The 144,179-nt window shown below is 35.9% G+C and overlaps 4 protein-coding genes and 3 pseudogenes across 10 annotated transcripts; 2 read left to right on the top strand and 5 right to left on the bottom strand.

Moving 5' to 3' along the window:
- Positions 1–50,166: 50,166 nt before the first annotated feature.
- LOC145640464 (wall-associated receptor kinase-like 1) lies at positions 50,167–64,488 on the bottom strand (annotated as a pseudogene).
- Positions 64,489–73,757: 9,269 nt separating this feature from the next.
- On the top strand, positions 73,758–115,212 carry LOC145638067 (wall-associated receptor kinase-like 8). Its single transcript, XM_081689031.1, has 3 exons — positions 73,758–74,529; positions 79,254–79,295; positions 113,790–115,212. The coding sequence occupies exons 1-3, from the start codon at positions 73,818–73,820 to the stop codon at positions 114,917–114,919; spliced, it is 1,884 nt and encodes a 627-aa protein (XP_081545157.1). The 5' UTR covers positions 73,758–73,817; the 3' UTR covers positions 114,920–115,212.
- On the bottom strand, positions 81,972–82,918 carry LOC145638066 (uncharacterized). Its single transcript, XM_081689030.1, has 3 exons — positions 82,574–82,918; positions 82,290–82,472; positions 81,972–82,197 (listed from the first exon to the last, which is right to left on the bottom strand). The coding sequence occupies exons 1-3, from the start codon at positions 82,798–82,800 to the stop codon at positions 82,089–82,091; spliced, it is 519 nt and encodes a 172-aa protein (XP_081545156.1). The 5' UTR covers positions 82,801–82,918; the 3' UTR covers positions 81,972–82,088.
- LOC145639153 (uncharacterized) lies at positions 100,670–111,603 on the bottom strand. Of its 6 annotated transcripts, XM_081690318.1 has the most exons (10): positions 111,466–111,603; positions 111,303–111,365; positions 111,152–111,215; positions 108,751–108,822; positions 108,630–108,664; positions 103,628–103,863; positions 103,406–103,529; positions 103,011–103,304; positions 102,809–102,925; positions 100,670–101,240 (listed from the first exon to the last, which is right to left on the bottom strand). In XM_081690318.1, exons 6-9 carry the CDS (start codon positions 103,855–103,857, stop codon positions 102,818–102,820), a joined length of 756 nt encoding a protein of 251 aa, XP_081546444.1. In that variant the 5' UTR covers positions 103,858–103,863; positions 108,630–108,664; positions 108,751–108,822; positions 111,152–111,215; positions 111,303–111,365; positions 111,466–111,603; the 3' UTR covers positions 100,670–101,240; positions 102,809–102,817. The 6 variants fall into 6 exon arrangements, with proteins under 6 accessions (XP_081546444.1, XP_081546445.1, XP_081546442.1 ...); XM_081690319.1 differs by lacking the exon at positions 108,630–108,664; XM_081690316.1 differs by lacking the exons at positions 100,670–101,240; positions 102,809–102,925; positions 103,011–103,304; positions 103,406–103,529; positions 103,628–103,863 and adding exons at positions 103,994–104,817; positions 104,919–105,018; positions 105,124–105,444; positions 105,539–107,788.
- An 852-nt stretch (positions 115,213–116,064) lies between the features above and the next one.
- On the bottom strand, positions 116,065–122,256 carry LOC145640462 (putative wall-associated receptor kinase-like 16 pseudogene; annotated as a pseudogene).
- Positions 122,257–122,938: 682 nt separating this feature from the next.
- Positions 122,939–126,680, top strand: LOC145640461 (wall-associated receptor kinase-like 1). Its single transcript, XM_081691738.1, has 2 exons — positions 122,939–123,702; positions 125,320–126,680. The coding sequence occupies exons 1-2, from the start codon at positions 122,939–122,941 to the stop codon at positions 126,464–126,466; spliced, it is 1,911 nt and encodes a 636-aa protein (XP_081547864.1). The 3' UTR covers positions 126,467–126,680.
- A 183-nt stretch (positions 126,681–126,863) lies between these two features.
- On the bottom strand, positions 126,864–130,666 carry LOC145638065 (sugar transporter ERD6-like 7; annotated as a pseudogene). The gene is made up of 18 exons (XR_014114611.1): positions 130,344–130,666; positions 129,997–130,059; positions 129,806–129,895; positions 129,644–129,703; positions 129,483–129,548; positions 129,243–129,308; positions 129,077–129,152; positions 128,927–128,991; positions 128,653–128,745; positions 128,479–128,559; positions 128,035–128,114; positions 127,918–127,961; positions 127,754–127,816; positions 127,595–127,673; positions 127,473–127,507; positions 127,299–127,358; positions 127,105–127,219; positions 126,864–126,999 (listed from the first exon to the last, which is right to left on the bottom strand). The product of XR_014114611.1 is annotated as a sugar transporter ERD6-like 7 (transcript).
- Between the last annotated feature and the right edge of the window lie 13,513 nt (positions 130,667–144,179).

Here is a 144,179-nt window from a genome sequence, read left to right as displayed (position 1 = left end):
TTCTAATTGCATTGGAAACTAGACTTGACGTGCTTTCCAACGACAGGTCACACGTAAAAATCGCGTAAGAAACGTAAAAGTTATGGCCTGTCGAAGTTGACAAAGTTTGCTGACGCGTACGCGCGCCTGATCGGGCGAGCTCTACCCGATAGAATACGAGTGCAGCTCCAGCGTGAATGAATCCTTCTCTAGCTCAAAATCTGCACAAAAACAAACTCCCACAAGCATTAGTTACACTCTCCTTACCTCTCTAAAAAAATAAATAAAAATAAAATAAAATAAAACACACACACAAACATAAGAAAAAACTAAACTAAAAAGCACATTAAAATATGGGTTGCCTCCCGCAAAGCGCTAGTTTATCAAGGTCGCGCTCGACCTTACTCCTTCTCTCAATCAGAAGAATTCAATGCTTTGAGTAACTTATCAAACGCTCCTGCAAACATATGTCATTAAACACTATATAGGGCTTAATTCCAAGCACATTAATCCCTACAAAGAAAAGGTTAGGAGCACATAAAAAGAACTCAAGGTAGAAGGAAAAATCAAAAGAGAGAGATGAAAATACACCACAACCTTCTACTTCCTCCGTTAAAAATTTAGAATTAATAGAACAAACATGGAGGTAGTCATTGTCTTTATCATCCAGTATTAACTTGAAAATTCCACCCTTACGAATAACCTCATCATCAAAAAAGGAATTTTCAACCACCGCTTCTACAACTAATGATTTTTCAATTACCGATTCGTCAACCAATGATTTTTCAACCACAAATTCTATAACCAATGGTTCTTATCCTCAATAACATTCATATTATTATAGTGTCCATAGACTTTTTCATCAAGAGCCTTCCAATAACTTTCATTAGCAACTAATCGTTTCCGAATATGATCATATGTATATGGAAAGACTCTAAAATCATCCGGAGCACGCACAAAAAACTCACTTTAAGGGCATTCAGGATTTTCATGATAAAGACGTTGAAAACTACAGTAGTTAGGTGCTGCATAAAAATTATATAATTTTTGTAGTGGCGTAAGCATGGATATTTTCAACTCATAAAAAAATAAAATTAAAAAAAAATTAAAATAAAAATAAAATAAAAATAATCTAGACTCTAATAATAATTAGAAATAAAAATAAAACCGTTTCCCCAGTGTAGGGAATAATTTCAAGCTTTAATCCCACTAGCTTGAACCCCACTGTGATCATACACTAAACTACGGTGGCGTCCAAAAGGGAAGAAGATAGAGCAAAAGAGTCGCCAACAAGTTTTTTAGGAACTTGTAAACCGTTCACGAGCTGAAGGTTACACCCCTTAACGATCCAAGAGATCGTCAACTCCATAAGGTCTAGAACCAAATAAGGGTTCGGGGATGAAGGTACAAATCCAACTTAAAAGAGATTGAACATGTCCTAACAATACGCCTCTACTTTATTCTGATCGTATTCAGGTGCGCTTTTTAATTAACATACAATCAATAGATTAACTCTAAACCTGTTTATCTATGTTGGTTGAATGTAATGCACAAATAAACCATTATTGGCGATCACTTGAAATTATAATCATATTAACCCTAACAAGATTATTAATTATCTTTTTAAGCGTGATTACAAGTACCAATTCCCTTTAAACATGCATAAAAGGCGTGATCAAGCAATAAAAATAAATATCAAGCAACATAATAATAATCATAACAATAAAATTATAATCATAATAATGATCATCATAGATAAAATAATCATCATCAAAATAATAATAATAATAATAATAATAATAATAATAATAATAATAATAATAATAATAATAATAATAATATTCATAATCATCATAAATTATAACAATAATAATCATAATCATGTTCATGTTAATATTAAAGCATAATAATTGCAAGATCCTAGGCATGATACTAACAAGATTAATAACAAACCCTAGCATGTCACTAAGCAATAAAAATCAAATCTTTAGCCCTAGCATGATACTAACAATCACAAATATTAGGAAGAACATAGGAAGCATCGCAGGAATCATATTTAAGCATATTTGATATTATAACCTTTTCCCTAAACATGATACTAGGAATATCATAATAACAATTTAAACATGATTTCTACATCATAAATCAATAAAATCAATTAAAGTACTTACTTTGATGCCTCGTACCTCTTTCTAATAAGAAAATACACACGTTAGTAACTTCAAGGAAAATAATAAACAACAATTAAATTAAGTAATTGAAAGAGAGATTTGGGACCAAACCCTCAGAAATTAAACCTTTCACGTCTAGGGCAAAGGCAACTTCAAATATGGCTAGGTGTTTCTAGATCTTGCGAATGCGGAGTTTTGTATGTAGATGAATGATCGTGAGAATTGGTGAATGAAAACGAAGTTTTTAATACGATATTTATAAAGAAAATCAGCCAAAAAGATAAATTAAACAAAACAGAGTCTGACGCACAGAAAACATAGCTGGCGCCGCCCTTAGCTAACAGGCGCCAGGCACCAACACTAGCGCCAGGCGCCAGGCCTGGTTCCAGGCGCCAAGGCCTGGGGTTAGGCGCCAAGTCTGTTTTTAACGCGTTTTCGAAAATCAGATAAGTTTACCGTACTGGAGGATAAAATCATATAAAATCATATAATCTGGTTTGAGTGAGTCGGAGGTTCCGACTAATGTTTCTTCTATCATTGATCCGCATTCTTACGCGTGGGATACCTCCAAGGTCCATCGGCTCTTTGACAATTTTACGGCTTCACGTAACCAGTCTGCTGACCGCCATCGGAAACTGATGGATGATTTCGCTTACTGGAAGTTTACTCGTGACGGTCAGTGTAGACACCCATTTGTGTCTCCCAAAAACCAAACCCAGTGATGAGTCCCTTTCACGTCGAATCATAATCGAATGAAGTGAAAGTGTGGAAAGTTTAGTGTTGCGGATAGTTTTAATTTCTTTTCTCTTTTCTCTATTTTTGAAAACCTATTTTAAGAAAACAGCCAATCCAGTTTGGTTGGTCCATGACATGGTTCCAATAATGGTGTAGTTGGATAGGGCTTGAAAAGAGCTTTCCAACGATATATTATAAGCCCAATTCCGATGAATATTGAGGAAGTTATGGCGAAATTACTGAACTGGGCCTGGTTTGAGCCTTATATGCGGCCCAATGATCTAGAGGAGGGCCTAATATAGGTTTATCATTCCTAATGCAATTAGGAATGGTTTTAGTCTTCTAGATTCTTCTAGAAGGTTCTTTTCATTCCTAATTCAATTAGCATTGATAAATTGACTTTTGTTGACTTTTCAGAGTTTTAATTAAAATCAAAGAACTTTTTGAGGAAAATACGATTTTATCCTCCTGTACGGCAATTTCTATCTGATTTTAAGAAAACGCGTGAATTTCCGAGTCAGCGCCAAACGCCAGCTGTAGCGCCTGACACTAGCATTAGCGCCTGGCGCCAATGGCCGGCGTTGGCGCTAATCAAATTTTATCTGCGTCAGAACTCTGTTTTGATGTTTTATCTTTTTGGCTGATTTTCTCTATAAATAACGTGTTAAAAACTCCGTTTTCATACACCTACAATTATCAATTCTCATCAATTCTCACCAACTCTCATCAAGTTTTTCTTGATTACTCTCTCTCTCTCTCTCTCTCTCTTTCTAAACCAACCCTTTTGCATACAAAATTCCGCATTCACAAGATCAAGACACACCTAGCATAATTTGAAGTTGCCTTCGCCCTAGACGTGAAAGGTTTAATTTCTGAGGGTTTGGTCCCAAATCTCTCTTTCAATTATTTAATTTAATTGTTTTAATTATTATTTTCCTTGAAGTTACTAACGTGTGTATTTTATTATTAGAAAGAGGTACGAGGCATCAAAGTAAGTACTTTAATGGTTTTTATTGATGTTATGATATATAGTTCATGCTTAGGTTGTTTTTATGATATTCCTAGTATCATGTCTAGGGTAAATTTAATATTAAGTATGATTGTTATGATGCTTCCTATTTTCTTCCTAATATTCATGATAGTATCATGTTAGGGTTAAAGCTTTGATTTTTATGCTTAGTGACATGCTAGGGTTTGTTATTAATCTTGTTAGTATCCTGCCTAGGAACTTGCTATTATGCTTTAACATGATTATTTTAATTATTATTGTTTATTAGGAAAATTTGTAATTATTAATCCCAAATTTCGCCCATTTACTTTCATTAATCCCAACTATCCATTTTTATTGAATAATCCCAATTTTGGGGGGCATTTTCTTTTATCAGGTCAAATAACCGGTGACCTGTTTAAAATATAATTTTTTTTCTTACATGCCACATGTCGCAATTTCATTAGTTATTTTTTTAAAAAAAATTAAAAACCAAACCCACCAGCACAATAGCCCCACCACCTCCTTCTTTAACACCACCGGAAACCACCATTTCCTCCCCTAACCCCACTGAAAACCACCGCAACCTCACCCCCCCCGTCGTCGACAACGACCCCCAAGCCACCATTTTCACCCCTCGTCGCCAAAAACAACTTCTAAGCACCGCAAATCCTCCTAGACGCATCTCCACCCTTCACCCCGATCTCCCTCATCCACTCACGAAAACCACCAATCTCCCTCCCCCACTCATGAAAACCCTAACAACATGGTGGGGAAGGCGTGTTTGGTTGTTTTCGTGAGGGAGGGAAGTCATGTTTTTGGGGGTCGAGGTTCGTGGTGGACGGTGGTTTTAAGGGCTGCGGTTTTGTGGCTGGTGATTTTGGGGGTCATGATTCGCGCGGCTGTTGATTTTGGGGGTCGAGGTTTGCGCTACTAGTGGTAATGGGGGTCGGGATTCATCCTTCTGGTGGTAATGGGGGTCGAGATTCGCGCTCCTGGTTGTAATGGGGGCCGAGGTTTGCGTGACTTAGTTATTTTAGGGGTCGTGGTGGTGCAGCTGGTGGTTTTGGGGGTCGGGGTTCACCGATCGGTTGGTTTTGGTGGCTCAAAGGCGGTGGTCGACGAGGTTAGGGGTGGGGGTTTATGTTTCACGGTGGTAAAAGGGTGGCTGGGATGTCAGGGTGGGGGTTAGGGTATGGTGGTCCGGTGAACGGAAGGGAGAGGTTGGGGTTTTTGTTTTTTTTTTTTTCAATTTTTGTAATTTTTAATTTTTTTGACCAATCAGGGCTTGACACGTGTCATGTTACCTGTTATAATAGTTCATTGACTTCTATTGACCGGTCATGACTTGATAAAAGAAAATGCCCCCCAAAGTTTGGATTATTCAATAATAATCGATAGTTGGGATTAATGAAAGTAAATGGGCAAAAGTTGGGATTAATAATTACAAATTTTCCTTATTATTACTACTATTATAATTATAATTATTATTATTATTATTATTATTATTATTATTATTATTATGATTATTATTATTATTATTATTATTATTATTATTATTATTAGTATTATTATTATTATTATTATTATTATTATTATTATTATTATTATTATTTTGTTGCTTGATATTTATTGTTATTGCTTGATCACGCCTTTTATGCATGTTTAAAGGGAATTTGTACTTGTAATCTCGCTTAATAAGATAATTAATAATGTTGTTTAGGGTTAATTTGATTATAATTCAAGTGATCGCCAATAATAGTTTTGTTGTGCATTAAAATCAACCAACATAGACAAACTGGTTTAGGGCTAAACCTATTGATTGTATGTTAGTCAGAATGCGCACATGAATACGATCAGAATAAAGTAAAGGCCTATTATTAGGGCAAGTTCAATCTCTTTTAGGTTGGATTTGTACCTTCATCCCCGAACCCTATTTGGTTCAAGACCTTATGAAGTTGACGATCTCTTGGATCGTTACGGGGTGTAACCTTCACCTCGTGAACGGTTTACAAGTTCCTAAAAAAACTTGTTGGCGACTCTTTTGCTCTATCTTCTTTCCCTTTAGACGCCACAGTACTTTAGTGTATGATCACAGTGGGGTTCAAGCTAGGGGTTAATGCTTGCAATATTCCCCACAGTTTTTGGCGACTCCACTGGGGACGATTTCTATTTTAATTCCTGAATTTGTTTCGGCAATGATTTAGAATGAGTGGATGAGACTTGAAACGTTCTAAGTATTTCATGTGCATAATTTTTATTAACATTATTGTCATATGCATAAAAAAGATCTCATTGGAAAGACCATCCGTAATGAGTTAAAACATAGGATTTTTACACGTAGGAAATTTGAGAAATATCTTTCACAACTAGGACCGAAATAACACTGCGCGAAACTGGAAAATTTCATCGAGCACAGAAAGTTGCTGAGGCATGTAGGAATTAGCGTTAGCGACCAGAGTATTGGCGCTAGACATTTAACTGAAGCGCCAGACGACAGTCCTGTCGCCAGGAGCTACACCTAAAACTTGACGCCAATATCTGTTTGCTAGCGCCAAATTCTTCCAATACCGAGCTGGTAATATGCGATCTAATTTCGACCAGTTTTTCATATTGTTTGCTCGATCCTACTTCCTGATTGAGTTTTTCTCACTTTTTTGAAACCCATATGTGTTCTACATATGGACATAACCCTTTGGGAATTCATGCTCCATTTACCTGATTGAACGCTCTGAGTAACAAAGGGTACATCCGAGATTGTTGAATTCACCAAACCATGGATGCGAGTTTTTTCTAAAACTCGCGGTGTCCAATCCACTCGCGCCAACCCTTCACGGTTAGGCTTCCGCGCGGTGCATTTGGACAATTAACCATGGACCCTCTATTGACTAAACCATATCCCGAACTTTAGAGAACTAGAGCCATGGTTAGGTTGCAAACTCATTGCATCATATTGTGCCTACTTGACTAATTGTGCATTATTTGTTATGCATATACTATGTTTTCTTAACCGTTTGTTTGACTTGTGTTGAGATTAAATAAATTAATGACATAAAGAACTTTGCCTAATTTATTAATTAATTAATTAATTTGAATAAATAAAGTCTAATATTTTAATAAGAATTGACCTAGTACGACTTTAGGCACACCCTTGTTGATTAATAACACCGTAAACAGTCTCAGATTGAAGCTCCTGTAATGGCGCCAAAATCTGAACTGTAGCGCCACTCTATGGAGTGTGGTGCCTGGCGACAGCTCTGTCGTCTGGCGCTACACTGCAAAGGGAGGCGCCAGTCCTATCGTTTTGACGACAGTTTGGATTATTGATCGAGTTATCACCTAGTGACTAATTAACCAGTTTGCTAATTAATTTGGTTAAATTCACTGTCAATAATACCTTGTCAAGTCATTAATTGAGTCTAGACACTAAGTCACATATTCTAGCCACATGGTCATGACAAGAGTCTTAACATGTCACCTACACTCACTAGTCTTAGCACGCACTCTGAGTACATATCACTATGACCATGTCTTAGGTTCATGCATGAGTCAGTTTTTTTCCGTCATTTGAGTTGGGGGGTACATTCTATTCTTAATTCTTCATATCCCTCCATCTACATCATTTTTCTTCACATTCTATTCCAATCTTTCTTCACTTCTTCTATCCATTGCATGTTGAATAAAGTTTGAGTCAAACAATTAACAATAAATATCCCCAAATTCCTTTTCCACATTACTTGGTCGAGGAGAGAAGGGCGATTAATCAAGGACAACCTCTTTATTCAAGTCTCACTTTTTGATAAACCAATTCGTCAAAAGAGGAAGGCTATACAGATAATGGCAACTCAAGAGGAAGTTAATGAACTTAGGAATCAATTGAATGACGTGACTGAGGTGTTAAAGGCTTTAACCCTCAAAATTGATGACCCTGTGAAGCAACAACAAATGAACCTCATGCAAGAAAGCTTGAGCAAGCTATCTAGTGACTATAAATTTCAGGGCATTAGTTCACAAGGGGTCTTGGTGGACAAAGAACTTCTTCCGCATAAGTTCAATGCCACTGACATCCCAAAATTCAAGGCAACAGATAACCCTTACTTTCATCTAAGAGCTTTTGAAACCATAATGAGTATTAAGGGTATTGATAAGAAAGTGTTTCCCTCTATATTTTCTCTATCTCTTGAGACCGTTTGTCAACAATGGCTCTTTTCCCTTGACAAAGAGAAAACCTCTTCTTGGGAGTCGATAACAAACGCTTTCATAGATAGATATAAGTGCAACATCCAAGACGAAACAGACCATCGACAACTTGAGATGTTAAAACAAAAAGAAAACGAAGGGTTCACTTCTTTCTTCAACAAATGGAGGGAAACTTCTGCTAATATGGTCAAAACTCCCACTAAAAAGGAATCTGTGAGAATGTTTATCAAGAATCTCCAAGGGAAGTATTCAAGGCATTTAAAATACCAACACAATTTGAATACTTTCAAGGCTGTGTATAATATAGGAATTGACATTGAAGATGACCTTCTGAAAGATAATAGTGCGAGAGGAAAGAAGAACGACCATCCTTCTTCTTCCTCTCCCATTAATGAGGTACATGCCACGAACGCCTCTAAATCACGAATCCAAAGGTCAAAAAGGGTGTTCACTCCACTTGATATGAGTTATGAAACAGCTTTCGAGAAGCTACACCACAAAGGACTAGTCGTGCCCATAGGGCCCGTCAAAGATCCAGTTCTAGAGGCCAGGCCACCCAAGTGGGACCCTAATAAGCACTGCAAATATCACCAATGAAAGGGTCACGACACTGAGGAGTGTTGGAAACTCAAAGAAGCTATTCAAGATCTAATCGATGACAATAAAACTTTCGAGGCTCTAGCCATTGAAGAAGATCAAACATCCTTCGATGCATCACTTCTTATCACACCTGTAGGTGAGCCCAGGATCGAGACATCTTATATAACCTCTCTCCATGAAGTGACCATAATCTAGGAGGATGAAATCCTTTTCTTAGATAATACCAGGGAAGACTCGTCAAGTCTAAACTAGGACGTTCAAAAACTGCAAGATGTCGTTGCCATGCTCTTGAATGTGGTAGAAGGACTAGAAAATCGGGTGATGGCCATCGAACAAAATTCTCGCCAAGGATTTAATGAAGAACTCAACGCTCCTAAGCCACGGGCAAAACGGTCCATTGAAGAATACACACCAATAGGAATGACTTACAATGAAGCTTTTGTCTGTCTTCACGATCAAGGTCTTATCCACTCCATTGGTCCCAGTCAAGACTCTCCACCTGAAAAACGTTTTCCCAATTGGGATCCAAATTCCTATTGTCGATACCATAGAGGTCGCGGTCACACTACCGAAAAGTGTCTCGCCCTCAAGGATCGTGTTCAAGATCTCATTGACTCAAATCTCCTTCATGTTCCTCCGCGCGACAAGAAGGCCAAGGTTCGTAACAATAACAACAGTAGCTGTAAAGGAAAGAAGAACGATTATCCTTCTTCTTCCGAAAACACCTGCTCTAGTAACAGTGTTGGTACTTTCGACCTTGATGAGATCTTAACCATGGATAATCGAGGATTTAGAAAGCAACAAAAAAAGGATTTTACCCCTATTGGAATTAGCTACGATAATGCTTTCGATCGACTCCATGCCAAGGGACTCATTACCCCTATTGGACCTTTTTAAGACCCCCCGCTTGAGAAGAGATTGCCTAGTTGGAATCCAAATGTGCGTTGCAAGTACCATTAAGGTAGGGGTAATACTACTGAGAGCTGTTTGAAGCTAAAGGAAGCAATCCAATATTTGATCGACAATAACGGGCTTCCAATACCTCCAATCGGCAAGAACACTAAGTGATGATAAGCCAAGGGACAAGACGCAAGCTTCGACGACAAGATTTCATGATCTTTTTTTTCTATTTTTTATTTACCTTTTCCCCAATAAGTCTAGCATAGGCACCTTTCTTTTCTCTTAGATTAATTTTGTAGATTATTTTCTTTTTCCCTTTTTAATAAAATGAGCAGTTATTTTCTTGCATATGATCATTTCATTATATTGCACTTTTTTTTAAAAAAAAAATCCATGTCAAACTAAGCACAAGGTATACCAATGATTTGAGGTACCTCTTGTAGCCACATCATATCACATTTCACCCTTCAAATATACACTCTCTTCTTGATAAACCACTTTGAGCCTCGTCTAACGATAGACCTTTATTTCTTCAACCTACATCTATTGGGATGGGATGGTGTGTAACTTATGCAATCTCAAAAGCTTGAGTGATTTCAAAAGATCAAAATAAAAAAAAAAAAAGCAAAAAATTAATAAAAGTGTACAAAAGGGTAAGTGTTCCAATGTCTTTGATATGAAAATGTCTTCGATATGAACACGTCTCATATTGCGTCTCTTATCGAGTGCTTGGTACCGTGCCTAAGAAACATGAATGACAAGTGAGTGATAGACCGCATGATCGAGATGGCCCACACTTATAGAAATAAAATAAAAAAAGCAAAAAGAGAGCTAAAAAAAAGAGTAGAAACTCAAGCATAAAAAAAAAATACAAAGCAAGGTTGCACACCTTGGGGGCTTATCGAGGGTCTTGAGCTTTTTATCCCCTTCTTCTTAACCTCTAGCCTAACCACGTTACAACCCTTAAAAAGACCTTTTTGAGGTATACACACACTTGTGCGAGGTTCGGCTAGAGCTACGTTCGTCCTGATTCCTAACGGATACGTAGGCAACCTCACATCGAGGTGCGGCCATAATAAAAATGCATTCATATTCACATTCACACACTCACACCATGATCATATCAAGGGATTCCCTATGCTCATCCCTAATTACTTAGAGCTAGACTTGGGGGCTTTATCCTTATATCATTAGCTTACCTAGCCTAAGAGTCACCATTATTTGACTCTTTTCAATATATCTTTCCACACACTTAACCCTTGCGACCTAACTTTAGTATCACTTTCACACACCGCACAGATACATGACCAAATACACTTCCTTTAGGAACCCTTTGTCATGAAATCTTAACACAACATTGAAGCATGTCTTGTCATATCAACATCACTCATCAATCATAATGATTGTCATTGCATCACGAATTATGAAGTGCTTAGCCTCCGTGCCTATGTTACCCAAATACTTTCATCATTGAGTCAACCATTGAGATAGCTATAGACACCCATTTGTGTCTCCCCAAAACCAAACCCAGTGATGAGTACCTTTCACGTCGAATCATAATCGAATGAAGTGAAAGTGTGGAAAGTCTAGTGTTGCGGATAGTTTTAATTTCTTTTCTCTTCTCTCTGTTTTTGAAAACTTATTTTAAGAAAACAGCAAATCCAGTTTGGTTGGTCCATGATATCAGTCCAATAGTAGTGTAGTTGGATGGGGCTTGCAAAGACCTTTCCAACGATATATTATAAGCCCAATTCCGATGAATATTGAGGAAGTTATGGCTAATTTACCAAACTGGGCCCTGTTTGAGCTTTATGTACGGCCCAATGATCTAGGGGAGGGCCTAATATGATTTATCATTCCTAATGCAATTAGGAATGGTTTTATTCTTCTAGAATCTTCTAGAAGGTTCTTTTCATTCCTAATTCAATTAGAATTGATAAATTGACTTTTGTTGACTTTTCAGAGTTTTAATTAAAATCAAATAGCATTTTCGAGGAAATTAAATGATTTTATCCTCCAATATGGCAAACTTATCTGATTTTTGAAAACGCGTTGAAAATAGGCTTGGCGCCAGACCTCAGGCTTTGGCGCCTGGAACCAGGTCTGGCGCCAGTGTTGGTGCCTAGCGCCAGCTAGCCAGGGTTTGCGCCAACTCTATTTTTTGTGCGTCAGACTCTGTTTTGTTATTTTATCTTTTTGGCTGATTTTCTCTATAAATAACGTATTAAAAACTCCGTTTTCAATCATCTACATTCACCTACAATCAGTTTTCATTCGCAATCTTTAATTCTCTAATTCTCTCTTAATCATTCACCAATTCTCATAAAGTTTTCTTAATTATTTTCTCTTTCTCTTTCTTTTTCTAAACTTTGCTTTTAACATACAAAATTCCGCATTCATTAGATCTAGAAACACCTAGCCATATTCGAAGTTGCCTTCGCCCTAGACGTGAAAGGTTTTAATTTCTGAGGGTTTTGTCCCAAATCTCTATTTCAATTATTTAATTTAATTGTTTTGTTTATTATTTTCCTTGAAGTTACTAACGTGTGTATTTTGTTATTAGAAAGAGGTACGAGGCATCAAAGTAAGTACTTTAATGGTTTTAATTGATATTATGATGTAGAAATCATGTTTACATTGTTATTATGATATTCCTAGTATCATGTCTAGGGTAATTTTAATATTAAATATTATTGTTGCGATGCTTGCTATGTTCTTCCTAATATTTATGATTGTTAGTATCATGTTAGGGTTAAAGATTTGATTTTTATTGCTTAGTGACATGCTAGGGTTTGTTATTAATCTTGTTAGTATCATGCCTAGGATCTTGCTATTTTTATTATGCTTTAATATTAATATTAACATGATTATGATTATAATTGTTATAATTTATTATTATTTTGATGATGATTATTTTATTTATGATGATTATGATTATTATTATTATTATGATTTTTATTATGATATGATTATTAATTATTTTCGTGATGATGATATTTTATTATGTTGCTTGATTTTCTATTTATTGCTTGATCACACCTTTTATGCATGTTTAAAGGGAATTTGTACTTGTAATCACGCTTAATAAGATAATTATTAATCTTGTTAGGGTTAATTGTGATTATAATCTAAAGTGATCACCAATAATAGTTTATTTGTGCATTAATATTCAACCAACATAGATAAACAGGTTTAGGGTAACCTATTGATTGCATGTTAATCAGAAAGCGCACATGAATACGATCAGAATAAAGTAGAGGCCTATTATTAGGGCAGGTTCAATCTCTTTTAGGCTGGATTTGTACCTTCATCCCCGAACCCTTATTTGGTTAAGGACCTTATGGAGTTGATGATCTCTTGGATCGTTAAGGGGTGTAACCTTCATCTTATGAACGGTTTACAAGTTCCTAAAAAACATGTTGGCGACTCTTTTACTCTATCTTCTTCCCTTTTGGACGCCACCGTACTTTAGTGTATGATCACAGTGGGGTTCAAACTAGTGGGATTAAAGGTTCAAATCTATTCCCTACAGTTTTTGGCGACTCCACTGGGGAGGATTTCTATTTTATTTCCTGAATTTGTTTCGGCAATGATTTAGAATGAGTGGATGAGACTCGAAACGTTCTAAGTATTTCATGTGCGTAATTTTGATTAACATTATTGTCATATGCATAAATAAGATCTCATTGGAAAGCCCATCCGTAATGAGTTAAAAACATAGGATTTTACACGTAGGAAATTTGAGAAATATCTTTCACAACTAGGACTGAAATAACACCGCGCGAAACTGGAAAATTTTATCGAGCACAGAAAGCTGCTAAGGCATGTGGGAAGTAGCGTCAGGGGCCAAAGCATTGGCGCCAGAATTTTAACCGTAGTGCTAGACGCCAGTATTGGCGCCAGGCGCTACAGCTAAAAGCTGGCGCCAGTCTCTGTTTGCTGGCGCCAATTTCACCCAATACCGAGCCAGAAATATGCGTTCTAATTTCGACCGGTTTTTCGTATTGTTTGCTCGATCCTACTTCCTGATTGATTTTTTTTCTCACTTTTCTGAAACTTATATGTGTTCTACATATGGACATAACCCTCTGGGAATTCATGCTCCATCTACCCGATTGAACGCTCCGTGCAACAAAGGGTACATCCGAGATGTTGAATTCACCAAACCATGGAAGCGAGTTTTTTCTAAACTCGCGGTGTCCCATCCACTCGCGCTTACCCTTCACGGTTAGGCTTCCGCCCGGTGCATCCGGACAATTAACCATGGACCCTCTATTGACTAAACCATATCTCGAACTATAGAGAACTAGAGCCATGGTTAGGTTGCAAACGCATTGCATCATATTGTACCTACTTGACTAAGTGTGCATTATTTGTTGTGCATATATATTCTATGTTTCTCTTAACCGTTTGTTGACTTGTGTTGTGACTAAACTAATTAATGACTTAAAGAACTTTGCCTATTTAACTAATTAATTAATTAATTTCAGTCAATTAAGTCTAATATTTTAATCGGAATTGACCTAGTACGACTTTAGGCATATCCCAATTGACTAATAACACTGGAAACAGTCCCTGACCGAAGCTCCAATATTGGCGCCAAGGTCTGAGCTGTAGCGCCACATCATGGAGTGTAGCGCCTGACGACAGCTATGTCGTCTGGCGCCAAGCTCCACAGTGCGACGCCAGTCCTGTCGTTTGGCCGACAGTTCGGATTATTGGTCGAGTCATCACCTAGGGTCTAATTAACCAGTTTTCTATTTAATTCGGTTAAATTTTGTTGTCAATAGTACTTATTTGAGTCACTGATCGAGTTTAGGCACTAAGTCCATGGTTTTACCCAAGAGTCCAAGCATGCCACTTACACTAAACGCACACACAAATCCACATACTTTGACCATGTTTAAGAGAGTCTTGTGTGCGCGTTTTTTCCGTCATTTTTGTAGGGGGGTAAGTCGGATATTAATCCTCCAAATAAAAAAAAAACTATACTTAGTTCCCTAAAAATATGTACATTATTTTTGCCAAAAATATGCACCCTTTTCTTTTTTCTTTTTTCTTTTCTTCTTTAAAATAAACCGTAAAGTCAAGTTAATTCGAGTCGAGTAATTAAAACGCAAAATGGTTTAATTTACAGCGCGTGGTCAAGGAAAGAAGAACGGTTAATCAAAGATAACCTCTTCGTACAAGTCCAACTTTTCGACAAACCCATAGCTCGTAAGAGGAAAGCTATGACTATAATGGCAACACAAGAAGAAGTCAATGATCTTAAGAACCAACTGGCTACCGTGACTGAGACACTGAAACTTCTCACTCAAGATCGATGATCCCGTGAAGCAACAACAGATGGATCTCATGCAAGAGAGTCTAAGCAAGTTATCTAGCGATTACAAGTTTCAAGAGCTTACATCACAAGGGGTCTCGGTGGACAAAGAGCTTCTTCCGCAGAAGTTCAACGCCAACGACATCCCAAAATTCAGAGCAATTGACAACCCTTACTTTCATTTAAGAGCATTTGAAACAATCATGAGTATCAAGGGTATTGATAAGAAAGTGTTCCCCTCTCTGTTCTCACTATCTCTCGAGACCGTTTGCCAACAATGGTTCTTTTCTCTCGAGAAAGAAAAGAACTCCACCTGGGAGTCCATAGCAAACGTTTTCGTTGATAGGTACAAGTGCAACATTCAAGTCGAGACTGATCATAGGGAACTTGAAATCCTCAAGCAGAAAGAGAATGAAGGCTTCACCTCTTTCTTTAACAAATGGAGAGAAACCTTAGCTAAGATGATTGAGGTGCCAAGTGAAAAAGAATCTGTGAGACTGTTCATAAAAAATCTCCAAGAAAAATATTCCAAGCATCTCAAATATCAAAATAACCTCCATACCTTCAAGGCCGTTTATGACATTGGGATCAATATTGAAGATGACTTGGTTAAATTAAAAGCTGCCAACAATAACTCTAACAGTTGCTGGAAAGGAAAGAAGAACGACAATCCTTCTTCTTCCAAAACCACCCACTCAAACAATGTTAGCACCTTTAATTTAGGAGAAGTCCTTGCTATATACAATCAAGGACAAAAGAAACCATTTAGGAGGAACTTCACTCCTATTAGCATGAGTTATGACACCGTATTTGATCGATTAAATGCAAAAGGTCTTATAACTCCTATTAGACCATTTGGGGACCCACCAGTTGAGAAGAGGTCGGCTAATTGGAATCCCAATGCACACTGCAAGTATCACCAAGGTAGGGGCCATCTCACTGAAAACTATTGGAAGCTTAAGGAAGCTATCCAAGACCTAATCGACAACAACAAGCTATCGTTGCCCCCTGCCAGTAAGAAGCCAAGCATTGACAATGCACCTCTCGCTCATACCCTGGCTATCTCTGATGAGGAAAACGAGGTTGACCCCTCATCTCTCATTAGACCTGTCAAAGAAAAATAAGAGGAAATCTTTTTCGATGTTAAGGATAACCTTCCAGAACCGGCAAATAAGGAAGATATACAATTGCTCACTTTGTCTATGAGGGAGGTATCGCAGCTACTACGCGAAGCTCTCAAAGCTATGAACGAACTCCATAAGAAATATGATGAGTTTCCACTTCCGAAAGATGAACCTAAAAGAGAATTCACACAAGTGAGAACGACTTATGAGGCAAAGCACTTCCCCTTACAAGTCACTGAAAAACCCAAGAAGAGCAATAGAATCTACACTCTAATTGGGATCCCATATACACAAATGTTCGAAATGCTCTCCGAGAGTGGCGAGATTAAACCTCTCGAACCGAGACCATTCAAATCGTTGAAAAGGACGGATAGATATTACTGTCAGTATCATCCATCAGGGGTTCACACTATAAAAAACTGTTTCAAATTCAAGGATTTGGTTCAAAAAATGATTGATGAAAAGAAACTAGTCCAAGTTCATCAAGAAGAGGATGCAACCGTCAATGGAGTTTGGGACAGTGATGAAGAAGATGTCTATCTAAAGGACATAGTAGGACCTTCACCTTCTGTGTCATACACCATAGATGACATTTAGGCCGAAGAAGACTCATCGATAGACGTCCTCACAAGATCCGGGAGAATGCAACCTCTCGTTTCAACACAACCTATGCCAACCACACAACAATTTCCCATACCTATCATTGAAGACAATGATATTGTTAAGTAGTTTAAGAAGACAAAGGTTGAGATGAATGTATGGAAACTTCTAGCAACATCTCGAGAACATAGGTTGGCTGTAATGAATGCCTTGGACAAAATCGGGATAGATTCTGACACTACTCCTGAGGGACTAGACAACTTCCTCACAAGTGACCTTCCTAGTCTGATTAATTTGATCACCTTTTCTGACAAAGATTTACCCCCAGAAGGTGACAAACACTACAAGGCATTAAACCTCACAGTAGTTTGCAAGAGGATGAATGTTCCTATGACTCTTGTAGACAATGGATCGACGATCAACGTCTGTCCACTTAGAACTGCGAGGATGCTCGGCATAAAGGACGAAGATTTAACTCCGTCTACACAAGGAATAAGGGCCTACGAAAACACTCGTCGTCAAGCTCTTTGCAAGATCACCCTAAATGTAACAGCAGGAGCAATAGAACATGCTACTACTTTCCAAGTAGTAGATATTAAAGCTTCGTTCAACTTGTTGTTGGGACGCCCTTGGCTTCATGATCTAAAGGCCGTCCCTTCATCTCTCCACCAACAAGTAAAAGCCATAGTTGGGGGAATTCCAATCACTATCGATGCTTTGCCTATGAGGATTAAATCCATAGAGAATCCAATCATTAATGTAGAGCACGACGAAGATGATGAAGATTTATGGGGCTTTAACGAAGAAGTCTCTTTAATCCAGGAGGATGACTGGACCCCTCTTTGCCATGACCCCCATTCCAACATGATTGTCAATGCCATGCTGAAGAAACAAGGACACTTTCCTGGGATGACAATAGGAAAGAAGAAAGGAATGGCAAAACCACTGGAGTCACCTGGCCTCCCTAAGTTAGACACTTTCGGACTTGGTTTCGAACCAACTCGGAAGGATCTTAAGCGAGCCCAGGAAAAGTCAAAAGCACGTAGGGACGCTCGCATTCAAAAGAAAGCAATCCCAATGGATCAATATCCTCTTACGCTTAATGGTCAGTTTATAAAAGAAGGAGAGGACTATCCATGCCATGGATTTCCCGAGCCATTTGTTGTAAACGGCATACGACAACCGAGATTTGAGATTTTCTTGGATTTTTACTTCATTGATGAAATCCCAACTCCTGTCTACAAGGAGAAAGTACCCCCATGCTTTGACTTTAACGTCATGGGATTATTGTTCGAGCGAGAAAAGAATGAGCCAACTTATAAAGAAGATAACTCCTCGCTCATTCAAACATTCCTACAAAGTGAAAGCTTCGATTCCTAGAAGCTAATTACTCCAGCTGAAGGATTACTACAAGGGTGGCGCAAGACTATCAAGGTGACTACTCCAAGGGGAAGGAAGATATCCATCACGATAGGGCAAGGACCGATGTTTGAAGAGTCGTCTGAGTCTGAGTTTGAGTCAGAGTCTTTTCCCCTAGAGTCCTCTAAGTCTTTAGCAGTAACACCTCCCCCTGCTATTTCTTCTCCTAGGATAGTTAGTGATCCAGTCCCTGAGGACATATCACTCTTTGATGTAATGATCTCAGAGTATAATATTATTTCTCATTCTCCTTACTTCTTGTGTTCTTCTCTAACCCAAGATGACGAGCATTGCTTAGCTAACGATGAAAAAGACAAAGAAATTATTAAAGCAATGGAAACCCTCAAAAAGAAAACACCAGTAATATTCTCCGTCCCTATCGCTACTTTGACTTTCGTTTTCGAAACTCGCGTTTCTCCAAACTCAGTCAAAGAGGGGGCTTCTGTAGACACCCATTTGTGTCTCCCCAAAACCAAACCCAGTGATGAGTACCTTTCACGTCGAATCATAATCAAATGAAGTGAAAGTGTGGAAAGTCTAGTGTTGCGGATAGTTTTAATTAATTTTCTCTTCTCTCTGTTTTTGAAAACTTATTTTAAGAAAACAGCCAATCCAATTTGGTTAGTCCATGATATGGGTCCAATAGTAGTGTAGTTGGATGGGTCTTGCAAAGACCTTTCCAACGATATATTATATGCCCAATTCCGATGAATATTGAGGAAGTTATTGCCAATTTACCAAAGTGGGCCCGGTTTGAGCTTTATGTACGGCCCAATGATCTAGGGGAGGGCCTAATATGATTTATCATTCCTAATGCAATTAGGAATGGTTTTAGTTTTCTAGAATCTTCTAGAAGGTTCTTTTCATTCCTAATTCAATTAGCATTGATAAATTGACTTTTGTTGACTTTTCAGAGTTTTAATTAAAATCAAATAGCATTTTCGAGGAAATTACATGATTTTATCCTCCAATACGGCAAACTTATCTGATTTTTGAAAACGCGTTGAAAATTGGTTTGGCGCCTGACCCCAGGCTTTGGCGCCTGGAACCAGGTCTGGCGCCTGGTGCTAGCCATTGGCGCCTGGCGCCAGTGTTGGTGCCTGGCGCCAGCTAGCCAGGGTTTGCGTCAACTCTGTTTTTTGTGCGTCAGACTCTGTTTTGTTGTTTTATCTTTTTGGCTGATTTTCTCTATAAATAACGTATTAAAAACTCCGTTTTCAATCATCTACATTCACCTACAATTAGTTTTCATTCGCAATCTTTAATTCTCTAATTCTCTCTTAATCATTCACCAATTCTCATCAAGTTTTCTTAATTATTTTCTCTTTCTCTTTCTTATTCTAAACTTTGCTTTTTACATACAAAATTCCGCATTCATTAGATCTAGAAACACCTAGCCATATTCGAAGTTGCCTTCGCCCTAGACGTGAAAGGTTTTAATTTATGAGGGTTTGGTCCCAAATCTCTATTTCAATTATGTAATTTAATTGTTTTGTTTATTATTTTCCTTGAAGTTACTAACGTGTGTATTTTGTTATTAGAAAGAGGTACGAGGCATCAAAGTAAGTACTTTAATGGTTTTAATTGATATTATGATGTAGAAATCATGTTTACATTGTTATTATGATATTCCTAGTATCATGTCTAGGGTAATTTTAATATTAAATATGATTGTTGCGATGCTTCCTATGGTCTTCCTAATATTTATGATTGTTAGTATCATGTTAGGGTTAAAGATTTAATTTTTGTTGCTTAGTGACATGCTAGGGTTTGTTATTAGTCTTGTTAGTATCATGCCTAGGATCTTGCTATTTTTATTATGCTTTAATATTAATATTAACATGATTATGATTATAATCGTTATAATTTATTATTATTTTGATGATGATTATTTTATTTATGATGATTATGATTATTATTATTATTATTATTATTATTATTATTATGATTATTATTATGATATGATTATTAATTATTTTCGTGATGATGATATTTTATTATATTGCTTGATTTTATATTTATTGCTTGATCACACCTTTTATGCATGTTTAAAGGGAATTTGTACTTGTAATCACGCTTAATAAGATAATTATTAATCTTGTTACGGTTAATTGTGATTATAATTTCAAGTGATCGGCAATAATAGTTTAATTTATTTGTGCATTAATATTCAACAAACATAGATAAGCAGGTTTAGGGTAACCTATTGATTGCATGTTAATCAGAAAGCGCACATGAATACGATCAGAATAAAGTAGAGGCCTATTATTAGGGCAGGTTCAATCTCTTTTAGGTTGGATTTGTACCTTCATCCCCGAACCCTTATTTGGTTCAAGACCTTATGGAGTTGACGATCTCTTGGATCGTTAAGGGGTGTAACCTTTATCCTATGAACAGTTTACAAGTTCCTAAAAAACTTGTTTGCGACTCTTTTGCTCTATCTTCTTCCATTTGGACGCCACCGTACTTTAGTGTATGATCACAGTGGGGTTCAAGCTAGTGGGATTAAAGCTTGAAATCTATTCCCTACAATGGCCTAGGATGGATTAATCCTTGCACCTAGAGAAATAGTATCAAACAACATTTAATTAAGCTCATTCAACATGCACCTTCAAAACTTCGATTCTTTTTTCGCGTCTTTCTTTTTTGGGAGAAAGTCAGTATCCTCCACATAAATGACGGAAAATTTTTTCTTTTATGCATTTTTTAGTCGCACGATCACATTACAATGCACACACAAGTCATGCACTCATTGAGTCATGTCGTGTCATATAACCTTGATTTGAGTCTAACACATGTGTCAAACACTTTGAGTCGAGTCATCCTCGAGTCAATCACAACGAGTCAAGTTTATACCTTGAGTCGTGTCGTGTCAATGAGTCAAGAGACACTAAGCCTTAGGTCAACCCTAAGATAATTAAAGAGATTAGCAAAGTTCTATAGTAAAAAATAAATACAGGTGCAGCAGAATAGGGAAGACCATACTCCAGCGCTAGACGAAAACATCTAGCGCCTGGAAATAATTTTTAGCGCCTGGCGCTAGATTACAGCGTCTGGCGATAGAGTTAATTCTTGACGCCAGAGATATTTCAGCAGCGACAGAGCTCAAAGCCTCTTAGAAAGGTGATTTCGACCTCATACAGCAATTCTGGGTTCCTTGGTACGCTAGTTAGCCCCTATAAGCAATTTGACATGATTAAGTAGTTGGTTTGATTATAATCACAATAGGTGATCGACCTGACGAAAGATCGTCTCACTTAGCTTAAAGCGCCTGAGCGTTGGCTCATCACGGAGACACCGACATAATGGTTAACAAGCAGCAAACCGCCGACGTACTAGCATAGCGGAAGCAAAGTTCAAGCGAGCTTTAGAGATCGGCAAGCGTTGGTCTTCGGAAATTTTTCTTCGGAATATTATCACAAATTATTCAAAAGCTCTATTGTTCAGAGACGCGTGGACATATCATTCGAAGCTCTATTGTTCAGAGACGCATGAACATTTCTTTCAAGCTCTTTTGTTCAGAGACGTGTGGACATTTCTTTCAAGCTCTTTTGCTCTAGAAACGCGTGGGCATCATATCATCAAAGCTCTATTGTTCAGAGACGCGTGGACATTTCTTTCAAGCTCTTTTGTTCAGAGACGCGTGGACATATTAAAAAAAAAAGAAGCTCTTTGTTCAGAGGTGCGTGAACATATTAAAAAAAAAGGAAGCTCTTTGTTAAGATACGAGTAAACATCAAAACAGCAAGATGGCATTCCCTAGATTGTGGAAAGTTTTCTAAAAACAACTGAAGGTGATTTCAAGCGAAGTTGTCTTCAATCATATTCCCTTAGACGTGGAACATGGTCGCAAAGCGGAAGAGGATCGTTTCAAGCGAAGCAATCTTCGATATTGAAAGTAGTTACAAGCGTAGCGGTTTTCAAGCGGGATGGCATTCTCTTGGCAGAAGGTCATCAAAACAACAGTAAAGCGGCAGCAAATCGGTTACTTTCAGAGACGTGTGCTCGACGGTGCAAGATACGCGTTTCTTAACTATTTTATCTATTTAAATAACGCTAGTTTGCAGGTATCGGCGTTACAGTGATTTAGGATCGTATAACGTTCTGAATCATTCTCCGTCCCTATCGATACTTTGACTTTTGTTTTCGAAACTCGCGTTTCTCCAAACTCAGTCAAAGTGGGGGATTCTGTAGACACCCATTTATGTCTCCCCAAAACCAAACCCAGTGATGAGCCCCTTTCACGTGGAATCATAATCGAATGAAGTGAAAGTGTGGAAAGTTTAGTGTTGCGGATAGTTTTAATTCTTTTCTCTTCTCTCTGTTTTTGAAAACCTATTTTAAGAAAACAGCTAATCCAGTTTAGTTGATCCATGACATGATTCCAATAATGGTGTAGTTGGATAGGGTTTGAAAAGAGCTTTCCAACGATATATTATAAGCCCAATTCCGATGAATATTGAGGAAGTTATGGCCAAATTACTAAACTGGGCCTGGATTGAGCCTTATATGCGACCCAATGATCTAGAGGAGGGCCTAATATGAATTTATCATTCCTAATGCAATTAGGAATGGTTTTAGTCTTCTAGATTTTTCTTGAAGGTTCTTTTCATTCCTAATTCAATTAGCATTGATAAATTGACTTTTGTTGACTTTTCAGAGTTTTAATTAAAATAAAAGAACGTTTTTGAGGAAAATACGATTTTATCCTCCTGTACGGCAATTTCTATCTGATTTTAAGAAAATGCGTGAATTTCTGAGTCAGCGCCAAACGCCAGCTGTAGCGCCTGGCGCTACGTTTGGCGCCAGGCGCTAGCATTAGCGCCTAGCGCTAATGTTAGCGTCTGGCGCCAATGGCCGGCGTTGGCGCTAATCAAATTTTATCTGCGTCAGAACTCTGTTTTGATGTTTTATCTCTTTTGCTGATTTTTTCTATAAATAACGTGTTAAAAACTCCGTTTTCATACACCTACAATTATCAATTCTCATCAATTCTCATCAACTCTCATCAAGATTTTCTTGATTACACTCTCTCTCTCTTTTCTAAACTATCCTTTTCTCAAATACAAAATTCCTTATTCGCAAGACTTAGATACACCTAGCCATATTCGAAGTTGTCTTCGCCCTAGACGTGAAAGGTTTGATTTCTGAGGGTTTGGTCCCAAATCTCTCTTTCAATTATTTAATTTAATTGTTTTAATTATTATTTACCTTAAAGTTACTAACGTGTGTATTTTGTTATTAGAAAGAGGTAGGAGGCATCAAAGTAAGTACTTTAATGGTTTTTATTGATGTTATGATATAGAGTTCATGCTTAGGTTGTTTTTATGATATTCCTAGTATCATGTCTAGGGTAAATTTAATATTAAGTATGATTGTTATGATGCTTCCTATTTTCTTCCTAATATTCATCATAGTATCATGTTAGGGTTAAAGCTTTGATTTTTATGCTTAGTGACATGCTAGGGTTTGTTATTAATCTTGTTAGTATCATGCCTAGGATCTTGCTATTATGCTTTAACATGATTATTTTAATTATTATTATTTATTATTTATTATTTATTATTTATTATTTATTATTTATTATTTATTATTTATTATTTATTATTTATTATTTATTATTTATTATTTATTATTTATTATTTATTATTTATTATTTATTATTTATTATTTATTATTTATTATTTATTATTTATTATTTATTATTTATTATTTATTATTTATTATTTATTATTTATTATTTATTATTTATTATTTATTATTTATTATTTATTATTTATTATTTATTATTTATTATTTATTATTTATTATTTATTATTTATTATTTATTATTTATTATTTATTATTTATTATTTATTATTTATTATTTATTATTTATTATTTATTATTAATTATTTATTATTTATAATAATAATAATAATAATAATAATAATTATTATTATTATTATAATTATTATTATTATTATTATTATTTTGTTGCTTGATATTTATTGTTATTGCTTGATCACGCCTTTTATGCATGTTTAAAGGGAATTTGTACTTGTAATCACGCTTAATAAGATAATTAATAATGTTGTTTAGGGTTAATTTGATTATAATTCAAGTGATAGCCAATAATAGTTTTGTTGTGCATTAAATTCAACCAACATAAATAAACTGGTTTAGGGTTAAACCTTATGATTGTATGTTAGTCAGAAAGCGCACATGAATACGATCAGAATAAAGTAGAGGCCTATTAGTAGGGCAGGTTCAATCTCTTTTTGGTTGGATTTGTACCTTCATCCCCGAACCCTATTTTGTTCAAGACCTTATGGAGTTGACGATCTCTTGGATCGTTACGGGGTGTAACCTTCACCTCGTGAACAGTTTACAAGTTCCTAAAAAAAACTTGTTGGCGACTCTTTTGCTCTATCTTCTTTCCCTTTGGACGCCACCGTACTTTAGTGTATGATCACAGTGGGGATAAAGCTAGGGGTTAATGCTTGAAATATTCCCTACAGTCAGTTTTCCTTGAAATCGGCTTATGCAATGCTAATTCGCCAATACATGGTGTCGATACCTAGTGATCCGATTGCGGCTTTGTGGTGGAAGCATTTTTGGGGAACGCCGATTATGTCTAAGTTAAGGATGTTTTGCTGGAAATTGCTCCACGATGCTTTACCTTTTTGTGCTACCTTGCATTCCCGGGGTCTTCTAGTTTATCCTGTCTGTGTCCTTTGTGATGCTCACATGGAGATGAATTCGCATCTATTTCGGGATTGTTCGGTTATTTCTCACCTCTTGGCAACTGGTCCATTAGCCCTCCAACGTGCTTCTTTGTTTGTACACTTGTTTCCTCAATGGTTCGCAAAGCTGGTCTCTACTTATGGAAAATCTCATAATGGGCATAATTTAGCCATTGTGGTCTCTCTTTTGTGGGCGATTTGGCTTACTCGTACTCAATTTATCTTTAAACAAGCGGTCTGGTCTCCTGCTTCAGTTCTTTATATTTCTGAGCAGTGGACATTGTGTTGTTTAGAAGTTACCAAGCTATCTAGTTCTGTTTCGTTTGTTTGACGGTGTCAGTCTCCTTGTCCTTCCCCTATTACGTTTGGGTGTTTACATGGTTTATCTTCATGTCTCACAAATTGTTGTATTGTCCTTGATGGTGCTTGGAATGTTCGCAATCATACTGCAGGAGCAGGTTGGATTTTCAGGGAGAAGCTTTCCTCTACTGTTTTGGGTGGTGGTGCTTGTGCATGTCAAACTACGTCGGCTTTACAGTCGAAATTACAGGATTGCTTTTGGGCTCTTCAGGCTGCTAGGCAAAAGGGTTTCTTGTGTCCCACTACTACATTTTAACCTATTGTAACCCTTAATTTCGTTGCATTAGGTGTCAAAATCCGTGGCATTAGGCCTATTGCAACGGCCATGTAACGTGCCATCTGCTGGCGTTGCAGTAGGTCTAATGCCACGGTATATGACACCTAATGCCACGGTATCTATGATCTGTTGCATTAGCTCAATACCTAATGCAACGGCATAAATTATCCGTGGAAATAGATTACCGACTAATAATTAGGAAAATTTGTTAAAAAGGAGCAAGGAAGGTGACTCTTTTGTTCAGAAGGACCAATTAAGACAAAAGTTTTTCAGAAGGACCACAAAACACACTTTGGGTTGTTGAGGGGGACCATGTCACATGTTCAGGCAAATTAACGCCGGAGTCCGGCGTTGACCGTCACGTGCTAGTCACGTGACTCATTAAGTTGGCTTAATTTTTTTTTTCTTTTTTTTCCCATTAATCCTAACTAATTCCCCCCAAAAATCACCTTTTCACCCCAATTTTGTATTTCTTCTTCTTTCTCTCTCCTCGAAGTGACGAGCCCTAGAATCAAAGCAAGTCTGCAATTGCACCTCTTTTTGTTGACAAATTATTCGAGATTGCAATTGAGGAGAAGAGGAACAAGGTTAGTACTGTGAATTTGGTTTCAATTTGTCGAATTTAGGGGATTTTGGTTGATGTTGTTTGTTTTTGTACTTCAAAATTGATTTTGCAAGAATAGGAATATGGGAGAATTGAAGAAGACTAAGTGCAATTGTGGGATTCCAGTGGCGCAAAGGACATCGTGGACCCATGGTTATCTTCTGATATGAATTTGCTCAAGGTTAGAGTAGCTTGCATGGAACAAGAGAAACAAAGGTTAGTGAAGAGAATAAGAGGATGAGATGAAGAGGTTGGATGTGAATCAAGCTATCATGAACTGTGGTCAACAAGCTGACATTAACAATCATCAACTTCTTATTTTACTTGTATTTTGTGGACTTGTATCAGTTGTTGTTAGTTCCATTGTAGTGAAACTTAGCATTTGAATAAGTAGGTTATAATAGGTTGGTGAGATATGTTGTACTGCCAATTTGGTTTAATGAATCACTGTTTGACTTCCTTTATCTTTTGGTTCCTTGTTTTATTTTATTTTTTTTAATGTAATGCTTAAATCTGATAAATCAAAACAAATTAAAAAAAAAAAAACCAAATAAAAAAACATCGGATATAACTTGAAACTTGAGCTAATCATTGCAATCAATTCAAAACAGCCAAGTTGAAGGTTTTAGTACAAAAATATGTTGAAATTGCAAAGTTGTCCAAAAGAAAATGAAAAGCTCATAATTTTGTCTTCAAGTACAACACTAATTTTCTGATACACAACTGTTTTGGGAAGGTTGTGATGCTTGGATGGCATTAATAGAGGCTGTCCTTTTTTTGTTCCTTGAGGGGGAAGCTTGCCTTGAAGAGGTGGGTGCTGATGGAGTTGAAGTAGGAGCTGCTTGCCTTAAAGAGGAGTTTGCAAGCTGAGATGAAGATGGAGCAGTTTGTGTGGCAGCTGCAGCAGAGGTGGTTGCTCCTTTGTCATTTTTGCGTGGTCTGCCTCCTTTGTTGACAGGTCCCTTCTTCTTTAGAGGCCTGAAACACTTTTTTGCATTGTGTCCTACACCACCACACCTAGAGCAATTATTCTGCTTGTAGGGTCTTTTGACATATTTATCTTTACCCTCCCCTGGTTCTTTCTTCCTTTTTTTCTTTGATGGTCTTCCAGGCATTACTCTGTAAGGTGGTGGTAATGGTTCTGGCAATGCAGACCTCTCCCATTGCTTCTGTCCAGGCATGGCATGGAAAGCAGGACCATATGTTGCAATATATGTTGTTACAAGGTAATTTGGATGCACATACTCCTCATAGTTGTGTCTTTTCTTGGAAATGCAAGCCAAAGCATGCCAGCATGGGATGCCCATCAAGGTCCATCTATAACAGCCACATCTCTTGGATTCAAGGTTTACCACATAGGTATCACCCTCATCATCAACTTCAAACTCATGGACATCTGCCTGTGTAACCCTCAGATTATAAATCTGTTTTTGACCCCTCTCTATCATCTTCACAACACTTGGCATGATCACTCCTTGAAAATCTTTTAATCCCTCCCTCTTTGCACAACATCTCATCATTACATATCGTCTTATCCACTCCATCAAAGATAATATTGGATTAGCCCTAGCCTCTTTCAAAACATTGTTGAATGACTCACAACAATTATTCAACAACATCCCTGATTTGTCTCTAGTGCTAAACCCATGCCTAGACCAATGAATAACTGGGATGGCAGCAAGGTAGTTATAAGCCTCAACATTTAGTTTCTTTATGTCCTTCATGTGGCTATCAAATTGGTGTTGGGTTCAAATACACATGTATCAATAACTAAACATTCATTAAATAAATACTCATAAACATCATATGTTGTCCTTAACACACATTCCACCAATCATCTAAGTTAAAAAAAAACATGCATAAACATATTCTGTTCTGAATGCACATTTCACTAAACTCCTAACTTAAAACAAACATGCATAATATTGGCAACCAACATTTTTGCTTCATACCTTTGTGGAAGATCTAGCAGCTTTCCAAAAACACTCCCTGTATGCCTCACCAGGGAACTTTCCCTTAAAATTTGTCCAGATATGCCTACAACAATATCTGGTTTCAGCATTTGGAATTACAGTCCTGAAAGCATCCAATAGTCCCTACAATGCAACCAAGACAGTCAAAACAAAACCACAGAAGACAACAAAAATTGCAATACAAACATGCATAAACATAACTCATACCTTTTGTCTATCAGACATAAAGGCCACATCAATATCCTCATGCTCCCTAACCAAAGTAACTGATTCAGCCACAGAACCTAAGTCCTTCACCAGGAGATCAAGAAACCATGTCCAACTTTCTGAGTTCTCAGTCTCAACCACTGCCCAAGCCACAAGGAATATGTTATTATTCCCATCCTTCCCTACAGCTGTAAGTAATATGCCTGGGTATGGTCCTATCAAATGGCACCCATCAACCCCTAATATAGGCCTACAACCAGCCATGAAACCTTCTTTACATGGCTGTAGGCATATGTACATCCTCTGAAATATAGGTGGGGGGTTTTCCAGTCCTTGGAGCTTCACAACAGCTGAGCTACCTGGATAATATTTCCTCACAGTCTCCACATACTCCCAAACCTTTCTGTACTCATCAGCAGCTTCCCCATAAATCATCTTCAGAGCTTTTTGTTTTGCATTGTAGCAGTTATAGTACCCCACCTCAACACCTAACTCCCTTCTAACTCTTTTCATAAATGCATTCATCTTGTAACTAGAGTCATCCCTAAAGTCCTCAAGGTATCTTTCTGCTAGGTAATCTGCATTTACCTTATCATTCTCATGCTGATGCCCACAAACATGAGTTAACCTCATACTTTTTATTTGGAAAGTCTCTTCATTCTTTACTTTTGCAGCATAAACCTTAAACAAACACTTCCTCCTCTTGTTACACTTACACTCAACCAATCTGCCCTTCTTCCACTCACAGTCACACCTCCTTCTACAGTACACAATTATTCTATGGCTCTTATTGTGCAAGAAATAGTAATTGTAGCCATTCTCAATGGCATTGTGTCTTAAAGCTTTTCTGAACACATGCATAGTTGGAAATTTCAACCCACGTGAGAACTGAATGTTCTTTTTAAAGTCAGTGTCTGGGTTGAAAACAGGGTATGCATCTATTTCATCATCAGAGCCATGAACACTATGTAGATCATCATCACTATCATTCAGATCCTCATCATCATTCAGCTGTATAGTCCCACCATGCACTCCCTCAAACTGACCCTCTGCAGCTTCTGTATTCCTATGGGATTTAATAAGGCCACCCAAACTACTAGCTACTGTATCACTTATCTCATGGTCTACATACTTAGAAAACAAATCATCATCACTCTTGTCCTCATAATCATCATTAATCAAGCACACATCATGGTCATTGACATCACTGAAACTCTCAAGTTCAGATGGTTGTTCTAGATCTTGTGTTTCTGGGATGGGTTGTAGCTTAAGTCTCAACCTTTTTTTGGTTTTTTTCTAGGTTGGAGGTAAAACAGTGTGCAGGGTGGGTTTTGAAGATAAGGTCAAGGTGTTTTGGTTTGTGGTGGTTGAGGGAGCATTTTGTAAAGGAGACTCTTCATTTTTTAGATCTAGGGTTTTCAACAAAAGCATCTTCTTCCTGGGCCCCACCCCTAACCAGGTGTGACTGTGTTGCTGAGTCACTTTGGTTTGACTCACTTGTAGCAATAAAACTACCCAAATCTTTTGTACCCCCCTCAGATTTTGTGTCAGTGTACCACCCATTTATTGGCCCATAATATTTAGCATAATCCACCCCCTTAGGCTCATGCACAAGGTAAAGATGATACCATCCATCATCTTCTCTCCCAAATAAAAAGTCAGTAATATCCCCATCATCTTTCAGCTCTTGCCTACCAAAAAACAAACTATGCCCATCCTTCCTAAACCATAGCTGACCCATTTCTTTATATCCCAATTCCCTTATAACCCAGTCCTTAAACACAAAATAACCCAACTCATCCACATTTGGGTGCAATGACAACCCATAGTAATCACTGTCACCTGGCTCATAGGTTGTTTTTCCCTTTTTAGTCACAAATTTCCCCCCATAATACAATCTTATGTTAATTTTTTCACTCATTTTAATCACTTCATATGGCACGTGATCCTTACCGTTAAACCTGATTGAAAGAATTAACAAAAATTGACTTAATTTCCTTCTATTTAACAGCAGCCCAGAACACAAAACATTGTAAATCACATTTCACACAAACAAATCAAACTACCAATAAAGTATTCACAATTAACTAGGTATACTGTTATTTAAACATCATTTCATTACTTTAATCCAACTTAATTAAATAAATGGACCACAATTCAGCAATTAAAAAATCGCAACTAACCCTAACCAATGGAACTACAAATTTCCAATTGCTTACCTCGACTTTTGGATTTTAGTGTAGCTGAATATCAAGTCGTTAAAAATTATCCGCCTTTTTCGCTTTCCCTTCTGCTTTCCCTTTCCTATCGCCATTGTTAGGGTCGAAAAGCAAAAACTAAGTGAAGAAAATGGTGAGTAAACAACTAAATTAAGCTGACAAGAGATAGAGAACTAAAAGACTTTACCTTTTAATACCCTATTAAATTGCTCCTCTGATCTCACCAACAATGGCAGACCGAACTAAATGCATGTTCAGTCACTTCGAGGAGAGAGAAAGAAGAAGAAATACAAAATTGGGGTGAAAAAGGTGATTTTTGGGGGGAATTAGTTAGGATTAATGGGAAAAAAAAGAAAAAAAAATAAAATTAAGCCAACTTAATGAGTCACGTGACTAGCACGTGACGGTCAACGCCGGACTCCGACGTTGACTTGCCTGAACATGTGACATGGTCCCTCTCAACAACCCAAAATGTGTTTTATGGTCCTTCTGAACAACTTTTGTCTTAATTGGTCCTTCTGAACAAAAGAGTCACCTTCCTTGGTCCTTTTTAACAAATTTTCCCTAATAATTATGATGAAATTGGCACCTAATGCAACGGTTGTTGTATACAACGATATATGGAGAGTGTATCTATTGCAACGACATTACTACTACTACTACTACTACTACTATTATTATTATTATTATTATTATTATTATTATTATTATTATTATTATTATTATTATTATTATTATTATATTTTTTTAATGGAACGGTAAAATAATATTATATGAGTTAGTTAAATTAGTTGTAAATTAAATCACTAATTAAATTAGTCACTAAAAATCTAAATATACTAACAAGCTAAGAGAAACAAAAATTCATTAAATTTATATAATAATTATAATGCTAAATACGTACATTACAAAATATTACTTACTTATTTTCGGTATGACACCCTACTAATAAACTAAAGTTATATAATTAATTTAATCGTCCAAAATACAAATTCCAACATATATATAAGTCGGATTTTTCAAATCTTCACAACTTGAACTAATAGAATATGAGTCGCCAAAATATTTGCACCGTTTGTTAGATGACTAGCTAGTCATGTAGTCACTATACTTCATCTCCATTTTGCTCACCATGCACCTACACGTAAAAAAGAATAAAATAATAGAACTAAACAATAGAAAAATAATGTGGCTAAATAATTTAACTAAATAATTTAACCGAATTAAGGAAACTCATAAAGCACAACAAAATTGTAGTATTCATAAAGCACAACAATAAAAATAATACAACTATAGCTTTTGACATATTATTATAAGAAAGTGGTGTAATGAATCAAGAGCACAGACCCACCAATGGGTTGAAAAATGGACAATTTCTATCCAAAAACTATGCAAAAATCCTCTGTTTTAATTTTCTTGGTACTATCATTTCTTTGGAAAGAAAAATGAGCTTTCTTTACTCTAATTTTCATAACTCAAAATCTGAGGTTTTTGCAGACTTTGGGAGCTCTGAGTCAGGTCCTCCAGGGTTTGAGCAAGAACAGGACAATCAGCAGGCCTTTAATTCAGATATATGCGATGTTAGTTGTCAACACATAGACAGTATATAATTGGTTACAGGAGCTGGGGTTTGCAGCACTATCACATTAGGTATTTCTCACAATCGAAGGAATGGGAAGAAAAGAAAATGGGAATGTCTCCTGAATTCTGATGGTGTCACTTTTAAACGAGGGGAAAATCAGCAACAACAACAGAACTGTGAAGCTGAAACTATGAGTGTGATTCTTAGAGGCCTAGAAGAAGCTCAAAGACTGCAGCTTTGGCACTTGATTATTGAGGTTGTAGACAGGAGAATTCTCAAGTGGGTGCAAAGTGATCATATTAGTATGGTAGGGGATAGGATGATAAAAAAAGAAATTGATGACATTGTACCCTATTTTCATTGTATTTCTATTAGATTCACTAAGTTTAGGGATTAACCTCCCTTTTTTGTAGTTGTAAAAAAAAAAAAAATATTCTTGGTACAAATAAATCATCAAGAATTATTAGAGATTACAGCACCATTTACAACAGGTTTACAACACCCAACACCAACTGATGATATAAGATATTCAGTATCAGCATCATCAACACCAAAAAAAATAATATATGGTTGTACACTTGACTGATCAACACCAAAAAAATAATATATGCTTATGCTTATGATCGTGCAGCCTATAAATTCTGAGGCGAGTGAAGAAAAATACACAACTAAGGGGGTGAGCATGAACATCAACAACAGCAGCAGAAAAATACATGAACAACAACAATATTTAAGCAGTAAAGTGTACAGCCATATAAGTGAAAAAAGGGGGGAAACATAAGGCAGACAAAACCAACCAAAAGCATGAACATCAACAACAGCAACATACAATAATAAAAGCAACAACAAACAACAAAATAATCAACCATTAAAAAGAAATAAAAGCAATAAAGCAAAAGTGTGCATCAGAAAAATACATGAACAACAACAATATTTCAGCAGTAGCTACGGCAGAATCAAGTCAATAGCATAAACTAAATTTAGACAGAAGCAACAAAAAATAATTTATGTTACCTGATTAATTATAGCCTCAGATTTAGAAGATTGCCTATTTTGGTCAACGAGAAGATGTGGCGCACTACATGCATCCTTTGGAGCCGATGGAATCGAAAAATCAGGAATGACAAGATTGATCCCGGGGTTAGCATCCCGAAGTTGAGTCAAAATTGCAGTTGTTACGCTTGGTGCAAGCTGTTGTACTAATTGAGCTTGCATATTTTCTAAGAATTCCGCTGGGAATATGAAATCTGACTTTTTTTCTTTTTTCTTCAAATCTGACTTTTTCACACCTTTTCCTTGTAGGCGTACCTGGCTTTTACGCTTAGGTTCTGGAATCACTTCGGAGTAAGGGTCCTTAGAGTTACTACCATCCTCATGTTGGGAAGACTCCAAAGCATCCATTTTAGCCTATATTAGGAAAATAAAGCCACGTGGTTTGCTTGCAAAGACTTCAAATATCAAAGTGATACTCAATGGTGGTCAAAGGGTTACATTTTTTAGGCCAGATGGATATTTTTTTATTGTATCCTACCATGTAGATCCTACGAAGTGTACTTTTAAATTTTATGTTTATTTTGAATACAGTTTATTTCATTATAAGACTTCATATAAATCTGTGGGGATAAGGCCATTCCTTTTGGATCAATCCTCAATGTCTTGCTTGAATTGTGATTCATACATATGCTAATGGATGAAGAATAAATTCACTAATACTTAATTGTCTCTTGCTCAATACATTATTCCTTTACTAGGCTTAAAGCCATAACGTTCCAGCTGGCACCCATCTAATTGAAGTGGCTGCAACTGGTTATTTCTTTTCACCGGTATGTCTATTTTATGGGGTTTTTTATTTTTATTTTTTGGAGGTATGGATAATCACTGTTTAGTATTTTTTCATGTTGTTTTTGTAGGTTTGTGTTGATGTTAGTGCTGGAAACCCTGAAAAAGTCCAGGCTGCATTGACGGAAACCAGAAGAGGGTTGTTTGAGTTGGCTTTGGAGCCCTTAAGAGAGAAATACTACTATGACTCTATGAGGTAAGCCATGAACTAGTCTTGTTTATCACGAAGTATCATTCTATCCAACAGCAGTGGATTAACAGTGAATCTCACACAATTGGTCATGCTTTGCTAACCACAGAAAAGGGAACCCTTCTCACCCCTTTCTCTAGTGAAGAGCCCTATGGGTCTTATGGTTGGCTTCATGTTGTTAGTTGTTTTTGTGATGCCCAAACTAATGGAAAACATGGGTAACTGTTCAGAACTCTTAAATTAGTTAACTCTATTCTTGCTTAGAATTGCATCTATTTGTGACTTAAAAATTTAAAATTTAATTTATCAAAATCAAGCAGCACACCCCAAATTTCGAGCACAATATACACCAGAAAATCACAGCATTTTTTCCCCATATAATTCAAGCAAAAACAACTACAAATTCAACCAAACATACCCCAAAAATGTATAGCATTTTCACAGTAAAATTTGACAAAAAAAAAAAACCTGAAATTCAAACTCAAAGATAAAGAAAATTTCATATTCCATGGCCTCAAATACAAATTCCCAAAGACAGCAATAAAAATTTAAAATTTATTTTATCAAAAATGCAACAACAAAAATTTCGATTAAGAAATTTCTGAAATGAAGAATCGTTGTATACCTTGAACTCAAAGTCGAGATATCAGCAACAGGGACATGCAAGACAAAAATGGAACTTCTCCACTTGAATTACGCCGCCTCTTGAGCAACCAAACGTCACTTGAATTACGCCACCTCTTGAGTTCCGCCTTCCTCTACTTCACTAAGTTTTCCTATCATAATTTTCAAGAAATTATAAGTAATTTTTGAGTATTTTATGGCCTTAAAATCGAAGATTTGGGGAAAATTGAGAATTTAAAGTTTTTGGAATTGCTAATTAAAATAGCTTAATATAATTGGGGGAAATGGAGAATTGGGGAAAATGGAGAATTGCGCTGGAAGAATGAAGGAACGAAAATGGGGAAAACAGTACAGTAGAGAGAAAATAGTGTAAGGGTTCCTTATTTTTTGCCCTTGGAATAGTGTAAGGGTTCAAAATATTTGGGCAAAAAAAGTAGAGGGAAGTTGAAATTTTCAGCGCGCCTCATACTTTTTCCATTACCATAATCACAAACCGTTGCAATAGCTTTCCTTTTTGTTGAAATATCTAGGCTGATGCAACGGTTCATTAGAGCCGTGGTAAAAGCTCTACTTCTTACAACATTAGCCTACTCTATTGCAAAGACAATTAAAATACCGTTGCATTAGCCTTTATTAGGCTGTGGCATTTGATAAAAAATGTATTAGTGTCCCCTCATCTACACAGACAACGCTGTTTTGGTTTCCATGCTATGTTGTTCCTGCTCAGATGATATTTCTTGTGTTTGGCTGTTGGGGGATATCAGAGACATTATATTACAATTCGATTCCTGCTGGATTCGTAAGGTCCCTCATTTGTGGGTTGCTCCTGCTCACTGGTTGGTTGTTCGAGCTCGTCGACGTCATTTACTTTTCTAATCCTTTTAATTTTTGTTCTTGTGTTTTCTTGTTTTAGTTAGTTCTTAAGCATGTTATGTTGTTTCATTATATGAACTTTTTGTCAAAAAAATATAAAATACAAACAATAATCAATGATTATATAGCTAAATAACTATTTATACTACCCCTGTTTATTTTTAGTAGCAACACTTTTTAAAACATTCACATACTCTTACAAATTAAAAACTAACTCGTATAAGGCCAAGGCGATGCCCGAGTTTTGTTTAAATAAAAATGTAAAGATTCCCTTAAAGATGTAGTTGTATAAGTTTTATTATAAATTAAAGTAGGAAATTATATAATATGCTTATACTACCACAAAAAGTGGAATAAGCAACACACGATACACAAATGTCTAGTAACATTGGCGATCTTTTTAGATAATGAAAAGTTACAACTCATAAATACTTCCTTCATTTCTTTTTAGTTGACATGTTTCTTTAGTCATGTTTGTCAATGCACAACTTCAATCGTTAATATCTTTAATTACCGAAAAAGTAAAAATTATAAAAAAAAAATGATATTTTGAATATGTATCCCGCAACGAATCTAACAAGACCCAACATGATTATATTTTTCATTATGTATAACTCACAAAACACGGTCAAAGAGAGATGAGTAAATAGTGTCAAACTCAAAACGTGTCAACTAATAAAAAACGGAGGTAATATTAATGAAGCGACAGAGTGAAATTAGTTGTCGAATAATATAAAAACAAATAAAATATAGTAAAATTGAATTTGTTTATGGCGAATCAATGTCGTTGTCCACTAAAAAGAACAATAATGGTCATAGAAGTTGGAAATCCCAAAGGTTGTGAGGAATAAAATATGATCCAAATATTTTTATGTGGCGGCATGTCATCATTCATGTGGGGCCATGTAATAAATTGCATTACGACATGGAGTGATACATGTCGCATATGTTGTCCCCATGCGATTTAATAATATTATAGATAGGGATGTCAATGGGGCGGGTCGGGGCGGATGGTTGACTTTCCCATCCCCATCTCCACCAAACATTCTCAACTCCATCCTCACCCCTATCCCCGCGATGGGTCCAAAATATATCCCGACCTCATCCCTGCCTCAGCAGGTACAATCCCAAACCAATCCATGTCCCACCCCTCACTAGGATATCCACCGTCCACCTAATTCCCACCTTTCAAACACCACTATATATACATTTTATTTTTTTGTTTATAATTTAAGTCTATTACAAAGTATTATACTTTTACTATATTATTTTACTTAATTTTTATTTAAAATAGTAAAAAATTAAAAGTATATATTTATATGTAATAATATATATGGATAAGGGTACGGGGCGGATACGAAGTTAGGCGGGTGTGGGGAATAATTTCAAGCGTTAAACCCCTAGCTTGAACCCCACTGTGATCATACACTAAAGTACGGTGGCGTCCGAAAGGGAAGAAGATAGAGCAAAAGAGTCGCCAACAAGTTAAAGGAACTTGTAAACCGTTCACAGGGTGAAGGTTACACCCCTTAACGATCCAAGAGATCGTCAACTCCATAAGGTCTAGAACCAAATAAGGGTTCGGGGATAAAGGTACAAATCCAACCTAAAAGAGATTGAACCTGCCCTAATAATAGGTCTCTACTTTATTCTGATCGTATTCATGTGCGCTTTTTAATTAACATGCAAGCAATAGGATTAACCCTAAACATGTTCATCTATGTTGGTTGAATATAATGCACAAGCAAATCTATTATTGGCGATCACTTGAATTATAATCAAATTGACAGGGTAAAGTCGTATCCCCTAATAAAAAATAATTACCTAAATCACTAACTAAGGTAGATAGGGAAGTAGGGTCGATCTCCACAGGGAAACTAGTCTTTTTACTCCTAATTTATTATTATAATCTAAACTATTTAAGTAACCAATATTTATAGTTGAATAAGAAACTAAACTAAAAAGAGTAAGAATAGGGAGAAAATAATATATAAAGGATCTAGGGCATAGGTTCACCAATAAATAATATTCCGGGGTAAAATAGGGTAATCAATCATTGACATTGCATAAATAACATGATTAACAGGCTCTCGCAATTTATTAATCAACATAGATCTAACAAGCTCTCGCAATTTACTAGATCTAAGTTCTCATTGAAAATAGCCTTTAATATCAAATTAACATCTGCTCGATTCATCAATTTAATATTGCTATACTTTTACAAGCCGCAATTGTAAAACATTAAAACAATCCAATAAGAAATTATCATGCAATACCAACAATCAATAATAGTTAATCATCAATGCATCAATCAACCAGATTGTAAAGGGCTCTCGCTACTTATTACAATCACACAATTAATTTATCGGTATTAAATCTCATCTCTCGAATCTTGACTTAACCATTTATAAATTAACTTGCCTATTGAAACTAGACCTAAACATTAATCCTCATCTCTCGATTCTTGAATCAATATTGTCAAACTCATGCATAAAAGATCGGCCTAATCTAGTCACAGAGCATTAAATTAATCAATAGGAAATTAATCTAGCATTGATAATCAACAACAATAATTTACCCCTTCATATTATTTATAGATCCCCACAAACCCTAGAAATTAAACTACTCACACATAATTAAATATAAACTAAACAAAGAAATAAAATAAATCATGATGAAAGGAATAAATAAGATTAAAGGAAAAGAAAGCGTTACCAAAATAATCTGGAATTAATCAAAGAAATAAGAACAAAGGTTTAGAAAGAGAGTTTAGAGAGAGAAGTCTAAGTAGAGAGAGAAAGACTAAGAGAAAAATATTAAGAAAAGAAGAAAAGGTCCTAAAATCGTATTAAGGAGGAGTATTTATACTCCGTACAAAAATCCTAAACTAAAACAAAATAAAACGACGCCAATCGTCCCCTAAAAATACACGCGCCCGATCAGGCGAGGCACCGCCCGATCAGGCGCGCCTTTTTCTTACTCCAATACAAATCTCGCGCCCAGCCAGGCGCGTCACCGGGCGCCAGACCAAGCTTCTCCCGCCCAGCCGGGCGCGCCTCCGGGCGCCAGCCTTTTTGGCCGGGCGGATCATTTGGGCCAATCTGGGTTTCTTCTTTGGGTCTTGAATACTCGGTCCAAATGCCCCGGTATCACCTATACCGAGCCCTTAATCACCGGTTCGATGGCTCTAACCGGCCCTGGGCTATAAAGTCTGGTCGTGCTTCTCCAATGCTTGTGATTGCTCCAAAATATCTCGGGAAAATACTCCAAAAGCATAAATCCCTGCAAAAGTCAAGCAAATCTACGAAAACACTGGAAAACACCAATTAGTAATAAAAGTGGCTCTAAAGAGCCAAAAACACTACTAATTACGACCAAGGGACGGGGGTAAAATACTATATAAAACGGACACATCACAAATTAACCCTAACAAGATTATTAATTATCTTATTAAGCATGATTACAAGTACCAATTCCCTTTAAGCATGCATAAAAAGGTGTGATCAAGTAATAACAATTTAATCAAGCAACATAATCACAATCATCATCAAAATAATAATAGCCATAATAATAATAATATCATCATATAAAATAAAATAATCATCATCAAAATAATAATATTCATAATCATAATCATGTTCATGTTAATATTAAAGCATAATAATAGCAAGATCCTAAGCATGATACTAACAAGATTAATAACAAACCCTAGCATGTCACTAAGCAATAAAAATCAAATCTTTAGCCCTAACATGATACTAACAATCATAAATATTAGGAAGAAAACATAAAGCATCGCAGGAATCATATTTAATATCAAATTCACCCTAGACATGATACTAGGAATATCATAATAACAATCTAAACATGATCTCTACATCATAACATCAATAAAATCAATAAAGCCCTTACTTTGATGCCTCGTACCTCTTTCTAATAACAAAATACACTCGTTAGTAACTTTAAGGAAAATAATAAACAAACAATTAAATTAAATAATTGAAATAGAGATTTGGGACCAAACCCTCAGAAATTAAACCTTTCACGTCTAGGACGAAGGCAACTTCGAATATGGCTAGGCGTTTCTAGATCTTGTGAATGCAGAATTTTGTATGTAAAAGCAAAGTTTAGAAAAGAAGAAAGAATTGAAAGATGAATGATGAGAATTAATTGAATGAAATTGATTGTAGGCGAATACTAATTAAAACTGATTGTCTATGATAACTCGTGAATGATGAGAATTGGTGAATGAAAACGGAGTTTTTAATACGTTATTTATAGAGAAATCAGCCAAAAAGATAAAATATCAAAACAGAGCACTTGGCGCAAGCAAAACGACGTTGGCACACGCAAAACAGAGCTGGTGCCAACCATGGCTAATTGGCGCCAGGCGCCAAGCCTGGTTCCAAGCGCCAATGCTTGGAGTCAGCCGCCAAGCCTCTTTTTAACGCGTTTTCGAAAATCAGATAAGTTAGCCGTACTGGAGGATAAAATCGTATCTTTTCCTAGAAAATATTTTTTGATTTTAATTAAAACTCTGAAAAGTCACAAAAGTCAATTTATCAATGCTAATTGAATTAGGAATGAAAAGAACCTTCTAGGAGAATCTAGAAGACTAAAACCATTCCTAATTGCATTAGGAATGATAAATCATATTAGGCCCTCCCCAAGATCATTGGGCCGCATATAAAGCTCAAACTGGGCCCAGTTTGGTAAATTGACCATAACTTCCTCAATATTCATCGGAATTGGGCTTATAATATATTGTTGGAAAGGTCTTTGCAAGCCCCATCCAACTACACTACTATTGGACCCACATCATGGACTAACCAAACTGGATTGGCTATTTTCTTAAAATAAGTTTTCAAAAACAGAGAGAAGAGAAAAGAAATTAAAACTATCCGCAACACTAGACTTTCCACACTTTCACTTCATTCGATTATGATTCGACGTGAAAGGTACTCATCACTGGGTTTGGTTTTGGGGAGACACAAATTGGTGTCTACAGAAGCCCCGACTTTGACTAAGTTTGGAGAAACGCAAGTTTCGAAAACAAAAGTCAAAGTATCGATAGGGACGGAGAATGATTCAGAATGTTCTGCGATCCTAAACCACTCATGTAACGCCTATACCTGCAAAACTAGCATTAGTTAAACAGATAAAAGATTTAAGAAACGCGTATCTTGCACTGTCGAGCACACATCTCTGAAAGTAACCGATTGTTGTTGTATCCTTGTTGTTTTGATGACCTCCTGCAAGCTAGAGAATGCCATCCCTCTTGAAAACCGCTACGCCCGTAACTGCTTCCAAATTAGAGATTGCTTCGCCTAAAACAATCCTCCTCCGCTATGATAGTAGTCCACATCCAAGGGAATAATATCGAAGATTGCTTCTTCTGAAACAATCCTCATTTGTTTGTGACAATTCTCCACAATCTAGGGAACGCCACCTTGTTGTTTCGATGTTCACTTGTCTCTGAACAAAGAGCTTCTTTTTGATATGACTCCAATTTCCGTTGTGATGGTCTTCGAAAAGATCACTGCCTTTTAATCCTTAATGCTGCTATGCCAGTACGTCGGCGCTTTGCTGCTTGTGAACCAGTATGCCGACAATCCTCTTTTATTTGGGAATAGTTTCCAACACAACTCTTGTATGATGTATGACAATCCGATTTAGGGAAAGTTGTCAATGCCACGTAACAATCCATCCTTGGAAATGTTGCCACAATGAAGCGACAATCCGTATCTCGGAAAATTTGCCAAAATCCAATTTTCGGAAAAGTTGCCAATGCTTCGTAACAATCTTTCATAAGAACTTTGCTACGATCAACAATCCACATCTTGGAATATAACTCCTGAAAGCAATCCACCTTGGAAATTTGTCAACGCTATGCGACAATCCTTTTAAGAAAATATTGCCACTATTGACAATCCGCGTCTTGGAACATTTGCGGAAAAGAGTCGACCGACAATCCACTTCGGGAAAATTTTCCACTTATTGAAATGAATGACAATCCACGTTGAGGAACTTTGCCGAAATTTATGATGAGTAGAGACCTATGACAATCCTTTGGGAAATTTTGCCATAGGGAACTGGGTGTATGACAATCCAATCTCGGAAAGCTTGCCAGCGATTTATGAATGTATGACAATCCGAACTTGGAAAAACATGCCAAACAAAGAAGGAGCACGACAATCCACGCTTGGAAACTTTGCCAGAGATGACAATCCAATCTTGGAAAAATTGTCGTTGAAGAAGATGCACGACAATCCATTTTTGGAAATATTGTCAGTTGGGGATGTCAATCCAATTTTCGGAAAACTTTGTTGTTTAAAAGAATGCGCGACAATCTAAATTTGGAAATATTGTCGTTTAAGTGCTTGCTTTTGAACCGATTGTAATGAGCCAGTGTTTTAGGCGCTTAAGCTAAGTGAGACGATCTTTCGTCAGGTCGATCACTTATTGCAATTGTAATCAAACCGACTACTTAATCATGTCAAATTGCTTATAGGGGCTAACTGGCGTACCAAGGAACCCGAAATTGCCGTATGAGGTCGAAATCACCTTTCTGAGAGGCTTCGAGCTCTGTCGTTGCTGAAAAGATTTAGCGCCAGGAATTGGAGTAGGGTCTTCCCTATTCTGCTACACCTGTATTTGTTTTTTACTATAGAACTTTGCCAATTTTAATTATCTTGGGTTTGACCTAAGGTTTAGCATTGCTTGACTCATCGAATTGACACGATTCAAGGCATAATCTTGACTCACTGTGATTAACTCGAGGTTGACTCGACTAAAAGTGTTTGACACATGTATTAGACTCAAATCAAAGTGATATGACACGACATGACTCAATGTGTACATGACTCGTATGTGCATTGTAATGTGATCGTGCGACTCGAAAATGCAGAAAAGCAAAAATTTTCCATCATTTTTGTGGAGAAACCGACTTTCTCCCGAAAAAGAAAGACGCGAAAAAAGAATCGAAGTTTGAATATGCATGTTGAATGAGCTTATTCAGATGTTGTTTGATACTGTCTCTCAAGGTGCAAGGATTAATCCATCCTAGGCTATCTCAACTGTTGACTCAATGATGAAAGCATTTAGGTAACTTAGGCACGGAGGCTAAGCACTTCATTCTTCGTGATGCAATGATGAGTGATGTTGATATGACAAGGCATGCTTCAACGATGATCCATGACAAAGGGTTCCTAAGGGAAGTATATTTGGTTATGTATCTGTGCGGTGTGTGAAAGTGAGACTAAAGCTAGGCCACAAGAGCTAAGTGTATGGAAAAAATATTATTTTTAAAAGAATCAAATAATGGTGACTCTTAGGCTAGGTAAGCTAATGATGTAGGGATCAAGCCCCCAAGTCTAGCTCTAAGTGAATAGGGATGAGCACAGGAGATCCCTTGATATGATCATGGTGCAAGTGTGTGAATGTGAATATGAATGCATTTTTATTACGGCCGCACCTCGATAAGAGGTTGCCTACGTATCCGTTAGGAATCAGGCCGAATGTCGCTCTAACCGAACCTCGCACAAGTGTGTATACCTCAAAAAGGTCTTTTTTTAAGGATTGTAACGTCGTTAGGCTAAAGGTTTGAAGAAGAAGGGGATAAAGGCTCAAGACCCTAGATAAGCCCCCAAGGTGTGCAACCTCGCTTTTGAATCTTTATATTTTTATGCTTGAGTTTCTACTCTTTTTTTAGCTTACTTTTATCTTTTGCTTTAGCATCTATTTTATTTTTTTATAAGTGTAGGTAATCCCGATCATGCGTTCTATCACTCACTTGGCATTCATGTTTCTCAGGCACGGTACCGAGCACTCGATACGAGACGCAATCTGAGACGTGTTCATATTGAAGACATTTTCATATCAAAGACATTGGAACACTTGCCCTTTTGTACACTTTTATTTATTTGTTTTTTGCTATTTGCTATTTTAATCTTTTGAATTTGCTCAAGCTTTCTTTAGAATTGCATAAGTTGCACACCATCACATCCCAAGGTTAGGTAGATGTAGGTTGAAAAAAGAAAAGTCTATCGTTAGACGAGGCTCAAAGTGGTTTATGAAGAAAGGATTGCATATTTGAAAGGTGAAAGGAGATATGATGTGGCTACAAGGGGTGCCTTAAATCATTGGTATATCTTGTGCTTAATTCGACATGGATTTTTTTTTTTAATGCAATGTAATGAAATGATCATATGCAAGGAAATAAATGCTCGTTTTTATTAGAAGAAAAAAAAAATAATGATCCTACAAAAATAATCTAAGGGAAAAGAAAAGGTGCCTATACTAGACTTATTGGGGAAAGGAAAAAAAAGAAATAGAAAAAGAGGTCATGAAATCTTGTCGTTGAATCTCGCCTCTGTCTTGTGTTGTTTTTTCCGACATCATCCAGTCTTCTCGCTAGCTAGAGGCAATGGGATCTTATTTGCCTCTATGAGATCTTGAATGAGGTTTTGAAACCTGTAGCATTCATCAGTGGTATGACCATTTCCTCGATGGTACTTGCAATAGGAGTTTGGATTCCATCTCGAAGACCAATTTTCTGTTGTTGGATCCTCGGTAGGGCCAATAGGTTTGATTAATCCTCGATCATAGAGACGATCGAAAGCAGCATCGTAGGTCATTCCAATGGGTGTGAACTCTCGCATGGGTTTCCTTTTAGATCCTTGATTGTCCATGGCTAAGACACCATTATGGCCAAAGGTACTAACACTATTACTAGAGTGGGCGTTTTCGCATGGGTTTCTTGGAGATTCTTGATAATCATCCTCACAGACTCCTTTTTGGTGGGGACCTCAATCATCTTGGCGGAAGTTTCCCTCCACTTATTAAAGAAAGAAGTAAAACCTTCATTCTCTTTTTGTTTTAGCATCTCAAGTTGTCTATGGTCGGTTTCAACTTGAATATTGCACTTGTACCTATCAACGAAAGCGTTTACTATCAATTCCCAGGTAGAGGTTTTCTCCTTGTCAAGGGAGAAGAACCATTGTTGGCAAACGGTTTCAAGAGATAGCGGGAACAGAGAGGGGAAACCCTTCTTATCGATACCCTAATGTTCATTATGGTTTCGAAAGATCTTAGATGGAAGTAAGGGTTATCTGTTGCCTTGAATTTAGGGATGTAAGTGGCGTCGAACTTATGTGGAAGAAGTTCCTTGTCTAGCGAGACCCCTTGTGAACTCATGCCCTGAAATTTATAGTCACTAGATAGCTTGCTTAGACTCTCTTGCATGAGGTTCATCTGTTGTTGCTTCACGGGATCATCGATCTTGAGTTTGAGTAGCTTCAGTGTCTCAGTCACGGTAACCAATTGGTTCCTAAGCTCATTGACCTCTTCTTGACTTGCCATTATCTTTTTAGCCTTCCTCTTTTGACAAATCGGTTTATCAAAAAGCGAGACTTGAATAAAGAGGTTGTCCTTAATTAATCGCCCTTCTCTCCTCGACCAAGTACTGTGGAAAAGGAATTTGGGGATATTTATTGTTAATTATTTGACTCAAACTTCATTCAACATGCAATGGATGGAGGAAGTGAAGAAATATTGGAATAGAATGTGAAAAAAGAAAAAGATGATGGAGGTGGAGGGATATAAACAATTAGGAATAGAATGTACCCCCCAACTCAAATGACGGAAAAAGACCGACTCATGCATGAACCTAAGACATAGTCATGGTGTGAAAAGAGTATGTACAAAGTGTATGCTAACACTAGTGAGTGTAGGTGACATGTTAAGACTCTTGTCATGACCATGTGGCTAGACTATGTGACTAGATTCAAGCAAAGACTAAGTTAAGACTTCACGTATATGCATTAAACCTGACAAACTGTGGTATTTTAGTCATAACTTTTTATCTGTGACTCTGATTTGGATGAAACCAACGCCAAATTAAATGTAAAACTCGGGGCTACAGATCCATAGGTTGTACGACTCGTAGTTCTTTCTAGAACTCCAGCTATGACTAAATCAAGTTGACGTTTGTGCAGTATACGGGAATAAAAAAATCCGGGTTGACTTAAAGGAACTATGACTCGATTTTAGGTATATTTATTAGCTCAAATTAATTAATTAAACAAAGTCCTTAATTCATTAATCAGATTATTTAGTCTTAACACAAGTCAAACAAATGGTTAGGAAAAATCACATAGAGTATGCACAACAAATAATGCACAATTAGTCAAGTAGGCACAATATGATGCAATGAGTTTGCAACCTAACCATGGCTCTAGTTCTCTAAAGTTCGGGATATGGTTTAGTCAATAGAGGGTCCATGGTTAATTGTCCAGATGCACCGCGTGGAAGCCTAACCGTGAAGGGTTGGCGCGAGTGGATGGGACACCGCGAGTTTTAGAAAAAACTCGCTTCCATGGTTTGGTGAATTCAACATTCTCGGATGTACCCTTTGTTGCACGGAGCGTTCAATCGGGTAGATGGAGCATGAATTCCCAGTGGGTTATGTCCATATGTAGAACACATATGGGTTTCAGAAAAATGAGAAAAAATTCAATCAAAAAGTAAGATCAAGCAAACAATACGAAAAACCGGTCGAAATTAGAACGCATATTTCTGGCTCGGTATTGGGGGAAATTGGCGCCAGCAATTAGAGACTAGCGCCAGCTTTTAACTGTAGCGCCTGGCGCCAATACTAGCATCTGGCGCTACGACTAAAATGCTGGCGCCAAGCTCTGGCCCCTGACGCTACTTCCCACATGCCTCAGCAGCTTTCTGTGCTCGATAAAATTTTCCAGTTTCGCACGGTGTTATTTCGGTCCTAATTGTGAAAGATATTTCTCAAATTTTCTACGTGTAAAATCTTATGTTTTTAACTCATTACGGATGGTCTTTCCAATGAGATCTTTTTTTATGCATATGACAATAATGTTAATCAAAATTACGCACATGAAATACTTAGAACGTTTCGAGTCTCATCCACTTATTCTAAATCATTGCCGAAACAAATTCAGGAATTAAAATAGAAATCCTCCCCAGTGGAGTCGCCAAAAACTGTGGGGAATAATTTCAAGCGTTAAACCCCTAGCTTGAACCCCACTATGATCATACACTAAAGTACGGTGGCGTCCGAAAGGAAAGAAGATAGAGCAAAAGAGTCGCCAACAAGTTTTAGGAACTTGTAAACCGTTCACAGGGTGAAGGTTACACCCCTTAACGATCTAAGAGATCGTCAACTCCATAAGGTCTAGAACCAAATAAGGGTTCGGGGATGAAGGTACAAATCCAACCTAAAAGAGATTGAACCTGCCCTAATAATAGGCCTCTACTTTATTATGATCGTATTCATGTGCGCTTTTTAATTAACATGCAAGCAATAGGATTAACCCTAAACCTGTTCATCTATGTTGGTTGAATATAATGCACAAGCAAATCTATTATTGGTGATCACTTGAATTATAATCAAATTAACCCTAACAAGATTATTAATCATCTTATTAAGCATGATTACAAGTACCAATTCCCTTTAAGCATGCATAAAAAGGTGTGATCAAGCAATAACAAATTAATCAAGCAACATAATCATAATCATCATCAAAATAATAATAGCCATAATAATAATAATATCATCATATAAAATTAAATAATCATCATCAAAATAATAATATTCATAATCATAACAATTATAATCATAATCATGTTCATGTTAATATTAAAGCATAATAATAGCAAGATCCTAGGCATGATACTAACAAGATTAATAACAAACCCTAGCATGTCACTAAGCAATAAAAATCAAATCTTTAGCCTTAACATGATACTAACAATCATAAATATTAGGAAGAAAACAGAAAGCATCGCAGGAATCATATTTAATATTAAATTCACCCTAGACATGATACTAGGAATATCATAATAACAATCTAAACATGATCCCTACATCAAAACATCAATAGAATCAATAAAGCACTTACTTTGATGCCTCGTACCTCTTTCTAATAACAAAATACACACGTTAGTAACTTTAAGGAAAATAATAAACAAACAATTAAATTAAATAATTGAAATAGAGATTTGGGACCAAACCCTCAGAAATTAAACCTTTCACGTCTAGGACGAAGGCAACTTCGAATATGGCTAGGTGTTTCTAGATCTTGTGAATGCGGAATTTTGTATGTAAAAGCAAAGTTTAGAAAATAAGAAAGAATTGAAATATGAATGATGAGAATTAATTGAATGAAAACTGATTGTAGGCGAATACTAATTAAAACTGATTGTTGATGATAACTCGTGAATGATGAGAATTGGTGAATGAAAACGGAGTTTTTAATACGTTATTTATAGAGAAATCAGCCAAAAAGATAAAATATCAAAACAGAGCACTTGGCGCACGCAAAACGAGGTTGGCGCACGCAAAACAAAGCTGGCGCCAACCCTGGCTAATTGGCGCCAGGCGCCAATGGCTGGCACCAGGCGCCAAGCCTGGTTCCAGGCGCCAATGCCTGGAGTCAGGCGCCAAGCCTGTTTTTAACGCGTTTTCGAAAATCAGATAAGTTTCCCGTATTGGAGGATAAAATCGTATCTTTTCTTCGAAAATGCTTTTTGATTTTAATTAAAACTCTGAAAAGTCACAAAAGTCAATTTATCAATGCTAATTGAATTAGGAATGAAAAGAACCTTCTAGAAGAATCTAGAAGACTAAAACCATTCCTAATTGCATTAGGAATGATAAATCATATTAGGCCCTCCCCAAGATCATTGGGCCGCATATAAAGCTCAAACCGGGCCCAGTTTGGTAAATTGGCCATAACTTCCTCAATATTCATCGGAATTGGGCTTATAATATATCATTGGAAAGGTCTTTGCAAGCCCCATCCAACTACACTATTATTGGACCCACATCATGGACCAACCAAACTGGATTGGATATTTTCTTAAAATAAGTTTTCTAAAACAGAGAGAAGAGAAAAGAAATTAAAACTATCCGCAACACTAGACTTTCCACACTTTCACTTCATTCGATTATGATTCGACGTGAAAGGTACTCATCACTAGGTTTGGTTTTGGGGAGACACAAATGAGTGTCTACAGCGGGTGAGTATGAAGTGGGGATGGAGCGGGTACGAAGTTGGGCAGGACGGGTATTAAGTGGGGATGGGGCGGGTACAACCTAAAATCCACCCTCATCCCATCACCTATGGCGAATATGGTTTTTATCCCCGTCCCTGCCCCACCACCTACAAAACAAGGACCCATCCCCGCGAGGATGGGGCAGGTCTCTTACTTGACCCGCCCCATTGACATCTGTAACTATAGATAATAATATATGCATGTATCATATTCAAATTGGTCTCAAATCTCCCATACAATTTTTTTGACATGTAAGCCTTTTATACTTCCTCCGTTTTTTTATTATTGCACCATAGGGGTTGGGTAAAAATATTTTGGTAGTGGAAAAAAGTAAGAGAGAGAAAGATAAAAATACAAAATTGCCCATGTGACGTATTGATAAACTAAAAAGTAAGTGTGAAAAAGCAAGGGTATGTTGGGTATTTGTAGTGTGATCACAAATAATTTTTTTTTCCGAAGAGAAAATGGTGCAATATTTATGAAACTTCCTAAAAAGGCAAGTGGTGCAATAATAAAATAACGGAGGAAGTAATTTTGATTCGATCTATACCTATAAATAAAAGGTGTGCGTGACAAAATAAAGTAAAATACAACTAGAAATAAATTGAAGTGAAAGAAGTATAATCATACTTGAAAACCATTTCGCCATACTTGAAGAGCAAATACATATTGATATCCTATATCAACCAAAAACGTTGATATAAGGGCCTTATCGTCAAATCAGTCAATAAAGTAAGGGCACTACTGGAATAGGGACATCAACCCGTTATATTTGCTCCGTTTTTGGTTGCGAAGCACGTTAACAGAAGTTAACTACTTTAACTTTTCGTTAACGTCATTTTCTCTCTCTTAGATATTGCAGCTGGGGTCTTCTCTCATTGCAGCAACTATGGTGGACTGTTGTTAACTTCATAACTTCAAAAGTGCAACGCCGGTGCGATATCTGCTACGATCTCGGTTCCGACTTCCATGGCAAAATCTAGCATAATCTCTCTCCTGCAATCCATGTATCAAGCCGAAATACTGTTGCTATTTTCGTGTTTGAGCGACGTTGGGTGCAGTATTATCCACCGCCGACAACCATATTCCTCCCGTTTGACGAGCAGTAACCTCTATTATTCTCTCTCCTCATCCATCTAGGAGGTCAATTATTCAGCAACCTCAATTAGAAGAGATGACATTAAGAATCCGTCAAATTCAAGTACCGTTATAAGAATATAATAAAAAATTACAAAACGGGGGCCACGTCATACTTCCACTACTGAAGTAGTGGAATTCTGAAAAAGTTCACAAATATTACAAGTTTGCCATTATATTAACAATATTTGGTTGATATAAGATATCAATGGGGTGTGGCTCATACTTGAATTGGCAAAATTCTTTAATAGTCTATTGACTGCCATTAATCAACACAAAAAGAAACATACATACTTTAACAAGTTAACCATTCTACACATCACAGTATTATTAAAAGATCATACATACTTTGCTGAACACAGAATATACCAAATTCCACACATATTACATAAATTTTGCTCAACAAGGCCTCCTTCTTCGGTTCTTCATCAATAAGTGTGACGTAAATGCATCTCAACCTCAGCAGAATTCGAATTCGTAGTGAGAGCAATTTGATCATATGTCAACGATATTAGAAAAGCATCGTCTGTTTCCATAGATAGAGTGGCCAGAGTAGAACTCATTGCTGTCCAATATTCGGATTCATTGGGTTCAAAAGATGAATTTGGATGCCTTAGCCCTTCTAGTACCATTGTAATTTCTTTCATTGTCGGCCTTTCTAGCCCTGTTGGATTCAAACATTGTTTTGCAAGATTAGCAAATTCCATAATTTCCTCTTTTTTGCTACCCTCCAAAACCAAAGGATCCAGAATCTCGAACACAGTGTTATCATTCATCTATGAGATGAAATACATTGCCAAACTTCTTTCTTCTTCTTCGATTTCGTCAGTGTCATCTACTGGTCTTAGTTCTCGAATTGGTTTTTGTCCTGTTAGAAGCTCGACCAAAATTACTCCGAAACTGTAAACATCACTCTTTTCAGAATATTGGCCCGAGTAGAAATATTCAGGATCCAAATAACCAAACGTTCCTTGGACAGCAGTAGTCAAATGAGTCTGTTCCACAGAAACTACTCTAGAAATCCCAAAATCCAACAATTTTGCTCCAAACTTGTTATCCAATAGAATGTTGCTAGATTTAATGTCTCTGTGATAAATTGGTGTTGAAAACTCTGAATGCAAATAAGTGATTGCAATAGCAGTTTCGAAAGCAACTTTCAAGCGCAGTTCCCATGTGAATATGAACTCATCAATGGGATTTTGGATATGTTTTGAAAGAGTCCCATTAGAAACGAACTCGTACACTACAAGAGGTATTTCATCTTCCAAACAACATCCAAGAATCTTCACTACATGTCTATGTTTGATTTGTGACAATAGAATTACCTCGTTGATGAATTGTTTCCATTGGCTTTCGTCGAGGGCTCTTGATCTTTTAACAGCTATAACTTGACCGTCTTTTAACATTCCTTTGTAGACAGTACCTTGACCTCCTTGTCCAAGCACACGATCCTTGCTAAAGTTGTCTGTATATTTTTTAAGTTCTGTTAGTGTGAAGAGTTTAGTCTTCTCTGAGACGTCGCTGCTATTTGAATATCCTTGTGCCTCTAGTTTTTCCTTGAAGTATTTTGCTCTAAGTTTGATCTCCTTTCTTGTCTTTTCAGTATTAGATCGCCAGCAACCCCAACAACAGCAACATATTATTATTAGTGGTATGCCAATAACTGCATTCATTATAACAACAAACATTACATTAAGCATTCTCATAACTGAGACTAACAAAATTATCCTTTCATACCTTTGATTAGAAATCATGAGTAATTAATTTCTTAAAAAAAAAAAAAAAAAAAGAAATCATGAATATAGTAAGCTTGAACTCTACCCCAAAACCGACGCAAATTAAGAAAGAAATTAATATATTTGTCGATAGAAAGTTATAAAATGTTCACGAGCTTCCGCTTTGCAAACAATTAAATTATTCCTTCCTGTTCCATAATATTTGACTCTCTATTATGTCTTGTTTGTACGAAAATTTGGAAAGAGTGAACCAAGGCGGTCTCAATTATTTAGGAGGCCCTGTGCTAATTTTTACAATTAGGCCTCTCAAATACAATATGATTTGAGGTAATTGAATCGATTAATTAAAAGAAAAAATAAAGAAAATCATCATGGAATATAATTGTTTATTGGAATTTTTAGAGGGGTAATTGCAGTTTTCACGGATTCAAAATAATATTTGCTACTTCATCAACGACTCATTTGACCTAATTTTAGTCCCAAAAAGAATGACCCATTAGCATTAAAATATCCACCAATTTACAACAATATTTGTACAAATTTAGCTTCCCCTTATAAAATTTTGTTTTTTTTCCATATACTTTTATTACTATCTCTCTCTAATTTTTTGTAAACCTCATATAAATTTATCTTTCCAATATACTTTACTTCTTTTTATTTAATTTTATTAATACCCGCGAAATCAACCTAAAAGGGTCGTTCTTTTGAGAAAGGAGGGAGTACATATTAGAGGTGATAATTGCAATATGTTAATTGTCAAATTGCATTAATGGAGAAAATGACACTTTTACCAGAATAGTTGAGTTTTAGATATAAAACAACTTAGACAAAGTTTGTAGGTAAAAATAAAATAAAATTATAAGGCGGTAATGGGATTCGAATCTCTTCTCATGTATAATTACAAGAATCTAGCTACCATTATGACACAACATATCAACTATTATTTGTTTGCAGCTTTCATTTTATATCAGTATATTGTCTTATATTCGAGGCTCCATTTCATTGGGGGGCCCTTTGCTGTAGGCTAGGATACACAGGCTAATAGCTGGGCCTGATTCTGAACGAATGTACAAGAAGACGGTTAAAGTAGAGATGGGATAATAACGAGATAAATAAAAACACTTATTTAAGGCATGTTTGGATTGCGGGAGATGTATTACTAAGTAATAAAAGTCAAATTAAACAAAATAAAAGTTAATATAGGGAAGGAGAAGATAGTGATGGTTTGGTCATAAAGAAAATTAAGTAGTTATGGTGTGGTATGACCGTATGAGATGAAAAAGAGGAACTAATTAATACCCTCATTTTGAGTTTATAGTTACACATTGTTGACTCGAATGAACAATACAAGAGGGGGGGTGAATTGTATTGTGGAGGAACTGGGGTAATTTTTGCGTGGTTCTAAAAGAAACTTAAACAAAAAGTTTAAAGTGCAAGAGAGATTTTACGTGGAAAACTTCTTGGCCCTAATCAAGAAGAAAAACCACGACCACAAGGGATTTTAAACTCAATTCTTAATAATAATAGGGCAAACAACCTATTACAAATTAAGACTCTAAACTCAAGTTCCTCTATGAACTTAAGTTCCCCCTCAACTGATCCCTCAATCAGTTGAGCTCTCAAATCTCTCTCTTTCTCCTTGCTTCACTCAAAGCAATCTACACACTCTAGAGTTTACCCAAACTCTTCCCCAATACAACTCGAATTAAAACTCTAAGATGCTAAGTACAAAGACACTCAAGGACTTAAGTGGATTTTGACTCATTTCGAAAAGCTTAGAAGATTGTAATGTTCAAGTGTACTTTTCAAAATGGAAAACCAATTCTATTTATACTAGAAGAAATCAGTTGAAAGACTCCCACGTCTGCCTTGACTTCCACTTCACCACAACTTCCATGAAACTAGGAAGTGCAGTTCGTGGAGGCTTGGGCAGCAAGCTGAAGTATTCTTGAGGAAGTGGTTTACTGCTTCCTTGAATTTCTCAACTTCCTTGACCAAGTAAAAGAACCGTTAAAAAGAGTTTCAAAGAAGATTTTATCAAGTCAGATTTTCCAAAACAATAGGATAAGGTTAAAACAGAAAATCTTTTAAAATAAATAGAATAAAAGATAATTTTCCAAAAATAAAATAAAATCTTTTTAAACAAGGAAAATAAAATCTTTATAAACTGAAATTAAATCCACTTATCATCCTATCAATAATCAACGTACTTAACAAATATACAAGAAGCCTAAAATAAATATTAAAGATACAATAGACTCCTTGGAACCTAGTGAAGCTTCGACTCTGGAGCTTCAGTTCCTCACTCAAGGAACTTAGCTTCTGATTGTCTTCTATCCTTGTCCAAAGCTCTTCTTTTGACCTTGTTCCAAGCTCCATTCTGACTCTAGAACTTCGTAGCATTTAAAACCTGTCAACACATCAAAGCTAATAGACAAATATTAAAGCCCTTATGGGTTTGCTTAGGTTCCTTGAGTCATCATCAAAACTTAAGATCAACAATATTCCCCCTTTTTGATGAATGACAAACCTAAGCAAACTCATGAATAAAATTGAAAGACAATCAGAAAAGAAAAAAAAAACTACTTTAAAATAAAAATGAACTAGCTTTAAAAATTAACAAGTAACAAGGAACTGAAAATTATACCTTCTAGTTTTAGATGGATGGAGAGCTTGTCAACAATTGAGTTTGCCTTCTTTTCCCCCTTTTGGCGTTCATCAAAATTAATGCACACAAATATATATATCTAATCACAGCACCATGATAATGGTGTGTGTCCAAAGCATAGAACAAAGCACATATAGGCAGAAATAGTATGCAAATAGTCATAAAGCAAGCATGCAAAATCCATATAAACAAACTGATGTTCCTCCAGAACATCCAAAAGCAAACAAAATACCCTGTTTTAAGTGTTTACAGACCAAAAGAAGCAGAATTAAACAAATTTCAAACAAGACCAAGTTCAAAAGTCAACCAAATTTGGAAACAGAACAGAAGAAAAATAATATTAGGCTTCAGGGGCAGTGGATTGGTGCTCTTCTCCTGCATCTTCAATAGACACCTCTTCCAGCACCAAGTCTTCCAGCTTCTTCAGAATATCAGCCTGCCCTTGGGAAATGGTATCAGTGCGCTGCTGAACTGTTGTAGATAGCTCTGTAGAAGCTTTTGTCAGATCAGACACCATCTTCCCCAGAGTCTCAATTTTTTGAACCATAGCAGCCTGTGCATCCACCAGCTTTTGCACTGTTCCCTTGAGATTTTTCATTTCTAAAGCAGCACTGACAGAACTGAACCCTGCAAAGCCTACACTTTCTCTTGCATGAACTGACTGACTTTCTCCTGTTTCCTGCACAAAAGTCCCCTGTTCCCCCTGAACTAGTACTTTCTCCTCACTTAAATCAACAAAAGTAGGAGCTCCAACTTTCATTTTTGGCTTAACAGCCAGTCTTGTGCTCTTTCTTTTCCCTGTAGTAGGAGCACTACTTTTCTTCTTCTCAGAGCCCGAACCTTCTTCCTTATCTTTCATTTTTCCTTTTTTCTCTCCCTCTTCCTCACTGTTCTCTCCTTCCAGCCACTTATCCAACTCCTCATCTTCAGTCATGACCTTCACCTCTTCCTTGGCTTTAGATTGTTTTGGGATGAACTGAGTAACACCATCAACCACATGTAGGTTTCTGCTTTCAAGGGTTCTAGGTTGGACAAAGTGATTTGTTTGGAGTTTGAGGCTCTCACAGTTCTCTACAGAAATCCCAAAACTTTCTATGAGAGTGATGATCAGGTTTGCATAGCCAACTTTCAGGTGATTTGTGATGCAATGAGTGAGGTGTTTAATCATGATGGATGGAAAATTTATCTGAATTTTGTTTTCTAGACAATACATAAGCACAGCATCTAGGTGATTTGCTTCATGCCTATGCTGGGTTCTAGGGACAATGGCTTGATGGACAAAGACAAACAGGACTTTCTGAAGGGGAGAAAATAGATTATGATTGGTTTGGACTTTGGACACTTTCCCACCAATTGATTTCACAATTTCTTTTATAGACACATCACCTACACCAATTTCAGTGGCTCCTTTAAAGTATTCATTAAACCCCTCATTCGGAGTACCAAATATAGCAGCCAAATAATCAGCATCAAAACTAATTTTCTTGTTTTTGACTCTAGAAACACACACATCATCAACATTCTTGAAATTTGCACAGAATTCTTTTAAGGGAGCATGAGCAAGCACATTATTATAGCTTTCACTAAACAGTTGAATCCAATTTTGAGCTTCTAAAATCTCAAGTAGTTCAGTATACTTACAGACTTCACACCAATTTAAATTGATGCAAAAACCATGAATGAAGCGATCAGAACTTGCTTCGATTCTCTTGACAGTGGGTGGTTTCTCCAGTTGAATCCGTTCTCCCATCTCTTCCCATCCTTGTTCCTCTGGTTCCTCTTCCTCCAGCTTGCGTTTCTTTGTTTCACTTCTATCTCCAGGCAAGTTCTTTGGCTTTTCAGGGGTTGCTTTGGGTTGAGTTTCTTGCTCAATATCCATGGGTGAGTCCTTTTGTGAGGTAAATTGTATTTTAGGTGAAATATCCATGGGTGAGTAAGATGAATCGTTGAAATGCAGTATGTATTTTACGGATTGAGGAGGTGAAGAATAGTGATTAGGGTTTGGTGAGTATGGCTTCATTTTATAGTGGAGGTAATTTCTAGGAAAATGTGAGACGGTGGAAGAGTGTGGAAGGTTAATTGAATGGGGTATGTGTCGTTTGAGGAAGGTTTTGAGAAATTATTTTCACTTGGTCAGATTAAAGATGGAAGATTCATTTAATATGATTTGACATCAAGAGTCTTGATTAAATAGAGAAATTTTTGATCAGAAACTTGAATTGAATTCGAAAAGACTAGGGTATTTAATTTAGGATGAATTTAAATTTAAAGAGATAAACTTGAGAGATTAATTCAAGAATAAAAGGATAAGATTTTTCCAGTAGATAAAAATTAATTAACTGACTAGCTAATTAATTTAAGAAGTGATAGAACGAAATCTTATGAAAATATTAGGAGGAACTTGGAACAAGTCAACATAGCTTGTTAGTAATATAGATAAGCAAGTGCAATTTGATTTCTTCACATACAGCCACAATCCCATATGTATTGCCATACATTCTAATGCTCAGGACTATGTTTTCACATATACAGATTGTGTAAGACACATATAATGCATGCATGATTGACTTATACCTTGGGGAAACTTGAGGTCTTCTAACTCAATTGTATCATACCAAGTTCCATGCGCATCTTTTCAAATTTGTCCCTGCTCAAAGGCTTAGTAAGAATGTCAGCAATTTGATTTTCAGTCTCACAAAAATCTAATTCAATTAAGCCTTTTTCCACATTATCCTTAAGGAAATGATGCCTTATATGAATATGCTTTACACGAGAATGATGAACTGGATCTTTTGAAATGCATATGGCACTAGTATTATCACAATAAATAGGAATGCAATTATACTTCATACCATAGTCTCTTAGTTGTTGTTTTATCCAGAGTACTTGAGAACAACAGGCAGCAGCTGCCACATATTCAGCTTCAGCAGTTGACAAGGCCACTGTGTTCTGTTTCTTGGATCCCCAAGAAACTAGACATGGCCCAAGAAACTGAATCATCCCTGAAGTACTTTTTCTGTTCACCAGATCCCCTGCATAGTCAGCATCTGCAAAACCTTTTAACTCAAAAGTATCACTTCTAGGATAGAATAGACAAAGATTGTCAGTTCCTTTGAGGTACCTTAGGATCCTTTTTACTGCTATAAGATGTGATTCTTTAGGAATAGATTGAAACCTTGCACATAAGCCAACACTAAATGCTATATCAGGTCTACTAGCAGTTAAGTATAAAAGAGATCCAATCATACCTCTGTATCCAGTTTGATCTACACTAGTTCCTTGTAGATCTTCATCTAACCTTGTGCCTGTTCCCATAGGAGTATGGTAGGTCTTTGCTTGGTGAAGATTATATTTCTTCAGTAGTTCCTTGACATACTTTTGTTGGTGAATTGCAATACCTTTTTCTGTTTGTTTGATTTGTAGTCCAAGGAAGAAGTTGAGTTCCCCCATCATGCTCATCTCGAATTCACCACTCATTAGTTCAGCAAAGTACTTGCACAAGTTTTCGTTAGTTGCTCCAAAAATAATATCATCAACATATATTTGAACAACTAGTAAATCAGTTCCTTCAGATTTTAAAAACAAAGTTTTATCTACTTTTCCTCTTTTAAAATCATTTTGAAGAAGGAACTTAGAGAGCCTTTCATACCAAGCTCTAGGTGCTTGTTTCAGCCCATAAAGAGCTTTATCAAGCTTAAAGACATGATTAGGAAATTGGGGATTTTCAAAACCAGGAGGTTGTTCTACATACACCTCCTCTTCAAGAAAACCATTTAGAAAAGCACATTTAACATCCATTTGATACAGTTTGAAACCCATAAAAGAAGCAAATGCAATTAATATTCTAATAGCTTCTAATCTAGCAACAGGAGCAAAAGTTTCTTCGAAATCAATACCTTCTTGCTGATTGTATCCTTTCACAACAAGTCTGGCTTTGTTTCTTACGATTGTTCCGTATTCATCCAGCTTGTTCCTGAATACCCACTTGAGCCCTATCACCTTTTTGTGTTCTGGTTTCTCTTCAAGATGCCAGACCTTGTTCCTTTCAAACTCATTGAGTTCATCTTGCATGGCAATTATCCAGTCAGCATCCTTCAGAGCTTCTTCATGATTCCTTGGCTCAATTATGGATAAAAAGGCTTGGAAGGCACAGAAGTTCCTCATCTGTGATCTGGTCTGAGTTCCTCTACCAATATCACTTATAATAAGATCTGTTGGATGAGAGCCTTGATATTTGAATGGCTTTGGATGAAACTCTCTGGCAGGAACTCCAATTTGAGGCACTTCTTCTTCAGTTTCTTCTGCATTTTCCTCGTTGCCTGTCTCTTCATGATCTTGTTCCTCCGTGGTTTCTTGATGAGGAATTTCTGCATTTTCTTGATGTTCTTGCTCAGGTTCCTCTCTAGCTTCCTTGGTTTGCTTGGATGATTCTTCTTCTTCTTCCCTGTCTCTAATCATTCCAATTTCATAATCATTATTGTCTTGTTCCTGTACATTCATAAACATGTTAGATTCATCAAATATCACATGAATGCTTTCTTCTACACACATTGTATTTTTATTGTAAACTCTGTAAGCTTTGCTATTTGATGCATAGCCAAGGAACACAGCTTCATCACTTCTTTCATCAAATTTTCCTATGTTCCTTTTTCCATTATTATGGACAAAACACCTGCATCCAAAAGCTCGAAAGTGAGAAATATTGGGTTTTCTGCCCTTAAACAGTTCATAAGGAGTCTTATTGATGATTGGTCTCATCATAACTCTATTAATAATATAACAAGCAGTGTTTATAGCTTCAGCCCAGAAGTTCCTTGGAAGACCACTTGCTATGAGCATAGTTCTTGCCATGTCTTCTAATGTCCTGTTCTTCCTTTCAACAACTCCATTCTGTTGAGGAGTTCTAGGGGCTGAAAAGTTATGATCCATGCCATTTTCTTTGCAAAAGTCATCAAATCTTGAATTTTCAAACTCTGTTCCATGATCTGAACGAATATGGACAATTTGATTTCCACTTGTCTTTTGAACTCTTTTGGCAAATGATACAAATTCATCAAAAGTTTCATCCTTGCTAGACAGAAAAATCACCCAAGTAAATCTAGAAAAATCATCAATTATAACTAAGACATATTTCTTTCCACTTCTACTTTGAACACGCATGGGGCCACACAAATCCATATGGATTAGTTCCAATGGCTTTGTGGTGCTTACCATGTTTTTGCTTTTGAAAGAAGACCTGACTTGCTTGCCTCTTACACATGCATCACAGATATGTTGTATGAGGAACTTGACTGAGGGAAGCCCTATAACCAAGTTCCTTGCTCTAAGTTTATCCATGAGTGGGAAGCTAGCATGTCCAAAGCGTCTATGCCATAATAAGGGATCATCATTAATGGCACTCAGGCAGGTAAGGTTGTTCCTTGGAACAGAATTCAGATCCACAATATATGTGTTCCCTTTTCTAGTTCCTTCAAGAACAACCCTTCCTGTTTTATCATTAATGATGTTACATGAATCAGATGTAAAACTTACAGAGTTTCCTTTATCACAAAATTGTGATATGCTCAGCAGATTGTGCATTAAACCCTCGACCAAAAGTACATTTTCTATAGAATGAGAACTGGACCTTCCTACTCTTCCTTTAGCAATTACTTCACCCTTCTTGTTATCTCCAAAGGTCACAGTTCCTCCTGGATAGGCCTCTAGTGAGAGAAACTTTGATTTATCTCCTGTCATATGCTTTGAACAACCACTGTCGAGGTACCATGTGTTGTTCCCCCTCACTAGGACCTGCAAAAGAACTTATTGGTTAGTTTCAGGAACCCAGGTTTCCTTGGGTTCCTTGGACGTTGAAGCAATATCAGATTTCTTTACCCAAACTTGCCTAACATTTTTGTTCACAGACTGTTCCTTCTTGTTGCAAGTGGCAACAAGATGGCCAGTTTTACCACAGAAGGTACAAACTTTATGACTAGGCAGGTCTGCATATTTTTTCTTGCCCTTATGCTTAGAACGTATAAATCCTAGACCTTCAGTTCTTTTGGTTTGAGCATTTTCAATCCACTTAGGAATTCCAACATGACTAATGCATCTTTCTTTTCGAAGCTCAAGTTCCTTCTCCAATTTTGCCTTTTCAATTCTTAACTCATCAAGATCAATTTTTAATTTTTCAAAATCCTCATTAAATTTAGGCAAAGATTCTGAGGAGGAACTTGGAGATATTTCAGCATTAGCTAGTTTATATTGAGTCAATTCAACATTAACCATAATATTTTCAAACTTGAGTTTCTCATTCATTTCTTTTAAGAGAAGATTTTTGTCAAAAAGTTCAAAAAATCTGCTTTGCACATCAGTTCGTTGATTTTCAATCCACGTACTGTGTTCCTTGCAGACTTTGAGAGCTCTTTGACACTCACCTAGACGAATACTAGTGTGAGTCCATTCATCTTCCATTTCAAACACTAAATCAATGAGAGCATCTTTAGTATAAGTTTTAAGTACATTAGGATCAAGGAATACCTCTTTAGCAAGCTCATCATTGTAAGCCCTGTCATCACGTTTGGCCATCAAACACAGATGAGCTAATTCTTCTTCAGGTTGTTCCTCTTCATCCTCACTTTCAGAATCTCCCCATGCAGCTATCATAGCCTTCCTTATGTCTGTTTTGTTGAAAGGAGTTTTGTTGTGGTTGCTCTTAACTTGTTCCTTTGCCTTCCCTTTACCTTTCTCTGTTTCCCAAAGTGGACACTCACGAATGAAGTGTTCCAGTGATCCACATTTGTGACAACCAGAGTCAGCCTTTGAAGTAGAGTGTTTCTTGGTGAAGTTCCTTGACCTGTTGTTTCTGTTGAACATTCTTTTGAACCTTCTCACCAGCATAGCTGCCTCTTCTTCATCTACTTCTGATTCTTCTTGATCTCCAGCTTTGAGAGCCAAGCCTTTTCCTCGGTTTCCTTCACTGTTGCTTGTTCCCAGGTGCAACTCATGAGTCATGAGGGAACCAGCAAGTTGCTCAATGTTGAACTTTGTGAAGTCCTTTGTTTCTTGTAAGGCTGTTACCTTGGCTCTCCATCTCTCATCTTGAGGGAGGCTTCTTAGAACTTTTCTGACCTGCTCATCAATAGGGATTTGCTTTCCAAGAGAAAAAAGCTCATTAATAATGTTAGTGAATCTAGTTAACATTTCCTGAATTGATTCTTTTGGTTGCATTTCAAACCGTTCATATTTTGACATGAGCAAGTCAATTTTAGAGCGTTTCACTTCGTTAGTTCCTTCATGAGTTACTTGAAGTAAATCCCAAATTTCTTTAGCATTTTTACAGCCCATAACACGATTGTGTTCATGGGGTCCAAGACCACAATGAAGTAATTTAACAGCAAGTGCATTAATTTCCATTTTCTCAAAATCTTCCTTATCAAATTCAGACATAGGTTTAGGTACTACCTCATTTTCACTGTTGGTTTTGGTAATTTCAAAATCACCAACTTCGATAACTCTCCAAACTTGGTAGTTGTCAGCTTTGATGAAGATTTCCATCCTGTTCTTCCAATAGGTGTAGAATTTCCCATTGAACATAGGAGGACGCTGCGTAGAGTAACCTTCTTCCAGTTTCTCGTGATTGTTCATCTTGATTCCAGGAACTTAACTCGTCAGGGTTTCCTGATTTCTTCGAGGAACCTGCTCTGATACCAATTGTTGACTCGAATGAACAATACAAGAGGGGGGGTGAATTGTATTGTGGAGGAACTGGGGTAATTTTTGCGTGGTTCTAAAAGAAACTTAAACAAAAACTTTAAAGTGCAAGAGAGATTTTACGTGGAAAACTTCTTGGCCCTAATCAAGAAGAAAAACCACGACCACAAGGGATTTTAAACTCAATTCTTAATAATAATAGGGCAAACAACCTATTACAAATTAAGACTCTAAACTCAAGTTCCTCTATGAACTTAAGTTCCCCCTCAACTGATCCCTCAATCAGTTGAGCTCTCAAATCTCTCTCTTTCTCCTTGCTTCACTCAAAGCAATCTACACACTCTAGAGTTTACCCAAACTCTTCCCCAATACAACTCGAATTAAAACTCTAAGATGCTAAGTACAAAGACACTCAAGGACTTAAGTGGATTTTGACTCATTTCGAAAAGCTTAGAAGATTGTAATGTTCAAGTGTACTTTTCAAAATGGAAAACCAATTCTATTTATACTAGAAGAAATCAGTTGAAAGACTCCCACGTCTGCCTTGACTTCCACTTCACCACAACTTCCATGAAACTAGGAAGTGCAGTTCGTGGAGGCTTGGGCAGCAAGCTGAAGTATTCTTGAGGAAGTGGTTTACTGCTTCCTTGAATTTCTCAACTTCCTTGACCAAGTAAAAGAACCGTTAAAAAGAGTTTCAAAGAAGATTTTATCAAGTCAGATTTTCCAAAACAATAGGATAAGGTTAAAACAGAAAATCTTTTAAAATAAATAGAATAAAAGATAATTTTCCAAAAATAAAATAAAATCTTTTTAAACAAGGAAAATAAAATCTTTATAAACTGAAATTAAATCCACTTATCATCCTATCAATAATCAACGTACTTAACAAATATACAAGAAGCCTAAAATAAATATTAAAGATACAATAGACTCCTTGGAACCTAGTGAAGCTTCGACTCTGGAGCTTCAGTTCCTCACTCAAGGAACTTAGCTTCTGATTGTCTTCTATCCTTGTCCAAAGCTCTTCTTTTGACCTTGTTCCAAGCTCCATTCTGACTCTAGAACTTCGTAGCATTTAAAACCTGTCAACACATCAAAGCTAATAGACAAATATTAAAGCCCTTATGGGTTTGCTTAGGTTCCTTGAGTCATCATCAAAACTTAAGATTAACACACACTTACACTAAGGGGAGGGTGGGTAACTATTACCCTTATGATATGGGTAATAATTCCTCTGTCTCTCTCTTTTCCTCATGCCACAACTATCTTATTTCACTTATAAACCCCTTGTCTCCTACAACATCACATCTAAATACTTATATATGTTTTTTCAAGTTTAACTTTTATTACCCCCTTAATATATTACTCTCAAATCCGAGCATGTCCTATAGAGACAAACCATTGTAGTGAATTAGTAAAAGATCAAGCTGGAAAGAAAGGGGTCAAGTAAAAGTTTGCTAGTTTAGAAACCTTCTTAAGATAGCCAACCTTTATACTTGATGGGAGTAATTCAACAAGGTTGTTTGAAAAATTTTCTAGCACCAAAAGGAAAGCAATCATCTTACCTGTAAAAAAGATGAATACAACTATTCCAATGGTACTGATGGTACCGATGGTGCGCCACCAATTCTCTGAAACGAAAGATAGCAGTAATTACAACAGTGAAATCTCCTCAATGAAAAAATTTCCCTCCGATTTTCTTTTTTTTTTTTTTTACCTTCTTTTCGGATTTTGTCAAATCTTCTTTTTTTTTTTTTTGAACAATTTGTCAAATCTTCTTAAAACTTTTCCAAAAAAAAAAAAAAACAAACCTTGCCATTGTTACTCCTACCACTTACCAGAAGTATTTAAGTAATCCCATACAAGCACGACAGGCACGACAGCGATCTGAGACGATGACAGTTCTTTAGCTCCCATGTATTCCTGGCTAATAAAAAAGGCAGACCTGCAATTATTGTTGGTGCTCACAAATATGCTGTATTCCTTGATATTTGTATATGAAGATGGCAAACGAGCCTGACAACAACGATAACCACGGCATCTGTTTCCTCTTAAAACTGCTGCAGGTGGATACAGGGCACAAACTGAGGCGCATCCAGCAATGATTCCACCTGTATCATTGTATAATAATGCGTATCCATCGCATCCCATTGACGCAAAAACATTTTCGGAAACTGAATATCTGAAGGGGGAGTTGGTGAGGTTGTGGCTTGTCAAAGTACGGCCGTTACGACTACTACAAGTAGTAACTGATGGAATTTTAACAATTACTATATTCCGAGGTTCGTTTAGATAATAGTAATTCGTGGGATCATAAGGTCTATTCAGTATAACCTTAAGAATCTCAAGGTTGTGTTTCTTTAGAATTGGTTTTGGTTTTGATGAAGAGGAAGAATTACAAGAGACCTCAAAGTTGGAGTCTAAAAAACAGTGATTCGCGGTCTCAGGGCCAATACCAAACGGGTACGGAATTTCAATATTTCCACACAGGTGTTTACAATCTGTATGTTTATGTAGCTCAGATGGTCTCCATAAACAAGATGATATTATTATTGAGACGAGAAAAAATGAGCTTAAGATTTTCATTAGGTCGGGCCAAACAATGTATCTTTTACCCTTACAAACCATACAAAAGTACAAAACACCACTTTTTTTTTCTTCTTATCTGTACACTTGTACTCTCTTCTAGGTCAAATATTCTTCATCACATATATAAATTCCATTTATTACGTTACAATATTAATCCTCCAAATTTTGTTACAAGTGACTCACTTTCACTCTTCCCAACTCGTTTTATAATTATAAATACAAATAATGAATGCAATCAGTTCAATGTAACAAAGGGAGGAAATAAAGGGGAAATTCCCTCAAATTTGTTTCTCATAATGGCATTTTTGTGAATAAATCAACAATTTTTTCATTATTATGGGCTCCACAATTAAATAAAGTTGTTGGTTTATTTACGAAAATGTCATCTAAGAAACAAAATTTGTTTCTTACCATGAGAAATTGGGGCATCCTCGAAATAAAGTGTGAATTGCTATCAAGATTTCACCTCGAAGGTTGGTGGGTCTATTGAAGGGAAACAAGCATGGGCGGAGCCACGAGGGGGGCTGGTAGGTTCCCGATCCCATGTCCCAACTCCCAACTCCCAATTCTTTAATAATCAAATAGCCTCATTAAAATACTAGGATATAAATTAAATGTTCATATTGATTTGGTGCTAAAAGTCATAGCTCAGCCGTAGCAGACGTGTGATGTGCTGAACTGATGGGTTGCATATACACATCGTACAGAGTCCAAAAAATCTTATACTCTATCCATCTCCAAATGTTTGTCACTTCAATGAAATCACAGGAATTAAGGTGGAGTTCGTGGAGTACTGAAAGTATAAGGGAAAGAGAAATTATCAATTAAAAAGTAATTAAAGTACATCATCTGAAAGAGAAATTGAGAGATTTAAAAGTGTAAAAAATTAAATTTGGCACAATTTTATGGCATATGTTAGGGTAAAATAGGAAGATGACTTAATAAGGACAAAAGAAAATTGAGGATATAAAAGTCTTTTTATATAAATTAATAATAATAAAACTTTGAAATCTGACAAACATTTAAGCCTTTAGAGGCACCTAAAATGACAAACATTTAGAAATGGAGAGAGTATTTATTTTTATCTCTATTTATGTTCAATTTTGTATACCTTTCTTATTAATATTCTACATCGTAAATTTTTAAATTGTATCAAAATTAATAAAAAAGATTATTGTTGAACAATATTAATAAGTGAATAAAATATTAAATATTTGTATTATCAATCATTAATATATATAAAAAATTTTAAAAGAGGTTATACATAGAAGACTTTTCCAAGTTATTATAACATTATTATAGTACAAATTTTTGTATGTGGCTGGCCACATGTAGTTTGTTTTTCTGATTTTAATATGAATTGGTTGTTTATTCCTAAGTAGTTGATTGTTAATTTGCAAAATGTATTGAATAATTATTTAACTCGATTTATACTTGGGATTCTACAAAATGACAGTTGGTGTGCCTCTGAAAACGAGCTTTTAATTAGCCCAATTTACATTCTATACTCAAACAAGCAGTTTATTTTGCTAGAATAATTTGGATTCTATACTCAAACAAATTTTTGGTGATGATGGTGGTTTGAAGGCCGTTTAATTTGGTCGTAGAAATCATCGGCCGCTTAACTCAATGAAGTTTCATTAGAGATCTTTGATATTCTGTTATTTTTTTACTTTTCTGAAATTCATGTTTGTGATGCTATGTATCTTTATGTGTCTATGTTATTATGGCTTGTTTCCTTGATTTATGTCCTGTTATCGATCTAAATTATTGATAAGTAAACTGAATATAATGGTGTGGACAGGAGTTTAGATTAGTTTTTTTAGTACTTGTTTATTATAATTTTAGGGTTTTTACTTGATTTTATTTCAGGATTTGAGCAATTGATATGTTAAGTATTTTTGTATCAAGTTCTGCATGTTAAATATTATAAAGATAGATTGCTGAATAAATGCCTGCATTTTATTGTTGCTGAATATATGCTACATTTTAATCCTATAACGTATGCTACATTTTAATCCTATAACATATGCTACATTTTAATCCTATTAAGTTTGCTGGATGTATGATGTGTTTTAATCTTATTAAGATTGCTGAATGTATGCATCATTTTAATCTTATAGAGATGGCTGAATATGTACAGTGACCCTGATCGTTTAATTTAGGTTCATGTCATCTGTTGGGTGTTGGTGTTAACGTTAGGGACGTCTGTGTACTGATCATTAAGGCTAGTCATACCCAAAATGTCCTTGGTAGTTTCCCCCTTTCTTCGATTTTTGATTGACTTGATGCTTTTTATTTTTTTATTTTTTTTCAATTTTTGCAATTTTCATCTTGATACTTTATTGTTTGGAGTTGATTAGGTGAAAAGGGAAGAAAGATTAGGGAGCTGAGCTCAATTGTGTAGAAGAAATTTAATTCCATTATCGCTCAGTGCGATTCTCTTCGTTACAAGCTTCTCGGAGGTCTTGCTGCCAGAAGGTATATAATTTGTTAAACCTTGTTTTTGTTCATTGAATTTATGAATGAAATTACATAGCTACGAAATTTAATGGTTTTTATGTAGCTGATCTGAGCGTTGATGAATACTATATTATAGATTTATAGTTGCCTGCTAATCTGCGAAATGAGTTGAATAAATATAAAACTTGATTTATACTTGAGACCCTTCAAAATGTGCTTATGAAATGGAATTTGATTATTGTGGATTTTACTGACTGTAAACTGCTGTATAGAAGTATTATATTGATTTTTTTTTGGTTTGAGGAATGTTTTTAGTATGAATTTTTTTAATGTGACTGATATTCCCATATTAATTTATATGAACTGATTTAAAGTGGTATCCTTGTAGATATCTTAAAAGCCTTTGGTTCTTATGTTTGTTAGTCTAGCAAGATCTTAGTTTGATAGTTTTGGTGTGACTAAAATAATGTTTATAGGAGGAGCATGGTTCATCTCTGCTTTGCTATTTTGCAATGATTTATAAGGTTATACACTTATACTCCAAATTCTATTGTCTTGCATCAAATTGAGAGCTGACTTGGTATGGAATTGATTAGTCTTGGGCTTAGCTTCTGGTATCCCTTACTTTTTGGACTTAAACAAATAATGCAGGTAGTTTGTGCAGCATTTGCACTCCTCACTCTCACCAAAATAGTGACAGGGCAGAAAATATGTGACCAAGAAACTGCATTTAAGTTGTTATGGTGAAACATTGTTGCTATAGCTGGCTGTTATTTCATGATAATTGGGGTCAATGTCTTCGTCCAGAACTAGTAATTAGACATGCTTTTTTCAATGTAGGATCGTATAAATAGGCATGAATAAAATGTTGAGAAATGTGTAACAAATATTAAAGTTGGAATTAGAGATCTAAAAAGTAATTTTGTCCTTTCCATTCTTTTTAATCTAGAGATTCCTAAGAGGTTGGCCTTTTTCTGTCACTGTTAGGTTGTTTGACATTATAGCTCTCTTTGAGTGACTTTGTTTAAAAGAACAATTAGTAGCTTGAAATGTGTTGTGGTTGAAATATTATGATGTTGACATGACTTGGTGCATTACTATTTATCTGCTCAGTTTTCTTTTGGCATAGATTGTGTACTGAAACAGGATTGCTTCAATATCTTGTTGTTACAGATGGTAAGCCTGTGCCTCTCGTTCAGCGGCCAGCTTGAAATTCAGTTGAAAAATTGGATGCCTTGCTGGTACAGACATGGTCTTGCGGATGATTCCCAGGTGACTTTGTTCTGACCTGATTGTATCTTGCTTACACGTTGATACCTAATCGTTTTTTCTTTTTTTTTTAAAAATTTTTTAAATATGGTTTTTTCTATGATGATGCAGCTGTGCGCTATTGTTGTTTCAATGGTTATAGTTGTTGCTGCAGTTGGAGTTGCGATTACTCCCTTCTCTTGGATGCTGTTGTTTCTCTTTATTTACTTTATTTTTTTTTTTACAATATTATTGAGATGTAAAATTGCATTTAGTGCTTGATAATATGTAAAATTGGATTTGGTCTTTGGTAATATGTAAAGATTGGATTTGATATATGTTATTATAGTTAATTTATAGATGGTGAATGGATAAAAATAGGGGTATTTGTAACTGGCACCTTTAATGTGCCTGTTACAAATACCCCTAAAATTTTGCCTTTTTTAGACATTATTTGTCACGGGCAACATAAATGCCCATTACAAATAACTAGTTATTCGTAACGAACATTGTACTTGTCCGTTACAAATAAGGGGTTATTTGTAACGGACATTGTAATTGTCCATTACAAATAAGGGGTTATTTGTAACGGGCATTGTAATTGTCTGTTACAAATAAGGGGTTATTTGTAACAGGCATTTTAATTGTCTGTTACAAATAAGTGGTTATTCGTAACGGACATTTCACCTACCCATTACGAATAACTACTTATTTGTAACGGCAGTGCCCGTTACAAATAACATTACCTATCCGTAACGGCAGCATACGTAACGGCCGCCGCCCGTTACTGATAGACTATTTTTGCCCGTTACGAATAACCTTTTTTCCACTAGTGTCAAAACAAGTAACACCGTACGAGTAACCCCAGAATACAAGTAATACCCTATAAGTAACCAATGATCAAACCAATAACACCTTACGGGTAACCCCATAATACAAGTAACACCCTCACAAAAATCAGTAACACCCTACAAGTAACCTCAGAATACAAGTAACATCCTACAAGTAACCCCATAATACAAGTAACACCATACAATCAACCCCTGCCATACCATGTAAAATTTCATTCTTCGCAACAATTAAACCTCAATTCACAACAAAATAATCACCAAAATTAAATAATCCATCAGCCAAAACCGATAAAATCATCGATCAACTAATTCCATAAACAGATCGAAACACCAACAAGAAATGAATCATCCAAAATACGATAAATTAAAAGACGAAATTCAAGATCTGTAACTAACTTAACCCTAATTCATCAAACAAAAAAATTTTAAAAAAATCGACATGACTGCAAGAAAAAGAGGAGATGAAAAGAGGCGAAACCCGAGGAGGAGTATCACTGCCGCCGCTTTGCAGAGATCTAGCGGATAATCGCCTTATCGATGCCAGCTTTCTACAAAATCGCCTTATTGGTGCCGGATAATCGCAAATTAAACCTCTTCTACAAAATCGAGCTCAAATCCTTAATCCTTCTTCCCGTCTCACCTAATCAACCCCAAACAATAAAATCACTACAAGAAAATAACCTTTTCGTAGCGATTATTTTAACCTTTAGTATCGATTGTAATTGCAACAAAAAGCTTTTCCAACGAATGGTCATTCGATACAATATCCCCCGTTGCCTTAGCCTTTAGTAGTGGTTTTCAATATCGCTGGGGTTGGCCTCAATAATCGATACGAAAAACTACATCCAATCGTGGTGATTATTGTAGCGATTACAATCGCTATAAATGTTTAACTCATTTTCTTAAAAAAAAAAAAAAAAAAAAAACATGCGTATGATCTTTACAAGATTCGAACATGCAACCTCATACGACATATTTTATGTATTCTTTGTCAAAATATATTTGTAGGGTATGTAACTCATACAAGTTGATCAGGGGATTTTTTCCACTTGTGTGATCAGGGGATACTTGTCAAAAATGGTGTTTCGATCACCAAAAATGGGGATAAGCTATGACATATTTACCAATAATCACCATCAGGGGAAAAAATGCCCTACAAATATATTTACCAATAAGCTATGACATATTTTATGTATTCTTTGTCAAAATATATTTATATATCTAGTGTTGAAAAGGCTTTTCGTATCGATTTTTAGGATTTAGTGGCGATTGTAAATGATACAATTTCTCAAAATTATATAAATGTGTAAAAATAGTGTGGATATGTATTAGTATGCTTTCCGTATCGATTTTATATGGGAAAACCATGGAGATTGTAAAAATGATACGACATCCTTAATTATTTCACAAACATACTTACATATTGTAGTGATTGAACAATCGCTACGAAATAATCGCTACGAAAAGTGATTTTTCTTGTAGTGAATAACAAAATCAAATCGAAAAAACACACAAAAAAATAAATCAAATCAAATCAAAAATCAGAAAATGGGAAATTGAAGGGAGGTTCATCAATGGAGCAAGGAGAAAGAAAATGGAGGTAAGGAGAAGTGGAAGAGAAATTTAAGTGAGAAACAATATCCATTAAAAGAAGCAGAATCCGAGAAGAGAGAAAGAGAGAGGGTAAGAGAGAGGAGAGAGAGTATGAGACGGCTGCTAGAAAAGGTGAAGTGAAAAAAAGTAGTTAGGCACTTTTAGGGTTTTATAACATCTAAGTAATAAACCTATTCGTATTGGGCAATTGGTGCACGTTACGAATCCCAACTTATTTGTAACGGGCAAAACGCTGCCCGTTACGAATAATTTGATTTTTGTAACGGACATCATTTTGCCCGTTACGAATACTCTTTTCCGTACCACTATGCTATTTTAATGTAACTGACAGTTATTTTGCCCGTTACAAATAGGTTTATTATAACTGGCAAACTACTGCCCGTTACAAATAGGCTGTTATAAATGGCATTTTTTCCACTTGTGTGATCAGGGGATACTTGTAGGGTATGTAACTCATACAAGTAGCTAGCCCCAAAACATAAGTAACACCTACAAGTAACTCATACAAGTAACCCAAAATACAAGTAACACCTATAAGTAACCCTAGACAAAACCAGTAACACCCTACAAGTAACCTCTGCCGCACCATATGGCCTGCCGCACTGAAAAACCTCTGTTATTATATTAAATCAAATTAAATTTACATCAATTAAGAATTTTTTAAATTAACTACACATTACTATAATTTAATGTAGCACTAGTAGAAAATATCAAAAAGGCACCTCCTAATTGACACCGGTTCAGTCCAAACCAGTGCCAAAAATGGCCTACAAAATTGGTGGGAAGCTGAACCAGAGTAAAAGGCACCGATTCACTTCAAACCGGTGCCAAAATCATAGAGGCCACCGGTTTGAACCGGTGCCTTTGTGAACCGGGCCTTTAATTATTTAAAAATAAAAAACCCGCCTCTTCTTATAACTCGGCCTCTTATAACGACTAACCCTAAAATCAGTCGGCCTCTTCTCTCTCCTCTCACTCCGCCTCTTCTTTCTCCTCTGCTCTCCCTTCTCCTCTGCTCTCCCTTCTCTCTCCTCTAGCTCTCCTTCATTCCCAATCTCTTCTCTTTCTCTTCGAACATCTCCGCAACAACAACAACAACACCACCGCAACAACAACAACACCACCGCAAAGCCGCCGCCACCATCTCTTCTCTTTAATTTTTTATGGGTTTCATCAAAAAACTTTGGTTTAATCCACCACGAACACATGCATGAGCAAGGTTAGGGTATAATTTCTTGATTTTAATTCGATTTTTTTGTTTTCGATTTCTGGGTTATTTTGTTTCCGAATTCAATTTTGATTTTTTTTTCTGATTTTTATTTCTTGTTTATTCGATTTTAATACATTTTGTTTTCGATTTTGATATTTTGTTTTTCGATTTCTTGGTTATTTTTTTTCCGATTTCAATTTCAATTTTTTTTTTTCGATTTTTGTTTATTCGATTTTAATATATTTTGTTTTCGATTTTGATTTTTTTTTTCCTGATTTTTGTTTCTTGTTTATTCGATTTTAATACATTTTGTTTTCGATTTTGATTTTTTTGTTTTTCGATTTCTTGGTTATTTTTTTTCCGATTTCAATTTTTTTTTTTTTCGATTTTTGTTTATTTGATTTTAATATATTTTGTTTTCGTTTTAGATTTTTGATTTTTTGATTTCTGGATTATATATTTTCTTATTTATAATTTTGAATTTTTTTCGATTTTTGTTTTTGTTTATTCGATTTTAATATATTTTTTTTTCGATTTTGATTTTTTGTTTTTCGATTTCTGGATTTTTTAATTTATATTTTTTATCTGGGTTTTTTCGATTTCAATTTTTTTTCAAATTCAATTTATTTCCATTTCAGGGTTTTTTCGATTTCTTGGTATTTTTCGATTTAATTTTTTTTCGGTTTAATTTTTTTGCGATTTCAAATTTTTTCTGGGTTTGAATCTTAGTTGGTTTTTTTTCGAAGCTTAATTATGTTAATCGTTTTTTTTTTTGCTTTAATTGTTGCAGGTATCTTGAGTTAGATCTTAAATGGAAGAATCAAGATGCAAGAATATTGAGTTTATTTTTTTTATTTATATTGTAATTTTTTTTATATGTTGTAATTGAACTACTACTGTATTGATCTATATTGTAAAATTATTTTGATTATATATTGTAAATTTTTTATTATGTTGATTGAAATTCGATCTATATTTTGATGTTCTAAATAATTTAAGTTGATTTTTAATTGTTTGATGTTCTAAAAAAAAAAACAAAACAAAACAAAACAAAAATTATAATATTTGGCACTTTGGGCACCGGTTAACCGATGCCAAAAACAATTCCATAATTTTTTTAACCCATTTTTGGCACCGGTTAACCGGTGCCTTTTTAAACCCCTTTTTTGCACCCCCCACATTGGCACCGGTTCAAACTGGTGCCTTAGGCTGGGTTTGAACCGGTGCCAAATTCATTTTTTCACGTAGTGTAGTAAAATTAAGAATGGTGATGAGACCGATGATGACACATAGGGTGGCATAGGATGTACATATGACACCAAATCTAATCTAATATATGTATATATATGAATGGGAGTTTTTTTCCAAGTTTTTAGAGAGCCACGTAAGATTTTTTTTTTTTCAGCGCGTCATGTAAGATAATAAATTTTAGTGGGTAGCCAATTAAATATGAGATTAATAATTTCTTTTAGAATTAAATACTTCGTAATTTAAATGACACATAAGCTAAATTGGCTAATAATATTTCCCATTTTAAATTAATTAAATATAAAATATTATCTTTTGATATCAGAAATTTTATCAAAATATATAACAAATTTTAGCACATAAATATATATATATAAAAAAATTATTTTAAAAATTTTAAACAAACTCTGCATTGCATGGACTTCATCTAGTTATAAGTAAGGGTGACACGTCCTATGAGTTTTAATAATAATGTAGATATAGATAAGTAGAAAAGACAATAACAATTGAATGTGATAATTTGATAGCTATCAACTTGACTGTGCGGCAATTAATTTCACAATACTCTAATTAAATCACATCCACGGAATCAAGCTCCACCATTAGCTGATTAATTTTGACTTAGGACTGGCCTTAAATTCATTTCTATTATACAGTATATCCTTACTCCGAATCAAATCTAATTAAACTCTATATATCTAAACAAACACCCTAGATAACACTGTAAATATGAATCTGATGAAGAATAACAATTAAAATGAAAATCCTCAAATCAAACTCATTATTTTTTCTTATATCAATAATCATATTATTGTGTTGTTTCACTGAACAACATACTTATATAGATTGCAAACACCAGTGTGGAAACATTGAAATCCCTTACCCATTTGGTATTGGTCCGAAACACTGTTTCTCCCACCAAGACTTTGCAGTCTCTTGTAAGTTATCCTCAAATAATCAATCAATACCATACCTAAAAAAACTCGACCTCGAGATTGTTGAGGTGCTAAACTCAAGTAAGACGTTAATAGTTAAGTTTCCATCAGTCACTGCGTGTAATGGTACTCAGAAACATTGGAGCAGTCCAAAGTCGAATGAGTTTGCTTTTTCATTAGACGAATCAAATGTTTTCGTATCAGTGGGGTGTGATGGATATGCCTTGTTCGATACTGATAGAGGTGAGATGGAAGGATGCACCTCAGTTTGTGCTGTTGATCATCATCATCAAAGTTCGACGTTTTCAGCTGATACGATGAATCAATGTTACAGGTTTAACCACTGCTGCCTAGTAAAAATACCTATTGATTCGTGTTATAATATAACTGTGAGAGCCAAAAATGGATCAGAGAATTGCAGGTCAGCCTTTTTGGTAAGTCGAGAATATTTAGCAAATGTTTCATCCAACGTAACGTCGATGTCTACCTTTCCGGTGAAGCTTTATTGGAAAACCAAATTGGTACCTCTCATAGGTATAAATTCCGTTTGCCATTTCTTATTTTGTTGGTAAAATTTATCTCTTCACATTTTTAATTTTCTTTCTATATTGTGACATTTTGACTTTTACGTTTGTCAAATGTATTTCTACCTGGCCATTATTTCTTCACATACAAAAAATTAAAAGATATTAAATTAAAAAAAAAAAAAAAAAAAAAAAAAAAAAAAAAAAGATAAACAAATAATAATACTCCCTCCGTGTTTAAATAAAGGAAACATTTTGATTTTTTGTACTATTTATCCAATTCATTTTGACTTATATTTGTGATTTATATGTAAAAATAAATTAAATATAATCTTGTGAACACTTATTGAAATCATCCAAATGAACTGTTTGTTAATATTCAATTGTTATAATTTTTACTTATTGATAATTATAGATATTATCCGTCAAAGTGTTACATTGACATACATGTACAAGAAGAAACGTTTCTTTTTTTCAACAAAAGGCCGGAGTATACAATTATAAGCCTAATCATTGTTAACTAGAGACATAATGATTACTATATCCTTGAACTAAACCCCATCACCACTCCCTCCCCAACTGACCACCAACCAACCAGCCTCCCTCCACGCCCAGCCTGACCCCGGCGTAGAACTTCCCATATCACATCCCTCTTCCCTCCAAAACCACCTAATCCACCTTCCCCCAAAACCCCACTTCCCTCGCCACCAGAACCCCTAAAACCATTTCCCTACACTTAAAAACCCTAACCATACCCTCCCCTAACCCTTGCTAGATTCAGTTGGGGGTTTCATGGGTGGGAAGTAGAGGTGGTTATTGGACAGGGTAGCCCATTAATAATAGGGTCAGGGCCAAGCTTATAGGGCTTTTAATGGACTGGGCTATTAATGGGCAGAACTCTTATTTATTAATTTGTAATCATATGTATTTAATAATGGCTTTGTCCAATATTTATTTTAATTGATATTTTGTAGGCCCGCCCATTATTGACCCGCGGTCCGCATTGTCCCGACCCTATATTGACCCTATAAAATGTGATCATCTTTGACCATGACCCGCAACCGACCCTGACCCGACCCGCCCAATAACCAGCTCTAGTGGGAAGGAATGGTTTTATGGGGTTTTGTGTGTGTGTGTGTGTGTGTTGGGAGGGGGGGATTTAAAGGAAGGGGGTTGGGTGGTTTAGGGAGATGCGATAGGAGGAAAAAGGTCGGGGAGAAGTTGGCACCAAGGGAGGGGATTAGTTGTGGAAGGAAGGGGTGGCTAGGCTAGTGTGGTATGAGTGGTGGTTTTCTTTTTACAATAATTTTTAAAATAGTTTTATTATTTAAAAAAAACTAACTCTAGTTAAAGATTTTAATCAACTTTATTTTAATGTAATGGTTAATTTAATTTAGGATTTTTTTGTCAAAAATCACCTAATAATAAAAGCCTGATTTCATGAGAAACTATTTAATTAAAAAAAGGTTGTAATAAACTATCTAATAATTAAGGGTAAAATGTTATAAAAAAAACTACCCAAGAAAAGGTAAAGGGTTGTAAAATATTACCTATACCGAATTTTAACTGTTGTTCAACATCAAAACACTCTCGAAACCACCACTTTCATTCCCAAAACTAACACAACTTGTTTGAAATTACCTCCATCACACCTAAACCACCTTTCAACCCTAAAACCACCACCTTAAATTCCAAAAACCATCATCCGAAGCAATAATTTACCCTCACTAACTCGGAATATCCCCCAACCACCCCGAAAATAACCTTACCACCTTCCTCACGGTGGTTTCGGAGGTGATTTAAGGTGCATCAACGTCATAAAATTAAGTTAACAGTGAAAATTCGGTCAAACATAATATCTTACAACATTATACCTTTTATTAGGTAGTCTTTTTTAGTAGTTTCTTTAAACATTTTAGTTTCTCACAAAAAACTCCTTTGTACTAATAATTCATGATTGATAAAGATAATTGGAATTTAGCTGTTAAAAAAATAATAATAAAAAAACCTTATGAGTGTAAAAAGAATATCCCAATAAGAAATTAGGATGAAACTATAAATGAAGATAGAACTAACAATCGTGACTAGATTTTATCCCATATACTTTCTCTATTTCACAAATAATGGAACAATTTATACTTGAAGAAGTTCAACAATATTCAATATTTTGCTATTTGTACATGCTTTCTATTCTTTTTTCTGCTCATTACACTCACTCTTTCTCTCCTCTTATTAAAAATTTGTGTCCCTCATGCATCTATGTTGCAATATTAGAGGAATAATGAAGTATAAATCAATAAAGTGGATCAAATAAAATAATGTATAGTGCATTTCAATCAAAGAGTTGCTATTCTAAAAAAACTTTATATATATGGTAGTCAAGAAAACTAGAGGTGTCAATAGCACAGCCGATCCGATTCGAAACCGACTCGAAAAATATCTGATTCACGTTTGGATTCGCGTGGACATAATAATTTAGTATAACTCAACTTTAAAAATTTACCCAACCCAGACCCTGTCTTATTATTCGATACCCCAACTTAAAATATTTCCGATACTGCGCCACCTTGTTCTGAAAATCAAAACAAAAACACCCCCCTTCCCTCCCCCATTTTAAAGAAAAACTTTTGTATACACTCGATTTACACTGGTATTATTGTACATCGAGTACTATAAGGGTAACTTTTAACTAATTTTAGGGTAACTTTTTGCCTTCTTATGAGTAACTTTAAACATAATACAATTTTTATGTAATTAGACAACAAGAAAAATTCTATAAAGGTAGTGTAATTACATTCGATCACTAATAATTGATTTTTAGTCATTTAAAATACGATTCTTTACTAATAAAGTGTAGATAATTTTTATTTGTATTGAGTTGCTTTTGTGCAGCATTCATTTCAAGGGTAACTTTTTATTAGTTTAGGCTATTTATTTAATGGATGTACAATAATTATTGTATACCCGATTTTTTAAAAAAGTTTGTGCATTTTAGAATGCTTGTACGAAATTACTAATCTTTATTAAGTAATCCAGTTCTACTTTAACCCAAAAAAAAAAAAAGTCAAAGAGTTGCAAGTGAAAAATATTATTGAGGGAAATTTAAGTTTTATTTTGTGATAACTCTTTTTTTATTTGAACTTAAATACTATTGTTTTGTAAGAAATCAAACTTACTACTCCCTTCGTGTTTTAAAAATTTTTATCCTTTGATCCACACATAATTTTAGGTAATTTAACTAATTTAAATCAAATAATAGGTATTTAGGGTAGATCGTGTAAAAAAAATTTTGTAAAAGAAATTTTAGTATGATTAATAGTTTAGTGAAAGTAATGAATGTGGGAAAAAAGAAAAAAAAAATATAGTAGTAGGTTTGAGTAGGGTTATAGGGGTCATGAGAGAAGAAAGGAATAATATTAAAATGTAGCTTTTTGGCAAAGCAAGAAGTGTAATACTTATTAAAACACAACTGCATTTGGTAAGTGTAATACCTATTAAAACACAGAGGGAATACTATTTTCACCGTCCCAACTTTATTTAGGTCATCTGCTAAACACAGTCCCACCTTTGATTATCTAACAATGGACTCAACTTTAAAGAGACTTCATCCATATATACAGTCTTTAACCTCAAATGACTAGGTCAACTAGGGATGGCAATAGGCAGGTCAGATGCAGATGATGGTACCTCCATACACATACCCGCCTAAAATTTTTATAGCCATCCCCGCCCCACCACCCGTGGCGGGTACAATATCCACATCCATACCCACCCCACCGGGTTAAAGATAGGATCCATCCCCGAACCATCACCCACTTGGATATCCATACCCACCTCATACCCGTTCCAAACCCATTTCCATGATGTTGTATTATATTGTATCACATTAATGATAACTATATCAAATTAGGTTAAAAAAAAGGGACTTTTACTATTCAAGTTTATTTGGCCTTAAGGGTATCAAGTTTCATAAATTCTAAACTATTTTACAAGAATTATAGTGTGGGTATAAGGCGGGTATGAAGCGGGGCAGATATGGGGCGGGTTTACTCTAAAATCCATACCCGCTCCATCACCTGCCAAACCTCCCTCCATCCCTGCCCCTCTTGGGTGGGGAAAGGGCGGGTCTCCCATTTAACCCGACCCACTTCCATACCAAAGGTCAACCTCTTACTAATGCCACGTGTTGCAATTTTATTGATGTGTTAATACCTATAAAATGATATATTTAATTACAATTTTTATTTAGTTGTAAAAAACTATAGCCAAAGTGAATATATATATATATATATATATATAAATTTTAATATGTCAATTATTCTGAGACCAAGGTGTATAAACTCTTATGTGACAATTAATTGGTTTGAAAAAGATACTCCCTCTCTATTTTAAGGTTTAGCATTGTATAACATATTGTGGTTACTTTTAATGAAAGTATTTCGCCTAGTAGGAAATTCTTTCTTTAAGCATATGTTTTTTTTTTTTTTTTTTTTTTGGTGCACAATAAGCATATGTAGTTGGTGTGGCTTAAATATGTGACATCTCAAGGTTATAAGTGATTTTCCCATTTAGTGAAAAATAAAAACATGTTCTTTTCCTCCCCTGTCCCTTATTATTTGCTCTAAATTTCTGTAAATAGTTTCCTTCACTAAATGAATGAGTGAAGATCCAGTAGTATGTTCTAAATTCGAGAATATATTCTATGGTTACTGAACCTTCGTATTTGATTTACAGGAGAATTGATTTTCATAGTCATGTTCATACTCTTGGTGCCAAGTAAGTTTTAGTATTATTATTCTTTTTTTATTTTTTATCTTTTTTTGTTAAAGCTTGTACAAAGGGACTTAATCCCCAAAATATAAGTCACCTATAGATAAACGATGAAAACTTGGCATTAAATTGACAATTTTATGCAGCCACAACCTGTTGCCCTATAAGTCTGTGTGCTCTCCTTGCAGCCATTGTACTGTCCTTGAATCCTGACATCGAACCTGCATATGCCAATTACGGCTTCTTAAAGCATCTTTTAGACCCTTGTAAATGGCACTAAGCATACTGGTAGTTCCTTTCTCCTGGTGGGAACACTCTTCACCCTGCACTAATATTTGATCAGCAGTCCTCAGGTGCCAGCACCAACTTCTCTTCTCTCACTTTTGCTTTCCTTTCTGCATATCCAGTCTTGTAGTCCTGCAATTACCTGTTCCAATAATTAATGCATGGTTGTTATTCACTTATTTTCTTTCCCTACAATTAGAACCAAAGCCTAGAAGTTCGTTGTTGTCTTGGTTTTGGTTAGGGTCATTGCCATCCTCTTTTGTTTCCAATTTCTTAAGAGGAAGAACCACCCTGTTTTGCATTCAATTCTTTTGATAATAGCCCACGGGTTTTGCCTCAAAATTTTGAAGATCATAACATTCCTAGCTTCCCATATACTTTTGAAGCGTGCTAAGAAAAGCTGATAGCTTCCCTCCAAGCTCTTATCTTTCCTACCCAGGATTCTTTGTCAATTGCTAATGCAATCTGCAATTGGAATATTGTTTTGAAAGGTCACGCTTCTACCAAGGCTGCAACCTTTCCAAACATGTGGCAAAAATGCAATCTCTAAATAGGTGTTCTAAAGTCTCAAGCTGATAGCTGCTTTGATTCTCATTGCCCCAACAAAGAGGACATTAGTGATTATCTCCCAGGCCTCGTTTTTTCCTTTCACTTCCAATAGGTAGCGCACCATTCAGAATCTTCCAAATAAAAGTCTTTTGCTTCAAAGTACCAGCATATCTCCAAAACCGCTTCTAGTTGATGCTACTTGATTCCCTCAAGAATTGATTTGTACTTGAGTTATGCTTTGCTTCAAACAAAAGCCAGTATCGACTTTTAATCGTGTAGTTACCACTACAGTTCCCCTTCCAAATGATTAAGTCCTCAAAACCTATTTCCCTTGGAATAATGTTCTGAATCTCTTTACACTAGTAGAAAAAACGCATTAGGCAGCGGTTCAAACCCAGTCTAAGGCACCGGTTTGAACCGCTGCCTATTTGAGGGGTGCCAAAAACCCCATATTTGGCACCGGTTCAAAACCGGTGCCATAGGGATTAATAGGCACCGGTTAACCGGTGCCATAGGGTGGAATAGGCACCGGTTAACCGGTGCCTAATACTGCACTCCCGCCATTTTTTTTTTGGGTGGTGGATAGTTTAGGCACCGGTTCCTGCCTAACCGGTGCCTTTTGTATATATATATTTTTTTTTCTTTTTTTTTTTTTCCATCGTGCAATAATATTTTTTACAAAAAACCTGCAATAATAATACCCTGTAATTCCAGCAATTATATTAAATATAATAATTAATAATTTTATTATTATAATAACTAATAATAATATTATTAATTATTATATACAAAAATAATATTAGATACAAGAATTCAATTATATATATATATAGATATAAATATTCCCAAACGCAATACAAAAAAAAAAAAAGTTGCTTACATATATACAAATAATAGTAAGTACACATATATAATGAATAATAAGTTATATATAGTTCAAAAGTTAACATAAATAATTTACAATTACAATGCATGCCATTTACATGTTGAAGGTGATGAAAGACGCCAACATGTCAAGAACTTCATTAAGCTCCTTGATTGTCAACGGACCATCCTTTTGGACCTTGCAAAACTTGAAATACAAAAACATTATTTTAAAAATAATTAATTAGGCAAAAAATATGTATTTAATCAAATATTACCTATACGACTTCTATATAGCCCATTTTCTACATTACTTATCAAATGAACTATTTCTTTCTCATAACATGTCAATGTTGGGTATTTGTATGTGTGTAAGCCCTAAAATTGTATAGGAGAGCATTTTATTAAGGTTTATGACGGTTTTTACCCAAAATGGCCCGAATATGGCCTATATGACCTTACTTTGCCCATTTCTTACATTTCTTATTAAATGAACTTTATTTATCTCATAACATGTCAATATTATCTAGTTATAGGTGTATAAGGAAAGAAATCACATCAAAAGAGCATATTAACACAAAATGGCCTTAATATGGCCCATATGACTTCTATTCAACCCATTTTCTACCTTTCTTGTGAAATAGCCTTTTTGTTTCTCATAACATGTCATTGTTGGATAATATTAGGTGTCTAAGGCTAGAAATCACATCAATATAGCATTTCAAGAAATTTTAGGACTTACCTCATCAAGCTGTTGAGTGTCCGTACAATTAGTCACAATGTCAAGCATGAATCTCATCACATACAAAGCACAATCAAGTCCATTCTCTTGTTGTGCGCACTAGCATATGACAAACAAATCACATCAGTGAAACATGCAAAGGAAATGAGCAAATATTTACTACCATAGATTTTCAAGATAATCACAATAATATCATGTAAATTACCAACAGTGTTTTCCATGTTGGACCCTTTGGAGCACGACAATGTAGCTTCTTCATAACACTGTAGTATAAAAAATACAATCAAATTTGATTAGTCGTATGATTACTAAATTAGTTATTATTAGCAATAATCATCACTATAGGTTGCTATATATATTTACTTTTGCAATATAGACTTCACGAGCCACTTCTCCGATGATCGAGCTGAATCAAGGTGATAAATTGTGTTAGTGGAATTACAAATCACCATGAGGCTCCAATGCTCCCTACATAAGTTCACAATAGACAAGGTAATTAATATTTAGGAGTCAACATATAATGAGGCCAAATCGATTGAATTTGACATGGTTAGTCATACTCTCTATAACATGGGGCGAATATGAACTTGTCTCCCGCACGCGTTGATTCCCTTATACTCTGTTCAACATAGTACAACACGTCATGGGGGTTGCCTATGATTTTAGTAGTGGATAACTGCTCGGGGCATAACCACCCAACTTTACACGGAGAATCAGTGTCAGTTAAGTGCTCCTGTAGTGCTCTGCGTGCATGAACATTGATTAATTTATCAGATGTAGGATAATCACCATCAATTTGAATAACTTGAAAAAAGTATGAACTTTATGTAGGCATTGAAGTTACCTCATGAATGTTTGAATGAGGGAAATGTTAAGCTTTGCACCACGTAGAAATTCCTTCACATCTTCTTTGCTGATCCATGCAATTGCATCCTCATCATAGTGGAACATTGCCTTAGGAAGTGCAACTTCCATGGGATCGACCAAATGACAAGCACGGTTGTGAAGAAAGGTCATGTCAGTAGAGAGCGATTGAAGAACAATGTCTTCAACAATGGGAGTAGGTGGCATGGGTGAACCTTTCGAAGAGTGCAACTTCGACGCTTGTTCACTCTTGGACTGTTGTTCACTAAGCTTCTTCTTAGGTTGATCAATTCTTTTAGGCTTCTCCACCCTCTTTCTCTTTGAAGTTTTGCTTCCATTGGAAATCTGAAATAGTTTGGGAAATAATAAGTTTCAACTCACAATCACTTATAATAGGCACTTGGTGATTTTTATGTAATTTGAAATGACAAACACTTATAAATATGTGATTATGAGTTGTTTTGAGATGCAAGGAGTTTATAAGTTGAGAAATGAACAAAATAGGCAAGTGAGTAGCCATTTCGGCTCAAAATGGCTTTTTTTTATGAATTTGACCCAAAAACTTAGAACTTGGCGATTTTTATGTAATTTGAAATGACAAACACTTATAAATATGTGATTATGAGTTGTTTTGAGATGCAAGGAGTTTATAAGTTGAGAAATGAAGAAAATAGGCAAGTGAGTAGCCATTTCGGCTCAAAATGGCTTTTTTTTATGAATTTGACCCAAAAACTTAGAACTTGGCGATTTTTATGTAATTTGAAATGACAAACACTTATAAATATGTGATTATGAGTTGTTTTGAGATGCAAGGAGTTTATAAGTTGAGAAATGAAGAAAATAGGCAAGTGAGTAGCCATTTCGGCTCAAAATGGCTTTTTTTTATGAATTTGACCCAAAAACTTAGAACTTGGTGATTTTTATGTAATTTGAAATGACAAACACTTATAAATATGTGATTATGAGTTGTTTTGAGATGCAAGGAGTTTATAAGTTGAGAAATGAAGAAAATAGGCAAGTGAGTAGCCATTTCGGCTCAAAATGGCTTTTTTTTATGAATTTGACCCAAAAACTTAGAACTTGGCGATTTTTATGTAATTTGAAATGACAAACACTTATAAATATGTGATTATGAGTTGTTTTGAGATGCAAGGAGTTTATAAGTTGAGAAATGAAGAAAATAGGCAAGTGAGTAGCCATTTCGGCTCAAAATGGCTTTTTTTTATGAATTTGACCCAAAAACTTAGAACTTGGCAATTTTTATGTATTTTGAAATGACAAACACTTATAAATATGTGATTATGAGTTGTTTTGAGATGCAAGGAGTTTATAAGTTGAGAAATGAAGAAAATAGGCAAGTGAGTAGCCATTTCGGCTCAAAATGGCTTTTTTTTATGAATTTGACCCAAAAACTTAGAACTTGGTGATTTTTATGTAATTTCAAATGACAAACACTTATAAATATGTGATTATGAGTTGTTTTGAGATGCAAGAAGTTTTTAAGTTGAGAAATGAAGAAAAAGGCAAGTAAGTAGCCATTTCGGCTCAAAATGGCTACGTTTTGATGAAATGATGAAAATTGCTTAAATATTTTTTTTTTTTTAAAATGCAACGGCAGCCGCACCGGGAAACCCGAGGGAGGCGCCCCCGCTGCCGGAACAGCGAAGGCAGCCCGTGCCGAGGCCACAGCAGCCCCGACAGGTGGCTGCCAAGGCTGTAGCAGCCACGGCAGGTGGCTGCCAGTCTGCTGCAGCCTTGGCAGCAGCCTGCCTGGGCTTCTGCAGCCTCGACAGGCGGCTTCCATGGCTGTAGCAGCACCTGCCGAGGCTGCAGCAGCCATGGCAGCCGCCTGTCGAGGCTGCAGCAGCCCAGGCAGGCTGCTGCCGAGGCTGCAGCAGTCTGGCAGCCACCTGCCGTGGCTGCTACAGCCTTGGCAGCCACCTGTCGGGGCTGCTGTGTCCTCGTTGGGGCTGCCTTTGCTGTTCCGGCAGCGGGGGCGGCTCCCTCGGGTCTCCCGGTGTGACGGAAGTTGCTTATTTTTTTAAAAAAATAAAAAATGAAAAACTAGGCGATTTTTATGTAATTTGAAATGACAAATACTTATAAATATGTGATTATGAGTTGTTTTGAGATGCAAGGAGTTTATAAGTTGAGAAATGAAGAAAATAGGCAAGTGAGTAGCCATTTCGGCTCAAAATGGCTTTTTTTTATGAATTTGACCCAAAAACTTAGAACTTGGTGATTTTTATGTAATTTCAAATGACAAACACTTATAAATATGTGATTATGAGTTGTTTTGAGATGCAAGAAGTTTTTAAGTTGAGAAATGAAGAAAAAAGGCAAGTAAGTAGCCATTTCGGCTCAAAATGACTTTTTTTTATGAATTCGACCCAAAAACTTAGAACTTGGCGATTTTTATGTAATTTGAAATGACAAACACTTATAAATATGTAATTATGAGTTGTTTTGAGATGCAAGGAGTTTATAAGTTGAGAAATGAAGAAAATAGGCAAGTGAGTAGCCATTTCGGCTCAAAATGGCTTTTTTTTATGAATTTGACCCAAAAACTTAGAACTTGGCGATTTTTATGTAATTAGAAATGACAAACACTTATAAATATGTGATTATGAGTTGTTTTGAGATGCAAGGAGTTTATAAGTTGAGAAATGAAGAAAATAGGCAAGTGAGTAGCCATTTCGGCTCAAAATGGCCTTTTTTTATGAATTTGACCCAAAAACTTAGAACTTGGCGATTTTAATGTAATTTGAAATGACAAACACTTATAAATATGTGATTATGAGTTGTTTTGAGATGCAAGAAGTTTTTAAGTTGAGAAATGAAGAAAAAAGGTAAGTAAGTAGCCATTTCGGCTCAAAATGGCTACTTTTTGATGAAATGATGAAATAGTCAAGTGAGTAGCTAATTCACCTCCTTATTAATCAACTTCACCCATGCACGTGGCCAATCAACGAAGCTACCTACAGCTTGCCAAAGTGTTGTTATCTCAACCTCCTCTATCGGTACGGGTAGTGGGATGTCTTCGATCCCCGCAACCACTGAATCGATCCCAACAGAGTAATGATGTGGCCCCGCCGTAGCACCTGTCGTCAGTTGGGCACTACCATACGCCACCAAACTCAACACGGTACTATTTGCATGCCCCGGGGCTAGAAGTGCACACCGGGTGTCTTCCTACACAAGTAAATATATAAAAAGAAGATAGTTAAGTAGGACTTTTACAACAACATAGATATAACAAAATTCATTAAGGTAGAGGGTTACAAATTACCTGTAACTCTGGAAATTCATGCGGTGTTGGATTTTCAAACTCCTTCGAGTCCGCATGTGTAGGAGTAGGAACCTACAACAGTACATCAATCATTGCACCTAAAATCTCAATTAACTCGGTATTTTAAAACTTTTAATAACCCAGTTGATTTTACCTGAGGTGACACATCTTCACCACGTATCTCATCTCCTCCATGTCTATCACCTTCTCCTTGTCCTTTTGGTTCAGAACATGAGTCAACCGGGGTACTCGTGAGGAACGGCAAAGTCGGTAAGTTCATCAGCTTCGCCCAAGCATTAAATTCACCAACTAACTCGTTGCGTACGTGTTCCTTAATTGATGCCACCTTGGCATCCAACTCCCCAGGTGAGTTAACACTGGCTCGAGATGTACCCGATTTTGTGTATTCGGGACCCATCACCTTATTCCATCCAAGCAATGACCCTCCCGAACCTACTACTCGTCCTGGATGGTATGGCCTTCCCAAAGTCATGGTGAAAGGGTCATTCTCAATACTTGGTTCAAATTTGCCCTCCACCATCTCTTGAGTGTGCTCAAGCTATAGCATAAGGAAAAATGAGGTCAGTAAAATAGTTAATGGTTAGATGCAAAAGTGACTTAATTTCAACAATTCATAGGTAACTTACTAGCTTATCCGCCAGTTTTTTAGCTTCCGGACCCTTGATGAACCATTTTCCGGTTTTCTTATCAAACGAATGGAGAGAACAAAAGAAATCACCGGCACGACTCACCAAGGTAGTGATCGTTGAACTAGAGGGTTCCTTCGATGCCACTAGAAGCGCTTTAGGGTATAAACCCGAAGCGGCCCACTCAGGTCTCTTTTCAGCAAAAGTCTTAGGACCCATACGATGGACGTATTCCTTCTTTTCTGCATTCGCTTGATTTTGCTCTCGAAGTTCCTACAAAACAAAAAATGTTAGTCTCATTAATACAAAAAGTGTCAAGCTATTATTCAATTGACATTAGATTTACACAAACTTACAATGGCTTTCTTTTGACTCTTCATTCTAACGAACTCTTCCCAATCATCTTTTGACACGGTCGGCCATATTTGCCACGGGAGACGGTTATCCTCTTTGGCATTCTTCTTCTTTGTTTGCATCTTCTTCTTCTTATGGATCCACCGATTAGTTAACTTGGTCTTAAAGCCTCTGAATCTTTCCGCTAATAAAGAGACAAACACCTTTTTCTTCTCGGGATCATTAGGAATAGAAAACTGCCTCTGCAAGCACAAATTAAAACCGATTATTGGTTTCTATTTAAAAACAATCATAAGGTTAAGGTATCTTAAATTGTCTAAATGTGCCAAAAACACACTTACCCTTGTATCATCCCAAAATGCTTGAATCAAACCCGGAGGTACTTGCCGCATTACAAGTGTAATGGGGATTTTCCGCGAACATAAGCCAACTTGATTAGCATATTGTCGACGCCATTTGGGCCCGGGTTGGCCTTTGTTGTCATACTCCAAGACCATGGGACCGTCCGGTTTCTTAAAGCTTCTCGTCGGACCCCTTGTTTTTCTTTCAGCCGGTGCCTTTTCCCCCCCTCCACCACCTATGTTGTTTTCATCTTGTCCTTGGCCTTGACTTTCAGGAGTCGGGTTCTCACCAACAATCTCACGTGCTGTATTTTCAATGGCCGGTGCACGTTCAGCTAACTTTTCAAAATCGTCAAGCCTACGCTCGAACTCATCTTGAGCCTGATCGTCTGGCTCACCCAAGTCATCCTCCTTATTCACATCATAAGGAGCATCACTATCATCGGAGTCGTCATCCTCGTACTCGTCCTCATACTCATCATCGTCAATGTCCTCTACCAAACGAGGATCATGATCGTCCGCCATGAGATATAAGCACCTGTCAAAGCAATCATAAAACAATATTAGTGTATAGTAAAGTATATGCATAATAGTTATTATGGTTATGTATAAGCTATTTTAGCCATTTTCACCTACTTATTACGGTCCTATAACCTTGTATATGCATGATAATGAGTACAAAATGCCAATTTCAATCTACGTATGGAAAATAGGTTGTTAGAATGAATAAATGTTAGTTCATACACAAAACAAAGGAGTTGGGTTAAGTAGAAGCTATTTATGCCAGTTTCACCTACTTATGGTCCTATAACCTTGTATATGCATGATAATGAGTACACTTAGGCAATTTCAAACTACAAATATATCATTTTCGCTTACTTATGCTCCTATATACATGATAACTAAACTATATTTGCAATGAAACCATTACTAACTTTTAATCAAACTACCTCATTCTGAAATTCCTTCGTTGTGGTCTGATCGCATATAACCTGCTTCGTTGTCTATGTCATTTAGTACTCCAGGTCTAGGAACAGTGAAAGGTGCTGAATCATCAAACACATCATATTCTTCCTCATCCTCAACATCTCCAATGCCTAGGATTCTTCTTTTGCCAGCTAGCACTATAGACCATTTTGAATCCATTGGGTCAGTTACGTAGAACACTTGCTTAGCTTGAGATGCAAGGATAAATGGTTCCGCACTATCATTCAAGTGGCCAAGATCTACAAGAGTAAAGTCCTCATGTTTGACGTTTCGCCTGATATTATCAACCCACTTACACTTGAAAAGAGCAACCGTGAAGTCACAATAATCAAGCTCCCATATTTCTTGAATTCGACCATAGTATGACAACTCTGCATCGACAGGTGATTTATCCTTAGAACTTGCAAACTCCCTTGACGACGCCACAAGAGTTACACCACTGTTTTGGGTGGAGGAAGATTTCAAATCACGAGCCTCGGTCCAAAAAGTGTACCCATTGATGTCATATCCCTCAAATGAACGGACATCATCCCTAGGACCGTACGCAAGCCACCATACTGTATCGGTCACATTAGTATCATTCAATCCACTCATTACTCGTTCACGAAACCAATCAACAAATTTCTTATTATGCAACTGCATAAGTGCCCTTTCACCTTTGGATGGAAATTCGGCACGCAAACAAGACATGTGCTCGTCTAAATATGGGTGCACATCTGAAACATGGTGCAACACATATAGGTGTGCTTGTAAGAACTGATCTCGGTCTGGTGACATTCGTTTCGACCCAATTGTGCCATGACCATCAAGTCTACCTTCATGTCGAGAAGTAGAAAGACCAATAGGTTGAGCAAGGGCTATGTAGTCCGCCACAAAGTTACCTATCTCCTCACCCACTGTCCCTTGCATTATACTTCCTTCAGGGTGAGCTCGGTTCCGTACTTTATCTTGTAATGTACCCATGTGTCTTTCAAAAGGGTAGCACCACCTCATGAACACTAGACCGCACAACTTAATCTCACGCACCAAACGAAGAACCAGATGAACCATTATGTCAAAAAATGAGGGTGGGAAATACATCTCAAATTTGCACAAAGTCACAACCACATCAGCTTGCAAAGCATCTAGTGTACAAGGATCAAGAACTTTGCTACAAATTGTATTGAAAAACGAACAAAGGCTTGTAATCGCTTCCCTCACGTGTTTCGGTAGAATTCCACGGATTGCAATCGGTAGGAATACTTGCATCATAATGTGACAATCATGGGATTTCATACTTGTCAGCTTCAATTCTCCATTTAAGGTTACAAATCTTTTCATGTTAGATGAGTACCCTGATGGAACCTTAATGCCGTACAAACATGCACAAAACATACGTTTCTCTACCCTTGACAATGTATAGCAAGCCGGGGGTAAATAATTCTTTTCATCCTTCCCTTTACCCTTATCTTTCTTCTTTGACACATCTTTGGCCTTTCCCTTTCCCTTGTTCTTCTCCTTCCCTTTTTTCGAAACACTTTCATCTTCTATTCTCGGCTCCTTTCCCTTTCTTACCTTTTCTTAAGGCCACAATTCTGGACGAATCCCCATCTCTTGCAAATCTAACCGAGCACCCTTTCCGTCCTTTGTTTTGCCTGGGATATTCATAAGCGTCCCCAAAAGAGCATCACACACATTCTTCTCTATATGCATCACATCAAGACAATGCCTAACGTCATGTTCTCTCCAGTACGGCAGCTTCCAAAAGATTGATTCTTTCTTAAACAGAGCAGCTGAGACCATAGTTTTTTCTGATTTTCCAAACACCATTTGTATCCCTTTCACCCGAGCACTAATCTCAGCACCAGTCAATGGTCTAGGCGCAGTATCCTCTTCCACGGTTCCATCGAAAGCCTTTTTCTGCCTACGGTACGGATGATCACGCCTAAGGAACCTTCGAGTCCGTAAGTACACATCTTTGTGAGAATAAGTCAGGTATACGCTTGATGTGTCATCAATACATATGGGGCATGCTTTTTTCCCTTTGACCTTGTACCCACACAAGTTGTCATATGCAGGGAAGTCATTCATGGTCCACATAAGGGCTGCACGCAATGTGAACATCTCGTTCTGTTGAGCATCGAAAACGGAAACCCCTTCGTCCCACATCTTTCTCAAGTCGTCAATAAGCGGCGCAAGGTAAACATCTATGTCGTTTCCAGGTTGCTTAGGACCAGTTATTAGCAATGAAAGCATTACATACTTACGTTTCATGCACAGCCAAGGAGGCAAATTATAAATCACTAAAAGTACCGGCCATGTGCTGTGTTGGGTACTAAGAGTGCCAAATGGATTCATCCCGTCCGTGCACAACCCAAGCCTTAAATTTCTGACTTCATTACCAAATTCCTCAAACTTCAAATCAATGTTCTTCCACTGTGGAGAGTCAGCTGGATGCTTCAGCATTCTGTTTTTCTTTCTTCCCTCTGCATGCCACCTCAAGTTTTTAGCGTCTTTTGGTATTGAGAACAGACGCTTAAACCTTGGAATAATGGGAAGATACCACAACACCTTAGCAGGAGGTCCCTCCGTGCCAGGATTGCAACTCATGCGCTTGTACCGCGACCGCTTGCATCGTGGACACTCCTGCAGTTTTTCATACTCATTTCGATACAAAATACAGTCATTAGGACATGCATGTATCTTCTTATACTCCAAACCAAAGGGACACATGAGCTTCTTTGCGTAATAATAAGACTTAGGAATTTCATTCCCATCAGGCAACATATCACTTAATGCGGTCAACAAAGAAGTAAAACTGATGTCCGTCCACCCATGCTTCGACTTAATGTTGAAAAGTGTTAGCACGGCCGATAGTTTGGAGTATTTTTTGCACCCGGGATACAAAGGCTTTTTGGAAGCCTCCAATAATAATTCAAACACTTCACCTTCAACACCTTGCAACATCTCATCCACTTGTTCATCCTCGACCTCATCCGCCTGATCTTCATCGGCTCCATCCTCACCATTATCAACAATATACTCATCATTCTCGTATTCCTCGTCCACATGAATCTCAGTGCTTCTAACACGCACATCATTCCGATCAAGATCCCCACTGTACTCTCCACTTTCTCCGTGCCAAATCCACACATGGTAAAATTGCCTAAACCCACGACATAATACATGATCTCTAATGATTTCAACACTATCGACCACATTCACACAATTACAATCAACACAAGGACAATAAAGGCCTTTGCCTCCCAGTGTGCGTTGATAAGCTAAAGCCCTCTCGCAAAACTCTTGAACCCCATTCCAAAATTCCAATGTATCGCGTCTACCATACATCCAACCACGATCCTTCTCCATTTAGTAAATTGTCTCTAAACATATATATAGCACCATATAATTATAATGTGTAAGTGCTACATATTTTATGTAAATCAAATTCAAGTACAAAACGTGAATATGCCATTCATATAGTGAAAAAATGCATGTTTCCAAAGGGTCCTTATCACTCCAACCTAACCCATCCTTGAATGTCTACTCTCACTAGTGAATGTATGTCAACTTTCCAATTTTAAGGAAAATCCGGCAGCATTTCCCCCTAGTTCTCCAAGTACACGATGTAGATAATTAATTACCCACATATGTACCCAGAGAACATAGTGAGGAAATGTAAGCCGAGATGTTCCTTAAAATCGAAAAGAAAACATACATTCACCACCTAAGTGAGAGTACACATTCAAGAACAGTCCCAACCGGGGACTATTCAAGACTTTCTCCTAATGAGAAAGCCTTGAACGGGTATCTAGGCATATGATGATGCAATTCAAGTATTCTATATATTGTTGTATTTATTTGCAATTAAACAATACACAAGTTGCAATTTCATGAATAAACTTTTATTAAATGGATGAATAGAAAGAAATATAGCTAAGTAAAGTTTAGTAGTCATACCAATATAGCAAATACCCACTTGAGCTCAATATATATGTACGTAGTCCTCAAGCTAATTAAACTCTTGCTTCAATTCACATATGAATCTATATATTAAAAAAAACAAAAATTAGCAACGTCACTAATTCTCTAATATATTCACAAATCTCTAATGTATTCACAATTCTCTAATTTATTCACAACTAATTAAGTGGCAATATCACTATTTCTCTAATTTATGCACAATTCTCTAATTTAATCACAATTCTCTAAATTATTCACAAATCTATAATGTAATCACAGTTCTCTAATTTATTCACAATTTTCTAATTTATTCACAACTAATTAGAAGCAAGGTCACTAATATACACATTAAAACATACAAAAACTCGACTAAGGAACAAGGTAATGAAAAATTACTAATATATTCAATCGAGGATCAAGAGTCAAAGCATTCAATCACAATAATTTGACTAAGAAATCACCATCTGGAACAAAAAGAAAAGTGCATGGAGAAAAATAAACTCACTCTTTTTCACCAAGCTTCACTCTAGTTCCTCTGTATTCACAGTATCCCCTTCTTTGACAGCAACAGGAATATGATTCCCCGTCTTGTCACGAAGGCCAGATCCAACAGCAAGAACTTTGCCAGAATTCAGCTGAAATCGAATCCAAGCAACAAAATTCAGTAATAAATCCTTAAACTGATTCAATTATCAAAAACCAAACTCCCCAAAACAAGGCATCATAAACAAATTTCACAGCCAGCAATGTAGCACAAACATACAATTTTAATCCCAACAATGTAGCACAATTTTAATCTAAAACAAGATGAACCCATTAATTTTCTTTGCATTTCATATACAATCTAAGCACAATTTTAATCTAAAATAAGATGAACCCATTAACTTGAAAAGATGAACTTACCCTAAATTAGTTGGAGGTGGAAGAAGCTAAGGGGATGAGAGAATGAAAAGACCCTCGCTGGTGGAGGAGGCGGTGCGCGCTGGTGGAGGTGGAGGCGGTGCGCGCTGGTGGAGGTGGAGGCGGTGCGCGCTGCAGCTGTACTGTTGTTGTTTGTTTCGCACAGAGAAAGGCGGTGGAGGGCAGGGCAGGGCAGGGAGATTCACGGTGGTGGTTTAGGCACCTGAAAGCGCCGGTGAAGGTGGCGGCTGTGGTGGAGGGAAAAGTTGGAGGCACGACAACTCTGAGTGAGAACGAAAGAAGGGATGAACGAATGAAGGGAAGGAAAGAGAAAGAGAGGAAGAAAAGAGGAAAAGACGCGGTTTTTTTTTGTTTTGAATTTGGCACCGGTTCAAACCGGTGCCTTTTTTATTTTTGGCACCGGTTCAGGCTGAACCGGTGCCTTTTCTCTTTTGGTAAAAAGCCGCCCAATTCTAGACCGGTTTTGGGCACCGGTTTAGGCTGAACCGGTTCCATATGGGGGGTGCCTAATGCTTTTTTTCTACTAGTGTTAATTGTATCCTTTGAGAACCATAACTTGCACCTATCCAAATCCCACTCCCAATTCTCTTTTCAAAGGCTACCAAATTTCTCAGTTGTGTAAGTATACTCTGATCCTTCCATTCAGGTGTCATGCCATTTACCAAGAGATGGTGAATTTTTGCATAGCACCCATCACCTATGGACCACGCACACCCTTGTTTTAGAATCTGTAATCCCCACTTTATAACTTCATTCCATCCCCATGATCTGAACTATCTCTTCTATTTTCCCATGACTCTTCAAACAAAGTCTTCCTGTCAATTCCATACTTAGGACAAAAAACCTTATTGATCATCAGAGAGTCGATGTCATGTATGATGCGCCACCCTTGCTTTGGAAGAAGTGCTTGAATTAAAAACAAGCATCCATAATACCCAAACCCCCTTTCTCTTTAATTTGAGTTATGTGAGCCCATTTCTTCCAATAAACTCCTTTACCTATTTTGTTTCCAGCCACCAGAATTTAGCGACAATGCTATTGATTTTTTCATAATATTAATAGGACATTTGAAAACAAAGAGAACATAAGTTCCCAAACTTGAAAGATTTAACTTAATAAGAGTAAGCCTGCATCATGAGAAAGGAAAAGAGAGTTCCAAGCATTTAATCCTTCTTTCACCCTATCAACCAAAGATCCAAAAATCTGTTGTTTAGACGTGTCAAAGTCAGCTGGTATGCCTAAAAATATCCTAAACTTGCTGCTTCTTTTGATCCCTAGCATATTTCATGGATTCATTATAATCAAGGTTAGAGCTAAAAAGCAATACTGACTTGTTTTGATTAATAAGATGACCCGAGGCCTTGCTGTAGGTATCAAGAACTCCATTTACACTACTACAAAATCGGCCTAAGAGACCCGTTCAAATGAGCCAAAGAGATTGCTTTAGAGGCGGTCTCTAGCTAAGCGGTCTCTTTGGCAAAGAGACTGCTTGACTAGAAGTGGTCTCTAGAATGAGAAAACTTAGACCGCCTTTTGGAGATAAGCAGTCTCTTTTTTGTGAAAAATTGAGACTGCCTATTGAAGATAAGCAGTCTCCTTTTTGAGAAAATTGAAACCGATTATTTAACTTAACAGGTCTCTCGAATATCATTTAAATAAATAAAAAATAGCTTATTTATTACCACAAATAACTCTTGGTAAATATAACTCTTTTTTCTTTGTACAATATTAAATACGGAGTACAAAAATAATTCTTGAATGTCATATACCTCAAATATTACAAATATAATTGAAAATCCAATACACAAAAATAACATAAAAATCAAAAACTCTAATTGCGCTTTTAAAGATCTTTAATTACAATTTCTTCACTTCAAACTTGTAGAAATCTTTACCTGTAACCACAAATATATACACAACAGTAAAACAAAATAAAAGTTATTCTCTTGAAAAAAAAAATCAGAAACACTATACCAACATAATTAACTATAACAAAATCAAAAGAACAATGAAAAATACGAACACTTAACCAAAAATTAAAGCTAAAAAAAAGGAAAAAAACTAAAATATACAGAGTACGAAAAACAAAGATCTAAAAAGTTGAATCACAGCTAATGAAATACGGGATATAAACTATAAATTCGTTAAATGACAATCAAACAAAGTAAGAAAAATAGCAACGAAAATTTATAAAAATAATTTAAACCAATTTCAAAAGCGAGCTACAGAATGAATTGGCAGGAAAAACTAAAAAGATAAATTTTAAAAACGAAAATAATAATAAAAAAAAAACTAAAAAACGATATTGAAAATGAAAATGAAAATAAAAAAAAAAATACATCAACATATCAGATATGGCTCTCATAATGGAAGAATAAAACGAACAATATTATATAAAAAAAAAAAAAAACTGAACGAATAATAAACTAAACTAGATCTAACACTGCAAAAGATCTAAGGGGGAAAAAATGTCAAAACACATAAAAGTAAAAGGGAATAAAACCAAAAATATTGATTAAAAAAAACTTCAATACGAAATCGTTAAAACATCATGTTAAAATCTCATAATTTATTTTTGGCGAAAATAAGTTTAAAAAACATTAACAAGAACACTAAATGAAAAATCTATTATCATAACTAATTTAAAGAAGAGTACAAAACAAAAATTAAAAACAATAATAAGAAAATCAGATTTTTCATTGAATAATACGAAAAATTAAGGATCAACACTTTAAAACAGGGGGAAAAAATTACAAACTCACCTTGACATGCAGTGGATCTTGAAATTTTATCATGGCGGAGTGAAGTTCAGACCAATTCTTAAAATTGAGAAAAACATGAAGGAAATTAAAGGAGTGAGAGATTAAAGGAAATTAATGGAGTAAGAAAGAAAAGAGATTAAAGGAAAAGGGAGAGAGATGAGAGGCTAGAGTGATGAGAGGCAAAGCGGCGGATCATAGAGTAAGCAGAATGAGTGAGTAAATACTTTAAATTCAAGGGTTAGGGTTTTCAACTACCAAGAGCACTATTTTAAGAATTTTTAGGAGACCCGTCTTTTTAACTGACATGTCTTTCTAATTACTCAAATTTAAAATAAAAAAATTGAGAGACCTGTTATTTGAATGGACGGGTCTCTCTTTGCACCTTGAGACTGGTTACCTTAGATGACCGGTCTTTTTTATATTTCGAGAGACCTGTTATTTAAGATAACGAGTCTCTCCTTTAAGTGAGACCGGTTATGTAGTTAACGGGTCTCTTATTTTGGGTCTCTTTGAGCATTTTTGTAGTAGTGTTAAGGCCTGAATACTGCTATCCTTTCCTTGCAGAAAGAAGACCGAATCAGCCACAAAAAATAAGTGGCTAATTTTTGGGGTCCTTTAAGCCACCCTAATCCCAATGATGTTGCCTGTATCTTCTTCAATCCTAATTAACCCGGATAAGCCTTCCATACAAAGAATGAACAAATAACTAGACAGGGGTCCCCTTGACATAGGCCACATTCAGGAGCAAATTTTTCCTGTGTGGAGCCATTTATGATTATAAAAAAGGAAGTAGAGCTCACACAGTTCATAATTGTTCTTATCATCCAATCAGGCAAGCCAAATTTGTATAACATTTTCTCAAGGAAATCCCACTTAATTCTATCATAGGCTTTACTCATGTCCATTTATGATTTCAGTGCTAATTGCGCTGCCTCTATCACGTCATCTTGCATCCAACTCCAATTTTTTTGGTAGAAACCCACTGGTATCCAATCGAGCCCCGGATCTTTCCAAGGCTTCATAGCAAAGAGAGCATTTTTAATTTCTCTTCTCGTGTACAAATATGAGGGTAAATTTCTTTGATCCTCAATAAGCTTCTTGGTAATTCCCTTGATGCCCTGCTCAATCTCTGTATTTCTTGATGAGTTGGTGGCCATATATATCATTCCCCCTATAAATACCCTTGAAATAGGCTGCTGCAATTCCCTGCAATTTCATCCTCTTCAGTCACCCATTTTTCATTATCATCTTTGATTGCGTCTAGTTTGTTCCTCGATTTCCTTCCTTAAACAAAATTAAATAAATACCTTGAACAAGTATCTCCAGTATAATTCCATTTTAAGTTTGCCCTTTGTCTCCAATAGGGAGCCATGTTCCTTGAGTATTCTTCCAATTGCCCACTAATTCTTTTAAAATCCTCATATTTTCCTTCGTTCTCCAATAGCAATTGCGCTTCGAGAAGATCTTTCTCAAAATTTTCCCATTCCTCGTTACTTGTAGGTGTTACTTGTATTCCACTACTAGAAAATAGGGAAATTCCGATGGACCCGAAATTCCGTCGGAAATAGCGAAATTTCCGACGGATTTTTTTTCCGTCGGATATTATTTCTGACGAATTTAACAATTCTGTCGGAATAGATGTACTTTCTAACGGATTTTTCCGTCGTAATTTACAATTTCCGACGGATTTATAGTTCGTCAGAAATTTTTGACGGAATTTCCCGTCGGAATAGAATTTACAAAAAAAAAAAATTCACCAAACCCTAAACTTAAAACGCAGCCCCTCCCCCTCTTTCTCTCTATTTCCGCCTCACTTTCTCTTTCCTCTTAATTTCTCATTTTCTCCTTTCTCCTTCTCTCTACTCTTTCTCCTTCCCGTTCTCCTTCTCTTCCTTCTTTTCTTTTCCCTTCTCTTTCTCTTCTCCTTCCCGTTCTGTTCTCTTCTTCTTCTTCTTCTTTTCTTTTTCCCTTATCTTTCTCTTCTCCTTCCCTTTTCTTTCTCACCGACATGGCACTGCATAGTTCACGACATAAGGGTGTTTTTCTTTTTCAAATCTGTCGAGTTACGGTGGTTCTCTAGATATTAATGGTTATTATGGTTAAATTCGACCATGAAAACTCTAGATCTAGAGTTTTCATGGTCAAATGTGACCATATTTAACCAAATTCGAGACAACATTCAAAGCCAAATTCGTATTTAAAGGTATGTTTTCTTGTTTTTAATTTTATTTTTTATTTTCAATTTTTTGTGTTGTGGTTGTGATTTTAGGCGGTCCTGGTGGTAGATCTGGGTTATTGGGTGGGTTTAGGTTGGTTAAGGTCGTGGTGGTAGATTTTTGTTATTGGTTTAGGGTTAGGTTGGTTACGGTCGTGGTGGTGGGTTCGTTCGGGTTAGGTGGGTTGAATGAGTTAAGGTGGTGGTAGATCTGGGTTATTGGGTTAGGGTCGTGGTGGGTCTGGTTGGTGGGTTCGTTCGGGTTAGGTGGGTTAGGGTTGAATGGGTTAAGGTGGTGGTAGATCTGGGTTATTGGGTTAGGGTCGTGGTGGATCTGGTTGGTGGGTTCGTTTGGGTTAGGTGGGTTAGGGTTGAATGGGTTGAGGTGGTGGTAGATTTGGGTTATTGGGTTAAGGTCGTGGTGGGTCTGGTTGGTGGGTTCATTCTGGTTAGGTAGGTTAGGGTTGAATGGGTTAAGGTTGTGGTGGCGGCTTAGGGTCTGGTTGGTTTAGATGGTGTGGTGCATGGTGCTGTGGTGGCAGTAGGGGTTGGACGTGGTGGTGGCTTGTGGGGTGGCTGTGGAGGTTGGACGTGGTGGTGGGTGGTGGTGTGGGGTAGGGTTGGTTTTTTTTATCTTTTTTTGTAGAAGTTTCCGACGGATTTGTTTTCCATCGGAATTTTACGACGAACTTCCCCGGGCAAGAATTTGTCATCCGACGCATGATTTCCGTCGGAAAAGTGCTTTCGACGGAAATTCCTCGAAAAAGGCCCTTATTCTACAAAGGTTTTTCCGACGACAGTTTTCGACGGAATTCCATCGAAAACCCTAATTTCGACGAAAAATAGGGTGTTTCTAAGGGATTTTTTGCGTCGGCACTTTCCTAGTAGTGTTCTGAGTAACTTTTACAAGTAACTCCAAACCAAAACTCCATATACCAAACCAGTAACACCCTACAAGTAACCCCTGACCAAAACGAGTAACACCCATACAAGTAACCCCAGACAAAACAAGTAACACCCTACAAAAAACACCTGCCGCATACAAAAATTTGTATTGAACAAAATCAAAGATGTAAACTTTCACTACAAAAAAACCAATGAATTGCGACCGCCAGCACCGGTCGTAATTTTTGAGGAAAACGGTCGCTATTCACAATTGCGACCGTCACCGGTCGCAACTGCACGGTCGTAATTTTAAGGGTCGCAAAAAAAAAATTACGGCCACGTGGCGGTCGCAGATCAAATTGCGACTGTTTTTCGTATTTTCAACGACCGTTTTTTTAACTGACGTAATTTGTTAATTGCGACAGGCATAGTGGTCGCTATTTCTGGGAATTACGACCGCCTAAGACGGTCGCAAAAATCGGGTATCTACGACAGGCCCTGACGGTCGCAAAACCATGGGATCTGCGACATGCCCAGACGGTCGCAATTGCTAGTGGATTACGACTAGGGCTGTACACCGGTCCAAAACCGGACCGGACCTGACCCAGACCTGAATGGACCGGGACCTGAATCCTTGATTTTTAAGGACCGGAGACCGGACCTGAATCAACAGGTCCGGTTCCGGTCTAGACCTGGAAAATCAGGTCCGGTTCGGGTTTGGACCTGAATAGACCTGATTATTTTTTTTTATTTTTTTATTTTTTAAATAATATGAAAGTGATGACCTGTTTGGACCTATTTAGACCTGATTGGACCTGTTTAGACCTATTATGGACCTGTTTGGACCTATTTATGGACCTATTTAGGCTTATTAAATAAAAAAAAGTAATTTTACCGGTTTCAGGTCCGGACCTGAAATTTCCGGGTTTTACCCGGACCGGACCTGAAACCCGGAATCCTTGAATTTCAAGGACCGGGACCGGACCTGAATCTACAGGTCCGGATCAGGTCCGGTCCCAACAGGTCCGGTTGAGGTCGGTTTTCAGGTCCGGGCCAGTTTTAGTACACCCCTAATTACGACCACCTAAGACGGTCGCAATTTGCTGTGGTCTGCGACAGGCCCTGACGATCGCAAAACCATGGGATCTGCGACATGCAAAGACGGTCGCAATTGCTAGTGGATTACGACCGCCTAAGACGGTCGGAATTTGCTGTGGTCTGCGACATGCCTTGACGGTCGCAAAACCATGGGATCTGCGACAGGTTAGACAGACGGTCGCAATTCCTTATAGAATTACAATTTATTATTATTATGCAATTTTCAAATAATTACAATTTGCATTATCGATGCCATCCTAACCTGAACCTATAACCTATTATCATGTGATTTAATTTCAAAATTAATATAAAATAAAAATAAAATACATAATCCATATAGATAATAACATTAATAATTAAAAAGTCCAACTTCGAACAATATATACAATTATAATGTTCAAGTTAATAGTAACAGTAATTAGTTAGTAATAGTTTTATAAGCTTAAATTTAAAACTAAGTTAGGTCTACATGAATAAGTAATGGCCTATGTTCCTTCAAAAAATAGATAAGGCCAACATGTAACAATATAATACCAATTTCAGGCCTATATTCCCCAAAAAAATAACGAAATGGCCTATATCCCCCCCCCGCCCCCAAAAAAAAAAAAAAAAAAAAAAAAAAAAAAAAAAAAAACCTAAGGCCTATATTCCCAAAAAAAACCTAAGGCCTATATTCCCCCCAAAAAAATACTAAGGCCTATATCAACAATAATAATGTAAGAGCTTTATGAACAAAAACTACGACACCGGAGTTTGGTGACCAAGCCCACCACCACTCATGTTCGGGTCATCTTCCCTACGAAACTGAAATAGAGGACCACCTGAACAGTTAGAGAACAAGTTCTGCAACATTGTCTCCATCATTCGCTTACTCTCAATTGCTGCCTCCTCCCGCTCCTTCTTCAATGCCTCTTGCAATTGCGTTGCAAACTGTGCCTCCATCTGTGCCTGCATTTGCACTTTTGCCTCTTCTATTCCCTCGGCAACCTCGGCTTGCACACGTTCCTCCAACTGTGAAGCTATAGAAGGATTGTACGATTGCGAGCCTTTCTCGGAATAGGGGGTGTAAAACAAAATTAGCACTTGCACCTAGGCCCTTCACTACACCCTTTTTCCTACCACCAACGACCTCCCAGTATAGCTGGTTAAGGTCCGGTTCTGACCCTTCTTGAGTGGAAGACTCGTCAAGCTTCTTTTGGTAGGCTTTTTTAAATCAAACAAAACAAATTATGCATATTAAACATGTTTATAGGTTCAAATTGCAAAAATTTACACATTTTCATGCATATTCAAGGCTATAGGTTCATGAGTAGGCTAAAATGGCACAAATGACCTTCTAACATACTCATTTTCTTTGTTTTTGCTATATTCTAAGAATTTTTCAATCAAAAAACTCATCTTTAGCATATTAAACATGTTTATAGGTTCAAATTGCAAAAACTTACATATTTTCATGCATATTCATGGCTATAGGTTCATGAGTAGGCTAAAATGGCACAAATGACCTTTTAACTTACCCATTTTCTTTGTTTTTGCTACATTCTAAGAATTTATCAATCAAACAACTCATATTTAGCATATTAAACATGTTTATAGGTTCAAATTGCAAAAACTTACACATTTTCATGCATATTCAAGGCTATAGGTTCATGAGTAGGCTAAAATGGTACAAATGACCTTCTAACTTACCTATTTTCTTCGTTTTTGCTATATTCTAAGAATTTATCAATCAAACAACTCATATTTAGCATATTAAACATGTTTATAGGTTCAAATTGCAAAAACGTACACATTTTCATGCATATTCAAGGCTATAGGTTCATGAGTAGGCTAAAATGGCACAAATGACCTTCTAACTTACCCATTTTCTTTGTTTTTGCTACATTCTAAGAGTTTATCTATCAAACAACTCATATTTAGTATATTAAACATGTTTATAGGTTCAAATTGCAAAAACTTACACATTTTCATGCATATTCAAGGCTATAGGTTCATGAGTAGGCTAAAATGGCACAAATGACCTTCTAACTTACCCATTTTCTTTGTTTTTGCTACATTCTAAGAGTTTATCAATCAAACAACTCATATTTAGCATATTAAACATGTTTATAGGTTTAAATTGCAAAAACTTACACATTTTCATGCATATTCAAGTCTATAGGTTCATGAGTAGGCTAAAATGGCACAAATGACCTTCTAACTTATCCATTTTCTTTGTTTTTGCTGCATTCTAAGAATTTATCAATCAAACAACTCATATTTAGCATATTAAACATGTTTATAGGTTCAAATTGCAAAAACTTACATATTTTCATGCATATTCATGGCTATAGGTTCATGACTAGGCTAAAATGGCATAAATGACCTTCTAACTTACCCATTTTCTTTGTTTTTGCTATATTCTAAGATTTTATTAATCAAACAACTCATATTTAGCATATTAAACATGTTCATAGGTTCAAATTGCTTAATCATAGACATTTTCATGCATATTCATGGCTATAGGTTCATTTGTTGCCTTAAATGGCATAAATGACCTTCTAACTTACCCATTTTCTTTGTTTTTGCTATATTCTAAGATTTTATCAATCAAACAACTCATATTTAGCATATTAAACATCTTCATAGGTTCAAATTGATTAATCATAGACATTTTCAAGCATTTACAAGGTTATAGGTTCCTCAAATTTCAAATCACAAGTATAAGTGCCTATGTTTTGCATGCTTCCTTAAAAAATAATTTCATTAGTTTCCAAAGTTAGATGTGTTACCGAGATTTTTTATGCCCTCTTGTTAGCCGCAACTTTTCCTTTTCCTGGAACTTCCTTGAAATGTGTCTTTAGGAACACCTCTGGAGCAGTTGGAAGCTCTCCACCGGCTTTCTGAGCCTGCACAAATCAAATAACTCCATAAATGCTTAGTGTATGTAACTACTAAAACATATCAATATTATTATATACCATTAAGTATTACCATTTTCTTTGCATGCTTTGATGCAGAGATAGAACCTTGGAAGTGTGACGACTCAATTGGATTAGACAGGGAGCCGCCCCTCCTGTTCTTCTTTGCTTTCTCTGACCTCTCCAGAAATACCAGATCCTTTCTTTTCGCCATAATTCGCTCAAACATAGACTTTCCCATCCATTTGGGAACTGACTTGTTTCTGACCAAAGCATTGTATGTAATCTCTTTCAGCCTCTTATGTGCCTTCTTTTCATACTCATTCTTCACGAGGGCATCAAGATCAGCATTCCAAAGGTATTGTTTCTGCAAACAAGAAAAATAAAATGTATGATAATTTATTGTAATAAGTAACCAAAAAACAACAAAGTTAGATGAGTAAACTAAACTTGGGGGTTTTATAATACCGTAAACGAGTTCCACCAGTGGGTCTTAGTATCCTTGTCAACCATTTCATAGTTAAGCCATGGTTCGCGCCAATGTGCTTGAAAAATATTTGTAATGGAGGTGCTCACGGTGTTATCATCGAACCTTTGTACCAATAAGCAAACAAATGAAGTCATTACATAAAAATCTAACCAAGATTGTTCAAGTTGGAATGCAAATTAAGATAACCATGAGTAACTTACCATAACCCCGTCGGGTGCAAAGTCCTTCTCGCAACGGGGGTAGGAACCTCACCCATGGGAGAGTTTCCGTCTTGCGTCTCAGGAACCTGAGTAGATGTCCCAGAACCACCTACACCTGGCTCAGGGGATGGGGTAACTTCCTGAGAAGTTTCCGTATTTGCATGGCCTTTCGACGGAAACAATTCTCTCGGGGTGGCATGTCCCAGCTTCCGACGATCACCACCGGCCATGACAACCTACAATAAGAAAAACATTATGAACATCGGTAAAAATCATATAGCCATGTTATATCACGATCTATAAGGTACTGTCACACATAACCTTGACTTTGCAAAATATAAATAATAACATATTTACAAAAGTAGATCACATTGAAACTAGGATGGTCTTTTAAAATAAATTGAAATCCATTAAGATTACATAATTAAAAATTCAAAACAAGGTTACAATCAATCTCCTAAATCTCAGTTGAATCGTCCTCCCCATCAGCACTAAGATCATCATCGGTATCGTCATCCCATAATCCGTCATCCTCATCCTCGTCCTCACTATCAATAGATTCGAAACAGGACTCGTCTGGAGGGGCATCGGGCAACACTTCATTTTCAGTATCCGAATCTCCAAAACCTTCTTCATCACCTTCATAGTCCGGAATGTCATCCGGAGCACAAAGAGTTGGAATGTCAGCACTGGTTTCTTGTAGAAAGTCTTCGTCAACTGGTGCATCAACAACAGACCTCGCCTTTGTCTTGAACACAGCCCACCATTGACCCTTATCTCTTTTCAGACTTGAGTAAGGTGCATAGTAGACTTGGTTTTCTTGGTAAGAAAGCACAAATGGATCGTACTTGGGGTATTTTTTGGTATGATTGACTTCTACAAGCTTGTACTGATCAATGTTCATACCCCTAGTGGAATCCATCCAACTGCACTTGAAAAGAACAGTCTTATAAGTCCATAGGGCACCAGTGAACTCCAAACTCAATGATATCCTCTAGAAAACCAAAATAATCACCACCATCTTCATTGGATACGCTTACTCCATAATTCATTGTTGACTTATGTTTTCCATGGCCATAAGTTTGGAATTTGTATCCATTCACATAGAATTGGCTCCAAGTACGCACTCGCTTAGATGGGCCCATAGCCAAAGCAAACAATATTTCATCATTTGGCTTTTCTTGAATCACCTACTCATATGGCATAATTATATAAATAAATTGATATTAGTCGTGAAGTTATAGAAACAAAGTAAGAAAATGTCTTGATGTCAAATGCGTATCATACTCACTTTCAACCTAAACCACTCGAGGAATTCAGCTTCATGTTTAATCCACACATCTTCTTTGCGAATAGTGGGTTGCATTTGAACAATGTGGTCCTCAAACCCCCTTCCATATAACCAGAGAAAGAGTATTGATGAAGGTGGTCGACATTGGATACGATGTAAAATTTAATGAAATCTTAGTGACTGTGATAATTTACAAATTTAATACCTCTCATATGGTTCCAGAATAACGCTATTTCCCAACACATATAAATGAGCACGTTGTAGTTCTTTTTCATCCAAATAGCAACGAACTACACCAGTAGAAGCATGTCCATAATCAACCCTAAACAGTTCTGGAACACTATCATCCAAAGTGCTTTCAACATCATCATGAACATTTCGACATAAGTCCCGTGTTTTGGTATCCACTCCTTGTTGGAAGTAGTTAGAGAAAAAGTACCCTATCTCTTCGGTTAGATAAGCATTGCATATTGAACCTTCCACACGAGCCTTATTGCCAATTTTACGTTTCAAATGATTAAGGAACCTATAATAAAAAATATTGAATAAGTTATATGTTATGCAAACAAGTATAGGTGTATAAACGAAAATGGCAGCTATGAGTTTGTAGGAGCTTAAACCTCTCAAACGGATACATCCAACGATATTGGACAGGACCACATAACCTAGCTTCATAAGGCAAGTGAACTGGTAAGTGTTCCATAGAGTTGAAGAACGCTGGTGGAAATATCTTCTCGAGCTTACAAAGAATTTCTCCAATGTTATGTTCCAATCTTTCCATATCACTCAATTTGATGGTGGAACAACAAAGATCACGGAAGAAAAGACTAATCTCAGTAATAGCTTTCCAAACATGGACCGGGAGCAATTCCTTCAAAGCAACTGGCAACAATCTCTCCATGAAGACATGACAGTCGTGGCTCTTTAAACCATGAAGCTTACATGATTGTAAATCTACACATCTACTCAAATTAGAAGCATAACCATCAGGAAATTTCAAGTTCCTTACCAACTCGCATAACACTTTCTTTTGAGCCTTGTCGAGTGCGAATGGGGCTTTCGGCAAAGTGTCTTTGCCTCTCGCATCCTCCGTCACATGTAGTTGTGGTCATTTGCAATATTTGGCAATGTCATTTCTAGATGCTATTGTGTCTGAAGTATGTTTTTTCACATCCATCACAGTGTGAATTAGTTGGTCAAAGAAATTCTTTTCAATATGCATCACATCGAGGTTGTGGCGGAGGAGAAGAGTCTTCCAGTACGGTAGCTCCCAAAGAACGCTTTGCTTAAACCAACCTAGTTTCTTCTTTTTCAAGCTTGCAAGTGCTTCTGGTCCATCTGTTACCTTAGCAAAGTGTTGAACTTGTTGCCATAGCTCATCGCCGGACATTATGTGAGGTGGTGTCCCCTTTTCAACCTTGTTCTTACAAAAAGCAATTTTGTTGTTTCGAAAAGGATGTTCAGGAGGAAGAAATTGTCGATGACAATCAAACGAAGACATTTTACCACCATGTTCAAGCCAAAAAGCTTTTGATTTGTCCAAGAAATATGGACATGCTTTTTTACCAGCTGTTTCCCATTCAGGAGGCATACCATAGGCTGGGAAATCAGTTATAGTCCACAAGATTGCTGCACGCAAATTGAAGTTTTTTCTTTGCGAGATGTCGTAAGTTGTTGCACCAACATCCCACAGTTTTTTCAGTTCTTCAATTAACGGTTTCATATACACATCCAAGGTCCCCTTAGGATTTTTAGGACCTGGAACGAGAAAAGAAAGGAACATAAATGGTTTTTTCATGCACATCGATGGAGGCAAGTTATAAGGGGTCAGAATGACTGGCCAACATGAATACTGACCACCAAACTTGCCATTAGGAGCAAACCCATCGGTACACATACCAAGTCTCACATTTCTAGGTTCAGATGCGAAATCGTGGAAGGATCTATCCAAGTGCTTCCAAGCTTCACTATCACTAGTATGCGCCATTGTGCCTTGGACTCTTGGATTTTTGGAATGCTAAGTCATTTCCTCCGCAACGTTCTTTGTTGCAAACAACCGTTGTAGCCTTTGAGTGATTGGAAAATAGATGAGTTCTTTTAATTGAACGAATGACCCCTTTGAAGTCCTCTTGTATCTATCCCTTTCGCACACTCTACACTTATCCAACTCAGCATCAGCTTTCCAAAATAACATACCACCCTTTGGGCGTGCATGGATCTTCTTGTGCTGAAGCTCAAGTATGTTAAGAATCTTCTTTGTATCATAGAATGTTTTCCCCATCTTATTATTGTCGAGAATCGCTTCGTTCAGTAATGAAGCAAACCCATCAACGCATCTATGGGGCAAATTGTATTCCAACTTCAAAGATACAATTCGAGATGCCATTTCTAGAACAGACATGGAGCTACCTTCGTATAGTGGTTGCTTGGCAGCCTTTAAAAGCTCTTGAAATGCTTTTGCTTGAGCATTTGGCTCTTCGTCTAAACCACTAGTATTATCGTCACCTGGTGGTTCATGATTACTCCCAAGAGCATCGAGAACCATTTCACGGTAAGTATTTGGTTGCTCTACACTTGATGTAGGGAACCCTTCACCATGAGAAACACAATCATAGTAATCAGGTATAAACCCCTTTTTGTACAAATGGAGTTTTACTGTGTTGGCATCATGAAGACGTCTATTCTTACATAACAGACAAGGGCATCTTACTTCATCTATGCCCCGGCTCTCAGGATGAGCTTCACAAAACCGTATGAATTGTTCAACACCATCCACAAACTCTGGCCTAAGTTTACGAGCATTACCGCCATCGTATCTATCGTACATCCACCAACGCTCTTTCCTTTTCATGGTGACAAGTTCTACAACACTATGAAAAACAAATCACATTAATCATTCACACTGAACTTGTATTCATTACAATACTGGCATATGATACAATTAGAATCGGAATGATATCCAAAGGTCCTTATCATGACTTGAACATGAAAGCTGATTTCACATTCTTTATTAAGAGATTTAAACATATGTTATGTCACATGCTTCTAACTTGATAAATAATTATAATTTTTATAACATTTTTTCTAAGATACTTATTATTTATAATTTACAATATTGATTAAATTATTTATAACTTACACTAAAAAATTATAATTATACCATTTCAAAATAAATTGATGTAACATTAATAAAATAATAGAAGCAACATGATTTGTATACTTAACATAGATGGGAGTTTGATAACAAAAATCAAAATATAAAAATATTAAAAAAAAAAAAAAAACAACAACATGTAACCCTTCATGAAAAAACAAAATAATTTACAAAATACTTTATAGAACCATAATACAAATTATTGTTCAAAAGATTATAATAACCCCTTAAACATACATATTTCTAATAAAGTCATTGTAATTCAATAAGAATCATTTATTTTTAAAACGAAAACTAAAAATATCCAACACATGAGTTCACACCATCCAACAGTCCTGCATTGGACATAAAGCAAAATAAATTTCTATTCCGACCAAAACACATCCAAGTTCTAGCCTACGCATAATAAAGCGTAAAAAATCCAACAATGAACCAAGCTATCAATACCAAACTAAAATTTTCCAACACATGGGATCACAACTCCATAACAACTAACATAAATATGAATCATATTGCACAAGTAAAAGAAGTAGATAAATAATGGAAGAAAAACACACAGCGGAGGAGTTGACAGGCGGCGACGAAGGTGTTCCTGGTATATAGTGGTGTTACACTTTTAGGCAGGGATTTTATAAAAAATTTTAAAATGAAAAAAATAAACAACTACAGCCGACTTACCTAGTGGGGGCGATGGAAAAAGACAGCAAAAGGAGGAAGGTCAGGCAGAAGCAGAATCTGGCGACGATGGAGCTGCAAAAGGGGTTAATTTGCGACTCACAATTAGCTATTTCACATTAAATAACGAAATTAAAAAAAAATTAAAAAAAAAAATCAACCAAAAGGTCAAGACTGAGAACATAGCTTTAATCAAAAGTTCAAGAGTTAAATTTCACCAACTTTTGTGCAACGAGTGTATTTTATACAATAGAATTAATGGTTTAATTTTTAATTTAAGTCGATCTACAGTTACTAGCATGTGTATATTATACACCTGTTGTATAAGATTTATCGTTATTGCTAGTTGTATTTTGCTGTTTGTTGTCTTTGAAAAGGAGAAACTTTATTGCACAAATATCTTCAGGTTAGTCTGGTAAGTAATACGGAGTACGTTGACAGTTGGCAACATAAAAGCTATGATCACATTTCCAAATCAAGAAATAACAGGCAACAATCTAGTAGAGTGCTTGACTTTGGCAACATAAAAGTATCAAATCACAACTAGAAATCTTCTTTTGAACAGGTACACCCTCAAATAATCTATAGGCTCACTCCATTTAATTGTAGCACCATATAGGCAAAGGAACTAAACTCCATTGTTTAGTAAACCATTTATATTTTAACCCCCCAAAACATCTATAGTTTTGCCCAATTGAAATCAAGACCCATAAAACAAAAAAGGCAAAGGTAGTAAAACATCTCATCTTGCAATCTTTACTCAAAAAGCTAAAATACTCCAAAGCAGTCACCAACAATGGACAAAGACATGCAATCAAAGATTAGAAAACTTCTTAAATATGAACAATGGCATTAGGACACACACTTAATCCCAACTAAAATGCTCAACACATTTGTTAGGTCCATGAATAATTGAATAAATTCCAAACAAAAATTAAATCGCTTAGTAATCAATTAAACCTATAATGCTCAACACACTTGACGATAAGTTTTAAACCTCATAAAATGATAAAAGGCAAACCTCTTTAATGATCAATTCCATAAGAGAATCAATACTTAATTCCATAAGCTAGATCAGCCAACCAGGCTACCACAAGAAGACACACATGTTAACTCATACTCAAGCCTCTTTAATAAGTCGCATTATGATATCAAATTTGTATAGGTTCCAGTTCTAATAAGCATGTAGATGGCATAACATGTTAATATATGTGGGTTAAAGCTATAACCATAAATTAACAAGACAAGATTACAATACCATTCAGACTCTCAACAACCAAGGTAATGTTCAATCTGACCAAGCTATCAGTTTCATCTCATCCTGCATTGACAATTTGACATCATGCCTCAAGCTTTTATGCTAAGGGACCCAAAAATCTTGTGTACAGTAGTAATACATGCGGCATTTCCAATTGTATAAAACTCTTGGAAACATATACCCAGCAAACCCATCTTCTCCCACTACCTCAATCTCCCAAGAACTTCTCCTCCCCCTTATTTGGGAAGAAGAGAGGAGATCAAAGAATCACTCTTGAAATCACCCACCCCAACCATCACGAAACCACCAATCTAACACTGAAAATCCACACTACCCACCCCAAAAATCACCTCACCAAGGCACATGCCAATATGCCATACACCCTCTTCAAAACCCCAACTGACCCACCCATAAAATAATACAAAGTATCTATGAGTGAAAAATGGGGAGATGGTGGTAGACCGGCCAATGACCTCGTAATTATGGTTTAGGCTTTTCAATTGAAACTACTTCGTTTCTGGAGGAATTACACTTCACAGCCAGTATCTTCAGCTTCTACAGTTTAACATTTAACACGACTTATGTTATTTAACTTAAAAACCATAAACAATTAGATTATATTTTCAATCAAAAATACATTATGATGAAAGGGTAAAGCTCATTAAACATGTACCCAAATACACCCATGATGCTATAGTTAACAATACAAATCAAGTCTAAACTTAATACACCAGTTGAGTTTAGCTACAAGCTTTTATTTTTAGCCAAAACTCATTCAATTCATTCATCATAATAACGCAAGAAATTAAAATTCATCATAGCCTACACCCTCATCCTTAAGTACAAAATTAAAATTCAAGATAATTAGAAGTATTGCCTAATTGCCTCTATCAACAAACACCATAATACCACAAGATAAGAACATCCAATGAAAATATTACTCCACCAATCCATCCAAAACTAAATAAACAACCAAAAAAATATTACTCCACCAATCCATCAAAAACTAAATAAACAATCAATTAAACTTATCGTCAAATGCACAAAGCATTTGCAGCAATAAAGAAACCAGAGGATAACAATTAAAAATAGCAACAAGAGAATAAACAGAAATTCAAAAAAAAAAAAAAAACTTGCATGAATTACCTGGTGTACGGTGGACAACTAACGGAGGAGGCGAAGAGAGAAGAGGACACCGGCAACGGTAGGCCTGCGAAGGAGAAGTTTTTTACCCAAATTTTAGGGTTTTCGCTCAAATAAACTGAAATTCAAAAAAAAAAAATTAACATCCACTTACCTGAGTACCGCCGTCGGAATACAAAGGAGAGAAGAGCAGGAGGGGAATCCGGCGACGGTGGGCCTGCGTGGTGTTGATTTGCGACCCTAAGTTAGGGTTTTCGCACAAAATAACGGCCTTAATAAAATTAAAAAAAAAAAAAAACAAAATTAAAACAACATACCTGTGTAGCATCGATGGCCGGAGTGAGGTTGCCGGTGGGAACAACAGCGGAGCAGCGACCGCTTCACTTCGCTGTTTGTGGTTCACCCTCTTCCCCCATCTTCTTCTCTGTTCTTATTTCCCTTTCCCATGTTTTAACAAAAGCAAATCGATTTGTTTTAAAAACTGTTACGACCGGTTCTACGACTGTTAGATCGGCCGTAATTATTTAAAAAAAAATAAATTCATATAATTGTAACGACCGTTATAACGGCCGCAATAATAAAAATAAACGGTCGCAATTAATGAAAATTACGACATGCTATAAAACGGTCGTAATTAATATAAATTGCGACCGTTTTTAAGATGGTCGCAATAAAACAGTCGCAATATTCCCGAATTTTAGTAGTGTTTCTCTCTACTTTGTTTACTACTTCGTACCTTATATTAAGGTTGCAGTACAAAGTGAAAGGGAAGATGTAGAAATTGAAAAATAATACTCCCTTCGTCTCCAAAACTTCGAGCCTTTTGGATTGATTTCGCGGTTATTAAGAAACTCAAATAAAAAGAATTAAAAACATATTGGAAAGATTAATTTACATAAGGTTTGTAAAAAAGTAGAGAGATAAAGTATTAAAAATACGTGAAAAAATAAAATTTTATATGGGAAAGCTAATTTTGCACAAATATTGTTGTAAATTGGTGGGTATTTTAATGCAAATAGGTTGATCATTTTGGGATGGAGATAGTAATAAAAAAAATACTAGTACAAGTTGAACTTTGAGATTAACATTTATTGAGGAAAAAGAAAAATAATTAAAAAAAAAAAATGAATTTCATAAAATGTTGTTGTTAAGTGTTAACCGAGAAAATAATACACGCACAATTTTAATGTGGAAAAATGTTGAACTACTTACCTAAAAATCTATATTATTACTCCCAACATTCATAAATAATTGACACATTTGAGTTTAATTCTCAATTTTGACCATGTTTTATTGCTATTTTATAAAAATAGAATATTACTAAATGCTTGATATTTCTATAATATACCTGATTTTTACTATTCTGATCTAATCTGAATTTATTTGAACTTATTAGGCCTTATAAAATTTATTTTAGTTATAATTTAAACTTAGGACATGTTCACATTTATTGAACTGAGTTGAAATGAACTGAACTGAACTGAACTGAACTGATTGGAACTGAACTGAAATGAACTGGTTGAAGCTAAACTGAACTGAACTGAAATTAAGCTGAAGTGAACATGCCCTTAATCAACCCTTATCAGAACTTATTTTTTCTAAATTGAATTTATTGGAATAAACAATTAAGGTGAACAAAACAGATTCCATTCTTATAACAACTTATTACTCACTCCGTTTTTAAATACTTGCTCAATTTCTCTTGGACACGTATGCCGATGCTAATCTTTGATCACTAATATCTTTAATTATCAATAAGTATAAATTCTAACAATTGAAAATTAATAATCTATTCATTGAGATGATTCCATCAAGTACCCTCAAGACTATATTTTTTATTATGTATAAATCACAAATATTAGTCAAAGTAAGACAACTGAATAGTGCAAAAAATTAAAATAAAGCAAGTATTTAAAAACGGAAGGAACATTTAATGTTATAAACTTCCTCCGTTTCTTTTTAGTTGACACATTTCTTTAATCACGTTTGTTAATGCACAAATTAAATCGTTAATATCTTTAAAACTACCGATAAGCAAAAAAATATAAAAAGTTGATATTTTGAAAATATACATTGTGATTAATCTAACAAGATCTCACTTGACTATATTTTTCCTTATATATAAATCATCAAATGGAAGTGTGTGAATAGTGCAAAAGTCAAAACGTGTCAACTAATAAAAATAAAGGTAGTATATAGCAAGAAAAAAAAAAATGGTTACTTAAGGGTGTCAATTATTCAAGAATGGAGGAAGTATATGAAACATACGAGGATACAAGAAAGAAGAGCAAAAGTTATTAATAGTGGATTAAAAAGTAACAGCTCTCAATATTAAAAAGTAAACTTGATCACAAAGGAGTAATGCAAAAGAGAATAGTGGATATAGTGAGATTGTGTGTAGGAGGAATTTTATTTTCATACGGATCATGAATCTTACTCTGCAATAGCACAAAATAAATTTCCTCTCAAAAACTGCATTTTCAAAAATAAATCTGAACGACAGTAGGAGTAACCTAAAAAACACCAGTTCAAACACTATATGAACTTTGAATCAATACTTCAACATATATTGTCTCTAAATAAGTGGTTGTTTTGGCAATTAGTTATATGAGTCATCACACTACGACTTTGAAAATTGCAGTTGTAGGTTCAATTATATTGACGTGCTACATTATTGACCAATGTTGGTGGTGCAAAACAAGAAAAAGAAGAAAGGAAACAAAGCTTAGAAAGAAATACTTCAAAGGAAGATTAGAAGAACAAAGGTTAAACCAAGAAGAAGTTGAGAAAACTAAACTTTTCACGAAAAATGAATTAAAGAAAGCAACAGATAACTTCAACGAAAACCGCGTAATTGGTAAGGGTGGACAAGGTACGGTGTACAAAGGAATGCTAAGTGACGGGAAACTTGTTGCTGTTAAAAGATCAAGCTCATTGCGTGATAACCAATGGAGAGAGTTCATAAATGAGGTAATTATTCTTTCACAAGTCAACCATAGAAATGTGGTAAAGTTGCTTGGATGTTGCTTGGAAACTAAAATTTTACATTTAGTTTACGAGTTCATCCCCAATGGCACTCTTTTGGAATTCCTTCATAGTCCTAACCAAGAGTTTCGTGTAACATGGGAAATTCGACTAAGAATTGCATCTGAAGTTGCCCGGGCTATTGCTTATCTTCACTCATCGTCTTCAACTCCTATCTATCACAGAGACATTAAACCATGTAATATAATGTTGGATTACAATTACACAGCCAAAGTTTGTGATTTTGGACTTTCAAGATCTATAAGTTTGGATCAAACTCACTTATCATCAAATGGTGTAGGAGGGACACTTGGCTATCTTGATCCACAATACTTTCGTTCAAGGCAGTTCACCGAAAAGAGTGATGTTTTTAGTTTCGGAGTGGTTTTGTTTGAAATTTTAACAGGACGAAAAGCTGTTCGTCTGTTTTCAGACAACCATGCAGAGAATTTGGCAATGCAATTTGCAGAAACAGAGGAATCTGCTTCATATAAGATGCTGGATCCTATAATCTTAGAAAGTAGCAATATGACTGAAGACATAATGGTAGTTGTAAGTCTTGCAAAGCATTGTCTACACCCCGAAAGAGCTTTAAGGCCAACAATGATGCAAGTCGCCTTGAAATTAGCGTGTTTGAGCAAAAAGGTACATGCTAATGTTGCTACTCCATCAGAAGGAAACACATCAAATCTAAGCCAAGAGTTTTTTTCTACAAAAACCCACTTAGATGAATCATGCTCCTCTTGATGGCTAAAGGCGTGGAACTTATGATTTGTTATTGTTTTTTATGGGTGTGTATGTGCCTGCAATAGTTCTTTCTAGTATCATCTTGTGTTGCAAATTAAGTGAGATCTATGCTTTGTTAAAAATTTTAGAAGCGTAAATGGTTACTGAACCTATCAACTCAATTAATATCATCATCATGTTGGATTTTGTTTCTAGCTCTTAGCTCTATCAGGGTGTACGACGTACTGTAATAATATTGTAATTTCATTTACGATGTGGAGCTATTCTCTGGGATCATTGAGTTGGAGATACCCCCTTAGACGACCCATGAGCCTTTGAATTCATTTACGATGCTTTGTAATTTGCTCTTTAATGTGTCTGACATTTAATTTATCACACTTTGATATGCTTGTATTGCAAAATGAGGGGAGCTTCATTGTAATAACTTGAAACTTATAATGAAAGGGAACAAGACTAGCTTACTCCAAACTTAATTCATTTAATTTGTTGATTATTTAAAAACTACTTTGACTAGCAAACAAACACATCTACAAGAAAGTACTTTGCATAGTATTTTCTACCTTATCAAAGTATCAAATTAATAATTGATCAACTAATTCCCATTACAAAATGCTTAAACTAATAAAATAGCTTTTTGAATCTTAAACTACTTTGTTTAGCCATACACTAAATACGGATATATAGAGTATTAGAGAAAAAAAATTATCATAATTTTGTAATAATAATATAATTGTTTCCACATACTCCCTCCGTCCCCAATTGTTTGCCCCAAACCATAAATCCACTTTATTAAGGCTTAGAGTAAAAAATGGTGCACATGGGTTGGCACAAGTATCAACGAGGAGAGAGATAGAGAGAGTGCAAGTAGGAAAACATGCCAAAAGTAGTATAGGGGCAATGGGGCGATCTTTTAGGGACACCCTAAAAAGGAAAGTGGAGCAAACAATTAGGGACAGAGGAAGTACTAGATTAGAAAATTCAACATTTATCCATTGTTACATTATAATGAAAGTCAGTTTATTTTTGTTGGAGTCTTCCTCACACTTTTTAAAAACGATCTCTGACTTGGTAATTGTTTATCAGAAATAATTTTAATCTTTAACATTTATGAGAACATAGATCAAGAGCTTCCAATAAAGCAAGTACTATTTTTTAACCATCGCGTTATCATTTGGTGGATGAGGCAAACAAGATGATGAGTTCTTGTACCTTAGTCCTTCTAAAACCATTGTGACTTCTTTCATTGTTGGCCTTTCAAGTCCTTTATGGTTCAAGCATTGTTTGGCAAGATTGGCAAATTCCATGATATCCTTTTTCTTGCCATCCTTTATGATCATAGGGTCAACTATATCAAACAAAGTAGAATCCTTCATTGATGAGGCAAAATACATCACCAAACTTAATTCTTCATCATCTTCGGTATCTTCTTCTTTATCTACTAGTATTGGTGTACGAATTGGTTTTTCTCCCGTCAAAAGCTCAACCAAAATCACTCCAAAGCTATAAACATCACTCTTTTCAGAATACTGGCTCGAATAGAAATATTCAGGATCCAAATAACCAAATGTCCCTTGGACACAAGTTGTCACATGAGTTTGTTCCACAGATACTGCTCTAGAAATCCCAAAATCCGACAATTTTGCTCCAAACTTTTCATCCAAAAGTACGTTGCTAGATTTAATATCTCTATGATAAATTGGTGTTGAAAACTCTGAATGCAAGTATGCAATTGCAGAAGCAGTTTCAAAAGCAATTCTCAGGCGCATTTCCCATGTGAATATGGACTTTTGGATATGTTCCGAAAGAGTTCCATTACAAATGAACTCATACACTACAAGAGGTGTGTCATCTTCCAAACAACATCCAAGAACCTTCACTACATGTCTATGTTTGATTTGTGACAATAGAATTACCTCGTTAATGAATTGTTTCCATTGGCTTTCCTCGAGGGCTCTTGATCTTTTAACAGCTATAACTTGACCGTCTTTCAACATTCCTTTATAAACGGTACCTTGACCTCCTTGTCCAAGTACACGATCCTTGCTAAAGTTGTTCGTGAATCTCTTTAGTTCTGTAAGTGTGAAGAGTTTAGTCCTCTCGGCGGTGTCTATGTTGGAAGCCCCTAGTACCTCTAGTTTATCCTTGAAATACATTGCTCTAAGTTTGATCTCCTTTCTTCTCTTTTTAGTTTTAAATCGCCACCACCCCCAACATCCTCCATATATTATAATTGGTATGCCAACAACTAGAATCATGGTTACAAAAAAATAATTAATATCATAATTGCAGATAATTTTAGTTGCATATATAACCAAATTTATAATGAGAATTAAGAACAAAATACTATACAATCCATCAAAAGTATCGAATAAAAACTGTCAAATACTGACTTTAAAAAGTAACAATGATGAAGATGATTTGCTATTTATATGTGTTCATCATCACACAGTGTTAAAACAAATATGACAATAATTGTCATGAAAATTTTGAAACATGTGAAATAATTTGGGTTTTCGTTAGTTATTTATTACCATGAGAATTGACATTGATTTTTCATACAATAATTTATATGCAAATTTCTTCTTCAACCCACAATTTAACACCATGCGTACCAAATAGACCAAAAGGTGAGAATATCATGCCAACTATAGTAAACTACATTTAACATGCAATTTTGCGGCAGTCATCCTTAAGATGATTATCACTATACTTAATTTTGATTGGCTAAATTTAAAATGTTCGGAAGTATAATGGCTTGTAATCGATTTTTGATTTATTTTGTTGTTGATAAAACTTATTAAAAATAATTTTTCTTTTGTTCAATTTTTAATTTCAAATATTTATCACAATGATTTTCGAAAATGAAAAATTCTTTTAATTTTCATATTTAATTATGCCATTCTAAAAAGAAAAAATAAGTTTTCAATACTCCCTCTTTTTTTTAATTGACACACTTTCCTTAAACGGCCGTTTTTTTTAAGTGACACACTTCATCTTTTAGAAATTCCTTACATTTTAATAATATATCTTCATCCCACTATCTCTTAGGGCCTGTTCATATTTACTTATTTTCAGTTCAGTTCAGTTCAGCTCCAATCAGTTCAGTTCATTTCAGCTCTAATCAGTTCAGTTCAGCTCTTAATTTCCCTCTCTCATAAAATATTCATTTCAGTTCAGTTCTGTTAAGTTCAGCTCCAATCAGTTCTGTTCAATTCATTTCAGTTCAGCTTAGTTTAGTAAATATGAACAGGCCCTAAGATCTTATTTCATTTCTCACTCCTTTCATGGTCCCCCACTTCCTCTCACATTCTTTTAATTTATCATTTCTCATTCCTCCAACTTACTCCACTAACATCTTATTTTATTAAAGTCAATAAAATCTCCTAAAACTCCGTGTCGATCAAACTGTGTCACTTAAAAAAAAAAAAAAAATTGGAGGTAGTAACAAGTATGACCAACCAAAAAACAAGGAAAATCAGTCATTTAAATTTGAGTATAATGGTACATAAAGAAAATTATCTTACTTGGAATAACAGAGCTGAGGATGAGAACTTTTGAAGTAAGAGCTGTAACAGAAATTTAAGCAATTATCAAAAAAACGACTAAATGAACCACAAAGAAGTAGGCAATTTATAGATAACACACACTCACATCATGGTACAATAGGATTATAGAACACTATTTAATATTAATCTTACTCAGTATTATTTACAATAAATGTTATTTTGTAAATAATATGGAGTAAGATTAATATTTAATAGAAAAATTGGGGAAAAATCAATCTAAAAGGTCAATATAGCCGTTAGGTGGGCCCTCAAACATAAAATACACCGGATTTTTAAAAAGAGTGGGAATCGAAAAACTTCTTTAATTTAAGGGTAGTAAAATAATAAAAATAAAAAACATTTAACGGGTGATAATTTCGTAACAAGTCCCCTATTTGGATGGTAATTTACTGGTTTATTTACGTTTATATTTTATAAAGTGCATTAGTTATGTGAAATTAATTATTAGAGAGAATTTTGGTGGACCCAAAAACATTATTTGGTATATTTTGGCTATTCAAGATCTAGAGCAAGCTAAAAGAACAAATTAAATTAAGAATAAAATTCAAGGATAATTTTTTTTTTTTTTTTTTTTTGACGGGAAAGGATAAGCTTGTTTAATTACTCATTGGATTAACTATTCCAAAATTAAAAATAGTTCCCGTTCAAAAAAAAAAAATTAAAAATAGTTATGTATTGTTTCAAGAAAATAGTGGAGTATTAATTACGGAGTATTAAATATATATTTTTTTTATGTCTCTTTTTTCATTATAAAAAGTTTCATACATGACTGGTCATAGTGTGTGTTCAAGATTACTTATTCATGGGTTACTTGATCAGGGGTTTATTTGATCGGTCAAGGTTACTTGATCGGTCAAGTGAAACTCAGTCGCTCAAAAGTTACCTGGTCAATGTTTTGATGTATGTCAGTCGGCCACGCAGTGTAGCCAGCCACAAAGAAAACACGTTGTTTTCATTGAGAGATTCAATTTTTGTTTTGGGAAATTCTCAATGGTAACCCCCAACTTCTATAACACTGAAATGGTAACCATCTTTTTTTATTTTTATATAAAATGATCCCAATTAAGAATTTATTCTCACGTATAACCTTTTTCACTAAATGGTTAATTTAAGCTAACTATGGTTAGATTTTTTTTAAAATAAAAAATTAGAAAAAAAAAACTTTTAAAAAAAAACCAACCACCACCCACACCACCATCTCCAAACCTGCCAGCCACGCACCGTTACACCTTCCACCATCACTGCCGATGCCAGGCCATCCTCCCCGCCGGCGCCTAAGATTCCCCCTAGCTTCCCCTCCCCCCGATGGCGACGCTCCCTCTCTCTCCTCTCACTTTTCTCCTCCCACCGCAACTCCTCTTTCTTTCTTTTCTGCCCAGATCAAACCCAAACCACCATGGTTAGAGTTTCGACTGAGGTGCAATAGCTCGGGTTAGGGTTTCGAACCACTGACATCTTTGTCGAAAACCTAAATGGATGGTTTGGGTTACGGATTTGGTTCGGTCCGGGCGGAGGTGAAAGAGCGGGAGGTGCGCCGAGTGACCCAAGTGTGGGTTGTGAGTTGAAGGAGAAAAAGAGGGTCTTAATTGGGTCTAGTGGGGTTGTCGGGTTGGGGTGAGGGGCTGGTAGCGGCGACTTGGTGAGGTTGAGGTGGAGGCGTAGGTGGTGGCGCGCGCTGGGAGAGGGTGATGGTGATGGTGTGCTGTGGCAGATGAAGGTGAAGGTGGTTGGGTGGTTTAATTTTTTTTAATTTGATTTTTTTTTTTTTAAAAAAAAAAAAAATTTAACCATGGTTTAATCTTTTAACCAAATAAGACTCATTAATGTCATAACTATGATAAATTTCTTAATGGGGGTCATTTTGTATAATTGAAAAATAAAAGGGTTACCATTTCAGTGTTACACAAGTTGGGGGTTATCGTTGAGAATTTCCCTTTTGTTTTTTCTATTTTCATCGAAAGTTTTATTATTTTATCCCCTTATCCCGCCATATTTAAATTCATTTCTACACCCTTATTAACATGATTATAATCTTCCTCACTTTATTGATGTTATTCATAGAGTTTGAAGAGATAAAATCAAATAGACAAGGATATGTATTTAAAATAAATTAAATAAAAAGAGCAATCTATCGATCAGAGAAATATCTCATATTATTTTCATTCCATTTTTTAAAATGATTTTTTAATTTAATATTTTGTAAAATTTGTCTAGAAGGGACATATATTCAGTATTTTGTGTAGAAGGACCTTATATGTTTAAAGTGGTCTAAAAGAACCTTATAAGTTTATTTTATTGTTTGAGGGTACCTTAAGGTCAGAATCCGGCGATAATTGACTTTTATTTCCGACGTTGACCTCTCACGTGACATTAAAAAACGATCTTTCTTTTTTTTTTTTTTTTTTTTTTTTTCCCTCGATTTCCCTCCAATTCCTCCTTCTCTCTTCAAATCCCTAAATGACACAAATCAAAATAAGGGAATTTGAGGGAAATCATGGAAAAAAAGGGTCATTTTTTAAGGTCATATGAGAGGTTAATGTCGGAGAAAAAAGTCAATTATTGCCGGATTCCGGTCTCAAGGTCCCTCCAAACAACAACATAAACTTGTAAGGTCCTTTAGACCACTTTAAATATATAATGTCTTTCCATACAAAATAGTGAACAAATATGTCTCTTTCAGACAAGTTTTCCTAATATTTTCATGAATTAGTCGATCGAATGAATGGTCTTAAATAAACACATACTACACATTTAAACAACTACACTTAGTTTTTTTTTTTTTTTTTTTTTTTTTTTTTTTTTTTTTTTAAAAAAAAAAAAAACAATTTGTTAATTAGTTAATATATTACCATGGCTACAAAAATGTGTAATGTGACCATCACGATACGTTCTTTTGTCAATCTATTGATCAATTAAATTCAATTAAATTAAAGAACAATTAGATGAGATAAGCACGCTTACGAAACCATGTGGGAGGATATCCCCATTTAAGCACAACCGATACCGCAGTGATCCCCGACGCTAACGGCGGTCCAGCTTCTAAATATTTCTTTCCGATCAAAAACGCCGTTCTACAAAATCCTGATGTATTAGTTGTTCTTACACTTATTCCGTATTGTTCAAGCTCCATGAAATGTTTATGCACAAAAGTCAATTGAACTTGACAGCAACGATAACCGTAACATTTGCTTCTGCTTACAGTTACAGCTTCTGCAGATGGACTGTTATCAGGGCTGCAAACTGAGGTGCATCCTGCTATCATTCCACCAGTCTCGTTATAGAACACGGCGTGTCCGTCGCATCCAACTGATGCAAATACATTTCCATCTACTGCATCTCCTGCAAATCTGAATGGTGAATCAGTCAAGTTTTTGCTCATCCATTTTGCTTCTGTACTGTTGTTATTTCTACTGCACGTAGATAATGTTGGGATTTTAACGATTAGTGAGCCCCAGGAGCCTTTCCGACCAGAACGTTGGATCTCGAGGATCTCAAGATTGAATTTGCTTAAAACTGGTATAGGTGATGGAGTGGAGGAATTACAAGAGACGGCGAAGTTGGGGTTTGAGTAGCAGCCCTTGCCGTCTGGCGGCCCGATTCCAAAGGGATAGGGAATGTTAATACTGCCGCACCGGTGTAAGCAATCTGTATCTTGCCTTTGTTGACATGGTTTCCATGAACAACACAAGATGATTATTGACACAAGCAAAGTGTATAAATTCAACATTTTTTCTATTCGATCCCAATGGTATTGACACGGCTCGGGTCATATATGAGTTATAAATAGTTTACTTTGTTTGGAGTATAAATCAGTAATATTAGTCAATTTGAATTGTTTCAAAAAAAGAAAAAAAAAGTCAAATTAAATTAAGTGAATAATATATAATAACAAAATGAGACACTTAAATAAAACCAAATTGAAGAGAGTATAAGTTTCATTTAAAATTGTTTGGAGTATAAAAGTGGAACAAGTAGAATAGAGCTAGTTGCTCTGTTTTGTGGAACAGGGTTTTTTTTTTTTTTTTTTTTTTTTTTTTTTGAAGAATGTTTTGTGGAACATATAGACAGAAAGTCCAACACTCCAACATAGATATTATAATTTTTTTAATAAAAAATATTACAATTAAAAAATACTTACTGGTATAAATTAGAGCTACTAGCTCTGTTTTATGGAGTAATAGTTTAATTATTATGTATAAATTTGTTATAATAATGTGTAATGAAACATTCAATGAAATTTATCTTTGTCATCTTTTACCAGATCATCTCTTCATAAATCCTAGCTTTCAAATACACATAAAATTACTCAACTTTAATTAGTCTAATGTAACTTCAATAATATAAATGAAAAGGATGTATGAGGTAGATAGAGTAATACTAAATCACCCAAAGGACAAGTGACTCATCACAAGTCACAACTCACCACAATATAATTGTTACTTCAACTACTCGAATGCCTAAGAAGCTAAAACAAATGCCAAACTCAAACGCGTTGTTGTTGTCAATAATCTTCTTCTCTTGTTTATGGAGACCATGTCAACAATACCAACATCCAGATTGCATACACCGTTGCGGTAACATTGACATTCCCTACCCTTTTGGAATCGGGCCGCCTGAGCACGGCTGCTACTCCAATGACAACTTTGCTGTCTCTTGTAACAACTCATCACGTAAACCAATCTTACAGAAATTCAATCTTGAAATTCTTGAGGTGCGAAACAACCCGCCTGAAAAATACGGACAATTTGGAGGAGTAACTGTTAGGATCCCATCGGTCTCTGCTTGTAGTGGTACTACAATACACTGGAATAGTCCTAATTTAAAGGGGTCTCCATTTTTCTTTGGGGAATTTAGAGAGAAGCTATTCACCTATTATGGTCCAAATATATTTGCATCAGTGGGATGCCATGGATACGCCTCATTCGATGATGGTCGAAATCGTAATATAGAAGGATGCACCTCCACTTGTGCTTCTAATATTCAAGATACAAATACAGATACTCTGTTGAAGTTGGACCAGTGTTATGGTTATAACAATTGTTGCCAAATAAACATCCCTTTGGCTCGAAAATATAGCATTAGTGTGAGTGTTAACAATGCATCTGGTCGTTATTGCAGGTCAGCCTTCTTGATAAGTCGGGAGTATTTGGCAAATCATGTACTAACCCAATCAACTAATGTGCCTTTAATGGTTGATGTTCCGGTCGTGCTTCTCTGGTATATAAAGAACCAAAATGAAGGTATAATAATCTAATTATTGTATATTGATGATTTGTTTGTCTCATTTTTTTGTTTTTAGTTTAAACATATTCTTTTTATTTTATTTGTTTGTCAGTTTTTAAATTAATGATGATGCTAATAGAGGTGACTAATTTTTTTAGTCTTTTCTACAATATATCATGACTTTCAAAATCAAAGACAATTTTATTTAATTTTTTGATAGAAGGGCTTTTTTTTTCACTTTTTTGTTCTTTGATTTTAATTATCTAACAATTTTTTACACACTACTTTAATTACCTTCTTCTTGTACCTAATCAGTTGCTCAATAATTTCTAAATATGAATATTTGTGCAAAATTCAAAAAGTTAAAGATCAAAAAAATGCATATAGTTGATGATAATATTTGACCTTAAAATTGTAGAGGTTATATAATACTTTGTATAATTTTAATTAATGAATAGAGAAAGTAACAATTTGTTGTTGTCGTTTTTTCTTTTTCTTTTTTTTTTTTTTTTTTTTGAAACCAAACAATTTGTTTTTTGATTGACAGCATATGAGCGATTTTTGTTCGCAGTTCGATTCGTCCTACCAAGTAAGTTTGACTGACTAAACTATTTGACGATTTGAGCTACATACTCCCCCCATTTTTTTTTTTTTATGTGCTCCATTGGGACATTATACAGTGTTTATGGGCGGAGTAGCCTGCTGAACAAGTGAACAGTACAAATTAGTCATTATTGGTTTTTTCTTTTACTAGGGATCGCAATGCGCGCGATGCGCGCGGTATAGTTAGCCCTTTGAGTAGAATTATTATCGATGTTCTCTATGTCTTATGCCGATTTGCATATAATATTTTATCAAAGCTATTTGCATATAAACGATAAATGTGTTGGATGTTGTGCAATGTTCTAAACTTTAGTTGAGCTACTTAATGCTCACATAAAGAAACAACCTTTCGTTGTCCAGTAACTAATGTTGTTATATAATTAAACCATAAAATTATAAACAATTCTAAACTTTATTATTCCAATGCTCCATTTAATTTATGATTAATTGATAAAATTGCAAACTTTATTACACATGAGGATAAGAAGGTAAATAAATATTTTAAGGGGTATAATAGTCCGTGCACTATTCATAAGAGCAATCTCCTACTTTTTATAAGGTAGGGATTTTTTAGGGTGGTCAACATCGTTAAAGGGGTGTGTTTAGGGTGGTAAACACCATGAAGGATGGTTTTGTGGGTGGGGCTGGGGATAGAGGTGGTTTCGTGGGTGGAATGGGGTAGTCAACGCCGAAAATGGGGTCAAATCTCATTTTCCGACATAAAGGTATTGATTTGCAAAAATAATTTTGATTAAAGTATATATATATATATATATATATATATATATATATATATATATATATATATATATATATATATATATATATAAAAGGAGGTTTCTTGTAATTAATTTCTAATAAAAGGTGGTTTTTTTGCAAAATTTTCTTTATTTTTTATGTATTTTTTATTGTTTATAAACGTCCAGGTTCACATGTAGATTTTTTGCTTCTTGATATATATTATATATATCTACGTCATTAATCTACAATATATTGTTGACTCTCTAGGACTATGAATAATGCAGCTGTAGGTTCATTAATTTTGGCATGCTGTTGTGTTGCACAATGTTGGTGGCGTAAAACAAAAGATAGCAGAAAGGAGATAAAGCTTAGAAAGAAATACTTCAAGAGTAAATTAAAAGAACAAAAGTTCAATCAAGAAGAAGCTGAGAAAACTAGACTCTTCACAGAAAAACAACTAAAGGATGCAACAGACAATTTCGATGACGACCGCGTTATTGGCAAAGGGGGGCAGGGCACGGTGTACAAAGGAATGTTAAGTGATGGAAAACTTGTTGCTGTTAAAAGATCAAGCTCATTGGATGAAAATCAATGGAAAGAGTTCATAAACGAGGTGATAATCCTTTCACAAGTCAACCATAGAAATGTAGTAAAGTTACTTGGATGTTGCTTAGAAACAAAAACTATACATTTAGTTTACGAGTTTATTCCTAATGGCACTCTTTCGGATCTCATTCATAGTCCTAACAAAGAGTTTCGAGTTACTTGGGAAATTCGACTAAGAATTGCATCTGAAGTTGCCGGGGCTATTGCTTATCTACATTCGTCGTCTTCAGCTCCTATCTACCACAGAGACATAAAATCAAGTAACATACTTTTGGATCATAAGTATGTAGCTAAGGTTTGTGATTTTGGAATTTCGAGATCAATTAGTATTGACCAGACTCACGTAACGACTTGTGTAAGAGGGACATTTGGTTATCTCGATCCTCAATATTTCTTGTCAAACCAATTTTCAGAAAAGAGTGATGTTTATAGTTTTGGCGTAGTTCTTGTTGAAATTTTAACAGGACAAAAGCCAACTCGCGTCACTTTAGATGATGCAACAAGTTTGGTGATGCAATTTATCAATATAACGGATAATTCTGCTTTATATGAGATGTTGGATCCTATACTGTTAGGAAGTAACCATATGATTGAAGACATAATGGTAGTTGTAAATCTTGCAAAGCGTTGTCTGCACCCCGAAGGAGCTGTAAGGCCAACCATGATGCAAGTCGCCATGGAGCTAGCGTGTTTGAGCAAAAAGATACATGCTAATGTAGCTGCTGCTTCATCAGAAGAAAACATATCAGATCCAAGTATTGACTTCTTTTCTACAAAGACCAACATAGACGAATCGTGCTCCTTTTGAATAAATTATAGTTTCTATGTTAAGTACTACAGTCTGATGTTTAAAGAGTGGAACTTATAATTTGTAATTTCATCACCAAATGTAAATGGTAAACACTAAACAGTATAGATTAGATTCAATTTCTTTGAAAGAGATTTTTTTTTGTTTTTTTTTTTTTGGTTATATGTATGTGGTATGTCATATATTTCTAATTATAGGTGGTTGGGGTAACAATGTGACAACTAATTCTAAATAGACGACTACATTCTTTTTCCTTTCTATTCTTTTATCATTGCATTTGTGTACCGTTTTGCTACATTTGCATAGAAATCTCACACACAAAATGAGACTCGTTTTTCTATCATAATCTTGTTACAGATTACTTATGGCTTCCAGGCCACCAATTTTCAAAAGATGATTGTACCTTCTTTCCTTGTGCTAATTGTTGATGGCGGCCTGGATTTGCTCTAGAGTTTTTCCCTTTGTTTCAGGCACAATCGTGATAACAAAGAGGAATCCTAGTGCATTAATCCCGGCAAATATAAAGAATGTACCTAAAAACACACAAAGTTATTTACTCTGATATCATGTTTTTATGTTAATTTTCCATGAAATTAATGTAATGTCAGAGTGCCATATACAAAATTTAATTTGCATACCGTATGTACTCCAATTCATCAGAAACTGGAACTTATACGAGACTAACCAAGCACAAAACCAATTGACAAGTGTGGCTAAGCTTCCGGCTAGTCCTTTAATATTTATAGGGAAAATCTGCATCATAAAAAAACATTCATCAGTGATTTAGTCCATTTAAACTAGTATATGTGGTTAACTGTCTAATAAGCATTACCTCTGACATTATAACCCATGGAACTGGTCCTAATCCAATAGAAAAGAATGCTACATATACCTATAAAATGAATTTAACATTATTAAGACTCTGAAAGTGTGAAATCTCATAACATTTACAAGTAATCAATTTGTTTATTCATTTTTCAATTTGCTGATTTTAACTCCTGCATACCAGTATGCCTGTCGCGGCAAGTATTCCTGCTGTCTCTGTGGACTTGCCAGCGCCTAGTTTAGTAAACAGAGATACAAGATTAACTGGTGTTATGATTTATGTAATAAGGTTTTGATATTAACATTTTTCGGGTTGCCTTACTTGTAGGTAGAACGCGACTGCCACCAATATGCAACCTACACTTGCTCCTGCTGCAGAAACCTGTGCAGAGTAAAGTAAGCTCCTACATAGGCAGAATAAGTGTAGCCTGCATTATATTTGATTATAGTGCTAAAATGTACCAATTGCAGTGGCTTTCTTCCTAATTTGTCAATCAAAGTTGCTCCAACGCACGTAATTACAACCTGTAACATAAAAGTTTATGATAATTAATTATGGTGCCAAACGTGTTAATTATGTTAATAGAGGAATCATGTTAAATATGGGTTGATCACAATTCAGGAACCTGAAGAAAAGCGTATATAATGGTGCCAATTCTCGGTGAAAATCCTGCAGAAAACAAAGCAATTTTATGAATTTCATATTAATCTATTTCTATGAAGAATAAGATGAAGATATTCACCTGCCATTTTGAAGATGTTGATAAAAGCAAATCCCATTGATTCCTCCAAACTGCTGGAAGATCATTAATCCGACTCCTATCTGGTGCCAGAGCAATTATCTAAACATTAATTTTGCAACTAATTGAACTTATGCAATTAAAGTTCAACTTAATAAAGAGCATACAATCCAGGCCATTAATAATGTAGATAGTACTCGTAACAAATGGTGGTGCTAGTGATGAAAGTGTAATCATTGTCTGTGAAAAATTCATCAATGTCATCAAAGCAATCATTCATGTTAACTAATGACTAATGAGAATGAAAATTTAAATCCGATCTTATTTGTAATGTTACACAACACACAAAAGCTCGTTAGTTATTTTATTTTATCATTTCTCTCTAGATGTCAAAAAATAATGAAAAACTGACTCATACTTGTATAACTAGAGCTATGAAACACTCACAATGACAGATTTTAGATATTTCTTTCTGAACAGATCATAGATTTTAGCTTTTGGCAGTAGTTTGAGTTCCTCAGCACAACTCTGTCAAACAAAAAATCATATGCACACGCGTATTAGTAATCTGAAAGCTCATAAGTCCAGTTCTTCAGAACAAAAGGTTGATGAACTTAGTACTTCGATCTCAGCTGTCTCAAGGGTTATGTCTGTCTTTTTCCCGCGAAGTTTCTGAAGGGAAACTTTAAATTTATCTGTCCTTCCTTCTCTTGCCTGCAGTCACATTGCACTTAATTTAGATTGCTTACTGCTTAGGATGGAAAAAAAAAAATAATGGCTTGTATTTTGGTCAACATACATTGGATTATAGTACAATGTGCTATCCAAATATTCATTAAATAGAATATTCGGATGACATAATGTATGAAAGGTACAATATATATCGTGTTCTTACAAGCCATCTTGGAGACTCCGGAGTGAGTAATAAACCCAAAAGCATAATACCACAGGGGATTAATCCTGCAAAATATTTATTTAGTTAGTCCCTAATTTGTTGCAATATCATCTAATAGCGAACAATTATCTTTCTATACTAATTCCTTACCCATTAACGCTAATGCCCTCCAAGATAAGGGTATCCCAAGGAGAAAAGCAACTGAAATACCAGTAGAGATCATGACCTGTATAAGAAACAGAAGCAAATTGGGCTGGTGCAGATATTGGACAAATGTATTTTGAATGATTATAAGTCAAGTATTATATAACTCTACCTGGTTTAACGTTGTAAGTGCTCCTCGAAGGCTTACAGGTGATATTTCAGCAATGTAAATAGGTACCTGTCAATTTATTATTTATCTCAGTAAGCTTTTATGTGTAGCATACATACACTTAAAGATACTTCAAGTTGATGATAATGTCATCATTTGCATTATCTTACAAAATCTGAGCTTATCATACTTATCTTTACAGTACAATGAGAAAAATGAACAGGTCCAAAGACTGATACATACCACATAGGAGAAGGCGCCCATTCCATATCCACCAGCGAGTCTTCCTAGATGCAAAGCTAAAGAACTCTGGTTTATTAAAGAAGAATTATCATGATGTTTGTTTCTTTGAAGTTGAACATACTTCCAGCAATAATGTTAAAACATAAGTATCAAGATTCAACCTTTGAAAAATATATTGCAAGCCACCCTCCTGTGCAGAATAGTGCATACAGTTTCATTGCCTGCAATTTCTCACAATCACAAGAGTTCAAAAAGACTCCATGAAAGTTGGATTAATTTACCACTAAATTTATGACTATAAAGTATCACTTGAGACATCTTACCATTATTCTACCTAAATAATCAGCTATAAATCCACTTGTTATAGCACCAAACATTGCTCCAAAAGTTAGTATGGAACCGAAAAGTGAGAACTGCACGAAAAAGAAGAAAAATAATAGAAACAGTAGGAGCTTCAAACACAATAAAAAAAAAGGCATTTCAACTATGTCATAGCAGAAGAAAGTTATCAAACCTCGGCTTCAGACAGTTGAAGTTCTTCTGTAATCGCGGACTGAGTGGGAGACGAGTAGCCTGCCTAAATCAAACCATAACATAGCTAATTAGCTATACCTCATCAATGAAAAGTACTATTATTATTTCTTATTCATAAACATGTTAGGACCTTACATATTGCTAACTTAATTTATCAACTACTTTAATTTTTGCTAACTTAATTTAACTGATTGTTACTGATCACAATATTAGCTCAATATTATGAAAAGTACATAGTACTCTTAGCAATAATATTCCCCTGCATACCAATGTAAAATAAACTAGTGAGTGTATAGACGGGGTGTAAATATGGTAAATGGCACATACACAAGCACCGAATTGATAGGAACCACAAACTGCAATGAAGGTACAGAAGTACACCATCCATGGATGCCCTGTACTTTCTCCGACATTATTTTCTGCTGATTGTATTTGAAGTTGTATTCTTGCTTCCGTGAAGCTGTCTCCTCTCTCCACATCCGCGCTAGAAGACATTTTTCAGATTGTTTTGTAGATGTTTGTTTCCTAGTAATTACTACAAATACAATAATCAATTGTTCAGGCTTAAGGAAATAGGCTATAATGTAGCATATCAAACCATTTTTAAGTACAACAGAATAAGGTAAGTTAAAAAAAAAAAAAAAAAAAAAAAAAAAAAAAAAAAAAAAAAGACAGATTAGAAGAAATGTGGTTGCTTGCTAAGACCAGTCTAGGCCATTTTTGGCCAGAATAAATGAAGCGGCTTAGAAAATCAAGGCCTTTCTTAAAAACAAAAAAAAAAAAAGAAAATCAAGGCCCAATCATATGGTATACCTACTTTATATTTTACTACTTGATTAGCCTAGGCCTGATCTCATATAAATAACCCTTATAACTAACATGCCACTAACATGAGAATGTAACAACTAAATCTATAAAAGTGCGATGAAAACTTAGAACTACTAATGTAACCGCTAAATATGTACATATGGAGTAAATAAATAGTCGAGATATATATTTTCAGAAGGTGTCAAATTGAAACTCCCTTCATAGACATCAACTAAAATGCCTATAGCAAGAATTTAAGAAAAAAGAAATCTAAAATCTTAGAGGCACGAGAGGTCAAAGCTAAAGATCATGAAAGGAAAAGAAATATCACTTCTGCTACATATTATTTACAACGATTAGACATTTTTCATCTATATTTTATGTCAAATCGTTGCAAATAATATGTAACGGTGGTAGTATATATATATATATATATATATATATATATATATATATATATATATATATATATATATGGGTAGAATTATAAATAGAGAATGAAATTTACCCCATTGTAGCGTGAACTTTAACTAATAAATGACATCATGACATCCCCTTCATATTCTAAAGTAATTGAGCCCTTCTCTTTAAAATTCAAATAATTAACTCATCTAATGAAGATGATAGCTTGTTTGGTAATGGCTGAACACTTGAACTAGGTTTTAATTAGAATGATTAGTTGATACTAAGATAACTAAATGATTTTTTGGGTAAGAATTAGACTTTTTCATTAAAAAAAAAAAATCTTGCATTTAACAACAAATCACCCTTAATCAATATTTTTTTTTTATATGCACCAAAAACCCTAATGGACACATGGTATTTTTTTTCAAGCAACACCCAATTTTTACTCATAAAATGAAAACAAACCGACAATAAAGGAGGGTAAACATGGTTAGAACCTCAAACTCTCCAAATCAAAAGATCAAACGTAGAATATGATTCCGAAACATATGGCTTAAACCTCAACCTTTTAGAAAATACTCCTTGTTTGATTTGTTATACTACATGCATATTACCACTATGCTTTTATTTTATAATTTGGACGTGTTTCAGGAAACATAATTCTCCTCAGGGTTAGAGTAATATCAAGATGTCTTAAGGCTAAGTCCAATAACTGTCCAAATGTCCTTCTGCTCCACCTTGCTATCCTAGAGCTCGGCCTGCAAAAGAGAGAAGGTTAACTGCCCCGGGGTTGTGACCCGGGAAAGCCTCTCCGATTGATGCTTAATTCAGCAAATGTACTTTCTAGAGAGAGAAAGTAGAAAGAGAGCACTTTAGAGAGAGAAAGTATATATAGAAGCTTAGAGAATTAGGAAAAAGTTACCATCATTAATGATTTGAGAGCTTTTTACAGACGTACTTTCAGATGGTAGAAGTTGTACTTAGTTGGACAGATTAGGGGTAAATCCATACTTTGCTCTGACCAATGATGGGCTGGATCATGGAGGGGTATTTTCGTAATTCCAAGTCAATGGGCTTAGGACAATGGACTTGCCCCAAACTTTTAGCCCCACACGTGATGTGGGAACGAGATCGCATGAAGTTCGGATATCACGCGGAATGAATATGATAGAAGTTGTCACGTAAGCCGGAGTAGACTTTGAGGCGTACCCAAGGGCTAAAAATAAACAAGCCCCAGGTGTACCTGAGGGCTAAAAAGAGCTCCGAGAGCGACTTGCAAGGGTGAAATCTAGCCCCAAGCAATGCATTATAAGTACTTTAATTAAGATGACTGAGCGGTTTTGAGAGTTTATCCAAGAGCTAAGTCGAATGATGAATGACGGCTTGTAGATAACTGAGAGTTTTTCTTCTTTCAGAGTATTTTCTTCAGGTTGAGTCCCATGTATTTTGCTGAAGGCATATCTTATCTTGATAATATATTGAGAGGTAAGCCTTACGCTTAACTGAGAGCCCATTTAGCTAAAGATATTGATATGGACCACCCTTTTTCCAATTCAACAACACATATCCCTCTTCCTTTATTTGTCTTATGCAAATAATTAAAGTAATTCACTTTTTCTTTTACTTCTTGGAAAACTTGTTGTTTCTCTTTTGAAAATATCGATCGGTTTGCTCGTCTGCTGGAGGTCTGAAGTCTTGGTAGGCCTAGCCAAGAGAAGAACTCTTTTCTTCTATATTTAATTGTTGTATTCGAGAAGGTAGATTTGAGGGCTTTGATTCATCAAGCCTAGCTCTCAGCTTTTCAAGCTATAATCTTGTTTTTTGGAATGCCGAACGGTTGAGGGGTGGTGCCCATCCAAGCAAGCCGAGGGGGGAGCTGGGCGTGGCGAGGAGTGAGGTGAGGGAGTGAGTGGTATTCTACAAACAACTGCCAAGCTGGGCGGAGGGAGAGAGCGGGGTTGAGCGATGTTAGATGCCGAAAGCCCGGGGTAGTCCTGCGTGACTTTACTAGGCTGGGCGCTCAGCCTGGCCTGCAAGTACCGAAAGGGTGGAGTGAGCTGAGAGCTCGGACTTGCTAAGAGGGTATGAAGGGGCGAAGGAGTGTCTGGCGCGCCGAGGGGGTTGAGGGCGTAGCTAAGAGCCTAGGTTGCTAAGAGCCTGGGGATTTATAAAGCGGATCGGATTCGAATTTAGCCCCATCCAATCTGTTGCAATTCAATAACATTTACTTTATGTTGGATTAAAATTTTCAAAAATTATATTTGCACTATAGAAATTAGTATACTAATTGTGTCAATTTATAATGTAAAAAAATAGATCGCTCATATTGTTTATCACTAAAATAATAAGGTAGTCATATTTCAAACGATCGCTGTAGAAAAATCCATCAAGTTATGTTTCTTGAGGATCTTCAGTCGTTAGACAGACAATTAACTTCATTTATTAATCATCAAAATAATACTGTAATATTAACTTCATTTATTATCATCTATTACTATATTATTATGGTGGATTGATAATATATACGTCTTAGGCCCTGTTCTTTTGAGCTTCTAGGCAGAGCAGAGCAGATTTCAACAGAGCAGAGCAGATTTCAGCAGAGTAACTACTACTACTACTACTACTCCTACTACTGCTACTGCTGCTGCTGCTATTGCTGCTGTTGCTGCTCCTGCTGCTGCTGCTGCCGCCGCTGCCTCTGCTCCTGCTACTACTACTGCTACTACTGCTACTATTATTATTATTATTATTATTATTATTATTATTATTATTATTATTATTATTAGTATCAGTATTAGTATTTATTTATTATTATTATTATTAAATATTAATTATTATTATTATTAAATGTTGACCTTATGTTTTGATGATGACTCAAGGAACCTAAGCAAACCTATATAAGTTTAAGTTTCGTTTTTAGCTTTGATTTATGACAGGTTATGCTATGGAATTCTTAAGTGAGAAGGGAGCACGGAACAAGATCTAATTCAGCTATGGAAGGATAAAGAAGTCAATGAAGTCGTGTTCCTTTAGTGAGGAACTGAAGCTCCAGAGTTGAAGCTTCGAAGGCAAGTTCCTTTAGCGAGGAACTGAAGCTTCTAAGAGTTTCAAGGAGTCTAATGTATTTTATATTTATCTTAGGCTTCTTGTATTAATGTTAAGTACGATGATAATTTAGGATTCAAGTGGATTTAATTTTATTTGATAAAGATTTTATTTTCCGTATTTTAACTCAATTATTTCGAATATATCTTTTATGTTAAAATATCTTTTTGAAAAAGATTTTCTGTTTTAATTTTATCTTATTCTTTGGAAAATCTTTTTTGGAAAAATTCTCTTTAAACGTGTGTTTTAATTTGTCAAAGTAAGTTCAGATAATTTAGGAAGCAGTAAAACCACTTCCTAGTATTTCGATTTACTTGCTGCCCAATATTCCACTCCTTACACTTCCTAGTTTTAAGGGAGTTGTGGTTGAGTGGTGATTGTGGCAACGATTATTTTAACTGCCTAAATCTTCTATAAATAGCCTAGGTTTTCAGTTGGAAACTTACACTTGAGCATTACAGTCTTTTAGTTTTCAAAAGAGTCATAATCCACTTGAGTCCTTGAGTGTCTTTGTACTTAGCAATTTAGAGGTTAACCTTGAGTTGTATTGGGTTAGAGTTTGGGGAAACTCTAAGAGTGTTTTATTGCTTTGAGTGAAGCAAGGAGAAAGAGATAGTTAGAGAGATCGACTGATTGAGGGATCAGTTAAAGAGAGCTTAAGTTTGTTGAGGAACTTGAGTTTAGAGTCTTAATTTGTAATATGTTGTTTGCCCTATTATTATTAAGAGTTGAGTTTAAAATCCCTTGTGGTCGTGGTTTATCTTCTTGATTAGGGCCAAGAAGTTTTCCACGTAAAATCTCTCTTTGCACTTTTAGTTTTAATTCGAGTTCCTTAATAAATTCCGCAAAAATTACCGTAGTTCCTCTACAATACAATTCACCCCCCTCTTGTATTGTTCATTTGAGTCAACAATTGGTATCCGAGCCTGTTCCTCGAAGAAATCAGGAAACCCTGACGAGTTAAGTTCCTGGAAGCAACATGAATGTAGACACCCATTTGTGTCTCCCCAAAACCAAACCCAGTGATGAGTACCTTTCGCGTCGAATCACAATCGAATGAATAGCCAGCTCTGTTTCAGTTACGCCCATACTCTGCTTTGTTAATTTTATCTTTTTGGCTGATTTTCTCTATAAATAACGTCGTAAAAACTCCGTTTTCATTCATCAACAACTAACCAATTCTCATCAACATTAATCTTCATTCATCTACAATCAGTTCTCATTCTCTCTTTAATCATTCACCATCTCTCTCTCTCTCTCTCTTTTAAACTTGCTTCTTACATACAAAATTCCGCATTCGCAAGATCTAGAAACACCTAGCCATATTCGAAGTTGCCTTCGCCCTAGACGTGAAAGGTTTAATTTCTGAGGGTTTGGTCCCAAATCTCTCTTTCAATTATTTAATTTAATTGTTTATTTTATTATTTTCCTTGAATTTACTAACGTGTGTATTTTGTTATTAGAAAGAGGTACGAAGCATCAAAGTAAGTGCTTTAATTGGATTTATTGATATTATGATGTAGAAATCATGTTTATATTGTTATTATGATATTCCTAGTATCATGTTTAGGGTAACTTTAATATCAAATATGCTTATTATGATTCCTACGATGCTTCCTATGTTCTTCCTAATATTTATGATTGTTAGTATCATGTTAGGGTTAAAGATTTGATTTTTATTACTTAGTGACATGCTAGGGTTTGTTATTAATCTTGTTAGTATCATGCCTAGGATCTTGCTATTATTATTATACTTTAACATGATCTATGATTATTTTTATAATTGCTTTGATTATGATTATAATTTTATTATTGTTATAATTATTATTATTATGATCAACATGATTATTATTATGATTAGTATGATTGTTATTATGATGATTATTCTTAATTATATTTGTGATGATTATAATTATTATATTGATAATTTATTATGTTGCTTGATATTTATTGTTATTGCTTGATCACACATTTTATGCATGTTTAAAGGGAATTAGTACTTGTAATCACGCTTAATAAGATAATTAATAATCTTGTTTAGGGTTAATTTGATTATAATTCAAGTGATCACCAATAATAGATTCGTTTGTGCATTATATTCAACCAACATAGATAAACAGGTTTAGGGTTAATCCTATTGATTGCATGTTAGTCGAAAAGCGCACATGAATACGATCAGAATAAAGTAGAGGCCTATTATTAGGGCAGGTTCAATCTCATTTAGGTTGGATTTGTACCTTCATCCCCGAACCCTTATTTGGTTTTAGACCTTATGGAGTTGACGACCTCCTGGATCGTTAAGGGGTGTAACCTTCACCTCGTGGACGGTTTACAAGTTCCTAAAACTTGTTGGCGACTCTTTTGCTCTATCTTCCTTCCCTTTGGACGCCACCGTATTTTAGTGTATGATCACAGTGGGGTTCGAGCTAGGGGTTATCGCTTGAAATTTATTCCCTACAGTTTTTGGCGACTCCGCAGGGGAGGATTTCTATTTTAATTCCTGAATTTGTTTCGGCAATGATTTAGAATGAGTGGATGAGACTCAAAACGTTCTAAGTATTTCATGTGCGTAATTTTTATTAACATTATTGTCATATGCATAAAAAAGATCTCATTGGAAAGACCGTTCATAATGAGTTAAAAACATAGGATTTTACACGAAGGAAATTTGAGAAATATCTTTCACAACTAGGACCGAAATAACACCGCGCGAAATTGGAAAATTTTATCGAGCACAGAAAGCTGCTGAGGCATGTGGGAAGTAGCGACAGGGGCCAGAGCATTGGCGCCAGCATTTTAACCGTAGCGCCAGACGCCAACATTGGCGCTAGGCGCTACAGCTAAAAGCTGGCGCCAGTCTCTGTTTGCTGGCGCCAACTTCCCCCCATACCGAGCCAGAAATATGCATTCTAATTTCGACCGGTTTTTCGTATTGTTTGCTCGATCCTACTTCCTGATTGAATTTTTTCTCACTTTTCCGAAACCCATATGTGTTCTACATATGGACATAACCCTCTGGGAATTCATGCTCCATCTACCCGATTGAACGCTCTGTGTAACAAAGGGTACATCCGAGAATGTTGAATTCACCAAACCATGGAAGCAAGTTTTTTCTAAAACTCGCGGTGTCCCATCCACTCGCGCCAACCCTTCACGGTTAGGCTTACGCGCGGTGCATTCGGACAATTAACCATGGACCCTCTTAGACTAAACCATATCCCGAACTTTAGAGAACTAGAGCCATGGTTAGATTGCAAACTCATTGCATCATATCGTGCCTACTTGACTAATTGTGCATTATTTGTTGTGCATATATTCTATGTTTCTCTTAATCGTTTGTTTGACTTGCGTTGAGATTAAATAAATTAATGACTTAAAGAACTTTGCCTAATTAATTAATTAGAGTCAATAAATTCTACTTTTTTTAATCAGAATTGACCTAGTACGACTTTAGGCATACCCCTGTTGATTAATAACACCGAAAACAGTCCCAGATTGAAGCTCCAGTATTGGCGCCAAAGTCTGGACTGTAGCGCCACTCTGTGGAGTGTGGCGCCTGGCGCTACACTACACAGTGCGACGCCAGTCCTGTCGTTTTGCCGACAGTTCAGATTATTGATTGAGTCATCACCTAGTGTCTAATTAGCCAGTTTGCTAATTAATTCGGTTAATTTTCGCTGTCAATAACACCTTGTCGAGTCATTAATTGAGTCTAGTCACATAGTCTAGCCACATGGCCATGACACGAGTCTTAGCATATCACCTTCACTCACTAATTTTAGCACACACTTTGAGTATATGTCACCATGAGCATGTCTTAGGTTCATGCATGAGTCAGTTCTTTTTTGTAATTTGAGTTGGGAGTACATTCTATTCCAATCTCTCTTCATATCCCTTCATCTACATCATTTTTCTTCACATCCTATTCCAATCTTTCTTCACTTCCTCCATCCATTGCATGTTGAATAAACTTTGAGTCAAATAATTAACAATAAGTATCCCCAAATTCCTTTTGCACAGTACTTGGTCGAGGAGATAAGGCCAATTAATCAAGGACAACACCTTTGTTCAAGTCTTACTTTTTGATAAACCGATTCATCAAAAGAGGAAGGCTAAAAAGATAATGGCAACTCAAGAGGAAGTTAATGAACTTAGGAGTCAATTGACTAACGTGACTGAGACACTGAAGCTACTCACACTCAAGATTGATGACCCTGTGAAGCAACAACAAATGAACCTCATGCAAGAGAGTCTAAGCAAGCTATCTAGCGACTATAAATTTCAGGGCATGAGTTCACAAGGGGTCTTGCTGGACAAGGAACTTCTTCCACATAAGTTCAACGCCACTGACATCCCTAAATTCAAGGCAACAGATAACCCTTACTTCCATCTAACAGCTTTTGAAACTATAATGAACATTAAGGGTATCGATAAGAAGGTTTTCCCCTCTCTGTTCCCACTATCTCTTGAAACCGTTTGTCAACAATGGTTCTTCTCCCTTGACAAGGAGAAAACCTCTACCTGGGAATCGATAGTAAACGCTTTTGTTGATAGGTACAAGTGCAATATCCAAGTTGAAACCGACCATAGACAACTTGAGATGCTAAGACAAAAAGAGAATGAAGGCTTTACTTTTTTATTTGATAAATGGAGGGAAACTTCCGCCAAGATGATTGAGGTCCCCACCAAAAAGGAGTCTGTGAGGATGATTATCAAGAATCTCCAAGAAAAGTATTCAAAACACTTAAAATATCAACACAACTTGAATACTTTCAGATCCGTCTATGACATAGGTATCGAGATCGAAGACGACCTCGCAAAGCAAAAAGCTACTAACAATAGTAACCACGGTGGCTGGAAAGGAAAGAAGAACGACAATCCTTCTTCTTCCGAAAACGCCCACTCTAGTAATAATGTTAGTACCTTTGACCATGATGGTGTCTTAGCCATGGACAATCAAGGATCTAAAAGGAAACCCAGGCGAGAGTTCACACCCATTGGAATGACCTACGATGCTGCTTTCGATCGTCTCTATGATCGAGGATTAATCAAACCTATTGGCCCTACCGAGGATCCAACACCAGAAAATCGATCTTCGAGATGGAATCCAAACTCCTATTGCAAGTACCATCGAGGACGCGGTCATACTACTGATGAATGCTACAGGTTTCAAAACCTCATTCAAGATCTTATAGAGGCAAATAAGATCCCATTGCCTCTAGCTAGCGAGAAGACTGGATGATGTCGGAGCAAACAACACAAGACAGAGGCGAACTTCAACGACAAGATTTCATTACCTCTTTTTCTATTTCTTTTTCATTTTTTCCTTTCCCCAATAAGTCTAGTATAGGCACCTTTTCTTTTCCTTTAGATTAATTTTGTAGTTTTTTTTTCCTTTTTCCCTTTTTAATAAAATGAGAATTTATTTCCTTATATATGATCATTTCATTATGTTGCATTAAATAAATTAAAAAAAAAAAATAAACAAAAAATAAATTAAAAAAATAAAAAATAAAAAATAAAAAATAAATAAAAATCCATGTCGAATTAAGCACAAGGTATACCAATGATTTGAGGCACCCTTTGTAGCCACATCATATCATCCTATTGATTGCATGTTAGTCGAAAAGCGCACATGAATACGATCAGAATAAAGTAGAGGCCTATTATTAGGGCAGGTTCAATCTCTTTTAGGTTGGATTTGTACCTTCATCCCCGAATCCTTATTTAGTTCTAGACCTTATGGAGTTGACGATCTCCTGGATCGTTAAGGGGTGTAACCTTCACCTCGTGGACGGTTCACAAGTTCCTAAAACTTGTTGGCGACTCTTTTGCTCTATCTTCCTTCCCTTTGGACGCCACCGTACTTTAGTGTATGATCACAGTGGGGTTCGAGCTAGGGGTTAACGCTTGAAATTTATTCTCTACAATGAACAATCACGAGAAACTGGAAGAAGGTTACTCTACGCAGCGTCCTCCTATGTTCAATGGGAAGTTCTATACCTATTGGAAGAACAGGATGAAAATTTTTATCAAAGCTGACAACTACCAAGTTTGGAGAGTTATCGAAGTTGGTGATTTCGAAATCACCAAAACCGTTGGTGAAAATGAGAAAATACCTATTGATGAGGAGGTCAAGAAAGTTCTAAGGAGCCTCCTTCAAGATGAAAGATGGAGAGCCAATGTGACTGCCTTACAAGAAACTAAGGACTTCACGAAATTTAACATTGAGCAACTTGCTGGTTCCCTCATGACTCATGAGTTGCACTTAGGAACAAGAAATAGTGAAGGGAACAAAGGAAAAGGCTTAGCTCTCAAAGCTGGTGATCAAGAAGAATCTGAGGTGGATGAAGAAGAGGCGGCTATGTTGGTGAGAAGGTTTAAAAGAATGTTTAATCAAAATAATAGAACAAGGAACTTCACCAAAAAGTCCTCTAACTCAAAAGCTGATTCTGGATGTCACAAATGTGGATCCCTAGATCACTTCATTCGTGAATGCCCTTTGTGGGAAACTAAGAAAGGAAAAGGGAGGCTAAGGAACAAAATAAGAGCAACAAAACTCCTTACACCAAAGCAAACATTAGGAAGGCTATGATTGCTGCTTGGGGAGATTCTGAGAGTGATGATGAGGAGGAACAACCTAAAGAAGAAACAGCCAATCTATGTCTAATGTCCAAACGTGATGAAAAGGCTTACAATGAAGAACTGGCTAAAGAGGTACGTGTTGATCCCAATCACCTTATGACTCTTCCTAAAGAAGTACTTATTCATTTCATTTTAGAAATGGAAGATGACGGGATAATTGATTATAAAAAGCTGAATGAATGTGAAAAAGCTCTTAAAGTCTACAAGGAACACAGTACCTGGATCGAAAACCAGCGTACTGATGTTCAAGGCAGATTCTTTGATCTTTTTGACAAGAATCTTCTTCTAAAAGAAATGAATGAAAAACTCAAGTATGAAAATATTATGGTTAATGTAGAACTGACTCAATACAAGCTTGCCAGTACTGACTTTAAATTGTCAAGTTCCTCTTCTGAATCATTGCCTAAATTTAATTAACATTTTGAAAAATTAAAACACAATCTTGATGAGTTAAGAATTGAAAAGGCAAATTTAGAAAAGGAGCTAGCTTGCAATCAGAAAAGAAAGAAGCACTGGTCAGCTTGGTATACCTAAATGGATTGAGAATGCTCAAACCAAAAGAACTGAAGGACTGGGATACATTCGATCTAAGCATAAAGGTAAAAAGAAATATGTTGATTTAACTAGCTATAAAGTGTGTTCCTTTTGTGGGAAAACAGGTCACTTAGTGGATACTTGTTATAAGAAGGAACAATCTGTTAGTAAGAATGTTAAGCAAGTTTGGGTTAGAAAATCTGATATTGCTTCAACGTCCAAGGAACCCAAGGAAACCTGGGTTCCTACAACTAATCAATGAGTTCTTTTGTAGGTCCTAGTGAGGGGGAACAACACGTGGTACCTCGACAGCGGTTGTTTAAAGCATATGACAGGAGACAAATCAAAATTCCTCTCACTTGAGACCTATTCTGGAGGAACTGTGACCTTTGGAGACAACAAGAAAGGATAAGTTATTGCAAAAGGAAAAGTAGGAAGGTCAAGTTTCCATTCAATTGAAAATGTACTTTTGGTCGAGGGTTTGATGCACAATTTGCTGAGCATATCACAATTTTGTGACAAAGGAAACTTTGTAAGTTTTACTTCTGATTCAAGCAACATCATTAATGACAAAACAGGAAGGGTTGTTCTTAAAGGAACTAGAAAAGGGAACACATATATTGTGGATCTCAATTCTGTCCCAAGGAATAACCTAACATGCATGAGTGCCATTAATGATGATCCTTTATTATGGCATAAGCGTTTTGGACATGCTAGTTTCTCACTCATAGATAAACTTAGAGCGAAGAACTTGGTCATAGGGCTTCCCTCAGTCAAGTTCCTCATACAACGTATTTGTGATGCATGTGTGAGAGGAAAGCAAGTCAGGCCATCTTTTAAAAGTAAAAACTTGGTGAGCACCACAAAGCCATTGGAACTCATTCACATAGATTTGTGTGGTCCTATGCGTGTTCAAAGTAGAAGTGGAAAGAAATATGTTCTAGTTATTATTGATGATTTTTCTAGATTTACCTGGGTGATTTTTCTGTCTAGCAAGGATGAAAACTTCGATGAATTTGTGTCATTCGCCAAGAAAGTGCAGAAAACTAGTGGAAATCAAATTATCCACATTCGGTCAGATCATGGAACTGAGTTCGAAAATTCAAGATTTGATGCGTTCTGCAAAGAGAATGGCATGGATCATAACTTCTCAGCCCCAAGAACTCCTTAACAAAATGTCAAAATGGAGTTATGGAAAGGAAGAACAGGACCCTAGAAGACATGGCAAAAACAATGCTCATAGCTAGTGGACTACCAAGGAAATTCTGGGCTGAAGCTATCAATACTGCATGCTATATTATAAATCGAGTTATGATGAGACCAATCATCAATAAAACTCTATATGAACTGTTTAAGGGCAGAAAACCCAATATTTCTCACTTTAGAGCTTTTGGATGCAGGTGCTTTATTCATAATAATGGTAAAAGGAACATTGGAAAATTTGATGAAAGAAGTGATGAAGTTGTGTTCCTTGGCTATGCATCAAATAACAAGGCTTACAGAGTTTACAATAAAAATACTATATGTGTGTCAAAGAAAGCATTCATGTGATATTTGATGAATCTAATATGTTTATGAATGTGCAAGAACAAGACTTTAATGATTATGAAATTGGAATGGTTAGAGACATGGAGGATGATGAAGAGGAAACTAGTCATCCCAAGGAAAAGCAAATTGAACCTGAACAAGATCATCAAGAAAATGATGAAGTTCCTCCACCTGAAATTCAGGAGGAACAAGGTCATGAAGAAATAGGCAACGAAGAGGAACCAGAGGAAGCAGAAGAAGAAGTGCCTCAAATAGGAGTTCCTGCTAGAGAGTTTCATCCAAAGCCCTTCAAATATCAAGGCTCTCATCCTACTAACCTCATCATAAGTGACATTAGCAGAGGAACTCAAACCAGATCACAAATGAGGAAATTATGTGCCTTCCAAGCCTTTCTATCCATGATTGAGCCAAGAAATCATGAAGAAGCTCTCAAAGATGCTGACTGGATAATTGCCATGCAAGATGAACTTAATGAATTTGAAAGGAACAGGGTCTGGCATCTAGAAGAGAAACCCAAGAACAAAAAGGTAACAGGGCTCAAATGGGTTTTCAAAAACAAGCTGGATGAGTATGGAACTATTTTAAGGAACAAGGCCAGACTTGTTGTGAAAGGCTATAATCAGCAAGAAGGTATTGATTTTGGAGAAACTTTTGCTCTTGTTGCTAGATTAGAAGCGATTAGAATGTTAATTGCTTTTGCTTCATTTATGGGTTTTAAGGTATACAAAATGGATGTTAAATGTGCTTTCTTAAATGGTTTTCTTAAAGAAAATGTTTTTGTGGAACAGCCACCTGGTTTTGAAAACCCCCAATTTCCTAATCATGTCTTTAAACTTGATAAAGCTCTTTATGGGCTGAAGCAGGCACCTAGAGCCTGGTATGAAAGGCTCTCCAAGTTCCTTCTTCAATATGATTTTAAAAGAGGAAAAATTGATAAAACTTTGTTGTTGAAATCTGAAGGAACTGACTTATTAGTTGTTCAAATATATGTTGATGATATTATCTTTGGAGCAACTAATGAAATCTTGTGCAAGCTAGTATTTTGCTGATTTAATGAGTGGTGAATTTGATATGAGTATGATGGGAGAACTCAACTTCTTTCTTGGACTTCAAATCAAA

This window comes from Chenopodium album, chromosome 7 (assembly GCF_948465745.1).
Source record: "Chenopodium album chromosome 7, dcCheAlbu1.1, whole genome shotgun sequence".
NCBI lineage: Eukaryota > Viridiplantae > Streptophyta > Magnoliopsida > Caryophyllales > Amaranthaceae > Chenopodium > Chenopodium album.
This window is presented reverse-complemented; position numbering and strand designations above follow the sequence as displayed.

Coding starts and splice junctions, on each gene's coding strand:
- LOC145640461 (XM_081691738.1), top strand. CDS start 122,939: ATGCCTAAGAAGCTAAAACAAATGCCAAACTCAAACGCGTTGTTGTTG. Junction 123,703..125,319: donor GTTCCGGTCGTGCTTCTCTG/GTATATAAAGAA, acceptor TTGACTCTCTAG/GACTATGAATAATGCAGCTG.
- LOC145638067 (XM_081689031.1), top strand. CDS start 73,818: ATGAAAATCCTCAAATCAAACTCATTATTTTTTCTTATATCAATAATC. Junction 74,530..79,253: donor CAAATTGGTACCTCTCATAG/GTATAAATTCCG, acceptor TTTGATTTACAG/GAGAATTGATTTTCATAGTC. Junction 79,296..113,789: donor GTTCATACTCTTGGTGCCAA/GTAAGTTTTAGT, acceptor TGAAAATTGCAG/TTGTAGGTTCAATTATATTG.
- LOC145638066 (XM_081689030.1), bottom strand. CDS start 82,800: ATGCCACCTACTCCCATTGTTGAAGACATTGTTCTTCAATCGCTCTCT. Junction 82,473..82,573: donor CTCATTCAAACATTCATGAG/GTAACTTCAATG, acceptor TCATGCACGCAG/AGCACTACAGGAGCACTTAA. Junction 82,198..82,289: donor TTCGCCCCATGTTATAGAGA/GTATGACTAACC, acceptor GAACTTATGTAG/GGAGCATTGGAGCCTCATGG.
- LOC145639153 (XM_081690316.1), bottom strand. CDS start 105,819: ATGGAGAGATTGTTGCCAGTTGCTTTGAAGGAATTGCTCCCGGTCCAT. Junction 105,445..105,538: donor TGGATGTATCCGTTTGAGAG/GTTTAAGCTCCT, acceptor TTTTTATTATAG/GTTCCTTAATCATTTGAAAC. Junction 105,019..105,123: donor ATTCTGGAACCATATGAGAG/GTATTAAATTTG, acceptor GTTATATGGAAG/GGGGTTTGAGGACCACATTG.